This window comes from Cyclospora cayetanensis, unplaced genomic scaffold (assembly GCF_002999335.1).
Source record: "Cyclospora cayetanensis isolate NF1_C8 unplaced genomic scaffold, CcayRef3 CcayRef3_contig_100, whole genome shotgun sequence".
NCBI classification, from domain to species: Eukaryota; Apicomplexa; class Conoidasida; order Eucoccidiorida; family Eimeriidae; genus Cyclospora; species Cyclospora cayetanensis.
Genome location: NW_020312038.1, coordinates 2,166 through 133,859, shown reverse-complemented (window position 1 = coordinate 133,859; position 131,694 = coordinate 2,166). Strand labels below are relative to the sequence as shown.

The following is a 131,694-nucleotide window of genomic DNA, read 5'->3' as shown; positions in this document are numbered from 1 at the left end:
TCGTCGAGCATGTCTGAGACAAGTTGCGCTGCAGCTTGGGACTCAAGTACTATGGATTGGACGGCCACATGGACTCTAGCAATGCTCGGATCCATCTGCCACATCTTTAGAAGGGGAACGTGTCTGCCTTCCTTCAAAAGCCGTGAGGCAGAGCTCAGCATCTCATTCACTTCAGACTCCAGACACTTAGCCACCGCGCCGACCTTCTCGTGCTCACTGTACATAAAGACCGCAGTGCAGCACACGCACGAAGTAACACTACCGTCATACTCTTGCGAAAGCGTTTTAGAATCTCTGTAGCACATTTGATGCGCACGCAAATTCCACCAACAACCAGGCGCAATATTCAATATGCACAAGTATGTTTGCCTAGCGGATGGTACTACATTCTACGGCGGGCCAAAGTACAACAGACTGCTGCGCATGCGCCAAGACTTTCTTGCATTAAACGCTTTAAGTAAAAGTCGTGGCCACCTGTTCCACCCGACTTGAGGACTAGGCTCAACAGTAAGCTAACAAAATGGAGTAACGCTGCTGTGGACCCTGGAGAAAAGCCTGCAGTTCTGCCTTTAAGCACCTGCGTAACTCCGAATCAGAGCCCTTAGTCTTATCTTCAGCAAGCAAAGCGGGAAAGGGCTCATCTCTTGAGGCGCCGCATACGTAGAGGAAGGAGTACACCAAGTTGCTAACCTCCCTTGTGCAGCTGTGCATAATTTGGGAGTACTCATTACATGAGCATTTGGCAGCGCTCGCTGACGGCGGCAAATGTGATATTATAAGCGCCAGTAAGATCCCCATGAGATTACTCAGGATGCGTGTGACGACCAGATAATCCCCGCCACCTGCAGAACAACAGACCACGATCATCCTTGCCGTGGCTAGCCTCATTCGCAATAAGCTTAAGGCTTTAAATAGAATTGATTAACGAAAAGAGACCTGTAGAAATCTAGCATAGAAGGCCCAACAGATGGCTACTAGAGTTTCTGCAGATCTATCAAAACACGTAAGTTGCGCGCGAGTTCCCCCATATAATTCCTGTTTTGTCGCAGCCTTCCTCCGAGGCTATAGCTAGATGCGATTAATCGTGTAGCGCCAATCCATTCCCTAGTGTTAATAGTCCCATCGAGTGACCCTGTGTAAGGCTAGAGTCGAGCAAAGGGCATCTCGAGGCACACATATGCCGTTCGAGGGAGCTACAACAGCTGAGTGCATAAGCTTTGCCAATCATATGGGTAGCCAGTGTACAAAAACGCTCGCCAGTATACTCCAGTGCGTACTGACCTGTCATCCCTCCCAAGTCTTCCGTAGCCAAAGTGACAATGAGACTTTGCGTGTATGTGAAAACGATACCCGCATACCCCCATTTCTTGTGGAACCCGTCCAGCGGATGGTTCGAGTCGGCGAAAACAAAAATATCAATAAAAACCGTTACTGAGCAAAAGGCAATGAGGCCGGCGACATTTGAAGCGGTCCATTTTAACCCAACCCACCCACAAAAAGCACCTAGGAGGATGCCGATCGTGCGGTTAAGGCCGCGATGTACGGTGCCACTATATGTTGTCTGCAGCACAGTGAGGTAACCTAGTAAGAACCATGGAACCATCCTTGTAGGGGTACCCTGGTCTGAGAAGTCCAAAATTATGGGATTATCTGTAACATCAACTCCTGAGAAGCAAAAGGAGGAGCAAACACCCCTCATGCATCATGAAGACGGGGTGTCCTTAACAGCCTTATGAGCCCGTCATGTGCGTCACATGATTCCCATGTTTTGTGCAAGTCAAAGCTCAACATACAGCTATTCCGACAAGAAAACGACATGCTCTGCTGACTGAGGACTATTCGTACTTCTGCGCAAAGAAGGGTACCTCCTCACCCAGTCTGCCCCCGGCTCCCGCCTCTGCTTCACCATTTCCCTGTGTGCATTCTTACCCCAAGAGTAATCACGAAGTTCCTTGCAGTATATACCAAGGATGTATATGCATATGAGAGGAATAACCAGCTTAACAGCATACCACGTCTCTGGATGCTTCCACCAAGCGCGTGGCCCTTTCCACTGTAGCCTCCAAAATGCCAGAGCCGACAATGGCGCAATCACTAGTCGGCTAATATGAACCACAACTGACACGAACGGGAAAATAAGGTTCATTAGAAGGCCGCACCACGTGTTAACCTGCTGCGCCTTGCTCAACGCACAAATAGAGTGACTCAGCTTCACAGGTTCAGAATAGCCAGCCTGAACAAATGCGGTGACTGATAGTCCCATGGGAAGAAGCTTCATGGCTCGTTCAAAAGATCCCCTGCGACATAGGCGATTTCCAGCTGCTTCTGGTTCGCTCACGCCCAAGTTACACTTCGTGGTGCCACCATCTTCCAGCTCTACAAGAGCCCTTTCTGTGTCTGCTTCTGACGGTCGAAATACCGCCTGGGCTAGGGAACACATTTCTGCCTCCAAGGACTGCATCTGATCCATCAGCTCAGCAGCATGCTTTCTGCTTCGCGACGGAGAAAAAATACACGGGAATGTGGTTAACAAGGCTTCGCAGAACTCGTATATGCGCACACACTTGGATAATAAGGAATTCCCGATGGACGCCAGTTCGGGATGAGAAGCGCTTATGCTGCCCATGTGTTTCCCCCCTCTTGAGCAATAGAAAAGTTGAACCATATGTTGGGTCTCGATACAACACTGGATTAGCCGCTTTCGAACTTCGTTCAACTCCTTCATTGTCCACACACCAATGCCGGGGTACAACACGAACGGCTCCATGCCGGACAGCAAGACGGCCTTCTCAATCTCAAGGAGGCCAAGTATAGCATTATTCATCTCATCAAAAACTCGTGTTCTGGAGGTGCTTGTTTTTACGTCCGAAGGCGCTTCGCCCCCTTTTCCCGCAGCATCGCATTCCTTTTTGCCATCAGCACTGCTGCTGGAGCTGCCTCGTCCTTCATCTGCTGAAGTGCTTGCTTCCATGAGATCCTCCTGAACTGTACACAGGCACCTGCGTTGTAGAGCACAGAAACACTGCCAACATCCATTAAATGGATTCAATGCACCATTTATAGTGTAGCCCTGGTATAAGAAGGGAGAATGTAGAAAACATATTACGTACTTGCGGATGGTGCTGCAGGCACTTGACATCTCCCTTAGTGCAACATCCCGTTGCCTACGAATTGGAGGCACCAGCATAACCAGTAGATAGACAGCAAAGCCTAGGAATGCAAAAATAATAAGGTTTCGTAGGATTCCAATGGGTCCAGAGGCAACCCATAGTGCGTTAATGAACCATGTTCCCGGGCGAGCACCAATGACAACACTTTGTCCACTGACACCGTCGACGAACAGTGGCACTTCGTACATCCAGTCTTGCAGATCAAAAGAGCCTGCGTCCCTAGGCAGTTTCATCTCCAATGTGACGTGCTTTCCAGCTGGTACTTTCTCGGCAAGTAGAAAGAGCGTAGTCAAAACCGTTTTTCGGTCAAGTGAGGCAGTTCCTGCGGAAGCTGCAAGAACGGCCTTAAGGCTTTTGGGCAAAGACTGTAGAATCGAATTGATAAGTTCCTGGCTTGTTAGTTTGTCAAGAAGTGCTGCGGCTTTATCTGGAGAAAGCAAGAAGAATTGGGAGAATGCTTCCTTAATTTCTTCCATGCTGCTACTTGTAACAAATTCTTTAAGCGCAGCATACCTCTCCGGCGTGACCTCTACACTTATGCCTCCGGAAGCGTAAGGATATGCGATGAATGTTGCCAGAGGGACTGCATACAGCATTATATACGAACCAATAAGAGTCATTTCCTTGGTTTTACTGATTGCTAGGAATGACGACCAAATGACACAGAGAGCATAGAACACAGCGCAAAGCGCCTGTCCACCGCTTTCCACTAGCAAGCAAGACAGCAGCGCGGTTGCCACTGCACAAGCCACGAGGATACAAAAAAGACCCGATAGAAGAAGAATCACCGCGGAGCTGAGCATGGGGGGCGCCAATGTGCCAACAACAAAGAACAAGAACGGGCCAATATATTTAAAAGAATAGTCCATCGTAGGGATGTCACACATAGTCAGTGCCATGATCAGTGCCCCTCCAAGAGCCATTCGCAAGGCCCTTTCTGTGCGCCCCATAACATTTGAAACAGCCCCTTGGGATGCCATTCGCTGGAGCGTGCTACTCCCCGCATGACTCTTCTGCGAGGTGGCCGAAAGGGTGTGCTCCTGTCCAGCTGTGTCCGCCATGGTGTCGAGGAATCCAGGAAAGGCACCAGGGTACCTCCGGTAGGCCGAGTGGGAGACAGAAGTACGAGGAACCCGAGCGTCCAGGCGAGCTGGTAGATTTTTAAAGGCTGCCCTCCTGTGCTTCAATTGAAGGGCAAGAGAATGCACTACTAGTCACTTCTTTAGTCACTCAACTCAGGTCTATTGCATCTGTAAGGCTCCAGTGCAGCAAGTACTGCGCCATCCCACGGCTGTTTGAGTTCACAACGCAGAACCCCAACAAAACGCCTCCACAAAACCGGCCACAGATACAGAAACCGGAGAGATCAAACTTCCAAGGAGGTAAAGCAAGAAGCACAACGGACCTGTCACTTGGCATGGGACGCCTGCAAACGGATTGCAAGTGCCTCGTGCTGTTTTATCCCGTTCTCCTTGCAGTCCGGGTCAGTGTAAAGAAATGAAATGGGCATGGTATCTCATGGGGGCGGTACACCTAAATTGTTCGCTCACTGGGGTAGGCTACGTTGTTCCTCAGCTCTCCGCCAGGTTCTGCTTCCTCAGCAGACATTTCGCCGCTAGTAGGACACTGCTGCACGTACGCAACACAGCGATAAAGGTACCTGTACCGGCAAGACCACAATATGAAACTAAAATTGGTAATGCAAAGATGGCAGAAAAGCGTGGTTGGGCCTTGATTTGGTGAGCCTCAGTGCGGCCAACCGAGCAAGCCACCGGTGGTCCCCTCCGGGCATGCGAGCTTGAGCCGATTGTGTTGGCGGCACAGCAACAATCCAGCAACAATGGAACGAAAACTGACTAATTTTAAATGGGACCCTCCTCATATCCTTAAACTGTCATTATTTCTGTTTGACGTACTTTATTTGCTTACATCAGGGGGCTGCAACTTGTGTCAGAGTGAGGGGGAACTGTGCTCTACCAAGTTGCACAAATGCTGCCCAACGTTAAATGACGTCGAGCAAATTACGCGAGGTCTTAACAGTGATTATGACCAACTTTGATGCTTATAGTCTACAACGCGCAAGAAGAGCAAAGTTGCACCCCACCCCTTAAAGTTCTTGTTGCAAGCTGTTATGCGCAGCTGTGTGTTTGGCAATTCTTTTAGCATGCAGAGCCATAGGGTGCGTTTTTCCCTCCCTTGACCCAAATATTTGGAGATGCTTGTAGAAGGGCCATGAGGCACTGGCTATTAACAGTCGGGAGAGCCCATTTTTTGTCGCGTGCATTTCCTGGTTCCATTCTCATGCAGAAGGGGTCAATGCATCCAAAGTGTGGCGGTATTCGGTTGCCGTCCAGAACAATACAGCACAGGCCGGTTGATATAGTGCATGCTGGTAACTAGAGGCCCTCCGAATAATAGCTTTGATTCGTGGTCATTGCAACGAAATGCTTCGGTCAAGAAGCAATCCATGTATCAGGCTAAGCTGCGCCTAAGCACTAATTTCTGCATCAGAGATAAATATTCAAAAGTTGGCTATTCGTATGTCGCTCAACTGGAATATTGCGTTTTATTCATGTATTAAGCATCAACGTTCTGTGCGTGCGCACTGGATACTATGAGCATCTAGCTTAAAATACCTGGAGTGCTTAAAGGGTGCAGAAACGCTTACCCTAGCTCGCTAGCTCCCCTCCCCCCTGAGAGTCGAGGGTACAGGAAAAGGAGGCTTTTCTTGGGAAGGCCCTCAAGGTTGTATAGAGTCTGGAGTTACATGCACCGCTATGAAGATCTTAAGGAGAGCGTTACAGGTGGGCCCAACGAATAATATGATCCAGATGCTCTTGCGCAAATCCGTTGGCTGTGGATGTACTACGATGTCAAAAATTCTTTGGCTGGTTTCGATTAGGGCATTTGGTAATCCGATGATTTGATTCTCTAACAAAAGTATGGTAAAAATGCTTTTTTGGCAACTATACCTGACGATGATGCGATACCTCTTGGGACAGCAAAGGCCGGTCTGAGAGCTTATTCGAACCCAGCGGCTCACAGCTGGAAAAAGCAAGCTTCGACAGCCGAGAAAATGCTTCCTAATGCGTCGATGAGGCTATCTGGAAACCATGAAAGTATGATAGCGGTAAGGATGGGCAAGTAATATGAGACTTCATCAGCTGAGTAAAGGCGTGCCTCGCTTTGTATCCCAATTGAAGAAAAACAAACGCCCCTTGTATTATGCCTTTTGGAAAAAGAGTTACTCCGGTGGTGATTCTCTTACCGCACAGAAGGCCGCCTGTCTGTAGTGAGCACCGCAGTTCAAATTTTCGCATGAGCCCTCACGCATCAATTCATGCGGAAATCCGCTCAGGAGCAAGCTGTGGGATAATAAAGAGCGCTGAAACAGGGGAAAATATTATTGTTCGGTACCTTGAGAAACATTAAAGAGTGGTTCGCACAAGCCACAGCGCAGAAAACCAGCTGCAACATTAGTGGCTTCGATTAGGCCGATCCCAATTTTCACGTCAAGTGCCGCAGATTGCGCAGCGACTCATCGATGAACAGCCAAATGGTTAGGCTCTTATAAACGATGGGATGCTTGAGGATTTAAAAAAAAATGATTGCAGCTTTTCTATGTTTGGCCATTAAATGGCAAAGTGGGACCTCTGACCTACGGATGTTGGAGGGTGCGTAAACCGGTTCCTTTCTACAGCCTAAGGTGAACGGCGAGAAAAAGCGTGAAGTAGAGCACGCGCACCTCATCCCCAAAAATCCCCCGACAGCGCATATAGTTGTGTGAGGCTGAGTAATATAATCCGGAACTGAAAACGTATCCAACTGGTCAAATACCCTGAACAAGAACACTGAGCCCAGCAAAAACAAGCTGCTTGGCGAGCAAACAAGGAGTATCAAGGAAGCCTCCACCCCCCACGCTGGCTCCGCGCACCGGTGGCCACACAGGACCGACCCTCTAAGGGGCCCCGCTGTTGTTCAATGCGGCAAGACTTGCTAGCGTTGCGCTATGCTGGATGTGAAGTGACGTGAACTATCACCACAACTGCTCCTCCAGGAGCTCCGTCGCTCTCAAAGAAGCGCTCGAAGTATTCACACCTGTAGAACTAGAGGCCCTAAATGCAGATTCCTATCTGGACAACCATTACAAGGCTAAAGCGGTGGCTCTAGTGATAGAATGGCAATCGTGCGGGGCTTGGCTACAGCACCAACAGCCGCTGCAACTCTGAGCCAAGTAGCTTCTCTAATATCCTGATGTTCCCGTCCAAACACCCTGGCCCCCAACAGTAACTTATCTTGGAATGGCGCTGTTGAGTCCCGGTGCTGTTCTAATGCTCCTCAGCACGATGGGTACCGGGGGTCTCCAATGCAGGCTGAGTACGCGCTTGCGGATATTCCAAATTCGAGTAGAACTTTGCTCAAACGTGATAAAGCCCATGAAATAATCTCAAAAGAGGCGACCTTTTCATTTTGCTGCAGACTAATGCGAATACTCTCTGAAGCCTCCCTGGAGATGAAACTCTGATTCTACAATTTCACACTTTCTTGGAAGGCTGCTGAACGGCTGGAAACAAAGCTAAATACCTATATTACGAGTCTTCGTTGCTGCGAAAACATTTGATGGTTTGTGAGGGCAGTCAAAGTTAAAGAGTCAACACTTAACAAATACTTGGCAATCGCAAATTCTTCTCAAGTACCCGTAGCGTGCTGCTCAAGGTGAGAATTCGCAGTGGTAGCCTCTGCATTGGTTTAGCAGGCGTCGCCAAAAAGTATGCTTTTGGTGTTACTTCATTTTTCAATTCTGCTTGTGCTTAAGCTTACCCGCCTTATTAAACTTATCCTTGGGGAAATTTGCCCCAAAGCATAACTGAGTCTCGACTAAAAGCTTCCCCCCCTTCGACTCTCCTAGTCACACGGAATCATCTTTCAGCCTATGCAAAAAACGATCATGCATCTTGCCCAGACCTTCAGGGGTTAAGGGCCTTTTGGGCGAGGGACCTAAAAGGTAGTACACTAGCAGTACATCTGCGCCTCCTGTTGCCGTTTTTGTAGTCAAACGCACGCTGCTAGTGCAGTTCACTTCAACTCCGAGTCAAGGCCTAGCAGCATGGCTCTAAACCTCTATGTGGGACCTGCCCAACATGATACAATCCTAGGTACACCATGGGTGAACCAACGAAAGGCGCGCATACGGTCAAAACGGTGAGTTGCGGAAGCCTCTCTGCCAATAAGCGCTAGGAATGAGCATCGCTTGGGCTCGCCAACAACTCTCTTCATGTATGATGAGCGGGGTAGGGTGAGTGCTTCAACAAGGTGAGGCAGAGGCTCCATGCGGGCGGCTCAGCAGCGCAGTATGAAGAGATAGTTTGGAGCATGCATCTCATCTTAGTTGCTCTGTAACTGATTCCTTACCAGTGATTTCGACTGGATGTTTGGCCAAGGAAGAGCAGCAATGAGCAAGTTTATCAATAAGTTCACTAATGTGTCATGTAATAAAAATCTGCTAGCAGGCTGACCACCTCCCAGTCGTCCAGTGCATCGTGTTCAATCCCGTAATCAACCCCAAGCGATGGTTCGTAGTATCAGAAGCTCCTACTTCATGAGGAGAACCAGAGGCAAACTGGTTTGTTTTAAAAATTTAAGTGCATAAATTTGCCGGTGTTTCGGGCGTGGCCCGGTGACTATGCCGAGAAGGACGGAATGCCCCTCATGTCAATCAACTTGAAACGCCTGAACAAGATTACTGTGAAGCATAAGTTTTCGATTTAAAATATTGGCTACTGGCTGGACAGGCCATAATGATTAGCAGTCTACTCATCGTTTGATTGCACAGACGCTTTTTAGCAAATCCTTATTTGCCCAGATGACACACACACGATGGCATTCCACACTAGAACTTGCCATTTCGAGTTGTACCTGTGTCCCTTTTGGACTTCTTGATGCCAGAACTAAACTGCGACCTTAATCGACCAACATTTTTGTCAGCATATAAGAGAGGGCTGAATCTTAATATTTGTTTGAAACGTAGAAGAGCATTTATGAAACCTATGGCGTGCGCTTTGTCTGCTGCAGACATGTGGTGACATGAAAAGGCATACAAGTATTCATTTCCGTGGTGGTAGTTACCGTTCTGAGAATTCATGCTCCGTCTGCAGAAATTGAGCCAGAGCTGGCAAAAATTCAAGCACACAAGGCGTGGCCATTCCCCTTACACACTTGCAAAAGAAAAGATGTTGAGAGCTCTGTAGGCCTGTATGGGATCACCAACGCTTGATTACTGGATTTGCTGGGACCGCTGCTACTTTGATCAATTTTCTTGAGAGAGAGCGCAGCAAGTGACCTAAACAGAGGAGGCTGATGCTGCAGCAAAGCTGCTAATAAGTGGCCCTACAACTCCCCACGTACCTGCACTGACCAGGAATGGAAAGCAATTCTTCTTAATAACCGGTGCTAATGGCACGGCGGTGGAAGCTGTTCCCTCTGAGCAGGCTACAAGCTGTTTAAATTAGCAATTTATTGTTTTTTATTCTTATTGCTTCACCGCATTTGAGCATTGATATTCAGAGAGGGAGAAAACCACATGTGGTGGGTTGAGGTGGGAAAACTGCTGATATTATTTATGCGGGCATAATTTCAGTGTCCAGACGAATCATAATGTTAAGGAGTTCTTCAAAGACGTTGTATCAGTTTGCTAATCCCAGAAATGTTCCCTGGCCTGGGTGCCTACTGCAGCACGACCTTTACCCTGAACTTTGTCAAGAACACTTTTAATGTCGTCGCCGAATTGGATTCACGACGCCCCAGCGAATCACTATTGTGCATCACGGCAGCTGCTGTAGTAATCGCGCATTTTATATTCTCGCCGAGGTCCAGAATGGCAAAAGCGTTTATGCGCTATACGTTAAGCATGGCCTGCTGTAGTTCGTAGCGGACCTGCTGTTGCTCGTAACGGAGCAAGGAATCCGCTTTCACACTCCTCTTTTGCTCTGCAGTGCCGTTTTACGCAAAGCACTTGATACTGCTCTTCCGAGCCATGATGATCCTCAACACTAATTTGAAAAGCCCTAACGGTATCGGCAGATTAATATGCGGTGTCGTACTCTTTGTCAGCAGCTGGGGAAGTGCACTTCTCCTAAAGTTGGTTTACAAAGCCATGCGGTCCCTCAAAAGATTTAAAATGATTCGTCGACGGACTTTATTCGTGGTTTACCGGCAGTCAAGACCAGGAAAACCCATAAGTCGTTGTCGAAGGGCTCAGCAAATACACCAATTTCATCCCTTGCGCTAGTTCTGTCACAGCTCGGAGTTTCTCCATTATCCTCAGTTCATGTGTGAAAGCATCTTGGACCTCTTTAGAAGTACTCTCGTGAATAGGGATCTCATGTTCGAAATCTGCGTTCTGGGGTGCCTTTATGACCCGCCTACACTCTGACTATAAGGTGATCGCTGCGCAGCGCCCAGAGGCGGACAAGCAGATGAACGTACCGATTGTGTTATACTGCAGTTTTGCGACTCTATGCTCATGAAAAACCAGTTGCTTGGCTTTATTCTCCTTTTTGTGCTGAGTGGGCTTATGAAATTAGTGCGCGTGTCTACTGGTTATTCTCCCCATCTCGGATGTAGGGTGAAGAGTCCCAATCCGGGCTTGAACCCATTTGTTTGAGGCCAGTAGCTACCCAAAGCGGCGGTCGACTGTGTGTTTCAGGGCAGAATATTTGGTTTCGATGGATCGCTAGGCTTTGCGAGGTGCAACAAAAGGTGACCAGGTTAAGAAGTTTGCAGCCAGTGGCTGGCACCGTTAGTTACTCTATTACAAGTCAATCCTCTTTCATATCATGTAGATTTCCCCCAAAGTTGGAGCTGCTGTAGAACAGTGAAATTTGGCTTCCCAGAAAACATCTACGAGGCTCCTTTCGCCTTTCATGGGCTTTCTGCGCATGCAACTGACCCTGGTGGACGCGAAAAACCTACAGAGAACCGTAGATGTGCTGGGTTCTAGGACTATTGAGCGCCGAGGATGCAAAGGACGGAAATTCCTTTAGAAATGAGGTGGAGAGCATCAAGCTCAGTAGTTTATGGAAAAGCAGGTGCGGGAATCGCTGCCTACTGGGGAATTCGGAGATTTGTTTGATCCGCACTACTAGTCGCCGTTGCTGGCGGATTTTGCGTTCCTTAGTAATTATCCTTCCCTAGATAATGCTCTGCCTCAAAAATAGTTTCGTCTTCTAAGGGTATCGCTCGAATGTCTCCGATGGTTACTATTAGAGAGCTCTCTGCACGCAGATATATACGCAGGCACTCTCAGGGGTGGTGTCCCTACATTCTCACTTTACCTTTTTTGGTTGCTTAAAATGAATACTGGTGCATGCATTGGCTGTGCTGACACAACGAAATCACTCTGCAAGGGCGGAAGCACTGCTAAAATAGTTTGTATTGTATGTTCTTATGAGCACTTTCCCTCATTTCTGCTTTCTCGTAGGAGGCCCCAACATGTAGTGCTCCAATGACACGTAGCCGGGAGCGTCACCGCGCCCCCTCGTTCGTTGTTGGCTAGTGACTGTGTGCTCCTTCCTTTCGCTTTCAGCATTATGGTTTCTGTGTGGGACTTGCAGTAACCGGGCGACTGCTTCCCTTTCTTTTATGCTGTTGGCCTCAATGTACAGGTACGGAACACGAGGCCATGCGTCTGGAATGAGGGGGTAATTCGTACAGAGCTCAGCCACATTCAAGCGGCTTCAGCTAAATCAGCTCTATTAATTAAAGCTAGTAAATAATTAAATAATTGGAATCTCTGTAGATATCTTACTTTGTTGCAGAAGACTCTTAGCTCGCTGCGAGCGACGTATTGTTGTGCATAAACGCTAAAATGAATGCGCACCTAGATCAGGATGCTCAGCGTGATGAGCCTCTGCAGCTGAGCGCATTGTGTCTTTCCCTCGCCCCCCATATCAGCAACTATGAGTGACGCGGGCAGGGGAAGGCGCGGGTTCCTTTGGAAAGCACTCAAGAAAATTAAATCAAGTTGTTATCGAATCTGTAGTTAAGCGCACTTCTGAGGAACTTTTCTGAACAAAAAGGGGGAAAAGGGGATTTGTTTTTGGAGAGACAATCAGTAACTTTTCATTGAATGTGAATCTGGAGTTGAGTGTCTCCCTACGGCGAGAATCGGATACAGTCCAGTAAAGGTGCAAGCGTAAGCGGAGTCAGAATCGCTAGAATAGAGATATCCATTGTTTTTCAGGATAAGTCGGAAGACATAGCACCCGAGGGAGCACAGAATTTTGTGTGTGCCGAGTCGCTGTGCCGTGACCATGTTGTTGCGGGCCAGGCTACACCTAAGCAAGAGCATGAAACGTGTCTTCAATTGCTATTTGGTGAAGTGCAGCAGACTTGCTTGATTCTTTTATAACCTGTTTGTTGTAAAGCAGAGCTAGCTCTAAAATACAAGAGTGATAGCTGCGCACTAAGTTTTCACGTGTAACCAACTGAATGCAAAGAGTAGGAGTGCACGGTGTGAGCGTGTAAATGCCCTTTGGCCGTCTTCCACTCCCGCCTCCCCCTCCTCCGCAGAGCACAGCCTTTGGGGTGAAGGCAAGAAAGGGGAGTAGCGGTTTGGGCAGAACACATCTAGCCAATGTGTCAAGTGTTAAAGGAGATCAGCGACTGGAGGGTGCGGACCACCGTTGGAGACCAGGAGAGAAGAGTTGCAGATATCCCCATATCACAGACCTATATATTAAGTAAAATTTGCGTAGTGTCTTGTGCCTTGATAAAACAAGGCAGTGATTTTCAGATGCTGCTCCACCACGCCCGTTCGCATTTTCGGCGGAAAGTTACTGTAGCTCTCACTCAGGCAAGGGCGCAGCAAACAGACGTTTGAGCCATGGTATTCCGTTGACAGAATACAACGTGGACTAAATTTATCATAGTCCGATTGTGCAAAGTGTGCCGGCAAGGTTTTCTCTGCATGTTAGGGACACCAAATATGCAGTGAGCTACTGCGCTGTACTGCATATCGCCTGGTATTCTTAAGAAGTTTATAAACGTTATAAACTAGAAGACAAAAAATTCTTGATGCAGGCGCCGCATAGATATATCAAAATGGTCCGCTACCTATTTTCACCCAACACCCCTATAGTATGCTTGAAGTTAAGTTGGGCTCTAAGGATGCTGTTAGTCCCGCTTCCAAAGCAAGCCAAATAGTTACTGGCACGGTGAGCTCAAATGGCATGCACAAAGGCTACACCCATGTGTCTAGCATAGAGATACCGCTCAAAATGGAGATGGGTACATGCATCATGGTCAGGCGATTAGCTACAGTGAGTCATATATAAGTGCGCGGGTCTCTGCAGGCAGTCGCCTCTTAGTACCTTTCGAGCCAGCTTAGCCCGGTGAGAATGAGACCATCTTGAAGGCTTGCTCCAATTCCCCAAAATGCAAATAATAGCTAAAAATCCATATGTGTTCTCAGGGTGGGAATATACCAGTTATCACAGGACTGCTGGCATGCACATGATCTCCCTACGGTTTGTTTCTTTGGAATTAGTACGTTGGGTGATGGCTTGTGCGTGGCTACACGCGCAGTGGTACTGGATGGTAGTGGAAGTCTTCTTTCATCATAATTACTAATAAGGTAAGAACCAAGGAAGATACCTTTGCGGTAGGCGTATTGAGTATTTAATTGTTAGCTGTAAAAAAAGACTGTAATTGCAAAAAGGGCAGACCCTACATAGGCATACACATTTGTTCGGCCCAGTCCCCGGTATAACTTTAAAAGCCGCTAGAAAGCAAACAGAATCCTCATATCAAAATACTCATATTTTTTGGTCAGTGTGTGAACATTAGCCCAGGTAGTAAACTACGCCAAATTAGATTCATTTAAACTTAGAGAGATACCACTACAAGGTACAGCTGCAGCGCACCCGACTAATGTGAGAACACTGCACTATCCAACTGTACTGCCAGAGGAAGGTTTCATTGCCCCTAGGCTTACCCAAATAAGTGCCATGTCCCTTCTGCGGTAAGACCTTGGACTGTCATTTGTTGATTACTTATTAAGTGTGTTATACAGGGCAGGATCCAGTGGGATTGTCCTTGAATGATGCCAGCTGAGCAGTATCAAGTGTTGCAATGTTTCATCATTTTAGATTGCCCTGGTCTGCTTTTACTTTGCAGGCCAAGTAATGTTCGGGGACTTGCTGTACTTTTGCAAACAGTTGGCATCTGGGGTGGACCCCTTGCTGTTTCGCCAAAATCTGCACATAAGGAACCCTCTTAGCAGGCTCTCACGCGGACTTCAGTTCGGTATCCCTGCTTTCTGCTGGACATCTTGCTAAGTGGGGAGCTCTTGGGTGGCGTGTAAGCTTCGTGCTCGACAAAGAACTGAAGACTACAAAGTCAGAATTTCGCTGCTCACTACTCTAAACCCACAACTCATAGTGTCTCGCCGGAATCCCAGTCAGTGGGATTTAGATGACGACGTTAGAAGAGCGAGGCTGCAGCATATTCCCCCAGTAGCGATACGCTACAAGTCACCTCGATGCTGCAAACGGATTTGGGTGGTGTGTTGACGGTGAACCAAGCGCACTTTTTGTACGCTTGCTGTAGCTTCATGTTGTTGCTTCTTTGCCTTCGCAACACCATGGTCGTTTGGCAGATTTGTTGAGGCATTTTCAATTGCCAGGGTGTTTTTTACGAGCCAAAGCTTCTGATGCATCAATATTCCCTACTTCCGCTTTAAATACCTCATTCTAGTAAGCAGGTATTATCAACGAAGATGATCCTTGCTAGTAGTCTAAGTGAAGCCTTGGGGTAAAATACCCAGCTCAGTAATGATGCACCATGCTGCGCCACAGCGGTTTTCGCCTGCGATGCCTCGCGAGGGACAGCCCCCTCGTCCAGCAACTTTTCCTGTGGTTACACCAAACCGAATGCTTCTTCTTAATACATAGTGCCGTGCGCAGTAGATTGCGGAGCGTTTTTGTCATGTGAGTGCACAGCAGCCCTATTCTTGTCAAGACACTCGCCATCTTGTGCACAAAGGCTCGTTAGGGGAGTTACGCTTACCCATATAGCAGCTATTGCTTCGTGCATTGATAGCTTGCTCTCGCATAGCTGGTTGGATATAATCTTGCGTATTCTGGGACCAGGTGCAAGCACGCGGAGTGCTTGCCAACTCCAAAGGATGGGGGAAAAGGATAGTTTGTCGTACTGTACACGACTGTGTGCTGGCAGTGGGATTCTATGTATAAATGAAAGGCTAATGCAAACTGCCCTCACGGCGAGAAACAGCATGCGCTGACCACTTCGCTTGAATTACGTACGAAAGTTCTCGGGCAGAGGTCAAAACCGGATACCGTATGCCCAGAATGCCACGGAGCGCACAGACTAGGGGATCCTCCTGGGGAGTTGCTGAGTGCTCTGCCAAAGTTGCATAGACATCTGTGCGGAATAACCATTATAACGCCTACCAGATCTATCGCAGAAAAATTAAAGCGCCTCCGCGACGATGCATTTCACATTGTAGAATGCGCTTCTTTCGTACTGGGTCCTTCGTAGGGCACAGTGTAAACTGAGTGGTTCCAGAATTGTCGATGTGGACCATTCCAATGCAGCAAGCGATTACAGCGATGCAGGATACATTGAGATACTGGAAGAAGGCTAGCCAAAAATGGAGGGTTTCCCTAGTGCTGAGCTGGAAGCCTATGGATATTTGCCAGCCGCAAGAGCAGCCCTGCGCAAAACACAACCCCAACCATCAAACATGCTACAACCTGGAGGAGAACTATTTAATGGCAGTCAAATTAGTTGGAACTGGTGCATAATAACCAACACGATGGATGGCAGTAATAAGTAAGGGTTTACGGTGCAAATGCAGTGTGTACTGCAACAGTGACCAGCCTCTCGCGAAAAAGGCATCATTGATTCAGAGACTTAAGCTTTAGGTTGCAGAAAGAAGGGCGAGGATTTAAGGGTAATTTACTTGACAGAAAAGACAGAAAACCTATCTACTAAGTAATTGGCTCACACTATGAACGGCAGACAGGCAACTGTGTCCATGTTCCATGATGTTGAGCATTTCTAATAGGCTTTAGGAGATGGCGCTACCAAAAACACGATGATGCCGGTCAGCTAATTACACAGGCTCGTAGTGCAACCTTCTCACCTAAGGTCTCCGTATGTAATGAACTTATCTCTGGGCTCAATAAAAACTCCTTAAAGCGTCGCTGACTATGCTTTTAAAAAGAGCTTCCCCTTTCTCCTCGAGAAAGTCCTCAGAGTTCCGACATGAAGGCAAAGGGGAGACTATGGTTAGCGTGGCTACAGTATCTAGGTATTTAAAGTATTCACAGCTAGTTGCGGATTGCATTTAGCGCTGCCCACGAAACAGTGCGCCTTGTATCGAGCTCACAGTACTCCTCAAGAGGCTTGGCAAATAAAGATGCAAAGCACTTGTTGATTCTCTACTGCTTCATAGGGATATACAATTAATACAGTACAAACTGCTCGAGTGTTGCTTGTTTTCGCTACAATACGCCCGTAAGAAAGCTCTTAGAAGGAGTCTTGCCACTGAGATGATGTTCTGTAAAAGTATGAAGACTTTCAATGCGAATTAGTGGGCATCTGTGTACCACTTTGTCGGACCAAAGCAATAAAGTGACGCGAGGCAGACCCTTTTGACCCATAACTTGTAAAGTGTGGTTTCAAGCAGTCCACAAGAAAGAAATTTTAGGGATGAAGGGCGGCGCTAGGAATGTTTCCGTCATTTGTGGTAAGAATTACCGCTGATGCACGAAAACCCGCCACCAGTAGTGAATATCCGTTTAGAATGCACATATTTGTAAACTGGTGCTCTACAACACACCTACCACAACTCCCAAACGAAAACGCGGATTTGTTGGTTATATCCTCATGGAGGCACTCACCCGGTCGCAGCAAATGATGTAAAGTAGTGCTCCTTACGCATCTACATTACGCTGACCAGGCCGAAATTGGAATAAATTGTTAGTCAGTTTCAACCGTGGCTTAATTTGAGACGTGGGGAGCATAGAAGAGGGTTTTGATGTCAATGCCCGCCCGTATTGGGTAGCGCGCTTCGTGTCTTGACGCATTGGGTTGTCACTCATACGCAAGAGGACGTGTTCGCTAGCATAATGAATGGCAAAACTAGAGCATTTCTTTTATAAGCGGAGGCGTGGAAAACTGCATAGTGAATGGTGGCGAAGGTGAGAGCAACCAAAGCAGCAGTGGGCCGCTGGATCAAGTGCGGCGTTGGCATGTGCAGCCTAGGCTTTTTGCTTAACTATTGTCTGCCAGACGAGCTGCCCATTTTTCTTAGAAGTGTTTGTGGGTAAATGTGCACTATTTCGGCAGCAAGGTCAAGTTCTGCATCTGGCACTATGCCATGGGCTATTCTAGTCTGTGAGGACCCACTATAGATAGCATAACTGTGTATTTGGGATGTGCTCTGTTGACCGCTGAGCAAACCTTAGGATTTTCTTCTTTTTCAGCCTTTCTGCACTGTAATCACCGTGTTATGGGTTACTGTGGCTCCACGCTTGATGGAGCTGCCTGAAAGCTGCGGAGATAGAGGTTGGCAGCTACTGGATTGCGCACAGACTAGCACAGGAGTCCAGCCAAGACGGTACCTCGATGGGGGAGCTTCCGGCCACTACGCAACTCCTTGTGGCAGCTCAACCACCGAGGACGCCGCGAACGAACCTGAGCCCGGCTGTTGCGAGGGCAGTGGCGCAACAGACTCAGCAGTGCATTTGGACTGCATAGCGAATTCGACTATGGGATGGGAGCTGCACAGGCTGAACAGCGCTCAGTTTCCCACAGAAAAGGCTCCTTCGGCCTCTCATATGCGAACTCCGAGTGATCGGCAAGCCGCCGTGCCGTCTCAGCCTTCCTCTTCAGGACTGGGCAACCTCGGCTTCTTTGGACAGCCTCTGTGGTACTGTAACTCTGCAGCCGCTCAAGGCCCTTATTCGAAATTTGGAGAATCATGCGGAAGATCCAAGGAATCCTGCTGTGGCGGCGCATCCGCGAGGCCACCACTATCGGCAACCCCGTTGCCTCCCAGCGTGTTCCTGCAAGTGGCCTTGTTTCTCGAAGCCCAGGATGTAGCGGCTCTCGCATCCGCATGTAGGAGTCTGCGCTGGATTGGATTCAACAGAGAGATATGGAAGTCGATTTGCTTTTCCTCAGGCCTCGTTTCGTGTTGCGCGAGACCCTCGGTGCCTCGTGGGCGCTGTGAGGTGGATCGAGGCAAGCCTCTTCCCCACCCACGGAGCACCTCTTGCAGCTTGTGGCAAGGCAACGCACAGCCTCATGGAGGAAGGGCAGTCATATTTGGCAGACTCTCGGGGAATGGCGGTGCCACCAGCAGTACCCTCGATGACCTCCCTTACACCCATCGTTGTGAGGCTGCAGCTCCTGAGGCCAAGCAAGTAGAGAGCTCTATGCCTTCTTGTCATTGCTCAACTGGTGTTTGTGGCAGAATCGAGGGGCACGATGGCTCTGGTTGGTCTCCTTACCCCGTGGGGTGGAGAGGTGACCTCGTTAAGTCCAATGGGTGTTGCCCAAAATGCGGTGTTCCCATGGGTTGGGATGCTACAACACACTGTCGAGGGTTGCAGGTTCTTCCCGGATGCACAGGCAAGCACCGCTTTCTCTCAAATTAAGGGCAGTAGCTAGCGTCCGTAGACATGACCCTGGCATGCGGGCGGGGATGGCTTACCGGGCCCTATGCATTTCTTCCAGCCGTATGTGTATATATGTATGTGTGTCTATGTGTGTATGCATGTCTACAAGTGTATGCACATATGTAGGTGTTCATGTATAATTATGCACGTATGTAGTGTATATGTATGTGTATATGTGTGTATATGTATATGTGTCTATGTGTGTATGTATGTCTACATATGTATGTGAATATATATATATATATATATATGTCTATGTGTATATGTATGTGTTTTTGATGTGTATATGTGTGTGTGTACCTGTTGATGTACATGTAGGTGCATATGTATGTGTATACCTGTTGATGTATATGTAGGTGTACATGCCTGCATGTGTACATACACGTGTGCCATGTTTTTTGACAGAGGAACTGCCGGTTGCTGTGGACTGTTGTCTCGCAGTTGACGAATTGGTGGACTGGCGGTTTTTGTTTCTGTTGAACCACGTGAGCCTTGGCCCTCGGATATACATACACGTAAGGGAGCTGGTGCTGCAGTTTCCAGTGCAGCCCACAGTTCCGGACGCGACGAGCCCTCATGGGCGTTCGGGGGGGGTGGCGGCTCCGGCTGGTGAAGGCCACCAAGTCTATGGAAGCAATGAAATCGCGAAGGAGCATGACGAGCCTGCGTGGGGGAATATGCGGCAACGGCGATGGCCAAGTCCGCAGCAGTTTGTTTCTACCTTTGTGCAGAGGGCGCTGAACATCCGTAAGCCGATGCGGCTGCGCCATCTGCGCACGGGGAGTCGGCCAGGATTGTGTGTGGAGGAGATCTTGCAGAATCGGCATTATTTGTTGGAGTGGCAGGTCGAGTTAGGGTGCCTGCTGAGTCGTGACGCCTGTTCTTTGTCTTCGCCAGTGCTGGCCAGTGGGGAGGAGCCTGTGTGGGTGTGGCCTCTGCCTCCGTACGTCCTCCAGCGCGAATTGGCTTCGCCGTTGTCGGCGCAGCCTGGCCGCGTGTGGGAACGCGAGGAAAGGCGCACCATTTACAGCGTAGTGGAGGACGATGACGACGATAATCGGGGGGGGAGGGAGGAGTCTCCCCATCAGGGGCCGGACGTGGAGGGGGGCATGCCCGAGACGCATCACATTTACGACGTTATTGGTAGGGGCACTGCCTTTGCCACCCTGCTCTCGCCTCTCTCCTACGGGACTACTGCAGTGGCAATAGCCGTTGGCGCCGTCCTTGTTGCAGTTGCGACGGCCAGCACGACTGCGGCACTCACGACGGCAGCAGCTGCTACGGCCACTCTGGCAGCGCGACGCTCCAGTCTCTTCAAAGTTGACTTGCACGTCATTGAAAGAGACGAGCACGAGGTCGACCAGGAGGAGCCTGCGGACGGGGAAAGCCCGCCTGCGCGGATCGGCCTCAACTTTTCGAACGCGCGGGGGGCCGCTGCTGCTGCTGCTGCTGCCTCCTCCTCCCCGCCCTCTTCGAGAGAGAACAGCGGCAGCGGCTCCGGGCAGGCTGCCGCTGAGTCGTCCCTTCCAGTCGGAGGGGGACATGCCCGAAGCTTCTTTGGCAGAGGCACTGTTACGAGCGGCATCGTCCACCCCAGCTCCCCCCCAAGCGGCCTCGCGAGCAATAGTTCGTCCTTGGGACTGCCTTATCTCCAGAGGCTTTTGCCGGATCGAGTCGGACGCCTTCTCCGCTTCTCCACCCTGGCCAGTGCTACTCTGACCGAAGCGTCTCTTACCTTCGCCAGCACCATCCTCGCCAGCCTTTCCAGGGATGCACTCACCACTGCATCGGCTGCGCTCGCAGCCGCAGGGGCAGCATTCACGGCAGTCATACTGCCCCCCGAGGCAGCTCTCTGCTCGCCTGCGGGGGACAGGCAGCAGCGAGACACCCCCATCTTGTGTTGGATGCGCGAGACGCAGCAAAAGACGCCCCTGAGTCAGGGGAACCTGCTCCAGAGGAGGACGCCTCCGTCGCCTCTGGATCAGGAGCCAAGCGCGAAGGCTGACGGTGCATGCAAAGAGAAGTCCGAGCAAGCAGCTGTAGCGGCGGGAGCAGTCCTGAGTATGCAATCGCTTCGAGGAGAGGCTTCGTCCAAGAGGCTCGATCATGAGACGCAGCTAGTCGAGCATCGGTTCCTCAAGCTCCGACGGCGAGCCGCTTCGGAGGATTTAGGAATGCCTCGCGCGTCGTTCGCGGCTCCTGCAAAACTCCGCAGATCGCACTCCTTGCTGGCTGCCTGCGCCGGGCAGCTGGGGATCTTTCGATGCCGGCGGCGGGCATGCCTTGAAGCGAGCACTGCCCAATGCCACGGAGGCTGCTGCGACAGCAGCAGCCTCGTCGAGTCGGAACGCACGGAGAGCAGGAGCTCGACGGTGCGCAGCTGGCCTGCTGTCTCCCCCTCCCGCCTTAGCGCCGTGCCTTCTCGTCTGCAGCGGCAGCATCAGCAGCAATATGTGGAGCCTGAGAGGCGCGGCTTTTTGCGGCACTTTGACTCCGGAGAAACGCGGGAAGGCAGTCCTTCGGAGGAGAGGAACGGGGAGCTAGAAGAGGCCTCTCGAAGCGATCGAGAAAGGCCTAGACTGGAGGGGGGAAGCAGCGTGGATGTTTCGTGGGCTTGGGCACCTCGGGAGCGTTGCCAGCTGAATTTTGGAGCCGCTGTGTTGGGGTGGCCGATGCTTCGTCCCCCTGGGGCTTCCTGCCATGGCCTCCTGCTGTATGTGCGCACATGCCTTCCACCAGCAACGGCTGGGAAGGCTTTGAGAAGCGCAGAAAGCTGCAGTTTCCGTTCCCCGTGGGATGCTCTAACTGCGGCTTCGTGGAGTGCAGCGCCTCCGGAGGACGTGCCTCTGCTCTTGCCCACAGATGCGACGGCGAAGGACCTGGTTCGGCTGCTCTTCTGTACCCTGGCTCAAAGAAACTATTTGATGCCTCTGACGGCTACTACTGCCACTGCTGCTGCTGCGGGGGGAGGGGGAGGGAGCAGCGGCAGCGGCAGGGCACCCGCTCACAGCAGCAGCCACTTGAGTGCTGTGGCCTCCCTCCCACCGTGGAGGCGCAGAAAAAGCCAAATGGGCAGTGCAGCTCGCTCTTCGCGAGCTTCCGCCTCCATCCGCATCTGGATCGCGACTACGCATCATCTCAGCAGCAGCACAGAACCCCACGTCGAGCAGCCGCTGCCCTCCGCGAGGCTGACTGCAGATTTGCGTCTCATGTCGTGCGAGCGACTGACCCTCAGCGTCCTCCGCTTCCCCCCCTCCAGCCGTGACTTCGCAGGCAACACACGCTGCTTGACGCTTGTCTGCTCCCCAAGAGGGGGCAGCCCGCGAGAAAAGACGCGTCGCTGGTGTGCCAACGCAGAAGCCGCTTCCCAGCAGCCGAACAAGCCGCCTTGCCGTGCGTGGCCTTCGGGGTGTCGCGACAAACGGCTGCCACACACCGTTACGCCGTATTCCAAGGTGTGCACCCCCTCAGAACTACCTCGCGATTGCTCGCTTGTGGTGGGGATGAGTGCTCCCACGGAAGGCGAACCTCTCTTGGTGTTGCACCGCGAGGAGGCAGTGTGGGAGCCTCTGTTCAGGACCGCCGAGTCCAGCAGCAGCTTCTCCGTGCAGCAGGCTGCCAACCTGCCGGAGCTCGAGCCGCCAGCTCGTCTGCCTCCTCCCTTGCCCGATGCGCAGAAGCGAGGGTGCGGCAGCAGCGTCTCGCCTCGCCAGCCGCCTCTGCAGGGTGCTGCGCAACAAGCGACGCAGGCTACTCCGCCTCTTCTGGATGAAGACGCTAAGGGACGTGCTGTGCCTGCGCCGCTGTACACTCTGCAGTGCAGGCTGTGTTCAGCTTGCAGGCCTTACCGCACCGCCCCAGGAGCCGACGGAAAACGGACTTTCGGAGGCACACGGGAGGGCATGCTGCTGGAGGAGGAGAAAGAGGATGCCAAAATGAAGCGCAAGAGACCTTGGATCATTCAGTCGTCCATAAACTCGCGGCAGTTCGAGTTTCATCCGGAGAGGCCTGACGTGATGCTCACGGGGGGAAACGACGGCACGGTGAGAGCAGCGCTTGCGCTTGCGCTTCAGCCGCAGATCCCTGATTTCTACCCTGTTTTTTTTGTTTCCGACGCGGGCTGAGTGAGCGTCCTTCGCTGTGCCCGACAGGAGAGCTTTGGCCGCTGTGGGTGCTTAAAAAAACTCCCTTCACTCGCCTACCACTCCAACACCCCTACCCTCCTTGCCCGTGCGCTCTCTGTGCCCCTGCGTCTCGAGTGCAGTCGAGGGGGCAGGGGCAGCTGCAACCAACGTCTTGCAGAAAAGCCGGTTTCCGAGCAGGATGCGTAAAGCTGTTTCTGTCTCCCCCTTGCTGCGTGACGCGCTTCGTGCAGGTGCGCGTGCTGAACTGGGAAAAGGACGTCGTGCTGGGGACAGAACTTGTTGACAGCCATCAAATTCTGGGGCTTTGCTGGTTGAAGCACCACCCCCAGCTGTTCGTTTGCGCGTCCGGTGTCTCGGGCATCCCATATGTCGTTCGCTGGAGAGAGCAGGAAGACGATTTTGCGGGAGCAATCAGAAAAGATCGCAGAAAAGCACTGCGGACGGCGACACCAGCCTTGATGCAAGGGCTTCCAGCTGGCAGCTCTTTCAGTGGGCAGCCGGAATTCGTGCCCCGCTTTGCCGAGCTCGATGACTGCCGAATGCGGAACGGCGATCCTTGCACGCTAGATCGGGGAGACTGTCTGGATGGATTTCACTCGGTGTCTGCTGCGCTAACATGGTTCAGGCGGTACGGACGTGGCGAGCGCGTTCACAGGGGGGGCCCTGCGTCCTTGCGCATCGTCCATCAATACTGCGCGTGCGAAGATCTCAGCTCTGTTGCTGTCAACAGCACGGATGACTACCTGCTTGTCTCTGGGAGAAGCGCGCATCTCACGATCCACGATGTCGCTACTGGCGTCAAATTGGGGACTCTCAGTGACCTGCACTCCGGCAGCATCAACATCGTGCGATTCGCGCATGCGTCGCCGCATCTCTTCGTCACGGCGTCTTTCGATCAAACCTGCAGACTCTGGGATTTGCGGCAGCGGATCAACGGGCGCCAGCCCCTGCTTACCGTCGACACTGGCAGCCTCAGCGTCATGTGCTGCTTCGACGACTCCGATGAGTGGCTCCTGTGCAGCGGCGTGGACGCAGCGCTGCGTCAGGTCTGCTTGAGGTCGTCTACGGTATTTCCCGAGTCTTTTGCCATCCCGTCCGTGAACGCCGAGACGAACTTTCGCCGTGCAGTGTATCTACAGGGGGGCACCGAGTTTATCACGGCGGGAACGGAAGAAGGTTTCTTCCGTGTGTTTAGCCGACTTGGCCGAGACTTGGGCGTCGTGAGTCTCGAAGGCTTGCTGAGACCGTTCATCAGGATGCGAGCTTCCCCAAGTCTTGCCATTCTGCCCGACCTTCAAAGCGATCTCCTAAATCTGCTGCGCATCTCGCTGCGCTCGCACGTGGCACTGGGCCTGAGTGCTGTGAGTGACGCTGCCGTTGCCACAGCCGCGGGTGTGAGCCGTTGCTCGGTAACAGCTGTACTTCGCAGTGCTCTACGACACTTGCAGTGGCGTCCTTCTGGGATGCTCGATCGAGCAGTGCTGCTTGGGCACCCAGGCGTCACTGAACTCTACATTTCGCAGCAGCAAGACATGCCCACTTCGCAAGGACTGATCCAGGAGGCAGGCACTGCGACTCCAGAAAGCGGCGCGGTGGAAGAGTATGTGCAGTCTCTACGAGCACATCCGCAGGAAAGGAGACTTGTTGGTGCGTTGCTGGCGGCAAAAGAGCGTGTCGAAACGGCCAATGGCGAGTTGTCTTTCGTGGCGATGTCTAGGCTGCCAGCAGAAATGCTCAAGTAGCATGCGTTGGGTTCCCCGACGCATGCACTTTGGTATGTACCACTCCTTTTGTAAAAGGAAACACACACCCTCAAAACACTGTCTGTGGGCCCCAGGGCCGCATTGTACTCGCGCCCCCGGTTTTAACCTAAAGGCTAGTGTTTGCGCTTTCAGGAAAAGTCGAAAAATGTAAATAGTAACGCGTGGCCTCCTGTCATGTGTTGGCTCAGGGCAGGAACGCGGCTGGCTAGGTTCGCAAGTTCCGCACCGAGGACACTTGTGCCTCCATAAAATGACTTTTTTCTGCTTTCTGGTTGCCACTTGTTCGTAGTCTGCCGCTGTTACGCCACGCTTTGCCAAAGGTGTTAAAAGAGTGCTGGGTTCGCTGCTGGTAACTATTTAACGTGCGGTCCTCACAGGAGGTTCGCGCGCCTTCTGCGGAAGCTAGTTTGCGCAGGGAGTGCATTGCAGCACGACGAAGCATCTTCTCTGCTCCTTTAAATTCACGGAGGGTAGGGCGCCCGCCGCGCGCAGGCAGTGCACCCTGCTCCGCTACGTTTGCAGGGTCTCGAAAGTTAGTTCTACAGTTTCTAGAGCCTTATGCATGCGAGAAGCTGCGCAGAGCAGCACTGGCAGTGTTTGAGGGAGTGCTGTTTGTTGCTTGCGCCTCAAGCGGGCGGGCAGGGCGCCGCGCAGTGAAGAGTATATCCCTTGCCGCACTAGTTGACTGGAGGCAAAAAGAGAAAATCTGGATACCTCTCCGATGCTCGCCGATTGCCAGGCAGGTGCACTAGAATTCGGTTTTCTAAACCTCGTGAAGTCACACTACCCACACACGTCAACGCAAGTAAGTAGCGGCACGCCGTATATATATATATATATATATATATATATATATATATATATATATATATATATATACGCGGCTTTCCCATCCTCGACCAGGGCGGAAGGGTCGGTGAGCGAGCAATGTGGAGCCTTCACGCACCAAGAAGCGTTGATAGCGCGCGTCTTGAGCCTCCCCCGCACAAACTTAAGCCATGCAATGAACGGATAAGAGGGAGGGACGGACGGACGATATTCTAGCTCTTCCTGACAGCCGAGGGGGAGTTGGGGGGGGGGAAAGCACACTGCTCGAAACCTGCGTTCCACAAGCTTCACGTTTTTGAAAAGACAACAACACGCGCTGAGTCTGACGCGCACTCCCAGTGGGCTTGGCCATCGTTGTCGCTCGTGACCTCGCTTGCTGCTGCCGGACCCCTCCGCGATTCGACGCCAAGCGGCTTCACTTTGCCCTCCACCAACACAGTCGGCAACGCGAAAGATCCTGGCCTGCGATAAAAAACAAAAACATGCGCGCGCGTCAGGATCCCACGATGGCCTTTGTGCAGGCGCTGCCTGCAACTGGCCATAGGCTAGAAAGAACCCCTTCAGATCATGGTCATACGAAGAATGCCCCTTGCAATGTCCTTACACCCACATGCATAGCGTGTATCCCGTGTATCGCATATGTATGTACGTAAGTATGCATGTATGTATGTATATACGTATGTAGGTACGTATGTATGTATGCCGGTATATATATATATTTATCTCTCTCGCACCTAGAGGGCACGAGGGTCCAATGCTTGACAGTTGTATCCCTAGGCAGAATGATAATCTGCGTCCTTATTGTGCCTCCAATCATAAAGGGGCAGTCGGGAAGTTGTGACACGAAGCTGCGACCACCAGAGTCACCGGTATCGCTGGAAGGGGCGCCGTCAGGACGGTATGACAGAGAGACGGCCAGCTCCTGCCGTCATACACATACATATGTATATGTATGTACGCATACATAGACACACATGCATACATATACACATATGGATAGACAATTTCACACATGCATACGTATCCACCCAGACAGCAGCGCGATAAAATGAGGCGAAACTTGCAGACTGTGCCTTTCTATGGTTGGAGGCACAATGAGGACGCAATTGACCATTCTGCCTAGGAATACAACTATCAAAAACTGAACCCTTGTGCCCTCTAGGTGAGAGAGAGAGAGATACACACATACACAGAGATACACACATACACAGAGATACACGCTGTGCGTGTATGCAACCGCTTCACAGCGTCCTGGCATACAAATCCAGGTCTCCTACCATCGCCTCCCGAGTCAAATTTTCAAAGGCTGCCGAGAATGCAAACGGCACTCCGACACAGGCGGTAGTGGGACACTTCAAAGCGATCTGCAAGTACTGCAGGGAAACGGATTTGATGATCTCCGGAAGTCGCACCTGCAGTTCATGCGCAGAACAGGTTCAGTCCAACGCATGCATGTCAGTCGAAAGCATATATGCATACATGCATAGGTATGCAGACACCCGAGCGCTTGCACCACCTCTTGCATGCGTGCGCTACGCAGAACCTGTTGCGAGAGGAGATGCTGCAGGGAAGTCGCATTCGTGGAAGACTGACGACACTCAGGTTCTCCGTGATGCCCCCGTCCAGGCAACGAAACGGAAGAGGCAGATCTTCAGGTGTTCTGGAGTACTTCAAACGCACCTGCAAAAGATCACATAGCCTACGGAAGACTGCGAGATTCTCGTTCGTTCAAAGCCTGTGCAGAATCATGAGGGTCGGGGGAGGGGGAGAAGCGAAGGGAAGAGGATGACAAGAGAAGAGGGGAGGCGCGTGATTTTGAGAGTAAGAAGAGCACGTCGTCATACTGCATGTTGAACAGTTGCGTCGAGGGCCACCGCAAGTCCCGACCATGATTCGTTTGGCAGCAAGCAGCAAGGCAGCATCTCTGGAGCCGTCAAGGCGAGCCTACGCTGAGTAAATGTTGCTGCGAAGGGCGCACAGTGATTTTCAAGGATCGGCGCAGCGCTGCTTCACCTATGACAGTCGTAGCGGCGGCGGGAGGCAGCCCGATGGACGGCTGCCTGAGTTTGTTTCAGCATTTTGTTTTCGAAGGAAGCACAGCGACAACGAGAGTCTTTATATTCTGCACACGGCGCCCCCTCTAAAGGCGCCCTCAGGAGATGCAACACAAGCAGCTAAGGCTAGCAGCTAAGGGAGAAGATGCCGCTGGCCGCTGCAGGAGGCGTACCTGGAGAAGTGGGAGCTCGGATGTCGTGCTCTGCAAGTCCGAGAAGCTCAACGCTGGTTAGCTGCAGCGGAAGGCTTGAAACATTCGTGATGCTGATGCAACGAGCGTCGCGTGGCCTCCCCCCCTTCTCTACAAGGGGGAAAGACACGGCTGTGAAGGAAGCCTCCACGCTGCGCTGGCACTCCACGACGCTACGTGTCGTGAGTTTCTGAATGATGCCGTCTGCAGCCACGTCCACAGTGACGCAAATTTCAAAGGTTCCCGCGCGGCGCAGACGAATCAACATGGGAATGCAGAAAACTTTGCTGCCTCCTCGGGATGCATCCCTGCGCCCTCCCTGTGCGAGTGCGTCTTCGGGCTGCTCGTTGTTGCTCCCAGCTTCTGCGTTCGCATGCACGAAGTTGCACTGCTGGTCGCTTAGGTCCAACACAAGGGGAAATGCCGGTGCTGCCTCGCGATCCGAGTTCGCTGTCTCTTGTCCTGCGCAAACAGCCACACAGTGTGTGAAGTCAAAAGTCTGCAGCGGCTCCCCCGAAACGGACTCTCTATACGGTGCAGCCGCAGAGCTGCTGCACGCAGAAGAGGCGTGTACTGGACTGTCTGCTGCAGGCGGTGTAGATGTCAGTAGACTGGTCTGTCTGTCTGCTGCAGGCGGTGTAGATGTCAGTAGACACTTAACACAGGGCCTGCAGAGGACGACAACAATCAGAGCCGCCACGCACCTGAGCCACTCGCGAGCCTCACACCCGTACTGCCTGACACAGCAAAAGGCAAGCCGGCTACTCCGCGAGTGGGAACGCGCAGGAGGCGGGAAGAGCCGAGCAAGCCACGTTTGTCTGCTGGAAACAAGACCTCCGCAAGCGGAGGCCTTGTTTCAGTTTGAGAATCCGTGAGTGCCGCTGTGGCACCATCCAGAACGTATGCCTCAAACACGTCCTCCAAGAGTGACGATCCTTCAGCTGGGGGATCGCCGCCAGACGCCAAGGCAGAGCACTGCACGCCGATGCTGAACCTGAAGGCCGTCCAGCTCTGCTGTATCGCCAGCTGGACGGCGAACGGCGCGAGTTCTCCGATCCACACGTACTTGGACAGGGCGCCGGCACCGACAGAAAGCTGTAGGGAATTCTGGCATTTGACAGACGCAAGCAACGCCACACCCCCACACACAGAACTCGAGGAGGTAGCTCATGGAAGGCTTGAAGGTTCCTTACGGCGCAGCCAATTAGGAGGCGCGAAGGCTTCGGAAAAGGGTTTCTTTTTCAGGGAAGGCTGCATGCATCCTACACGCACCGGCCACGCGGCACAGCCACGCACCTTAAAGAGACGCAGCGATGGCAGACATGGCTCTGCGAGTGCAGGCCGTTCTATGTCGCACAGAGGCGGCAAAGGGGTGCACACGTTGTGAAATCGCGCGGCACGTTGGATCGAAGGCGGCCAGCAGCTGCGGGGAACGACCCCATCGCAGGAAGCCTCCGCTACTGCACCACGGGGACGGCACGAGGAGGAACCCTTCTCGAGGGAGCACACGGTGGCTAGCTGGAAGCACACGGAAGGACATGACGCCCAAGAAAGGCGCACTGCACGCAAAGTGGATCCGCTAATTTCTCGCACTTCCCGGCTGTTCAGATAGACATCAAAGCAGGAGGGCACGCCGTGGGATAGCGTGAGGCCCCCCACTGCGTCAGTGAACGCCCCTTCTGCGCTGTTCTCCAACGCGTGGTTTTCCTCTTCTTGAGTTGCACTGCTCGAGACGGCTTCGAGGTGGCAAGCCGCAGTGTTTCCGCGAGTTGTTACCAGCTCGGCATTGCGTAGTACCACGAGAGTACATCCGAGGCGATGCTGAAAGCACACCCTGCCTATAAGGAGGCCTTTGCCAATTGGCCCCCCCCCCCCCGTGCCTGCCTGCTGAGCCGCCTCTTCGAGGGATCTTGAGCTTTCTCGCTGCGCGGCTTCCTCTTCCCCCCGACTGCCTGAAAGCGGAAGGCCGAAGTGCAACTCGGAGCTGAAGTCCGTCCAGATCACCACTGCATGCAGGTTGACGTGAAAAAGCCACCGTCTCCCCCCCTGCGGCTGCTCGAAAGGCCGCAAAAACGGCAGCAATTGCGCTATAAACACGGCCATTTGCGATCGCTTCGCGCCGCAAGGGTCATCAAGGTTTTCCCGCAGCGCAAGGATGTTGAGCATCTCGAAGGAGGCCTTCAACGCGACGCGGCAGCTCTCCGCATCCGCCACAGGCCCTGCAGAGACGACTGCCCCCGTATAGAGGGAGGAGGCGCAAGGTTTGGAAGGGCCAGGAGGTGGGAGGGACTGCTGCCCTTCTTCTCCAGAAGGCGGATTCGACGCCGACTCCCCCACTGCCGAGCTGAAATGGGGGTCAACATGCGCAGCCTCGAAAAGAAATTTCGCTGGAGGAACCGACAACAAATACGAGACGCACAATGTGAGTCTCGCGAGCACATACCAATACAAGGGCCACCAGCTGCACATCCACACGCATACATCCACACGCATGCATATACACACATGACGCCGCACGCCACTGCCTGCTGCCCTCCGTGCATGCGTTTACATACATTCGACCCGATACTCCACTTTTTGCAGCCGACTCGATCCTTGCACTCCCCAGAAGACTCTATCGAGCCGCAGCCAACAACGAGCGAGCCCCTGCCTGCGCGCGCAACCCTCCATACCCTGTATTCTTCGTCGGTCCCAAGAGCCGTATTCGCCCCTCAACAGGCAGTTGCGAGTCGTCTAGTGCTGGTGGGCTGAAGGTGTCTGAAGGCCTTGAGCCAACTGCCACGGGATAGGTCGAAGGGCCGTAATCGGCATCTGGCGCATGCGAAGGAGAAAGCCTCGCACTCACGAAACACTGGTTTTCCAGCCCTTCTTCACGACACCCCTGTGCAGACTTGTGCTGCTGCTGCGGCGATCGCACACCCGCTACCCCACTCTCCGCCTCACTAGCCCTACCTTCAAGCTGCCACGAGGAGCAATTACCATGCGCTTTTGAGGCAAAGGCTGTGGCGAGCGTGAAGTACAGCTGACGAGCCGTCATCATCCTATGCCCATCGAACATTGCATCGGCAAGCTCGCACGCTAAGATCGGACAGCTGCGGCAGCCGCCAACAAGCTGCAACACGCAGCACATCCAAATCCACTAGCTTCACATAATAATAAGAAGCCATGCAAAAACACAGACAGCAGGAGCTTTCGAAACACACATATACATATACATATACATATACACATACATATACACATACATATACACATATACAAACACAAACATATACACATGCATGAACACATACACATACATGAACACATACACATGCATATACACATACACATACATATACACATACACATACACAAACCCTCGAGTGCTGCCGCTTTGAAGGGCCGCGGATCTACAGGTTTGGGCTGTCGCTTGTAAAAACCAACCTTATAGGCAATGTGCGCTTTGGACAGCAGATGCGTTGCATGCGTGAGCACTTGGGCCTCATTAAAGAAGAAAATGAAGCGTAGGAAGACTTCTTCCTGAGCCGCTGCTGCAGCCGCGGCTTCATCTTCTGGTGCACTAGAGGTTGTGAACGCAGCAATCCCATGCTGTGCAGTGAGCATGCGCACCAACGACTACTAAGGCACAAGCTTCCATGACAGCGCGCATGCCCACGCTCAGTCCAACACCGTGCGTGCTTGCTTGCGCTGCTACTTGGTTTCGAAGGCACGTGTGGTATGTGTGTCTGTCTATGTATGTGTGTGTCTGTCTATTTCTATGTGTGTGTGTCTATGTGTCTATGTGTGTGTGTCTATGTGTCTATGTGTGTGTGTCTATGTGTGTGTGTGTGTGTGTGTGTGTGTGTGTGTGTGTGTGTCTGTCTGTCTGTCTGTGTCTATGTGTGTCTGTCTGTGTCTATGTGTCTGCGTGTGTGTATGTGTGTCTGTCTGTGTCTGTGTGTCTATGTGTCTGTCTGTGTGTCTGTCTATGTGTCTATGTGTCTGTGTGTGCGAATAAAGAAGAGCCAGTTAGACTTATTTTTATACTGACCTGAAGGGTGTTTGGCCTTCCTAGCCATTCGGAGGGCATTCCCAGACCGCCTTTCATGGAGGGTGGCGGGTTCGCTGTTTTTGCAGTTCTGATCCAGATCCTGACTTGCTGGAGGTACCGAGCAGCAGCTTGATAGTGAAAGCCAGCAAGCTGCCACACGTCGCGCGTGTCGAGAGAGGAGGCATCCGCCTGCATGGCGTCTTCGCACAGCTCAGCGAGCAGCTGGTGGAGCTGTGCTAGCCACAATGGCAGCAAGTATCCCTGGAGGGGCGACTCGGGGAGGTTTTCTCGCAAGACTGCACGATGTTCACGTGCATGGTGAGCCGCCTTGGCTGGCTCCTTCGCTTTGAAATACATGGGGTACATGCGCACGCTGATCAGGTTGCAGACAGTCATGCGCTCGAGGGCAGGGGCCATCTGTGGATAGCCGGTGAGGAACTGCCAAGCGGTGATGTAGTTCTTCATTGCCGCGTGGGGTTGCTGGCCAAACTCCAGCATATAGCCGGCCTTTATAAGGCCTCTGGTCTGAAGGAAGCAGAAATTTAGTGCGCACACAAGCGCCAATCGATCGATCGATTTATCTTCCCCGCCATCATGCACCACCAAGCGAGCAAGCAGTCACCACGCGAAGAGACACCTGAGACGGCTCGCACGAAAAAAGGCGCTCACCAGTGAGGACAAGACGCACCTGGTAAACGTGAAAAGCACTTGTTTGGGATCTGTCGCCTTTGAACGTCACTTGCGTTTGCTTTCGATACCTCCGCGCTTCGTTTTCGTAGTACTCGCCGCTGCATTCAAAGCAGACCTGTAGTGGCCTCCAGGAGACACACACAACACTTGGAGGGGCTTTCTTCTACGCTCAGCATGCAGCGGAGGTGAGGCGGAATGGAAGAGTTTAGAGGTGAGTCAAAAAGAGGGCTGAGAGAGCAACATACAGCAATGTGACGTGGCCCACTGTAGAGCGCCACGGTTTCTCACCTGCTCGAGCTTCTCCAACTTAGTTTTCAAGTCATCAACGCCGCATGTAATGAAAATGGCGGCAATGTCTGCTGGATTCAGCTTTTTCAAGAAGCCCACCGCAGACTGCGGATCTTCCATGCCGGCTGGCAGTATAACAAATACGATCTGAGGCGCACATCGCATGCCCTTCGCTGCTGTCTCGCCGGTTATGAGTCGCAAGAGGAAGAAGTACGCCTATGACCCAATAGGTGCCTAGAAACGATCATGCATCATCGCGCATCGCCATGAGGCTGCCGGTCTTGATGAAGAGGCGCCTCTTCATAGCGCATCGAATGCTCGCTTTCCTGTGAGCGACCGTCTCACCATCTTGGGGACTGTCATCCGTCTCTGGAGTTTTTCGCGGAAGAACTCGATGGTGGCCATAGCTTCCGCCTCGGCAGCGGCAACTTCGCGTCCTTTTGCGCCTCTACGTATCTCGGCAGAGACGCCAGGCATTTTTGATGCGCCAGTCTGAAGAGACGAAGGGGGATTCCCCGCACTGGATGCAGCGCGCACACCAAGGGGAGGGACGCCTCCTCTTGGTGTGCGTGCTGCATCCCCATGTTCTCCTAGACTGGAGACGTCTTCTTGTTGAGGCTCCAACGGCCTTAGACAGCCGTTGCGAGTGCAACATCTCACAACTTCGGAGCCACACGCTTGCGGCGTTGGACCGCCTTCGGAACATACTGGAGCGGTAAACTTGCGGCAGCATCCGCAGCAACTAGGAACCCCAACGTCGTAGACATGTCGCCAATCGAAGCACAGAATGAGGCAGGATGGTCTCTCTGTTCGCATCCGATGCATCCAATTGTGCTTGAGAAAGCCCTGCACAGGCGTGTTTCACACATGCTCGAAGATGCCCGATGCCACTCCTCCCGAAATTTTCTGCGCGGTGTCTGCACAGCGATTCACGAGGCTCCCTGCATCGTCCACTCACCTTGTTCATGAGGTGCTCTATGGGCACGACCTTCCTGCGCTGAGAACCTTTTTCGCGTCTTGGTACTGACCCAGGCGCATCTGCTGGGAAAAGAATTCTCACGGAGACGCACTTATCAGCAGTGCCAGCCTTATTCTCCTGCTCAGGAGGAGGATCATTCCGAGGCCAGGTCTGTTCTTCTTGACGGCCTTTACCGCTCATAGGATCCGACGGGAGCGAAACTCCAACGGAGAGAGTGGAGGGTGCTGGCGGCTCATGCTGCGGCGTGTCCTCAGACCCGGCGTCCAGTGGTGCTTCTCGGTGCTCGCATGTCTGAATTCCACAAAAAGTGGCAAAAAAACAACATATAGAAGGCCGTCCCCCTATGGTCCTTTGCATGTTTAGGCGTCGAGGCAAGGGAGGGCCCACCCCTGGATAGTTGAGGCATTAGGGGCTACTTCTCGGATGGCCACACACGGAGGCGACGGCGTTCAAACAAGCGCACCTCGCTGGCGTCGCAGAAGACGTAGCTGAGGCGTTGCCGCACGCCACGGATGTTCGTTGCGTCCGGTTCTAAGGTCTGCCGCAGCAACGTGTGTAGGCCTTTCGGCGCACACACGCATATCAGAGGAGTTGGGAGAGGGCTGCATGAGGGCGGCGAAAGAGGAAACATTAGAAAGAAAGAGACTGCACACTGAAGGGCAGAGCTTAATGATCTACGGGGAGTAGGCTATGCTATGTCGTCGCACCCTCCCCTCCCGCGCAGAGGGGGCAAAGAATGCGACATAAAGCGCAAAAGCACATAGAGAGACTGCGATTTTGCATCGATAAATCCTCCCTTGTGAACGGCTAGCAATCAGTGGGCAGCGCACATTCGATACGGCGGGCCCGTGGGGGGCCCACCCCAATAGTACGTGGACCATCTGGCTGCCCATCCCCGTTACCACCGACACCCTGGAGGCTGCAAGCCGAAGCGGTGAAAACTGTTGGCTTTTTTGATGCGTTTTATTCATCCCGCCCTTTATAGAAGGGGGAGCACCTGAACGGGCATGAGTGCGACGTGACCCACAAATTCAATCTCGGCAGCGCTGGGCATCATCTCCTGCAGAGATGTTCACGCAGCTTCGTGTCTCGGCGCCGACTACTGCAGAACACCCGGTACGTGCGATCATGCAGCAACATCTGGACTGCTGGCCGTAAAACCTCCCGACCTGCTCTCGCTTCAGGCCCCCCAGCGCGCCATTCCATCGCGGCGCTGCTAACGAGATATTCGCAGGTCTACTGAGAAGGCACACACGATCCAAGCTGGATTTACGAGTCACCATAGAACCGACGATTTGGCTCTTCGCAAGTTGTGGCATGCGCATTTGCTGCAGTATGTGTTTGCTTCATGCCCGAACCAGCAACCACTCCTGTGTCTGTGCATGAAACACAGTGAAAACGCACCGCGCAGGTTTCCACGCTTCTCCTGATGATGGCGACGGGCTCCGCAGACTCGCAAACTGCTTTCCAAGCAGCGAGCCTGCCCACAGGAGGCATGTCTCTGGAATATATTCTGCGCCGTCTTTTCCTCAGCTCTGCAGTCAGCAAGGTAAATCCCGATTGCGTGCTGTTTGAGCCTGGATTTGTATACGAGCACATCCTGCTACAGGCTCATCGGTTGTTCGGAACTTCAGCATATTGAACTCTGGTGCCCTTCTCACTAAGAACTGCTGCCACACGCCTAATATATGCATTTTTCACGCAGTTCACTAAGGGCGCATTATTCTTGAATTTAGGTTCGAATGGCTGGGAAGCGATGGAGTACGACTCTCGAGGTTATCTGCCTGTTTCAAATCGTTCTCATGTGCCTTTTTATCCGCCTTTTCCCCGCCATACGTGGCGAATCAACCGTTTACGATTTTGACCCGTATTTCAACCACAGAGCCACAAAGTACCTTGCCAAAGAGGGTTTCACAGAGTTCTGGAATTGGTATGATGACTGTGAGTATTCCACTATTCCCCTTTCAATACCTGCAGAAGGCGCGACGCAAAAATACCGGGTTAACGGTAAACATGGCCTGCCCAACAAACTGCACGCCGGCTGAAGGCTTCAGCAGGCATCTGCGAACCAAAAACTTTGATCGATAGGCAGAGATGCGCCTTGTTTTATGCTTCTCAGCGAGCTGGTATCCGCTTGGCCGTCCAGTGGGTCAAACGCTTTTCCCGGGCCTAATGACAACTTCCTACGTATTTTACCGCGTGCTGCGGCTATTAGGAGTAGTTGTTCGCGTGTCTACCGTTTCCTCGTTTCTCCCACCGGCATTTTCCTGTTTGAATGCGCTGATTGCACACTGCTTCGCCAAGCACGCCAGTGGATCGCGCAGTGCTGGCTTATTCGCCGCGTTATTTGCCGGGATATCCCCTGCCTATGTGAAGACCTCGCTGGTGGGGTCCTACGACAACGAATGCGTTGCAATATTCGCCATGCTATCTGGATTTTACCAGTGGACTCGAGCCATCAAAAGCGGATCCATGTTTTCAGCATTCTTGACGGCTATTCCATCAGCATATATGGCAACGGCTTGGGGAGGCTATGTTTTTCTGCTCAATGCGATCGCCGTCCATATGGTCGCGCTCACGGTGCTTGGGTCAGCGACGCCCAGGCACCACGTCGCCTACATTGTCTTCTATATTACTATGACTGCCCTGTGCATCAATGTGCCCTTTCTGAACTTCACCGCTCTCTGGAGCTCAGAGCATATGGCAAGCCACGGAGTCTTTCTGTTCGTCGTTGCGCTTGGGGTATCTCAATTTGCGTCGAGATTAATTCCAGCAACTGCAGTAAAGGATCTCCGAAAATGGGTTGCGGGCTTGACTGCGGCGTTGCTGGTCATTGCCGTGGGTGCACTGGCACTAACGGTACGCCTTCTGAATGGCCGCCGCTCTTTAGATAGAGTCTACCTAGTATGCAGATTGCACTTTTCATGCAGTGGATGTGCTGCACTAGATAGCCCTCTCACCCCTTCGCTCTTGTGATGCACAGGGCAAAACTGCTTGGTCATCGAGATCCCTAACCTTGCTGGATCCAACCTATGCAACCAAATATGTTCCGATAATAGCTTCCGTGTCGGAGCATCAGCCGACAACGTGGGCGTCTTATTTCCTCGACCTCCATATGAACATCTTTCTTGCCCCATTGGGTCTCATTATTGCGCTGCAAAGGGGAGGAGGATCATTCTTCATCGGGCTGTATGGCGTCCTTGCATGCTACTTTTCTGGTGAGAGGCAAGAGACCTGGTCGCTGTGTGACCACATATCCGATCCCGCTTCCAACTCCGTTAGTTTAGCTGCATGGCAGATTTACCTTCCAGGAGGAAATGCTTGCGATCTGCGCAGCTGTCATGGTCAGATTGATGCTGGTCCTCTCTCCGGCTGCTTCCATGCTTGCCGGGTTCGGAGCGTCTCTTCTTGTGACTCGAATTCTCGTTCACTCTCGTCAGGGATGCTGCGCAGGGTCTTTGCAACCCTCTACGTCGGTTAGTTCCTGTTGAAGTGTCTAAGCGTGTACATCGAAATCGAAAGTGCAGTGCGCCAAGGCCCAAGTTCAACTCTTTGCGTCGTTTAGGTGGTGCATCTACTGTTTTCCGCAGCCCATAATACAAAACAAGAAACCGACTGGCCTTAAAATTCCACTTACCCTGTCTATCCCCGCATTAGTAATATTCTTTTGGCTTTGTGTTATGGTAAGCGTCTAGCTCCGAAACTCCCCACTTTTTGCCTCGTACGAATCTATGAGGCTGCTGACTGCGCACTCACATGCCGTAGTTGATGTGCTGCGGATTCGTCTTTCAGTATGTGATCCACTGTACGTGGTTATCTTCTACTATTTATTCCAACCGAAGTATTTTTCTCGGTTAGTCCCGCTAACAGAGGCAGTCACTGCAGGAGGAGGCTAAACCGCAGGCTGTTGCATGGAATACCAATGGAATCAATGTCGAATGGCTTTGAAGTATCGTGCTATCTTACGTGAATGCACGTGTGCAGGATTGCATGTGTTCGTAAGCCCATCTGCTTCACATAAGACTACAGTTCAGAGAAATACTGTGCGGTGCTCTTGTTCTCTTTTACACAGGAGGGCCAATCGGCCGTACCAACATGCCAAAGCCCGATGATTTCCATGAAGCTTACCACTGGTTTCGTCAAAACACCCACCCCAAAGCAAAAATTATGTCTTGGTGTGTACTCGGCAGCCACATCCCCGCTAAATTTTCCCTTCGACTGTGGCATGTCATGTTGGAAGCACAGAGTTTGTGCCTCTTATGTCTGAAGGTGGGACTACGGATATCAATTGTCGGAAGTTGGCAATCGGACAGTTCTTGTGGACAATAACACATGGAACAGCACCCACATTGCAACCGTCGGACTTGTAAGCATCCTTAAGTCTTTGTTTAGTTTTCTTCACGGCCATGTGCAAAAATGCAGGTGCCATGCCTGATTGGTGTACATGGTGTAAATTATGTCTTTCAATTGTTTAGGCATTCGCGTCGGAGGAATCTGAAGCGTACAATATTGCCCAGGACTTGGATGTGGACTATATTTTCGTGAGTAGCCGCAACAGCGCTGCTCCAGCGTGCTCACAAAACCACTGTACTGTGCCTGATAATTTTCATGTATGCACACGCCACGAATTCTTGTGCACAGGTGGTTTTCGGCGGATTGGCGCGTTTTGCGAGCGATGACCTCAATAAACTACTTTGGATGGTCCGCATTGCTTCTGGTGTATTCCCGAGGATCCAGCAGTCGAACTTTCTGGGTCCTCGAGGGCAGGTAAAGCAAAATAAGCCAAATAGAACTACTCACTGCTGCGAACGAACGCATCTTACGTTCAAAGATGGTCCGGTAAATTTTGACGACCTTTCAATCTCTGCTTTGTGTTTCAGTTCACTGTAGGCAGTGAAGCCCCAAGTAGTCTCAAGAGAAGCCTGATGTACAAGCTGAGTTATCACCGTTTCTCTCAAGCTACGAAAGGCTTTGATTTTGCGAGGAAAGTTCAAATCGATAGCACTGCTATACGACTAAAGCATTTCGAGGAGGTCTATACCACCGAAAACTGGGTTGTTCGCATCTATAAGGTATGTATAATGACTCCGTCACCTAGATGTGTGTTGCTGCCGCGTTCTCTTAATTATGATACATCGCGTTGTTGCGTGTACAATCAGGTTCGCAAGAGAGCCGACCGGGATACAAAGATGCATAACGCCATCGAAAGTGCACTTTAATAGAGGAATAGTGTACAGAGCCGTGCATGCAAGAGGCACCCAATACAAAGGTCCCAAGCGGGGTGTCAGCATTCTTATGCGGTTTGCTGGCGAATCTTGGCGTAGAGCGAGTCGTGATACTGCTTCACTCTTTCCACTTCCGCGTCTGCGAAACAAATTTCGTGACGCAAACGCAGATTGGCGTCTCGCGTGAATGGGCATACCATCGGGCCTACAAGAAAATGCGCATCTAGTTGTGCTAGGTTTCGAGGAATATGAATAAACTTACACATATTCCAAAAATATAAGAGGGATGAGGCTGCGTAAGGTAGTCGAAGATGTAGCTGACATGATGCGAGTACTTAGTAGATGCTTACAGGCTTGCACCACAAAGCACGATGTATCCAGTTAGATGTGTGAAGTTTGTTGAAGTGATACCGGCTGTGTACGTCAGGAGGGCGCTGATTCCTCGGGACACCATGGCTCCAGTGTTCCTAACCGACATCATCACCGCATAGACACTGCCCTCGAGACCTGTGTAGATTTATGGTGTTTTGCATGTGGAAAATCTTCTTTAATAAGCATCAATCACACCAGGCGGGCAGATCGAAGCAGTAAGGACAAGAAGAGGAAGCAATTGGATCTCTGCAGTCTGCCCGGGAGCAGCGGTTACAGTGGAATTTGAGAGGATACTTTTATGTGAAGCCTGCTCACAGCTTCAATGAGGAAGCCTCCACTGAGAACGAACGCCTTGTTACTAATGCCCATGGTTCTGTTGGCTCCTGTTGTAAGAAGGACTGGTATCGCAATGAGCAGGAATATATGAGCAAGGACGCGTGTAAGAATCCATACTGGGTGAAACGTAGATAGGCACGGCTACTAGAATTGTTGCCAGAAGGGTTTTCCGGAAACCGGAGTTTTTGAAAAAAAAACGATAGAGGACAACCCCAACCAGCGCAGCAATGCCGTAGGTGAACCTAGGGGCGAAGATTTACTCACAGAAAAGAATGCACAAGCAAGTCGAAACCTCACCTCAGGGTTCCCATGAAAGTAGGGGAGAAGCCGAGCTTGTTCGTGAAGTAGAAAAAGAGAGCATCGTCATAGTCCGGCCCCGCCATATAGGCAAAAATGTACAGTGCGGGTCCCCAAATGACGGCTTGAAGGCAATTAGTGGCTTTCATAGGGCAGACAGTAGCCAGAGTTGCTTACATTGCTTGAGGAATCGCATGAGCATACGCAACTGGCTCCTAATATCATAAGTTGTAGATTCGCTGATGTCGTCCATGAATAAGGTGATAAAGGAGATGGACAACGGGAAAACAGCCGTTGCCAAGAAAATACCTAAGTAGCCACAGCGAGATGCCTCCTCTCTCATGCTTCAACACCATATAACTTACTTTGCTTAGATGTCCGCTCAAGCAAGTAGCCGGACAAGTACGCGACAATGAGACTTCCAAGCGCTTTCGCTGTGATGAAGTCAGACACGTTTTCTGCACTCTGGACACACGCATCCAAAAGGTTGAGTATTGGCTGCGGTAGTGGCGTTCTTGCCTGGTCCATTGTCTGCCCAGCCGTAGTTTCTACGACTAAGGCTTCGGCCACTGCTGAACAGAAAGCTGCGGAGACCTGCAAAACAAATTCTTCCCTATACAAATTTGTGCACACCTGTTTTAAATGCTTACTGATATTAAGAAAAGGGCCATTAGTGCGGTCAAGATCTGTAAAGAATGGAAGCATCGTCTAATTCCCCGAAGAAACAATTGCCAATGCAACTCACATGAGTGGGGAACGTTCCCATCATGACGAACCCCATTCCTTCCAGCAAGCTGAATCCAACCATATAGGGCTTTCTACGAGAGCCATTGATAGGGTATGAGTCCGAAACAAATGCAAATATTGGCCTGCAATGTAAAACATGTTATCAGCTGCGGCTACAGTGGCACGCCAATTTGCGGACTTGAAAACCCAAGGGAGAGCCGGAGCAATAAACAGGGCTGATACTTCCGCAGGGCTTAGGCCTATGAGACAGATCACGTAACCAAAGAGGCTTTTTTATTAGTATTCCGCTACCTAGGTCATCCTTCAGCATATAGTAGATTGCCAATGCCGCGAGATGCGTCAGGCCTTCGGAGAAGCCGACGAGATATCTAAAAAATTAATGGTTCGAGACAAATTGAGCCTCAAATAAGATATTTGGCATACATGATAAAATGTGTAAAGGACAGCTTTTTCCAGAATCCCGATCGTGCGAGTTGCGGAAGGACACTATCATTTGTCTCCCTGTAGGCCGAAGTATCCACGAAAATGAATCACAATGGAATTCCACGTGTCCTGCATGCCCTACCCTGTGCCTGCGGCCTGAAAAATGGCGTGAATTACATGTTGTGTTCCGGAGAAGCTTTCATGCAACCCACCGCTTGGACCTCCTCCCGGCCTCCTAAGGCGGTTCTTATGGCGGTCCCCCTCATTTATGTGCCCCGCCAGTGAGGAATGTTGTGCCTTAATCGTAGATAATTCTATCTTGACCCTGTATGGAAGCAAAAGTTCGGATTCGTGGAGCTTGGTGAGTTGCACTTTGTGACTGCACAGTTTGTAAGGCCGTGGTAGGTGTCAAGACACCTCAACTAATCGGAAAAGGGAATCGATCACCTCACATCCGCACACTATTTTGAATGACAAGATTCGTTATAAATGACATGTGTGCCGATTAGCAGCTGTTTGTCCTGCATTCTCGATTACTATTCAGCAGTTTCACGCATAGTGGACTGGTGGCCTTCCTGTGCAAGCATTAACACTCTGGGTAACTAGTTCCCATGCTACTACTAGTGGCTTCCTCATCTTGCAGAAGTAAAAAGCAACCTTAAATTCGGGACCGAACGCAAATACACTAAGCAAAGCTGCCCGTGGTGCTCATCCCGTTATCTCAGCAAAGAATAATGAGAGCTCAGCCCTGTTCAAACAGACTGACGCTGCAGCCGTTGCCATAGCTGGCATTAGCCCTGGGGTGGCCAGTGGCTGCCACTTGCTGGTGATGTCAGGTGTAGCTTGAACATGAATCCACGCTCAAGCGAACGACCTTGCAAACGATGTCAAACGAGCAGCTCGGATCTTCGCCTTCGCTAGTGCTAGCTGAAGGGACACAGCACAGCCTATGCGCTTTCCCTTATCGCCTTTGCTTGGGATAAGCGGGCTACTGTCCGCGTCGAGTTTTGTTCTAATTTGGGGGCTAAAGGCTAGCCCAACAAGCTTATATACGATCAAACACTAAATCTCCGCCCTATGCCTAACTTGCTAATGTGCCCCCGGTATATACCGCTTCGAATGGTATTAGAAGGGAGCTCCTAAAAGTCACGTTTTGGCAAACATTAGCAATATGATAATCGCACATCACGCTAGAAAGTAAATAACGCACTATATATTAAACAGCGGACAGCTCCTGTGTCCATGCTACGGCTCCATATTGGTGCATGAATCATTGGCTCACCTGGTTGTTAACGTGCTCGACAAGGGGGACACCGGATGCACCCACAGCCTCAAGAGGCTTGATATCCGCTTCCGTCACAGTTGCATATCCAACGCTGCGACAATAGAGCAGTAATCGTGGCCTTATAACGATGAACAGTTCTCTGCTTGATGAGTGTAATGGATTGCTTTGCCTGTAAAAGCTTACCGATTAAGAATCATATCTTGGAGGGCATCTAGTCTTGTTGCTTCCTCCTCAGAGAGCTTAGAAAAATCATACTCGTCACCATTCTTGCACTTTTGCACTATTTGTTTAACTTCATTCGCTTCTGCAGGGCTGAAAGGAAAAAGAAACCAGAAACAGGATTCACCATCGTACGCTTGAACAGACGGCAGGCAAAACCACTACACGATAATTGCAGCCAGGCAATTCTCACCTGACCGTAAATGACTCGAGGAACTCTTGTTCCCGACGTTGGAAAACGGCAGTCACTCGTTCGAGTACAGTCCCATCTTCCTTTGGTGTAGTCTTTGCCAAATCCGCATTTTCCAACTCTTTCAGAGATGCGATAAAATGAGCCCCTACCGGATCCTGAATCAAAATTACACATTCACCGCTATTCACATGCTGAAAGTGTTGGGCCATATGCAGTATACGCATTTTGCAACCTGAGGCTCTGTACTTACCATTGAAGTCGCATTGCCCGCAATGCTCTGAATTGCAGCTTTGAGAGCTGCCTCCTGCAGCTTCGGATCCTTCGCGAATTGCCTTTGGAACGAATAAACTATCTCTCGCACAATAACCTCTTGAAGAGATCCCTCAATCGCTTTTTCTGCCTGCTGAATCGCCATCAGCTTGTTCGTCATCCGTTCGACCATTCGTTGCCTCATTTGCTCTAGCACAGCCGCGTGATATTCAGCCAGCTGTTGCTGGACCTCACCTTTGAAAGCAGAAAGGTAGTCAAGGCAACGGGCGTCACTTGCGTACTTCTTCATCTGTCGGTATACCAACTCTTCGCCTGCATCTTTGCGTTCTTTGGCTCCCTGTACAAGCGCCTTCTCCTCCTTCCACAGATATTCGCGAATATTCCGACTGCAAGCGCAGAGACGCAAAAAAGGACTTCTCACGTACCTTGCGGTTTTACTAATCGTTTGAATTCGCTATAGAGTCGTCCAAAGTATGCACAGGCGCTTCTGCTGTAAGAAGCTTATAGGGCGGTCGATTATCCTTACTAAAAGTAGGATGCCAGCATGTAGAAGACCGCTCCGAAAGGGAAGGTCTTTGAATAGAACCATGCATTGCTTAGTACTTGGTTGGAGAAGCCGAACCACACACCAAGGAAGCACAGTCCGTAGCTTGAAAGCTGCACAGTTACACCAGACACACCCTTCTACTCACTATAAGATCAGGTTATATGACCCCACTGCTTGTTGGTAGTCAAGATGCAAGTAAGCCATCATCTTACGAAGTTCTTGGGCTTCTCATATTTGATCTCCACTAGCTTCTCTGGCGCTTTTGCCCTCTGACGGATGCAGTACTTATAGCACTCCTCCTCCGGTAAGTCAAATAGCACTGCCAGTTCTGAAGCAAAACGAACACACAATAATGCCCCACTTTCTACCGAGTCCTCATAGACACACCTATACGGCGGCACCGAATTTTCAGCCCCCGAGCCGACTAACCAGGATAGTGGAACTTGTAGTCCGCGGGGAACGCGAATTCAAAAGCATTCATCTCGTTCTGCGAGAAGCCGTTTTCCCAAATGCACTTCATTAACTCGTCTTTTGTTATAAAGGCATCCTTTTCAACAACCAGTCCATTCTCGCATCTGAAAGCCAGCAAGACAATGCACGTGTGCCTCTCTTAGATGTCCAACACAGGCGAGTCCAGTAAAAGAGGGCAGAACGACTTTGTAGGCTTGCAAGACTTGTGACTCCGTGTAAATTGATGGCGTGTTCCCATTTAACAGTAAGAAGTTTGCCGACCGTTTCGCGAACTCAATGAAGGCACGAGGCCGGTTCTCAATGTCTGTAATAAGCTTCAGGAAACGAAGGAAAAGTGGGGCCTCCTTTGTAAACTTTGCCAGCTCTTCTCTGAGGAAAGCAGACAGAAAAAATTTTGGCGGGACACATATGGCTGCAGGTCATGCAAACACTTATTTATGAACGGGGGCCTTTCGGATAGGGGGGCATAGCAGGAACCGGATTTGGGGAAGCAAACGAAGGGCTTCAACGCAGCCGTATTGCGGGTATTCTACAGATGTGAAAGTCACCATGGATCTCAGACAGCAGCCTACTATGCACCTCAGACCGGAACAACTCCATAGAAAGCCACACTACTGATTTCTGCAGGCTTACCTTGATGGCTCGGCGAGGAGGAGGTCGTCGAACTGGGTGTCTGATGTCCACGGCTTCGCTATGCGGTACTTGGTGTATTGGACCTTCTTGAATGCCCATCCTTCACTCGTGTTGGAATATGGCCTCCTCTGTTCGACACCAATCACCTCCTGCTGCCGGGAAATAGCGGCATAAGAGCTCAGGGGCCCGATACCACCCTGGAGCAGCATGCCGCCGGGAGGCACCCTCCGGAGGGGAGGCCGAATGTGGGCCAACCAGCGGAATGACATTGTTACACACACATGCTTGACGAAAAATGGGTATTTGTAACTCCGGAATCGTTCATTGTTGCATGCAGTGCGGCTCTCCTTCCCTAGGCAGCAGCTGCTGCCACGCGGGGCCGAGTAGCCGGCGGGGCTGAAGGAAACGTCTTCGCACAGTGTAGTCCGAAACGCTGGTCTTCACGTGTTAGCACCTTGGAAAACTTAGTTTAGCTTGCTTGATTCATCTCTATTCAATCTAGTGCTTCCATAGTACTTGGACTTTAGGCGAAAACCGAGGATGCCCATTTCTGTGGGCAAGATGTACAATAAAGCGATAGCGGCATGCCTCCACGCACTGCAACAATAGGGTGAAATGAAAGCCACATGCACCCCTCAGGTATTCTGGCTGCAGGCGTAATTGTTTGTGCCAATGCCGGAGTTTTAATGCTGCATCCATGATGCGCTTACCTATTGTCTTCGAGCGGAGGTAACTTCAGCACTAAGATTTCACGCGTCGTTTGAACAACTCTTTTGGTTAGAAAAGCAGGCCTCATAGCTATTTTAGGGTTGCTAGTGGACATTCTGAGGCAGGACACTAGTCCAGCAATAACTTGCCAGGGAGGCGACCCCTGTGCGGGCAACTGGGGAGGGCGCAAGTAAGCTACATGTAGGCATTTACTAGTTCATAATTTATTCTCAAACTTTTCCAAGTATTACAAATACAATGGTCCTTTCCGCAAGCTCCATCTATGGCAGAACGGGCTTGGCTCTGTGCCATAGGCATGTGTGGCGTTTACGAGTGCACGACCTTACCGTGAAAACTGCAAGCGAATCTGCCCAGAGGTATCAGGGAGTACAGAAGTGTGCACTACCGTTGCCGCGTATTACCTTAGTTCGTATGCTGGTGGGTGGGGGAAAGCAGAAGGCCGGGCTTTTTATAGGGCCGGCAATGGCGTACTTTTGCTACGAATCGACGTTTCAGGGCTTGGATGGTCCCGTTGAGGAGATGCTAAAGGGAGCAGCGTTACAAGAGAAGTGTTACAAATGTGCATGATTCTTATGCCTTCACTTCTATACTAAGAGAAACCGTGGTCACATCTGAATGCACTATGTGTGGAGGGTCACAATCACTGCGGCAACTAAGATTTAGCCTACCACCGTTCCCTTTCTTCACTGCCTACCCACTCACTCTGTTTTGAGCTCGATAGTGCTCCGTGAAAGACAGGAGACCTTGGACGCAAGGCAGCCAAACGCCTCCCTTCCGTTTCAGCATGTTGATGTTGCGTTGCTCAGTGATACAACGGCTTCGTACATTCAGCTTTGGCTTTGGGTACAATTGGGTAGTAGTCCGTACAACCAGTGATGACCCTCTTTTCTTTAGATATAAGTGCCAATTCCCAACCTTTGCTTGTATCCGTAGCAGGCACCTTGGAATTGCAGCTAGCAATGACGTGTCCAACAAAACGCCGGGGGACCCACACACTGCCCCAGGCCTCTTCGCAAGCATTCGCCGATCAAGGAACGCATGGTTAAGGTTCTATTCCGCCTACACTGTTCAAGTGTCGAGTAATCTTGTCCAGGAAAACATGTTCAAGCACAAGAGATTTACAAGGCATAAAGGCTCTTGGGTTTCCTGTAGTAAGGAAACCCAAGAATCACTATTCCTTGCTTCAGTAGTGTTGCTGAGACCTGACCTACGCGACCTTGACATTTCTTCCCCCGAAATCATGATGCCCAAAAGGTTGAGAAAATCAATTTACAACCCGGAAGATAAAGCCTCATGCTTCCAAGTCAGATGAGCAACTAAAGGTAACGCTCCATATATGGCTCCATGGGGACACATCAAGCAGGAGATTCAACACGAACTAAATAGAAGGTAATTAAGTGCATGCTAAGGGGGTTTTCGCCTCCCCCCCTGCCAGCGCCAATTAGAGTTCCAACATTAGGAGAAAAGGCCAGCTACAGTGTGCATGGCCACATCCCCTATGCACTCTAAGCATTCCGAGGTAGTTGCACACAACACCAGCGCACGTGCTAACAACAGTGCGTCTCTTGAATCAAGCCAATTGCACTACGCAATTAATATAGTATATACGGACACAACAAACCATCTGGCCAAATGTTAATTAATATAAGCACAAAAAAACTAGTAAGGCAGAAAGTGAATGTAAAAATGTGCAATGAAGTCCGCTACACCCGACGCAATCTAACTTCAAAGTAAGGGCCTTCAAAGTACCCGTAACCCGAATCGAAATTGTGCATAAGAGCTGCGATATGCTAGATTCCCTATGAGATCACGCTGGCAGAGGCGCGATGGTTGTTATTTTTGAATGTTCTTAGAAGACCCCCAGAAAATGACCATGTGACCATCTATGTCGTCCTCTGCGCATTCAACTCACTATATGCCATTATCATAACTCCGGGCCAGAGCCTGGAAGGCTATTTGTGCGTAGCAAGTGGCACAAGCAGGAAGTGTTACTGGGGATATATATACCGTAATTAGTTAAGATAAGGAGAAGAGGGCAGATGCATCTCATAATCACCACCGCCTCTGCGACTCCTGAGAAGTGTTTGTACGAATCTCCTTCCCATGGATAAAAGTCTATAGTTCAGTCCACCTGAAATAATCGTCATCGATCCAGAGGCCATAAAAAGCAGTTTCAAGCAAGAATAATAAATTGTATTAGCGCAACAAGGAGTGCAGGGGGAAGCTTATGAACATGAACTAGAATAAACCTATGGATGTAGACATCAAAAAGGATGAGAAAAGGAGCCCAGGAGTGAACTATCGGTCCAGGAAGGACCTTTGCACTTCTTATGACCTCCTGTCTACAGTCCAGCAACACCTACAAATCCAAAAGGAGGGAGAGACTGAGAAACTAAGCGTGCCTACACATGTGGCCTCCTGAAATGGACAATGAAGACAAACCTAGGCGCACACCTGCCTTTGGAAAAGCCGACTTCGCGGGCTTTTCGGCTTTAAATTTTAAGCGCTCGGAGACAACAGGAGTGAATACGCTTAGCTTTGGCTGCTACACGACATGGATATGTATGCATGTATCCATCTGCCTGCGACTTTCTTCCAGCTAAACTTGACGCGAAGAGCACACCAAGTGAAGCCATCCATGCAAGTGTCTTAAGGGCCGTGTTGTATAAACATTCCGCCACATCAGAAAGGGTAAGTGCACCGCACAGCCCCGCCAATTCTCCTCAGCAGGTGCCGTTTGCGTTTCGGTGTGCAGCCTTTGCTGCTGTATCAGATAAAACCTGCGATGTGGGCTCCCGCTGCAGGCAAAAAACCAGGACCAGACAGGAGTCGTAGACAAAATGCACGCGCGAAGCCGAAAAAAGTGGATGCCAATTCGCCGTTCTCTCACCTATACGTGCTTCTACTGAGGTACAATGATTCAGGGAGAGCGTACGACGGAAGCGCAATGCAGCCACCCCCTACTGCAACAACGACTGACCGGCTACTGCGGCAGAGACAGAAGCAGCCCCTCCAAATAAGGCGGCAGCAGACGGGCCACCAGGGTGCGTGGCAGAAGCGTTGGTTGGACCTCCACTTCCACTCGGAACCCATTCGACGCCTACGGGCTTCAGACTAGGAGCTTGGCGAACCTCCAGCATGGCCGGTCCTGCGAAGAACCCGGAGATGCGAAATCATCAAGTGACAGAACTGGCCGCTCGTTCTTCAGCTTCCGGTGTGTAGTACTCATGCGCACACTGAAGCGGGTGCTCCCCAAAAATATCGCTCGATGCATGACTTGGCGGAGACGAAAGGAAAGTGAGAGGTCGAGCCCAAGTGGAAATACATATATATATTATATGCACATGCGCACGCGACACGTACCACAGTCGCATCCCTGTTTCTGAAGCGCCTTGTGTGCGTTATCGCAAATGGGGAACTTTGCTGCACAATTCAAGGATAAGGCGAAGCAAGCCATAACACGCAATGCAGACAGATAGCTGGGTACAGCGACTAGGTTGTGTGTTGCAAACACAACAACTGGACTAAGCAAAAGAAATGCAGCCGGGAGCCCTTGAAAAGACAGAAGTATGCCGATTAGGAGTTGTAGAAAAAAATCAGTCTGCATGTCTCTATTGTATAGCTGCAAAGGACTGTATAGAGTGTTTTGGGGTCATAAGAGCTGATTCTTGCACTGAGGTTGGAGCATGTGAGCCGAGTTGCATTGAAACGTAGCGAGAACTCACCCGACTGCCAGCACCTGCATATTGAAAACGTCGTAAAGCGCTTATTTGTGGGGTATATTACTTCAGTATGGACTGAGGGAAGGTCTGAAATCAAACTTACGACACACAAACTCGGCTGCAGCGATCCAAAATACATCGTTCAAGAGTGTATGCGCATTCCTTCATAGGCGCATACTTGGCACCAGAAGACAACAACGCGCCTCCCCCTTGCTCCCCGCTTCCCCCCCAAGGCTTCTATAAAAAACTTTCAGCCAGCTCAAACAAGGCCCTTCATCAAAGAACCACCTTCAGTACGTGCGTTGGTTCGAGAAAAGACAAGGACGTAGCTCAAGGGCAGGTGGCATTATGCACAGTACCCTTTCACTTTCGTCACTCTAATGAAGCATTCCCAGAAAGTTCCAAAGAAGCTCCTCCATCTAGTTTTACAGCCGCCACCGTGCAACTCACTGTAGACGTTCATGGGGTCGCCTGCTTTGCGCATGACCTTGGGTAGCGCCTTAGCTTGCTGCTGACCCATTTTTCGTAGATCTTAGCAGCCTGCACAGCAAATAAGACATCCGACTCGTCCCCTGCATGACAAGATCGTTACGCGAGTGCGGTGTCCCGCTCAACCGGGTAACAAGGTGCAATGCACAGTGCCACCTGAGCTGCCGCGACTAGCAAACTACCGTATGCGGAATTATCCCTCGGACGTGTGGACAGTCGTTGCAGAGATTAGAGCTCGCCGTTGAAGCATATTTAGCAGTTTTGGGCATTAGTTCTTCAGCTTTTCTCATGAAAACCGCCAAGTCGACTCCTCTCGGCTGCCCAGACGGCCCCGCATGCAATCGGAGCCTTTTGGTGGTCACCTGCAGCAAGTTAAGGGCTTACCAGCACGCCTTCGGCATTGGTTATGTCTCGGATGCATATTTGGAACAGCTACTCGCCTTCCTGCCTCCTCATAGGTGGCTAAAGTGAGATCTCGCGCGCTGCCCTTCCGCGTGTGGCTGGTAACCAGGCGCTCAGTGCACCTGCTGTTCGTGGTCTTCGTTCTCATCTGCGAGTAGTATGTCTATTTTGGGAGTGTACTGCTTTAGTCCAGACGTTCGCTGCTCACTTCTCCTTTACTGATGGCACGGCCTGGGGCAAAGTCGGGAGGCAGGCGAGCTCCCAAAAACGGCGGTATTGGGTCTGCCGTTCTCCACCATTGTCTGCGCCAGCAGGCCGAGGCTACGCAGAAACACCATGCATTCATTCAGTCTCTGAAGGAGCAGGGAGGCGGAAAGACGACCACGGCTGTGCGTCCTCCCGCCGCTGTTGCGCTGGGAGGAACTATATCGCGCCATAGGACATTGGAGTTTCTCTCTGGGGCCTTGACGTCGGCGAATCCAGCGAAGGGCAGCACCCAGTCGAAGCACTCGGAGCAGCATTTGCGGTCGGTTATCGAGCGCAATGGGCTGGACGAGTACCTTTGCACTGCGCTCGCTGCCCAGGAGAACTTTGCTGTTGACAAATACGAGGCGCGCCTTCTGCATGAGCCGACGGCCGTCTCGTTTGTTTCGGAGACTCCGACGGTCGTGAAGCGCGGACGAGGCGACTGTTCTGCCGCGGAGGGGGGAGATGTCATCATCCCGCGTCGCCCCATTGTCTTTTCAAGAAGCACTGCGCAGGCATGCAGAACGGAAGACCCCAGCCGTTCTGCCGAATGGAAGAAGCAGTTTGCTCGGAACCGCAGACGACGCAATAGGGCGCGAGTAAAGCTCCTTTTGGCGGGCAAAATGGAGGAAGCGACAATCCACAACGTTCAGTTCGTGCGGCAGCAGCGCGATGAGCTGCACGCGCGGTACCAAAAGGACAGAGGAGATGCGAAAATCCGCAGCAAACAGGGGCACGCTGTAGGGGGTGTTCACAGGGGAAGCCAGGGAAAGGCAGGCGGGGCAGTCTGCGGTGCTGCTGCCGCTGCATCCGATGAGTCTGACGGGGACGTGGATGCAGCCTCGCAGTCGGCGGGTACTGAGGACGAGGGAAGAGAGGCTCTCAGCGAAGAGGCTGAAAGCGTGAGCAGCAACGCCACATCTGGGGATGCGCTTTCCTCGTACAGCGTTTCTTCTGCTGAGGCATCGGATGCCGATGCTTCCGCGTCTGAAGCTGAACATGGAACCAACGCACTAGGGGCCCCGTCTCCTGTGCCTTCTCGACTGCCACGGACGGCGGATGAGTTAGACAACTTGGAAATGGATAGCTTTCTGCATTGGCGAAGGGCGCTGGCGAGCATGGAGGACAAAGGCATTGTGCTGACTCCGTACGAGAGGAACCTGGAAGTGTGGCGGCAGCTGTGGCGCGTTGTCGAGCGGTCCCACTTGGTGCTGCAAATCGTGGATGGTCGATCGCCTGCCTTTTTCCGATGCAAGGACCTGGAGAAATACATCAAGGAAGTCTCTCCAGACAAAGAGGTATACAGGCGCATGCACGGGGTGTTTTGTGTCTCTCATCTCCGTGGGGGTGTAGTGACAGCCGTCTGAGGTGGCCTTTGGGAGTGCGATGCGATTGCACACGCTGCGGGGGACGGAAGGGGGGAGGGAATGGAGGCATTTGCTGCTTTTTCTAGTGAGCGGTGTCTTGCGTTTACGTGCGGTCGGTGCCAAGATCGAGGCTGCTGCTGCAGTGTGTATTTGCGAGCATATTTGTGTTCATGTGCGTGTGTGCAGTTATGTCTGCGAGTGTACATAGATATATATATATGTATATCTGTATGCATTCGTTTCAGTTTCTTGTTGTGGTGAACAAGTCGGATCTCCTGCCCCCAGCGGTGAGGGCGGAGTGGGCCCGTTACTTTGAGGGGAACGGTGTGGAGGCAGTTTTCTTTTCTGCGCTTCGGGAGCTGCACCAGCAGGCACAGGATGAAGAGCAGGAGGGCTTCTCAGACGCTTTGGAGGAGAAGGGTTGTGACCGTTCGAAGCGGGAGGACACAGAGGCTCATGAGGAAGGCTTCGCGTGCTCGGGGTGGCCTTCTCGCGCACAGGCGGCAACAGGGGTAGGCTCTGGGTACTTGAACGACGGCTTGTTGACTTGCGATGCGCTGGTGGACCTGTTGGTGAAGCGGCGGGAGGCCTTTTTATCTCGCCGGCGCCTGAAGGAGGGCGAGGAGGGGGGAGGCGGCCTGTCGGACGAGTTCGTGGTGGGCACTGTGGGGTATCCCAACGTTGGTAAAAGCTCGTTGATCAACGCGGTGCTGAAGGTGAAGAAGGTGTCTGTCTCGCAACAACCCGGAAAGACCCGCAGGTTGCAGACGATTCCTCTCAAGGGACGAGGAATTACGCTTTGCGACTGCCCTGGTAATAGAACCTTCTGAATAATCTCACTCGGCGTCCTCCTGCCCCGAGCCCTCTCAGGAGCTGCGGTGTCTGCAGCTCCTGCTTTCTTGCTGCACCTGCCTGCGCACACCGCTCACTTGTTTTTGCCCAGGTGTATGTCTTTCTGGGGCGCTGCTGCGCAGGCCTAGTCTTTCCCAAGGCGGTAACCTCGAAACACATGCTAGTGCTGAATGGCGTCGTCCCCGTCGATGAAATGCGGTGAGCATTGACCCTCGGCACGCAAAAGCAGACCGCTTGGCACTTCAGGAGCAAACCGTCCGCAGAACAAACTCTGCTTGTGTGGAACTGGGCTTTACACAACTGAAGAGCCACGGGGCCTATACTGCAGGTCCTTCTTCTACTGGATGTTCTTTCTCATTTCAAGTATCTTGCACAGTCTTTTGTTGCGCAAGCGAGCGCATGAGCCGCTTTTTTGCGCATCGGTTTGAACGTTTGAGCGATATATGCATATCTAAGTCTATTTATACCTACATATCTGTATTTGTCTACATTTATGGATGCGTTTTGAAGTTCAGTTGCAGCTCACAGACAGGAGGGCTTACTTGCTGATGTTGCTGCTGTTGCTGCTGCTGTGAATGTGTATGTTGCGGTGTTCTTAATGTCAGGGGAGATTATCTGCCTTCGGTGCAGTTGGTGTGCGATGCGATTCCGCATACGCTGTTGCAACACTATGGCATAACCGTTGACGCTTATCGAGCAGCCCAAAAGGCTGCGGCCTTCACGGGGGCTCCTTCCTCGGAGCCCCGGCGGGGAGATCAAAGAGAGGACTCGTTGGAGAGGTTGGAGGCGTCTGTTGTCTTGCTAGTGGTAGCTGCACAGCGCCGTTTCGTGTCTGGTGGAAAGGGTGGGCAGCTCGACTTGTACCGCGTAGCAAGTATGATTTTGCGGGACTTCACGACTGGCCGCCTGCTGCGGTGCCATATGCCAGGGGGTCGCGTCTTTGGAGACGAAGACGAGGCCGCCAAGGCTGCGCAGTTCCTTGCCTCAGTGCGAACTCCCATTGAAGCACGCCTTGCAGAGGACAAGCGTGCTGCTTCCCGTGCGGCAGTGGGTCCCCCGACGGTCGGCACAACGAGAATGGGAGCGCCTGCGCGTATTCGCGCGCCGCAACAAATGAATCCATTGGATGTGCTGCAAGAGCTTGAAGAGGACACCGACTTGCTCGAGGTCCTGCAAAGCGAGGAGGCAGCAAAGGTAAGGGTTGGCACGGGGCGGAAAGCGGAAGAAATGCGACCCGGCAGCAGCACCTGCCGACTCACAAGCAAGCACGGCTGCGGTGTACTGCCCGCGATCCATTGTTTAGGATTCGCGTATTTGTCGTGCCAATCTCTAGAGGCTGCCAGTTTTTCGTTTTTTCTCAGGCCACTGGACGGCCAGCGCTTCTTGCCATGACCAAAAGGAAGGCTCGCCAGATGCAAAAACAGCTACAAAAGGGAAATGCAAGCAACGTTACAGGGGTTGCATATCGCCGTTAAGTTTGCGCTAGACATGTCGATGCTAGAGCAGCAGAAGCGAACGAACACATGCATCGTTTCTGCTCAGGAGTCGCGGCCTGAGCCTTGTGCGGTAGCCGGCACAGAGTGCGTTGGCTAGTTTGCCTAACTGGCTCGGTACTTATTTTGCATTATTCCAGCCTACGCCACGTAACGCATAAGCAGGGGTTTACCCTGTTTTGCCATAGTCATAGACTAGCGTGCTGCTTTGCCGTTCCGGCAAGGTGCGTGCCGCGGCCTGGAGAGCAGTATCTCCGTTGGCTAGAGAGCTATATGATCACCGCTTTTGAACGGGATGAAAGGGTGTCTCAACAGTTTCAGCACTAATTGTGTGAGGCCCCTTTAGCAACCACTGCGCGTTTTGCATGCGCGGTATTCATGGCAACCAGAAAAGGGGAAGTGGCAAGGCATGGCTTATATGACTTTATCAGGTGTGATTTCTGGGTTTTGCCAAAGCGTTTCAATGGTTTTCCTTCCCTTTGCTCTCCCCCTCTCCCCACTCAGAATTACGTGGTGGATGCTGCGTGCAAAACTCGGATGGTATGGCATGTGCAGAAATTTAGTAATACCCCCTCGGCACGATTTTCAGAAACGTAGTCGTGTTATAGCGCCTCCTGGGGAGCGCATCCAGCGTAAAAGATACACAGCGAAGCCCGCTACACATTTAATGCGCGGATCGTTCGGCAGTCAGACCTGCGCCCTCCGTCAGGCATGCCTCATGAGGAGCGCCTTAAAATCCTCGAATAGATCGGCATTCGCATCTCCTAGACCGCACAAACCATAAATGAGCGGGAATATGCATGCAAATGTGCCTGTTTGCCTACATGGGCCTATCGGACCATCCCATTGCCAGCGCTTCCTGATGTGTACTGCTGTGAACCGCAACGCGCACTGGGTTCAGCAGATATGAGAAGGAACGGCGATGACTTACCAAAGAGACGCTCGGCCGTCCTGAGGGTTTCTTCTCTATCTTGCTGTTGATTGTTTAACCGTTTGATGCTCGCCAGAAAAGCATTGAATGTTTCAAAGGAAAGACGACATCGGGCCGCCCTGTGGGTGCAGAAGCATCATGCAACAAAACTGTTTGCGAAGCACTGTTGCAATGGGAAGTGCACAGCCTTGGGCATCTGAACTGCTGGGCAGCTACCGCGATGAGCCAACTAGGCTGCAGAGAAATAGCCTGGCAAAGGTCGCTACCCACTCCAGGGATAGTCCACTGCCTACTTCCTGCTTACTTAAAGAAAGCTCTACCATCGGTATTGGAAGACGGATCCTCGTGGGCCGTCAGTCTGCAGTCGATGTAATGCACATCCTCACATTAGAACTGCAGAGCAAAAGCCCTATTGTGATCCTTATTGTGCTTATTAGAAAACCATCGTACTGAGTTACAGTAGGAGAGCCCATCACGTGTGGTGCGCAAACTCTTGGTGTTGGTAGTTCGTTCTGCTTAGGCGTACACTGCTCCATGGGGAGGGCCTCCCCGGCGAAAATCCAGTCTGAGGCCTTTCAGGCCTACGTCATCGACTCCGCTTAGCTCTTAAAACACACACACACAAAGATGAAAACATATTGAACGAACTGCACGTAGATTTACGAAGGCGTCTCCTGTTGAGGTGAAAGCCGCCGCACACCGAGGAGTGTATTGAATGCACGAGGGCCTCAATGCGCGCTTCGTACCGGCAACAGTTCTTCTTGCTGTCGTCTGGAAAGGAGCATCGCTTACTGGAAACTGAAAAGTCGAAGAAAGTAGTAGATGCACTACACTGTTCCTGTGTGGCCATCTCAGGCAGTGCTCACATGCTCGAGCGGTTGTCTGAGGGAGGCACTGCTGCAGCATTTTGCTTTGTGGTCCTATTATTAGTTGCTAACGATACCAATACACATACAGGGCTGGAATCGTCAGCCTCTGGACGGTCTTCCTGAATGGAAGTGAGGACTGCCTTCTTCAAATTTTCTAGACGCTGAATGTCTTTTTGCAGCTGCAGAACCAATACGCAACGAATGCAACGCTCCTTTCCGTGCTTTCTGCCCTCCTAGACAGCAGAACGGAGAGAAAAAAATTGTCAAGACTACAAAGCAATCAAATCCCCCTTTCCTCACTTTACGTGTTGTGGTAAGAAGCTGTTTGTTCTCTTCCACGAGCTGGTTTCCTCTTTGCGTCTGTTCAATCAATTGAACCTCCAGGGCGTTGCATTTTTTTTGAAATAGGGCAATCTGCAGAGAGAAAATCCGCAAAACATCGAACACTCAAGTAATTTGATACGCATTTATAATATTATGCCCTCGCCATCAATGATTCCGCGTGTTTCCGCTTTTTAACCAAGAAGAAACTTAGCAGGCCACTTGCCTGTTCTCCACGTTCCGCATTCTGAGCCTTCAGCTGCCTGATATCGTTGTCCAGTGCCTGGACCCGACTTTTATAGGCGTTGGAAATGATTCGCAGCCCGAGCGCCAGCTGCTCTGAAGAGAGAGATGCACAGGTTGAAAGCAGACAGTATAAAATCAACAAAGGAGGCCCCGTGGATACGGCGAGACACGAGACGAATGAGCCCCGTAAAGCCCTCCTGGACCGACATTAGACACACCAAACCCGAAGTACTAGCACGGCGGTTGACGGATCCATATCTCTACTTCGACGGATTGCAAGTTCACAAGACAGTAACACGAAGGGTTGTAGGGACCCTCCTTCGTGCACGTTTCAAAAGCACTTGACGGAAAAACGGAATATCCTACGCCAGAACCTCTGAAGACGTGGAGATAATTTAAACATATCAATCTGTTGAACAGTGTATCTGCTTTGGAACGCTTCCTTCTGCTGGCGCTCAAAAGAAAACTCCTGGGTCGATGTGTGCTTCAGCCTTCATCTTTTGGCTACAACGCCCACCTTGTCACTCCTAAATACAGTGGTTTATTTGAAAGCTGTCGTTAAGCGTTGCAAATCACGGTTTTTGTACCCGCTCACCGTCTGCATCGCCGGGAAGCCAACTGAGATCTGCGGTGCTGGCATTCATTGTGAAGCCCGGTAGTTCATGGGGAACGCAGCGGCAACTCCTCAGTGCATAAACACTTTATATGCAGAAGAAACTGTGGCAAGGGACGAAGAGATAAGACATTGAGTGAGAGCAAACGGGGGCGGGTCCTCAATAAGAAGCAGTCGATGCTGCCCTTTTCCAGTGCGGCGTCGGCCTCTTAGGTCACCTCTATGGCGAGGCGCAAAAGAGCAATAAAAAGGGAAACTGGCCAGAAACTCATACCTTGATAGTTCAAATTCTTGGTTTCTTGCAATGGATCAACAAAACCTTTTGCTCTATGTATATATTGAGGCAGTATTCTCTACATCATTTTCACACTTCGCGGACGGCCTCCCTCTGAGCCGCACAAGTGCGAAATCCCAGCGAGCTGATTGCACCAAAATTGTTGGAATGAAGAATATGCGACCTTCCAAATAGTATCATCCCCAATGCAGATATTCTGTGAAACTGCCTGCGAGCACTTGGAAGAGAAACAGCAAAAATCGGATGGTTGGACTCCTGTCCTCTTGCAGCTTCATCCGAGTTGTACAATATAAAAATCTTCGACTCGCCTGGATATGTTGGACCTACCTTACTTTTGCGAAGTTTTCTATCTGCAGAGAATGTTGTGGTGAGTTAATAACCACGCAGTACCCCGTAGATACCGTTGCTATCACACAATCTTCTGCCCCTTTTGTGCTTACTTGCCTCCCGCTAGAAAGGGGGCTTCAGTGGCTCCTAGCAATACTTCTTTTAGTCAGAAGTGTCGCTAATTTGCGTACCACACGTCTACTTAAACCAATTAGCCGCTAACCTGACACTCTGAAAGAATCTTATTGATTAATCTCACAATGCCAAAATCCTGAACGCTATAGCATCCGCGCCGCGGAGCTTTCAAAGTTCACGCCTAAAACTACGATATTTAAGCTACTAAAGCTTTCATGACACCGAACGGGCCGATAAATGCACAGTTCTAAAATGGCATGGCCAACAAAAACTTAGATTGGGTCCCTCCCATGAATGATTCTCCAATAGCCTGAAACTCCAAACGCCAGAACATGGGGCCGGAGTTGAGCTGAGGCGATCCTGCAGCAAGTCCTGTGACATTCAGTGATAATTGAGAGCCATTTATTATGCAGAGCAGCAGATAGGATTGAGAGCTGCTTGAACAGGAAGATAAATAATATGAAACGCCACTCGAGGGGGGGAAAAGGCGAAGAGAGCGGGGAGGGGGTGCGGCCGAAACAAACGCCTCCTCAAAGGGTGCACTTTTCGGCTAGATCAACGACTCCCAGTAAAGCCTTTGGGAAGCATGGTGGAGGGGTGGAATCCACGTATATACGGCGGCCAAATTTGAAATAAGCCCATGTCACTTACTTGAGCGGCTGATGTATACTACTTCTCCATCCAGAGCAAAGCCCTCGCAACCCGACACTTGGGCCCCTGGTAGGCGCTCTACACGCCACCCAAAATCAATGACTCAAGAATGCCAATTTAGTATGTCCTGAATACAAACGCACTAGTTACTACTCTCAAGAACTGGCAGGACGTGCATTGAATCCTCCCCGCGCCGTATGCCAGCCTAAGAGGGACAGTTTCCTGTTTGCCGACGGGGCTCAATACCACTGAGCTCACCAGCCACAACCTGTGAAAGAGCCAGTGAAAAAAGAGAATAATATAAGGGTCACAATTGTACGCACCGCTTTTGGGATTGTCACAGCTGCACTCCAGACAGTACGTGTGATCTGTATGAAATTGCATTGCGCACTGTTGAGATAATGGTTGGAAATTTCATACCTGAGACCAAAAAGCCCTGTTGCGTCTGCAAAAATGCTAAGCAAAAAATTATTCATGAAATTTCCTTGGGGTGGATCCATGAGACGCAGTACAGTACCTGGTTCACACCCTACATGTGCATGAACCTCGTTGCAATTTCTTTAGCTAGTCATAATAATATTTGCATACCGGTTTGCACTGGCTTGCAGCACCTCTGACAGATCTGAGAGGCATTTCAAGAAGAAATCGAGTTTTGCACGGATATTGGCTCTCACCTCAGGAGAGCACATGAATGCAGAAGCCGGAACAATCGTCAAGATCAGCAACACACAGACGACGCGGCCAGCTGTCGGCCCCATAGTCTTTATGTTTTCGATGCAAGAATAATACTGTGATTTTCTTTGCGGTTTCTCGTTGCCAAGGCATTCTTTCTTCATGCGCCACATTCTGCATCCCTTGCACCTTGCACTGATTTTCAAGTGCATGTACACCGGAATCGCATCGCCATTGTACGAAGGATACCTTCACACTGTTCGTGTCCCGGCGTAATGCACTTGAAAATAAAACTCGACTTCGGATGCGGCCTGTGGTGTACCTAGCTATAACGCAAGCTACAGCACCTGCATCCCTAGAACAAATGCAAGCCTAAGCTCTTTGATGCTCCTTGCAGAGCTCTGTACGCGTTTCTTAGTTACATGTATTTCGCTCATAAATACAGTTTCACCGCGAGAATCGGGTCATAAACATGTTGCCTCATTGCAACGTGGTGTAGCAGCAGCCTCGCCCATATGCTAGCTACGGGTTACAGCAAAGGAACAAAGTTCGGTTCCAATTCAAGTTTCAACCGCCTGAACGACCTCCTTGAGTGGCAAGTAACGCGGCGGGACATTCGTAGTACTGAAAGACGAGCTCAGAGTCTGCAAACAATGCCATGAGACAGTTTCTGATCGATGCGTGCACCCCTTATGCATGTCGCCAGCACAAAAGTTCAGAAACAGGTCTTCCCAAGCCTCTTGAACCCTTTTATAATTGACAGCAGAAAGCTTTTTGCAGCTCTTTTGGCAAAAACACGTACCTTGATAAGAACAGCGGCGATATGCTCCACGACGATGTCGTCAGCGGCGTCCACTCCCCTAAAGTTAAGATCCTCTGCCCCCCTTCCCCTGCGTTGCAAGGCGCCTTGATTAGTCGAGAGCTTCTGCAACAGCTCGCGAATGCCACTCTCCAGCAGCAAACGCACTCTGTCATTGGGTGGCTGTACGTGGACAGAAAAGAAGGGAGAGATGCGCGTTGCTCCCCTAGTAAAAGACAGATCTAGGCCCTCGATGCATATCTCGTGATCCACTGAAGATTGTTCGGGCTGAAAAACAGGCGAACGAAGCCGTAGCGCAACTTTCAACGAGGTAAACAAAATCCATGGTACACTCCGGAGAGCGCCTTTTCAACTCAGCAGAATTTGAGCCCATCTCATCGCCAACACGCGGCGTCCTCGGACGTTGAGAGGAGTCGGAAGTGTGCGACAGCTCCTGAGGCGTCATGTTCTTACTCTGTATTGGAGGGCAATGTACTTGGCCGCTCGTTCCACAATGAATAGCGGAGAGAACGCGGCAAGACTCTTGAGTTCCCTATCTAACGCCTCTTGCCTAAAGCAAAAGCCGGCAACATACAGAAAGAGGCGACTTCTACAGAGCAAGACCATGCAGGCATTTGCAGCAGGGGCGACTGCTGCTGAAGTCGCCGCCGTTTTTGGGCCCAAAATCCGTCGCTTGCAGCGACAGGACGGCTTGAGTGTGTCTCTACGCACCTGCTCTCCAGGAGCTGCATTCTTTCTTTTCCAGATATTTTCTCTAGTTCCTCTCGCGTAAGGTCGAGCCTAGCGAGGCGAAACTCGTCTTGGGTTTTCTCCAGTCGGAAACGGACCTGTGATGCGCACAGACCATGAGAAGAATTAAAAGAGAGCCTCTGGGTATGCAATATTGTCTGGTGTCAGCGAAGAGCATCCAGATAGGGAGGCAAAAACTTACCACCTCTTCTTGTTGCCTCTTCTGAGCGACCCGTGCCATTACTTCGTTCGTCTTCTGTGCAGTCTGTTGCTCCTGCCTTTGCAGATCCTCCAGCGACTGCTGCAGATGTTGAAGGTAAGGCAGTACCTCGGCCCCGTGAGTCAACCAAACAGAGGCGCTGAGGGCAACTCAAGAGCAACACACCCGAAGGAGGTCCAGCCCTTGCACGTGCGGCGTAGTGTGCCGTAGTATTGACGAGGCCGCCAGCTGCAAGCAGCTACCGAAAAGCGCCGATTCTCCATTTGGCGGCTGTTCGCATACGTGGGCACCTGGAGTGTACGACACGTTAGTCTTAAAAGGAATAGCTCCTCTGCATTTAGTGCTAGTCCCATGCACAGTGTCATACCCAACCCAGTTCTTCCTCCGTCCTTTGGCTTACCTGTTTTCTATGCTGTGTATTCTGTCTGCTAGGGCCGCCACTACGCGCTTCGTTCCCCGTAGAACGCCGGCCATTGCAGAAGCGGGAGGCTCAGCGATCTCTCCTGAACACCACAAGATTTAAACGGAGCCTCAACACAAAGAACACGGTATTTGTGCCCCAAGGATGCTGGTGGCTGGTAACAGCTGCGTGAACAAATGCAGCGGCAGCGAAGGCAAGGCGCAGCATTAGGGACAGACCTGAAAGTTGGTCAAGTCTGAAGACCCGCATCGTCGTAAACACCCCTTCGCTCTTGAGCCCGTCAGCCTAAGGGCAAGAAAAGAAACACGCCACATGTCAGTTCCAAGTCAGCAACAGAAAAGGGTTCATGCTGAAGCTAACTTTATTCCTTTTGACGAGAGGGGGAGGGAGGAAGTCGCGCCTAACTTTCGTCTTACCAAGTCGCCTGATATTTGTGCACTCCCGCCCACTACTTCACCGCTAAGAAGAGGATCCCCTTTCGTTGTCGATATTACCGCCATCAGAAGACGGCGTAGCTCCCTGCAGTGCATGGACAGCATAGACAGTCCTGGGGCGTAATGATACATACGATGCAGCTCGTACATCCCCGGCCACAAAGACCATTCCAAACGCATCGGCTCAATTCGACGTCAAGGGACTGTGCTGCCACACTTTATTTCCTTTAGGCATTCATCGATTTCTTCGTCCAGCAGGAGCTGCTGAGCCATCTTTATCTGTGCGCCTCCCTCCCTTTCAGAGGCATCTCCCTCCCCTCCGCCCTTCTCCCTCGCGGATGCACCCTTAGCAGCAGCAGCTGCGGCTGCCAGCTGCTGCCCAGTTGCATGGATCCGTTGCTTCAGCTGCTGCAGCAGCGCTTCGCCATCTCGGCAAAAATCTAAACCCTCAGTCACGCCCAAGTCCCATGGTGTTGTTGCCCCTGTCCGCGCTCCTGCTTCTGGAGCAGCTTCCGCGCCTGCCGTTGCCGAGTCTTCATCAGGACGATTCACACCAACACTATTCGCGTCGGATGCATGCGGCAGTGCGACCTCCGCCGCCTCGCAGGTGACGTCCTGACTTAGGCCCACTTGAGGCCCTCGCCGCCTGCCGCTCCTTGAGCTAAACATGGAATGAGAGGATCCCGGGGAACGTGTGGACTGCGGAAAGGCAACGGAAGCCAGTCGCTTGTGCCTAAGGAGGCACGCCGGCGTACTAGCCTCATCAAGAGCAGTTGAATTCATGGAAGGGCCCGCCATCTCAAGTAAGCGCGAGGGCGGACTAGCAGTAGAGGAGAAAGGAGATAGAGGTGAAGAAAAGGAATTTGATCAGAAGGGGAGAGAAGGGTAGCTGCTGCCCAAGACAGCGGGAACAACGTGTGGCAAGGGGTGTGGGTCTGTGTGCGCGCCACATCCAGAATCCTCTGGTTACAGGCAGCCAGTAAGAATTTTATGGACAAACAAATGTAAAGAGGTCAATATAATAAACTGAGTATGCGCCGTGTGACCAAATGCCAAATGGCTGTTCCCCAGGCAGCCATCATTATAAGAGGATTGAGGAAGGAAAAAGATGGAAGCGCCTGCCTGTGGCAGAGATTCTGTTAATAGCGATTTACAGTTTAGCGACATCTATGCTTTGGCTCGCAATCATTCCCTTGGAGGGGAAGCCTCATGAAGACAAACGAGAGCTGGGGGGCCCCGGCCCCTGGTCGGTGGGTTCAACGTTGTACCAGAGGCGAGGGAGGTGCGGTGCATGGCAGGAAATTGGAAAAATAAAAAACAAACAATAAAAGATGTACCTGAGGGAACTCCTAAACGGCAAATAAATTCAAATACTTTCAATAGGAAGGATGGCCAATAGAGTTTTCCTGCCAATCTGGCGGGCCATTTTCTCCACTACGCCTCCATCCCATAATAGGATACGCCAAAATTTCAAGCGCTTTCATGAAAATATGACTGCGAGATCCGCGAACTATTGGTTGTTCCTTTATTCTCCCCTCTTTTGATTCATAAGTTTCCACTGCAGGGTTGCACTTGCGGACGGGATGCCTGTCATCATCTTCATTGCGAAGTCATATCGTGTCTTTGCTCAAGTGTGCTAAATTGCTAGGGATGAAGTGCCAGCAATCTGGGCACATGTTCATTTACGCGGTTACTCTCTAAAAGCCACAGAGAGACCTCACTTTGTGGTTTGAGCTACAGGCCGCTAGTTCTCTCTTTCTGTCTACTTTTTGTTCCCTCCATCGCCCAACAGCGTTACCCCTATAGGGAAAGGTGGTCTAAGCCTCCTCTGCTTTGCGCTGCCATCCGTTCATGTCTGTGAGTGCATACGGATGCCATACTTGTAGAGCTCTTTCCCCGGTTACACTCAATTGCAGGTTCAAACTAACCTTCGTAAAAGGTCTTTAAGTGTTTTCCGAAGAAACTTATACCATTCCTTGCCCCCACCCTTCACAGTTCCGGATATAAGGGGAGAGGGCCAGCTAGGGAGCGCATTGATGCACATTCTGAGGACTCCGAGCACCCGTGGACAATTGTGCCCAACCTCTAGCGCAAACGCACACAGCATCGTGATTCGTTGTATTAAAACTAACATTACTGTGAAATACAAGCTATACAAACAGACAAATCAGTTCTTTTATGCTTTGTTTTTCCGATTCACACAGGCCTTTGTTCTCACCGGCCAACTTTTCAGAGCAATACACTGTTGCACCTTCCATTATTTCGACCAGTAAAGCGAATTTCGAAGGTTCAGCCATACTTCAGCACGTTCTACTACTCTAGCTAGATTTCATTGAACTAACCCATTCGTTTTTCTGTTCGTACAGCTTTTTTATTTTGAAGCAGCGCTAGCATCATTCTACGAGGCGCGAATGTTTTGTGCATGTGCGCTAGATGCTATATACAACTAGCTGTGAATGCTCGGAGTGCTTAGAGGGTGCAACTACACGCACCCTAGCTGTCCCTTTCCCCCGATAGCGAGGACGCAGTGAAGCATGGGCAGGGGAGGGGAAGGGCTTTGGAAAACGCTCAACAGGTTCTATCGAGTTTGTATCGAGTCTAAAGTTATATGTGTCTTCCTCTGGAGACATCCGATTGAGACCTAGGCGTTACAAATTTGGCACCAACAGCCCGCCCCACATTAACCCGAAGGAATTCGGTCTTAGTCATACGAGATAAATGAATTTTCCGTCCCAAAAGTTGTTACGGTCTGAATTTTGGAAGAGCTACGGGCCGGACAATGCCTCATATTTGGGCCAAATGAATTGCTGGAGCTCGTCGGCGTACTTGTAGTAAATCGTGTCGCTGTTGTTGTACAGTCGGCAGTTTTCGAACATCCGCACCATATCTGATCCGAGTTCCTGCTTTGTCCGGTACCCACCCTGCAACGCAGCCAGCGTAACATCAGCGAAAGCACGTTGAAGCTAACCAACGGAAAAGGACACGACACGGGTCACGCTAACGGTTCAGCTACTGTTGCTTCTGGTTGCTTCTGGTCGCTTCTGCAACAGCCTTTACCAGAGTCCAAAAAAATGAAAATGATGATCAAAGGTATATCAACTAATCCCTGAAGAAAGTTACTAGGGGAGACACGACCACTCCGCGTGTCGTCCTGTCTGCCGGCAGGAGGCTGAAGGGAGACACCATGTAGGTGAATTTGGGGCAAGCGTACACTCTTGTTCTTTCTTCTCATGCTGCTGATGTCGATGGGGTGCTTCACCACTTCGTAATAATCTGGCGCTTCAGACACAGAGACGGGGCGCCTAAACGGCCAGGAGGAGGGGTGGCGGTCCAGCAGACATAAAAGAGCTGCTATCTGGTTTTTCAGGGAGCGTCGCTGTTTCTCCTCCTGTTGCTGCTTGCTGGAAGCCGCCGTTGCTGCCGCAGCTGCTGTGCCGCCTGCAGCGCCACTCCCATTTTCTACCGCCTTGCCCGGCCCACCAGTTCCATCTGCCCCCGTACTCGGCTCCTTGTACCCTGCAGCAATGAGGCCAGGGATTTCAGAGGGCTGCAACACGCGAGAGGGATCCTTCTGAATATCAAGCCAGAGACACCGCAATGCAACACAGGTGTCCTCTCAAAACAAAGCATATGCTCATCCTATACAAAATCGCAGTGCATGCAAAGGGCCACTGAGTTCTTCATGCCCCATGCAACATATAGAAATGGTGAGGTTCGAGATAAATCAGGATTCTATGTGACAAAGTCCTACTTTATGATGGGCCAATTCTGGAAAAGAAACCCCAACAGTATGCAACTCCATATGCAGAACCAGAGGGACATCAGACGATGAAGTACCGTGCGCCATATATGGGTCAAAAAGCTGCCCCCCAAAATGAAAAATATCCCTTTGCGTGCAGTACCTGCCAGATGTCCAGTCCGGGCATCAAGACCCTTTTGGTGCTCTCTTCAATGCAATCCTCCGCTGCTTTCCTCTGCTTGTCTAGCAAGGCAGACAGCCTGAGGTAATCCACTTTGCTGCTAATTCGGCATTCCATCAATGTGCCTCCGTCGTAGTCCTTGATATACCTAGGGAGCAATCAGAAGGCAAGAAGCCCAAAGGAGTCATGCACCTAGCATGAGCAAAAATAAAGGACTCCCACTAAGTAAGGCTACAGCAACAACAATTAGGAAGGGGGAGCCAATATGTAATAGTAAACGAAGGGGTAGTGAAAACAGAACGGTGATCTGCCTACGAAGAAATGACACAACCAAAAACGTACAGAGAAAAGAAAACCAAGTAAAGAAAGTAGGAAAGCAAAGGTTTGAAAAACTGACCCCAGCCAACGGTCCCTCGGCAGAGAAATGCGGCTTGTAAATCCTTGCTTCCTGAAATATCCAACTGCGAAATTATCTGAGGAAAGCACACAGAGCCTTTGCCAGTAGACAAGGTGATGCAGATTGTCTGCCTAAACGATCTGCATAGGGCACCTTTTGCTGCAGTACATGAACAAGAGGCAACTGCACACCAAAATATCGAAAAAGTATTCATCAAACTTCAGGGACTCATTGCATTCATTCTATCCATCCACTTCTTGTGGATCACAGCTGAGAAAGATCATAAATGCCTTGCGGCATCCCATGGAGACTGAGTGCGCAAGCAGAAAGCTTGAGGTGAACCCATGCAGCAGGGCAAGGAGAGCTTAGACATAAATACGAAAGTAGAGAAATAGAAGTCAATTGCAATGAGAAGCACTAAGAATTGTCCAAAAGAGTTTGCAGACAAAAGATTTTGGCTGTTACAGTTATCGGTTGAGCTTGCAGGTCTACCTGCGTATGTGAGAAAATACTCGATCCCGCTTTTCTTGACGAATTCCTTTAAGTGACTCATGAGCCGTGTTCCGTATCCTTTGACTTGTTCCGTAGAGGTGACGGCGAGAAAGGCGATTTCAGCAAAGCGCTGCAAGGAAAACAAAAATGCGCAGTGCAAAGCTCACAATATTTGGTTGCCACTGAACTCTTTGTCTGGCACTCCTGTGTGGGGAGGATCGTAGGAAGCGTTTTGCACAATTGCACAAGTACGCAGAGCAGCCAGCGCGTTATGCTGAATTGTGAGAGGCAGAGCCACAAATAAGCAGAAAACCCCCACATGGTGCTCCGCGCCCACCTGCTGAAAATACGGCCTGAAACAGACACCGCCGACAACCCTGTCTTTCTTGCAAAGACAAAAAGTAAAATGGCTTCTATCCAACACCAGACGCGCAATATAGTCTCTGGGCATCTTGGGGAGCTGCCTAGAGAATATATTTTTTGCTGAGATCAACTTTGTAAGCGATGATGAACGCCTGTCGTTCGTGCAGCAACAGAAATGAATAACCCCCATCTCTTCCTCAAGGGCGCCACCCGCATCTCGTTGCAAAAAACCAAGACCAGTCTCTGACGGGAGGACAGACTGCACGCAAAGCCCATAGCGGGAAGATAAGCCAACATGGCCGACAAAAGCTACGAAAGGAACGCGACCCTACTACACCAGTAAGGCTTCAACCTGCATCGAAATACAAAACTGCGGGAAGGAACCGAAGCAGCAATGCCTGCTCGGTCTTACCTCCGGAAATACCGCCTTCTTGGAAATAAACCTCTTATAAATTGCATCAAAAAGCCCCTGCTTCATCCCAATTAGGGAACACAAGCCAGTCATAAAGCTCTTGTCGCTCAGGGTTGCCCCTCCTGCCGCCCGCAGCAAGGGAAGCAACGCAGGAAGCTGCTGCTGCAGCACGTGGAAGACAAAGGAACGACCGAAGAAAAGAGAATGCGAAAAGCCTGCAGCAAATATGCAGAAAGCGCGCAGGATAAGGGGCCCTTCGGGAACAGCAGCACCACGGCAACAAAAAATACGAAATCGGCTCAGGCAGTAAGAACGCAACCCTACCAAAACTCGGAAGGCATCCCCAAGAATTGCTATGGCTAGCATCTTGCTCATGTCGGTGGCATCCAACAAAACGAGCAAGTGAAACAACACAGAAAACACGACGAATGTGCGAGAAAAGTGGACGCAGAAAGCCATAAAAAGTATACGAGGAGACAGACCTGCAGGCAGGAGTTGCTGTTGGAACAGCTTCCAGTGCTTGTACACCTCTCTGTATGACCGAAAGGGGGGAAAACCACTTGCTGCTGCTCTGCTGTAAATGCTGTCGCTCGTCTCCTTTCCTTCAGAATCCGCCAAGGAGCGACTGGTACTGTTGCGGCTGCGGCTGCTGCTGTCGTGGACTCTTCCGAATCGTGTGGCGTCCGAATTCTCGGTCGCTGTGTTTTGCTGCTGCTGCTGCCGTCGAGCTTCCTTTGCCGAGCCAGCAGACGTTGCCTCTGCTGGATCTGGTGCCGATACAACTACCGCTGCAGAAGCATGCTGCTTCGCGGGAGGCTGCAGATCTAGTACCTCGAAGGCAGCGGCAGCAGCAAGTGCCATCTGCTGCAACACCTGTTGCAAATCCTGCTGCTCGGGCGGGCCCTGAGTAGGGCAGAGATTCACCGCCTCTGGACTGAGAGTGAGGCCATCAGGAGGGTGTATATACACTCCAGGCAGTGCGGCGACAGCCTTCGCTGCCGCTGCCCTCTCTGCCCAATCCTCCCCCCCGCCCTCACTGCTGCAGTTTGAAACACCACAGTTTTCCACTGGAGCAAGTTCTGCACGCGGAATGCCTGTATCTGCGAGTATCCCATATTTGAGGAGGTGCCTGTACAGCTCGCTGTTGGGATCCTGGCTGAGCTGCTGCAGCAGCTGCAACAACAATTCCAGGATCGAGGGCCTCTCACTGGATTCGTCCCACAGGGCAGAAAGGGAAGAAGAAACGGCAAAAGCGTCAGCGCTGAAGGGAGGCAGCAAGGGGTATGGGGGAGTGGGAGAGAAGGGAACTGCCTGCTGAACCACTAACTCTCTTGCAGAAGTGGCGTTGCCGCCGTTGAGCATACAACTTACAGCACTAACACCCGCATCAGCAGAGGCGGCTGGTGCTGCTGGACGCGCTGGCAATTGTGCGTCGTCATTGTGAAGCTGGTGCTGTGCCCGATGTGGCAGCTCTTGCTGCTGATGTTGCTGCTGGGGGTGGCTCATTGTTAGCATGCGGCGCTGCTGGTTCCTCCGACGGATCTGAGGGGCAGCAAAATCCTGCTCCTCCACCCATCGCCGGCAGCCCCTGTCAACACTGAGGCTCCGGCTGTCGCTGCTTTTGGTGTCGCTGCTGCTCTGGGGGAAGTACGCGCCGCAGCAGCAGCTCTTGCTGCACCAAGTTGGGTCCTAAGCGGGCTGTACACTATGACCCCGCAAGCGGCAAAAAGGGGGGCGCTCCTGCTGGACCGGAACTCTGAAAATCGCGATTGTTGTCAACGGCACTGTTGTTGCTGTTTCTGTCCCTGCCGGCCCTTAGTGCTGGATGCCATACGCAGTTTGGCTGCTGCGAGGACGTGCAGGAAGGCACTAGAGCGCGATGGTGCTTACTTGTCGCGTTTAAGCCTCTGTAGAATACACTGGAAAGCCCGACAGGAAGGGCCGTAATGGGGCGGTAGCGGCCTGTGGACGTGCCTAGTCAGCAGGCTGTTGCAGTCGAAGCTCTATCCCTCATGAGGCTGATATCCTGAGTTGTATTTGGACCCCTTCTTGTCTGTTGTGGGAAAAAAATGGTACCAGCAACCCCAAAGACGACAAAAACGGGTGAGAGCTGGCCTTGCTGTCGATGCACCGATTGTCTTGGGGGCGGCGGTTCAGGGCCCCCCGTTGCCTCACCAATCTTGTAGAAGCGGTGTGCTGACACAGAGCTCTAAGAAATGCGTTCATAGCGATTCGTTTAGTAGTGCTTTATTAAATCACGGAGTTACACATTTTACTTAGCCCTTGCGTGCATATTATGAGCAGCTAACCGGGGGCGGCTTCATTTTTCTGAGAGTGGCAGTCCCTACCGATAGCTTTCCTTGGTGGTTGGTGCCTGCCATCTTCGCTGCCTCTATTTCCTCTATTTGAAATCCCAACTGTGATTATAATGATTGCCTGCCTTTAAAATTAAATGAATAAATCGCGAGTAGCATCCCGTAACTCGTTGTAAGCCAGTGACTGGAATATACAAAACCTCTAAGGCACATGTACTAGTCCTGGTGTACAAAGGTGCTAGGTGTAGGTTGAGGAAGTTTGCTCGGCATTTTCTCGTTTAGATTTTTGTCTTTTAGACTTGCCCTGGTGTGGATCAGGATAAGCAAAGCGGCCACTTCTTCTGTATCGTAGTGTGCACAGATCTTGGTTCAGCTGTACAGAGAAACGCGCGTTTACATACATACTTCCCGAGGCGTGCAAAACGGCGCACAATGTAAAGCAGTGAGAGTCGAACCAAAAGGGTCCACTATTTAGCAGACATCGCCTTCAGACTCGCAGGCCCTTCTCCCCTTTCTACATAATTTTCGCGCTTCCTCTTTGACTTAGCCTCGTCTTGCTATGTAAAGTATTCTCCACCGGGTACACAAAGACTGGCGACACCCCAAGACACCAAACTTGTGCAAACCGCAATTTCGTCAACTTTTTCTAGTGTCTAGACAGAGACAAGGGGAACAGGCCTACCAGGGAGGAAATGGAGCATCTAGAGCTGTAACAAACTAAACTGTGGGTCGGCACCTTCGACTACACAGGGTATACTTGAATGAGAACGCGAAGTGCTTAGAGGTTGCAGCTGCGCCCCGATGCCGCCCCTCAGGACGCTGGAGAGGGCTATGTCATTCTGAAGCGAACGTATTCCTCACTCGCGGAATGCTGGTTCGCTGGTTAATGCGGTATACAGCATGCATCAAGCATCTGCTAATGCTGCGGCGCACGCCTGGGCAAGCACTCGAAGAGTTCAACAGCTGGTTATGAAAGTACCTAGATTGTGGCTTACTCATAAGAAAAAGGGAATTTTCCTTGCGGCATGTTCCTTGAGAGTGGTGTAGTGAATGAGTACAATCGTACCTCCAATTACCTTCTTCGCAGTTGAAGGCATTTTCTCAGCACAAACACCTAAATAGTTCGAGGCTCTGCGCGCCCTTAGTTTACGGTGAACTTCAGCCCCACAACGAATTGTAGTAAAAATGCGAGAGCATCTAGATCATTATCCAGAAGTGATGCTGAGTGATTCGACTGATGGCCAGGGGCGATGGTCTTCCATACTTTGTTATTATTGTATGCTGTGCTCCCATGATTCAGCTGAACAGGGAGTTTGAGCTTAACCATGGGGAGGGCCGAAGGATCAGAAGATATCAAGGAATTGCTCCCAACTAGCTGCCAGTGGCTGATGCATGACTCACACGATGCAGACCGATGAAAAAGCTCTTGTCCCAAGGCCCCAACTCAGTGTGTAAGCAAGAATGCAAGCAGATACAACCCTCGATGACCAAAGAGGCTTTATGTGTTGATTTTGTGTAGAAGTGCGTGTTTTTTATAAGTATCGAATCGAGAGCCGTGGGGTAGCTGGTCGAGTGAGGGTGAAGTGGGAAGCGAAAGTCATACCAAGGGCGTCGTTTTAGAGCATTCGCACTGGCTTTAAAAAATGAAATCAGATTGATTCTAATTGAATTCCACTTTCCAACGACTTTCAAGAAGGTTGCACAAAACACTTATCGAGTTTGCAAGCTCTCGTAACGCGCTCACTCAGCCTCAGTAGAGCCCCTTGCCACTCTGTCGGGTTGAGGAGGATCTGAAGAGCCCGGGGCCACTTTTTCTGTGGCGGCCGGCCACGATTTACAGTTTATAATGGACGAAGAACAAAGATTGAGAAACCCAGCTGTTAAGTAGGCCCAAACGGCCCTTTACACAACGCACCAGCTTCTGTCGCAGGAAATAGGGTCAAAACCTGGAGCTACAAGCACATGCACAAGCCAGAGAACCTGGGAAATGGGACTTGTTCAGTGGAAGGGTGCTGCTAGGAAAGCAAAGAAGGTGCATCGAGGAAAGCAACAAACCCTCCACCCAGTATGCGGCGCAGTGAAGGGACCTACAGCCTGCCCAGTCGCAGTTGAGGACATACCGTGGGTCAATTTTGTGCTCATGTATGTTCACATGAATGTTCAAGAGTTGTTACGCAAGCAAGAGTTGTTACGCAAGCAAGAGTTGTTACGCAAGTTATTGTCCGTGGAGACGGCGCAGAGGCGCAAGTTGCTTGTCATCATTGGCGTAGTATCAAAGACTCAGGTTTGCTAATGGGAGGCAGAAAGCAAAGATTGACAAGGCTCCACCGATAGGTCACTCTAGTCTGTGCACTACAGAGTGATTTTAAATGATATTGGTGACCCAATGGAGGGTGCGAAAGGTACCACAGCTGCGCACTGTAGGGACTAGGATGCAAGAAAGCACCGGCAAGAGCCTACTCCGGGTTTGCTCGTCAGCGCTTATTTAATCCCTTATGAGTGGCTTTAGCCAAGTGAGGCAGAGCCTTCATGCGGGCGGCTCAGCAGACCTATAGCAGAAGGCGGTTCTTAGCATGTATGCCGTCTTTTTGGCTCTCCAGGTGGTGCTTTATTGCTGAATGAGATGAGATTGTAAGAACAGCAGAAATAGGCAAACCACAAAACGGAATTTGCGAATTTGCGAGGTAATGAGAATCTATCAACAGGTTGACCACCTGCTCTTCGTCCACCGCACCGTTTTAAGCCAATCCCTGGTTCAGCCCCAAGCTATTTTCCGTGATACCGGATGCCCCCACAGCATGGGGAGACAAGCAGGTGGCAGGCAAATGATTCGTTTGCTTAAAACGGCTAAGCGTAAAAGTCGAACAGTGTTTTTTGACAAATCTAGGTATTGGTGCGGAAGATCAAGCGATGTAGAGCATGCGCATTAACTTTAAGCCCCTGAACAATATTACTCTGAAGCAGAAGTTTCCGATGCCTAATATAGGCGAGTTATTTAAGAAATTACACGGATCAGTGGTCTATCGGTCGTTTGAATGAACCGATACGTTATGAATCCCCACTCACCAAAATGACAGGCACGAAACGGTGTTCCGCTCTCACACTCGCAAATTTGAGGGAAAATCTATGCCTTTTTGTCAGTGCCCCAGAAACAATGGAAAGGGAGATTTGGATCTCAGGAAGAATGTCAAGAAGGGGTGGATGGCTGCCTATCTGGATGAAGAGCTTGGTATCTTCCCGAAAAGCTCACGAGCACTTACAGCTTCATGGCTTGCTCTTCAGTTGTAACAGGATAGCAGTGGTGTGTAAAGACAGGAGAACGTTTGTCTTCTATGAGAACAATCGCTTGCCAGATCCGTCAAGACTTAAAATAGTGAAGGCGTGAACACTACATTTACGCATCTGCAGGGGACGTCAAGAAGCTCCATAAACTTCCCTCTCATTAGCAGAATGTCACTGTTTGGTTTGCTCTGAGGGATGCTTCGTTCCTAACTGATCTACTTAAGAAACTCACTTTGTGGCCTGGACAGAAGAAGATCAGGCCGCGCCAAGGACGCTTGTCGGCCTCCTTCAAACTCCTCCAGCATTCGCACTGCCCAGTGTGAGAGCCATTCCTTCCTAGCAACCGATGCTAGTACCGTAGCAGCTGGTGGAATTTTTGCCAAGCAGGCTACGGGTTATCCAAAGCACATAATTTCCGTGAGCTATTATGATCGCTTCACCGAAAAACCGAGCAGCGGTATCCAGTGCGGGCGAAGGAAGTGTACACGGAGTGGAGAAACGTGAAAATTGCCGGCAACACTTGTATGAGGGTTATTTTAATGTCCAGATCGACCATCAGTCCTTAATGCGCATGACAGAAAAAGGTTTGACTTTGCTAATCGAAGCTATGCTGGCTCGCTTATGGGGCTGCTGTAGTACAAGTTTCCAATGAAAAGTATGTGAAGGGCATAAGTAACGTGAACGTCAGCGCGCTATTGCGACGCCTATGCGATTTGCTAATTTGCTGCGCAGCCGCTCTTGGTCGCAATCATTCGCGCTCTCTAGCTAAAATGCTTGAGTCTTATGCTTTCGACATCCGTGCATCAGCTACCACTGCCAAAATCTCGAGCGGGGAACACCGAAAACCACTACCACGTACAGGATGTGTTGCTGTGGCTCGCAAAGCAGAGGCTCCATTGGTTGTACATTCCAGCCTTGCTCTGCAGCTTTGGGTGCTGGTGGATTTCTCAGTGCAATGAAAGCTCTATGTGTGCGGAGAATCTTCTAGGGGCCTGGGGTACGTTTTGAATCCACTGCCTTGCTAAGATTGTCAACAACTACAGCCTCGCAGTGCCCCTGAAAGGCCATTTGCAAACACTCTAATTGCACGATAGGTTGTGCTATAATCCGACTGTGAGAGCTATTCTCGGACAGGCGGAGGCCCAAGGTCAGGATAGCATCTGCGTTGTCGTCGACAGGCTCTGCAAATATGCCGATTTCATCCCTTGACCCAATTGTACCAATGATCAGGAAGTCGCTCATTTTTTTGGCTCATGCATACACGCTCAACGGATAGCCTTGGCGCGTCATTACGGATAGGGGTCAGAGGTTTGATAGTGCTTTGCGGCATGACTTTGTGACCTGCCTAAGCACTGGGCATAATATAATCACTGCGAGCCATCCCAATGCAGATGCCGTACAAAGCGCACCAACCACACTCTTCTGCAGTTGTATGACCACTTGCCCATTAAAACCTTATTTCTAGGATTATTTTTTTCCTTGTACTGAGCGAGTTTTTAATACGACAGGAACCTCGTCTACCGTTGCTCGCCGCATTCATGGTCAACACTGAGGAGCCCCTCTGCGATTCAAAACTGGAAGTAGTGGTCCTGCGTCAACAGCCATGAGTAGTAGCAGAGAGATTTAAGGAACAGAAAAAAGCTGAAGAGAAGAGGCACAAAGATATGATAAGCGGCTTGAAGCTGTGTTTTTCGCGCCTGCAGATTCGACCCTGGTAAATCGGTTTGCCCGACGTAATGGACCAGAAAGCGGCCACATCAGGAAGCCCACATGAAAATGGCTAGGAGGGGCCTAAATACTCCTCGCGAGTCAACACTCTATCTTGTTCCATCAACTGCTCCTAAAGTTGGAGGTGTCCCAGAGTTATTAACATTGGCTTCCTAGAAGAGTAGTAAACCTTTCCGAATCGTGCATGGACTTTACCGCGCAGAATGCGCCCCTTTGAAAGCGGATGCTCCATAGAGTACCGCAGATGCCCTAGTCTGATGAATGCCGACGACACTGTAGACCGGAGATTCTGTTGAATGGGGTGGGGAACTGCAACATCAATGATTTATGGAAAAGCATTTGCGGGCATTGCTGCCTGTAGGAGGCGTTGCGTGTCTTTTTGATTCACTTGCTAGATACTCCCTTAAAATATTTCCCTTCTCAGTGCATGGCTTGCCTGATAGAGCTCACTTCATCTATGACCATTTCTTGGAAAGCTCTCTGTTAGTTGTACAGGTACTTTCTGAATGCAAATTCATGAAGAGGAATTCCCATGTATGCGGCGTCTACAATCTTCCCTGTGCTTCTGTTGGGGCTTCAAAATTTGACTATGCTGCATTTGAACACTCTTTTGGCAAGCGCAAAAAGCTCTATGGGGCGCAGACGTACTGCTTAACTAGTGTGTACGTAGATTGCCTCCATACTTTTTGCTTCTCCTTTGTTTTTCGTAGCAGGAGGCTCACACTTCAGCGAACGGACAACAGCGAGCCATTGAGTTGCCGCGGTGGGGTTGGTTTTGTCCTCGTTCATTGTTGGCTAGCTTGTCTGTCTTTCTCTATTCTGTGTCTCTGAACTAGGAGATGCTCACATTGGCTCCCTTACTCGTACTCTTTTTCATGTTTTTGTCTGCCTGGGGAGTGGAGATAGCGCAGGTACTCTTTTGCTGCCCAGTGTAGAGCTGGCCTTGATGGTCAGGCATGGACAGCGAGGGCATGTGCTTCGGAATCGACAAAGGAGAGAGTAGTGTAGCTGTGTAAGCTACACTTCGAAGGGTTCTACTCTACCCTTGTATTCAGTTCAGAACTAGTAAAAAACAAAACAACTGGATTGTCTGTTCGTACGTCAGCATATTGCCGGGTAGCATGATCTCGATCCAATCAGACGCAGTGTCGTATGCATGTCCCCTATATGCTTTGTGCAGCTAGTTGTAATTGCTCGGAGTGCTTGGGGGGTGCACCTACATGTATCACAGCTGTCCTTCGTCACTGATGCAGTTAGCTCTGAGGGACGCGGGCAGCGGATGATAGGCATATTTAAGGTATCCTTTCCGGTTCTCTAGCAAATCGAGGGAGCCTCGTACGGAGGGAAGCATCAAAATGTGGTGAAGAGAGGCTACTGCTGCCGTGGGGATACTTACGCGGGGGCGGAAGCGCGGCTACCCACGGTCTGAAGCGGCAGCTCTTGTTGAGGCCACTTTCGGAGAACCCCTCATTACAGAGCTCCCCCTATCCCCGCCATTCAAGGCTTCGATGTAAGGGGAGAAGGACATGTAATGTGTGCGTTGTTGTACCCTTTAAAGGTTTCGAGCATCCACAGCTAGTTGCACATTGTATTAGAAGCACAAGCACGAATCATTGATTCTTATCTTTTCGAGCCACTGCTAAACCGCGGTGAATAAGATGTCAGATTACTAAAGCCAAACGGTTACTTCTGAGCAATTCCTAAGCAATAGAAGTAGTGCAATGCAAAGTGCCGAGTTCTTGTTATGCGCTCGACACGGGCGGTTGTGTAGAGCACATGGACCAAAAAAAAGCTGATAGAATGGAGCTAGCCTTTCCATTCAGGCAGTACATCGTAAAATAACCGACTCGTGAGGGCGAACTACCACTGAATCTTATCGACCCCGCCGAGAAGCTTGCTACCTATTGATGATGGCCTTCACCTCCCGAGGCACTCCAGTACTCATTGTTGTGTCAATCCTCTCTTTATTGAGCACTACAACGGGAGAACGAGAAAGAAGAAAGGCCCTGCACAAATGCCCAAGTCCATATAGGACTGAAGAAGGAAATGTCACTAAATGCAACTGTAGCGATTGCAGATGCAGATGCAACTTTGGCTAGAGGGCTAGAGGCACAGCGTCCGCAAACGATCTCTCTCTGAAAAAACACATAATCAGCTACACGAAATAATTTACAAGCAGATATTTTGTCCATAAGGAAAATAAAAAAGGTCAGGCGACGGAAGTGACGGACAGCATATGTGACAGAACGTAGACTACAGCAGCAACGGTGCAGTCGTCACTGCAGCTGTGGAGCAGCAGGAGATCCTCTATGCTCGTGTTCCTCTTCTTTGTCTCCTCATACATAGACCTTCTTTTTGGTTTCAGTTGATGCCCTTCGGCTCTTGCTCTGCTCCTGATGGCCTTTTTTCACATTCCTTTTACAGCGTGGTAGGCAAGCGGCTGTGACCATCCAGGGCCAGTAGGAGTCCTTTGCTTGTTTTTGTTTGTCCTTGCTCTACAAAGATTCTATCTTCTGTGACTCAACTGGTTGCTCGCTGGTACCTCAACGGTTTCCTTCCCCCCTTCAGTGTCTATGCCTGAGAGCCTTGTGGGGAGGGCGAAAGAAGACCCGGAATAGCAAGCACGCGTTCTTCTTGCCTTCAGAGAAAATGTCTATTGTCAGAAAAGACTCCAAGCCCATCGAGAATGACGAGGAGGGGGCCTACCTATCATTTGACGCAGCCTCTCAGGGAGTGCTCGTTCTCACCTGGAGCAAGTAAGGCGTAGCCACGCACTCTGTCATTCTGTCCTCCCTCTGCGTCTGTGGCCGTCTTTATTCGTTGCCTCTCGGTAGTTTGACGACTTTCGAGCTTTTCCTGATCCTCGTCTCGCCCGCGCCGCAGCCAACCGCTTGTTGGCTGCGACTGTTGCCTTTACTCTTGCCTACCCAATTGTGCACTCCCTGTCGCCTTCATTTACCAGTGTATGTCTTGGCATTTTCCTCTGCACATTCGGCCGGTTCATCCGTTATTCCACATTTTACAGCGGAGGGGAGATTTCCGGATGCAGCCACGTTTACCACCACAGTCCTCTGGGGCTTTCCCGTGGAGGCTCGTCTATGATCTCTTGTAGAGGTGCTAATCATTCAGAGTCTGGTGCTGCGTTTCCGCGTGCATCTCTGTTTCTTATCTTCAAAGGCACAGCGTTCCCAACGGACTGATGCACTTCCGCCCCCGCAAGCCGGTGCCCTCGTTCAAGTTTACCACGAATCAAGGCCGCACGGAGCTTATTAGAGATTGCCAAAAGGACACGAAGCGGTACTTCCAGGGATACTGCGCGTTCCTCAAGGCTGTTCGAGTAAAACAAACCATTTCTGGCACAACGTACTAACCAGTTTTGTCACTGAATAAGCCGAGCCGGCTGAGAGCCGCTCTCATTGATAAGCTTTCTCGGACGGTACCCCCAAGCAAGCAGCACCGCTGCTCGTTTGCATGAGATCCTACAGTGTGCGTGCATGTATACCTGCATCTGCTGTATACACCTCAGCTTTTCTGCCTGCATCTGGATCCAGGCCACTCCATTGTTCTGTCGTGCTTCTGCGCTACAGGCTTTCGATGGCGAGGTTACGTTCATTGACCCATCAGGCCCTCTAAAGACGCAAGTGTGGCTGCACCGTTTTGAAGGTAATGAAGTCATTAAAATGGAGATTGGCCACGCGTATGAGCTAAATGGGGTGGACGCTGTTGCAATAACTCCTTTCGACTACACCGCTCTCAATGCAAAGACCCTAACGACCAGCCTCTTTCAGGAGAAAGCGGAGAGGTCCGGAGCGAGCATGTTGTTTATCTCGTGATTCGCATGATGTGCTAATCTTTTGGCTCAAGCTTTGCATGAGGTCGCCGAGGTGGAACACGCACCATTCCTGGCTGAAATCTTCATGACGCACACGCGGGCTGTACAGAGTTTGTTCCAATTTGAACACGCGGTTTATGCTCTCCTTATGGTGAGCTCGAACAACCGCGTCTACTTTATTAGCCCCTTTCCCTTCGTGCGCAGCGTTGAGCATACTTTCAAAAGCGAAATTCCCAAGTTTTCATATGATTTAGGGCTAGGCCTCCCCGCCGTCGTGCCTGCGGCTCTCAGTTGAGCTGGTCCCTTCTAGGGGATCAATTGGCTGGCAGCGCATTGGCGGCTTTGTTGCCTGACCATCTCCCTGGGAGCGGCCAGAGCAGATACACAATAATTTATCAGGCATGGCACACTTGCCGCATTTTAAGCATATACAAGGCCCCCCTGGCCTGAAGATGCAACTTTTTTAAAATCTGGGGGCTCTAATGCCTCAAGTCTACGCCCTGCCATCCAGATTCGCTGCGTGCAGAGCATGATAGCCGCCAGGCTAGGTGGGGGAAAGTGCCGCGGGAGCAGCCGCTGTTAGTGGTGGCGGCTATCCTGTAGGCGTGTTGCTCCCTCCGGTCAAAAGTGCGAGCCTTAGACTACATGCGAGAACCCCCAAACCCTAGAAGGCCCTTAGGCCTTACAAATGCTAAAGAAAATCCGTATTTTCGCGCTAGGCAGTCTCATTTGTAGCGAGCTGCTGTGGCTTTAACTGGAGGCTCTGTTGCCTCCAGTCAAATGGCTTCCCGTGAACGGGCAGCACACGGCGCAAGACCTTCGAGACTCGCAGCGCTGAAGGCGCAAGACACCAAACCGCAACAAAAAACACACTCGGAAAACAACCCCCCACACGCATCCCACGCCGACGCACCAAAGCTTCCTCAGTGCATGATATTCCCTTCACTGCCGCCAGCACACGACTCCGCACCCTGGCCTGATCTATCCAATAGGAACAAAAGCCTCAAGCCCTCTTCTGTCAGTATTTCTTTCCCCCTTTCTCTCTGTCTAAGTCGGCTAAGCTCTGTGTCTCTACTTGCCTTTCTCTGCAGCCCGTCCTGCCTGCTTAGTCTGCAGCTATTGTGACGCAGTGTATTGCACCAGGTGGAGTAAGAGGAGAGGAACCGCACCTCGTCTTGCGAAGAAGTCTTGAATTTCCTGTTGCAGCTGAGCCTCGAGCCTTTCCACGGCCTCTGCCATCTGCCGCGCCAGGGCAGCAGGTGAATTCGAGTTGCCAGCAGCGATGCAACATGGATCGGATGAGGCAGCAGCCTCAGAGCTGCTGCAGGCAGTGGGGGAGGGGTTAACGGAAGAAGAGGAGGCGGAACCACTGGAGCCGCTCTCCGCTTGCAGGGTTTCTTCTTGGTCCCCTTCTATGCCCGCGTTCTTTCGTCTTTCCGAGGCAAAGGAACGGCTAAAGTTTGCCTGGACAGAAGCGTCCTCGTGCAGATAGCACCGCACACGGGCTTCACCCTGCATGCAATACAAAAGAGACGGAGAAAGCAACCCGCCAATCCCGAGAGGCAGGCGCGACGTCCCCCATGCCATCCAAGCAAAGACACTGCTTTCAACACGCAGAAGGAAACACTTGTTATTCCACACACCAACAGCAACACCCTAAATGCTTGAGCGATGCGTGAAACTGCCATCCCTAGCATCCGAGCTTTTTTAAACGCTTTCTTTCACGAGAGTGCCAAGTGCAGCTTCACCTCCAGGAAAACGCCAGTTTTGGCATCTAGCGGATCAAAAACGAAGCGCCACTCGCTTTTCCAATCGCACGCCCTACAGAGCCGCAAGGCACAAGGGCGACGTGCAACACCCTGATGATTCCTCGAGAACACCTTAAAATGCCCTTTATGACTCCTTTGACAGCGGTGTTCGCTTCTTCTCGCTGCAGTGCACTTCCAGTCGCTTCACAGGGAGCATGCATGCACGGCCTTGACCTCCCGCCTCCGAGCCAACAGCAGCCTCACCAGCAGCTGGAAGTGTTTTCTGCGTGAACCGCCAAGATCGCTCTCAGCGGAGGTTGAGACGCCTCGCTTGGCGCTGCCGCGTGTGAGAGGACCGAAACAGCCTGCTGAAGAGACACGGGGAGGCTCAGGAGCTGCCGCAGAGCTCCGCATGCGAAGCAGCGCTTCACGTAATCCGTGAGTTCAGCCTGCAAGGCAGCCCTGAGGCGAAAGGGGGGAGAGTGGAAGACACGTAGTCATCTTTCTACGCAGACACGAACTTTGCTCGCATGGAGGGAGCGGCCCAGGCGTGTGCCGATGCAGCAGCCTCGAGTGACAACAGCCGTTCCACCACCCTCTGCCTGCTGCTGGTGGCGGGGGAATAACGGAAAACACACCTAAAAGATTCGACTTGAGCAGGAAAGGCATCTGCAGCCGCTGGAGAGGCGGAAACATTTAGATCCTGAGGGATTGTACAGCCGCAAGCACACAGGGGACACAGTTGTGACTCACCTGAACAGCTGTGGAAAGACTTTGAAAGCCGAAGGCGCGTATATATACAAATATGCTCTCGAGATGTCGTATTGCACGAGTGCACGAGGTTCAGTGAAGGGTAGGGGGGAAGTCTGGAAGCGCATGCAGCGGGTGCCGCCTCCTCCCGATACTGCTGAGATGGGGAAAGCCGCCAGGCTAGGGGGTATTAGGCTTAAGAGAAAATTTTATTTGCATTCCCTAATTCTTACACTGCCGCTAGCAGAGATCGTCAGGACTTGCTTGGTGCTCGAACAGAGGTAAGTGGACTTTGCGATGCGTCCAGAGGGGGAAAGAACTGCCTGCAGCTGCGTAGCAAGAGCAGACTGCGAGAAATTAAGGAAATGAAAGCGGGGAGCGAAATAAGGAGGCGCAAGAATGACTCTGCACTGTTGTGGTAGCGTGGCAACGCGAAGGAGAGAAGCCAGAAGGGCGAACAGGCGCATATTTACGCAGGACAGAGGGTCGAGGCGGAGGAGAATACAACGCACGCAGGGAAGAAAATGGTTCTCTTTTCTTGTACCTGCTGCGAGGAGGTTCCTGAAGGAAGGGCGAGGATCAAGCGCTGCTCCTCTGCGGACTGCTCGAGGGCTTCAGCCAGAGAGCGACTCGAGACTGCTGAGGCGTCCATAAGCAGCTCGCAGTCTGCAGCACAGCATGCGTGGCAAAGTGTGCAAGGAAGGACGAAGAAGTCAGTGCTGCGCATCGGTGCTAGGGGAATGACGAGCAGGCAACAAATGGCCCTCCCCCCTTCCCCCTCTCACGAGGCAGCCTGATGAAGATGCTGGCTTCGGAAGCGCGGTCGTAGAGGTGATGTGTTATTCAAGACGGGCTCGCACAGTCTAGGAATGAGGGGAGTCGGAAGTTCAGGAATCATGATACACCAATGTGCAAAGAGATATACGAGTAGATTTTATGGGCATGGTGACTTGCACTGCATGCACGTGACGGGCCACTCTGCACACTGCGTGCGAAAAGAGACATTCTAATTTGAAGCAGCTGCTCATGGTAGTCTGCAAGACACGATATAGACTGCGAGTCGCAGGAGAGAGGGGAATAGTGGCGCACTTTCCATTACTTCTCTGAGGGCCCCTGGCGGTGCATTGGTCATGAAGAAAAGGGCAGCTGCTTTCCTCGCGTTGGACCCATCGCTGTCACTCCCTCCCTTTGCAGACCTGGCTTCTGCAGATTTTTCTTCCTCGGAATTCATTGGGGAGTTCAAATACAGAAAGCTCTGAAGGGACGGCCGCGCAGGCTGCTAGGGAGCAGCACGCAACCAGGGGAAACATGCAAAACCAGACGGTGGCGTCGTTTGCAAACGAAGGAAAGGAAGCACGAAAATTGCTACCAATATCAAAAACCCCAAGGAATTTTGGGAGAGAATGAGTAAGAACTCTCCTGCTAGGATGCATGTGCAACACTGCGGCCGAACCTTGAAACGTAAGGAGTGCTTGCGTGGATCGCACTGTTTGTTGATCCTGCGGTACAGTCGATAGTAAAGATTTGACCGCCTTGCTCTTTCCTGATAGATACCTAAGTTATTATCGCCTTTCATTCCGATGTACTGCATTTTTCTCGCGCGGTGAGAAGCGACTTGAGTACCCCGTGTTTCCAACAACGCCGGCAGACGACACTGCTGCTAGCGGTTGCATCGCTGGTCAAGTTGTGCTGTGCTGTGCCCTCCTAGACAGGGCGTTGTGTTACGTTTGCGTCTGCAGTTTTCACCACTAGTCTCGGCCTCTTTGGGTTTGTATCACAAGGTTTTCTCCTTCTCCCGCCTTTTCTTGCCGAACTTCTCAGCGGCAACGAAGAGGGCACCTCTATCCGCAGTGTCGTCCGCTGGCTACCCAGCATCACCGCAGATCACTGCGCAGCAACGAAACAGCAGGGCACATGGTGGCTGGTATTTAAAAACAATTTATTTGACACATTTCGTCCCCTCATTTTCTGGCTTTGACGCAGCGCCTGTTCCTTAGGCTTTCGTAGCGGCTAAAGCAATCCGTTCCACTCCTTCCCGCGGCACTCAGCTTCTACACGAACTGCGCCGCGCGGCAGCAGCCACTATTTAGAGCTCCCCTTTGACTGTGGCCGTGGTGGGGGACGACTCCTTTGCTCTGCTGGCAGCAGTAGTGCTTTCATCCCCGTGAAGAGGAAGTCCTTTCGCTTGCGCGCTCGCTCACACCCACTCGACCTGGCCAAGGGACGGGATAAGATTTCGCCGCGCGTCCTTCTCGCGGCTTTCCTGCTTCTTTTTCAAGGCGCGAGAGGCTAGGGCAGCACTTCCTGTAATTTGTCGAGAGTGCTGCCTCGCAGCGAGGAAGCATTGCCTTGGTAGGGCGACAGGATCGCGACGCTTGATTGAAAGCTAGCAGATGAAACAGCACAGCCCTCAATGGGTAAAAGAGGGGCCCCTATCGGGGCTTCCATCTGCTTCTCCTTCTGTACTGCCTCCCCCTTCGTGGGAGGAGGGGGAGACCGCTCCTCCTCTGCCGCTCCCCTCTGCGGATATCGGCGGCTGGTGTGGGATCGGAGGCATACCTCACAGGGCTGTGATTCCAGGCAATCTGCATGCGCTCATTCCCAGCAAGTTCAAATATAGGTTCCCCCGGGAGAGGATTCCCCGGCACCAGAGCTACGAGGTCCTTGCAGTAGAAGACAATCCGAACGCGCCGCCCTTGGCCCCCCTCCCCCCGAAGAAGCCGCACAAGAAGAAGTCGATATTTGGCATCGCCAAGCGTGTGCAGCAGCGGAGACTCGAGACGCAGCAAGCAAGCGATAGCATCATGGGGGCAAGTCGAGACTATTCGAAACTTGAGACTTGGGGAGCCAGGGGCTGGGTAAAGGACTTCAACTGTTTCCTCTGCACAAGCACAGACTATGTCAGCGAAGAGCAGACGCAGCTGGAAGTCGAAAATGCACAGCTGGACGAGGCGCTAGCAGAATACCAAGAAACAACGAGGGCTCAGGCACTGCAGCTGACGGAAGCGAAGAAGGAATTCGAGCAGAGACTCTTATCCAATCAGAGAGAACGCGAAGAAGCTGCTAGGGATATCGTGGCCGTAAAAGACGCCTTGCAACGCATCCAAGAGGAGCGCGATCATTTGATGGAGCAGCAGAAAGAGTCAGATTCACGGCAATGCCATGAACAGTTTTAAAGCTGAAGGCGGCTCCTAGCGTGTCTTTATAATAGCTCGCGTTTCTCTCTCTCTCTTTGTCTCTCTTTGTCTCTTTCTCTTTGTCTCTCTTTGTCTCTTTCTCTCTCTTTGTCTCTCTTTGTCTCTTTCTCTCTCTCTCTCTCTGGCCCCCTTGTTTCGTACTTTTGCAGCTGCTCTATGGGCATTCCTGGCGCTATAGCTATGTGGAAGCAGCTTCCTAGGATCCTTTTTTGTGTCTATGGGGAATGGGAATCTGGGCGTGCTAATGCTGCTGCTGCTCCTCCACTCGTCGCTTCTCTGGGGGTCGAATTACAGGAGCGAGTAGACGGTATAGCCAGCCCGTCAAAAGCAGCAAGCAAGCCTCCTTCTGAAAGAGAGCAGACTGTCGCAGCTTTGTGCCTTACTGGCCTCCTTGTGCTGGGAACAGCGTGTTCTTTGGGGAGGAGGAGCGAAGGCGAAGAAAGAGAGAGAGCTGGAGCTAGCACTAAGGCCCTTATTCATTCTGTGTTCTTCCAGAAAAGCACAAAACGCGTGTGAACTTTGGCGTCTGTTTTCCTCCTTTGTGGTTTCCGACTTAGGGCTGACAGGTCCCTTGCCCTCATACGCGAGCGTATAGGCGCTGGAATGAACACCCTCTTCCAGTCTCAGGTGGCTAAAGAATTACCTTATTAAAATTCTGCTGCTGCCGTTCTGTACGGAACAGCGATGTCAGAGGCATCTATAGGAGCAGTCCAGTTATGGCCTTCTCGGATGAATGTGGGGTGGTTCTGGATGGGGTGGGGGCTCAGAGTGCTTGGCATGTGTGTGCTTCGGCTGCAAGGCGTATACATATGTATATATGTCATACTCGTAGTGCCTTGTTGTCTCTTCAGACAGAGTACAACGAAGAGCTGATTGAAAAAATGCGGACCTTTTGTTTGGGAGTTACAGAAATAATTAATAAGGCGCTACCTGCCGGTAAGGTTTCCTGGATATCTGTTCGTACGTCCTTACAGATTGCCATTTTTCCACTCGGATCTCGTTGCCTCTGTCTCTCTCTCTCTTTTATGTCTCTCTATTACAACAGGTCTAGGGTCTCATACCTGGATATATATATATATGTATATTTATATATGTGTAGATGTGGCACTTTCTTCTTTTCTCTCTAGAGGCTCTGTGCGCCTTCTGACTGGTTGCTTTGTGCTATGAGGAACAAGCGCAGCCGATGCCTCCTAGTATGCATCGCAAAAAGCGTGTTTCCTGCATGTTGGATGTGATGCCGAGTTTGCTTCCGCCTGTCTGCGGATGCCCGTGGAAAATGTGTGTGTGTGTGCTGACACACCCACACCCACCCACTCTGTCTCCCTCTCTCTCTCACAGAGCGCACAAGTCGGTAGGTGCAGCATACCGATCGATTGTCGCCGCAGTTCTCGACAAGGACGCGAGGCTTTTGCTCGGTTTGCGTGTGTCTTTTCCGTGGGAGTTGCTGCAGATCGGATTCCTGCGAAGTCGTCTCTTCCCCCACTCCGCGCGACGCGCTCTCCTAGCCCTGTGGTGGCTCCTCCCAAAGAGACAAAAAAGGCGCCTGCGCAAAAGCCGAAGAAGGAAAAGAAGGTAAAAAAAGGAAAGAAGAAGGCAAAGGTTCCCAAGAAGAAAGCAAAGAAAACGCAGAAAGGCACCAAAAAAGCAAAGCGGCCGAAGAAGGTAACCAAGCAAGCGAAGCCGAGTAGTCCCAGCGACAAGACCCCGACTCCTATTGCAGCACCACAGAGCCCTCTTGATTTCAAGTTTAGTGGCTTAGGGGGTCGTTCTCCCTTGCTACCGTTTGCGTTTCCACTGGACTCGTCAGGCCGTGAAAAAATGAGAGCAGATGCTCTATCGAGTCTCCGATTTGTCCTCTACCCCGGAGCGTTTTCGGAGCTGAGAGCCCCCCAACCTGCGGACGAAGCGCGCATCCTTTTGGAGCGAAGGCTCGCTGCTCTAACGGAAGCCGCACGCCAAACACTGGAGCCAGAAGAATGCCTGGAGGCGAGAACCAAGGAGGAAGAAAGGCCCCCAGAGGCAGGAAGCGAAGCGCAGAGTAGTCGGCGTGCCAGTAGAGAGAAGACTCCGATAATAACAACACCTCCAACCCCCTCCGTACAGCCTCCCCCCATCCTCCCCACACCTCAGGAGATGAGGCTGCGCACGGAGGGGGTCCCCTCGCCGAGTCTTTCTCCCAGGGGTTTCCCCCGTCAGAGCCTCTCTCCAACCCCTGAAAGGGGCTTGTCAGGAAAGGCTGCTGTCTCGCCTCCTGCGGCGAAAACGCCGTCCGCGCCTCTGTCTGCCAGAGCGCAGGTTCTACTGCAGACAGGTGACAGCAGCAGTCCGACTGCGCAGCAGATTCCACAGCCGCCGAAAGAACCAGCAGCACCACTCCCAGCTCGTGAAGGAGGTGAGGGACGCTTGAGCAGCCGCAGCGGTATTCTGCCCACGTCGACAGAAGAGGCCTCTGGGCAAGTCGAGCGCGCCAAGGGCGCCGCGGAAGAAGAAGCTGCTGAAGCATTCGAAAGCATACGCAAGAACTCTCTGGGGCGTTTGTGGTCTCTGCGGTTCCCCCCGCAACTTCCTCCTGGCCTTGTCAGCAAGTTGACGCTCATCAACACACCTGCGCGAGCAAAGACGCTCCCGATTTCATTCTCCCATCAAGCCTCTTCTAAACCCGCCAACGAACGGGCACTCTGAGAAGGGAGCCTTGGCCACGGCCTCTGCAATAGAGCCTCCTCTCCCACGAGAGCTGACGAGAAAAGATTCTTCCTTTCTGCTTCTTCCGAGGCATCCTCCTGCTTGCTTCATTGAGACAAACAAACCCTCCTTCCGGCTGGCAATTCGGATTCTCCGACTCCCCAGCTCTGCCTCTTTCCAAAGTCTTACGAGCTTCATTCCGTGGCTTGGCTTGCCAGTGGGGCAACCCTTTTCCCCGCGTCTTGGGCGAAACTTGACTGTCGTCCACTGCTGCTCAAGGAGGAAGCTTGTTTTGTTACGAGTCCTTAAACAGCCCCTTCCCTCGTCGTTATTCTGTGTTTGCTCTTCCGCTCACCTTTGGTAAGGCTCTCTGCTGGCCCTATTTTGCATTCGCTACTCCTTTTATTTAAAACGGCGCAAAACGTTTCTCACGCTTCGCCTGCCTCTCTCCCAACTCCCGAAGCGGGAATGTATCTCGCCCTGGTATGGGCCCTTTTTGCGAGCTCAGCAGTCCTTGCAGCCACCTCCAGACTGCTGATCTGTCCTGTTTGTGGTGCCCACGGAAGCAGTCCTTTGAGGAAGGCCCATATAGGGGCTTTTTCCTGCCTGAACAAGGCGAGAATACTGCTTTTTCGCGTATGGAGGCGAGACAGCGAACCCGTAGAGAAAGGCGCTGGAGTGGTAGTGATCGCCAGCCAAATGAAGCTCTCAGGACTCGTGCAAAAAAATAGCTAGCCGTTACGCAAAAAGGCTTCTTAGAGCCAGCCGTCTAGGATCCACTTGAACCCACACGAAATATAAGCCTCTCTGCTAGCATATACAGGTAGAGCACATACATGCTTGCACCAGGGGTGGCTTTTGGAAGGGCCCTGAACGCATTCGCATGATGTGTAGCTACGTTTAGGCGCTTTATACAGCCTTTTTAGTTTTTCCCAGGAACTAAGTGGGATTCGCTCTTGTTGGCCTGGGTGGGCACTGCGTATATATATGTTAGTCGTTGCAGCATAGCTTTAGCTCAATGCGGTGCAAATCAAAGTTGTTCAAGTGTGTGAGCTGGTTGCCCTGTGCAGCGAGCTCTGCTTGCTCCTGGTGCTTAGAACGTCCAGCAACGGGTACCCTAGCTGTAGGCTTCCACATAAAAATTTCCGTGAGGCGACGCTGAGAGTTCTGCAGACTCGAAACAAACGTAGTAAAAAGTCGTTATGCGTTCTTCTAACAGACTTCAGAATCTGCCGGCGATTCCCAGATTTTCGATAGCAAGAGACAACGAGGGTGCCGGTAGCTGCATCCCCTGCTCACTTCGAGCATTTTTGACAGCTAGCTGCACATGGCAGCTACCGCATGCCCACACAACACTGGGTCTTATTGCATCGAGGGGCTGAATTCTGCACTGAGTGAGATCCATGAAAAGCCAATCCCTTCCTTCTACTCGTATTGACTGTTGGTCTAATATGCAGCCAGCATACTAAAGGTGCCAAATTGTTAATTAGCGCGGTACACGAAGCTGCCCTTCAGCCTGTTTGTGAGGACCGTGGGAGGTGTGAGGAGGATACGGAAAGGGAGACGAGCGCTCTATTGGTCGAAAGACACTTGCACGCTGCTCATTCTTTTTTTATTGATTTATGGGGCAGACGTGTCGTCCTATGGAAATCCTGGGTGAAGCGTTACACACCCCGTCAAACAGCATTGCATGCGAGTGTAACAGGCAGGAGAAAATTGTGGAGGGCGATACCAGCAGGCTTTACGCCGAGGCGCTTTCTTGTGCGCCGGTATCTTTTACGACTCCAAAACTCCAAAGCTCTGCGAGGCCTCCAAAAAGCCCTGTAACATGCTACCCCCGCTGTTTGCACGCCTCTTGAAGCCACCCACCAGACTTTCCGAGACTAGCCCGTGGTCAAGCAGCGCGTCAGGAACCTCGCCAACTGCCGCTCGACTCGGCTCTTTTTCCTGTCTCCCGGAAAGCTTGACAAACAGGTTCTCCTGAGGACTGTAGACGGGTAGGGGGGCGCGTGGGGTGTGTGGGAGTGCCGGCTTTGGAGGGAACAGACAGCGCGCGGGTAAGTGCCAGAGCAAGGCAAGGTACTCCGTGTAAACGGGACTGGGGAAGGGAATCGATTTTTAAGAACCTCTATGTGTTTTGTGCGCACAATATCAACTAAGACATAGGGTTTGTGTTTTAGCAGAGTTTCTGGACCGCTAAGGCCATGTACATGCAGCCAACCCCCTGGGGCCCCTCGGACGACTCAGGCCGCTCTTCGATGTAGTACAGGATTTCCATGATATCGCGCTTGGAGGCGCTCTCTGCATCCTTTTCTCATTTATTCGCTTTGTGGATGTCTTCGAAGGTGTGCAGAACAGGCATAGGGCCTCTACGCATGAACAACTGAGGGGCCTCCTCTAGCGGCGGGCACTCTTCCCTTGAAAGAGCGCGGCAGCAGCTCCTACCCCGGAAGAAAGCGACGTCTACGGCCCCTTAGAAGCTGAAGCCTCCCTTCCCACTGAGTTTAGAGCTCCATATATGCGCAGCCTCCCCCAGTCTCTGCTCGTTCCCTCAGCCAGCAAGCATCTAGGGGGTGTGAGGTCGGCCAGCCCAACCGCAGTTCGCAAGTCTTGACACCAGATGGTCGACACCCAGCCGACGCCACCCCAGGGGGCCCCCCCGGAAGGGGCCCCCGCAGCGCCTCCCCATGAGGCGCCCCCCCCGGGATTTCCCCCGGAGGCTTCCGCAGCTGCAGGAGCTGCAAGCCTTGCAGCACACCCCTCACCTTCCGAGAATTCAGTCCTCGGGAGGTTTGGAAGCGCCGCTCCACAGGCTCCCTCCGTCGCCAATCCGCAAGCGAAGCAGGGCCCTGCAACACTGCAGTCCAATCCGCAGTTCTTCGTCGATCAAAAGAGGGTCAGGAATAGCGGGAGGCTGTGGCAGCTCCACTCTGCGTCTCGGCGCTTCTCCGAATACTCTAAATGTGCCCCTCTCTGCAGGGCACATTCAGATTCCATGCATGCGGCCTTTTGAAGAACCCGACGGCAGCTCCTTCGGCGTGCAAGCGTCGTTGCTGCAGCGCTTCGTTTTTTTCCCCTCTCTCTCTTTCTCCCTCTTCCTGGGCGTGCAATGACATAAACGCTCTGTATCTATGCCCTTTGGGGGTGCGCAGACGCCATGCATCATTCTACCGCTTCAGTGCGCTTCTTCCTTTTCGTGTCTGTCAGTGCTGCCTTTCGAGGCTTCGAGTTGTGTCTTTCCACGCCACATCATAGCCTTTGCCGTGGGGGGACTGCCTTGCATGCATGGCGTGTTGCACGCCTGCTCGTGGCAAAGGCCATGATCTGCGTTTCTTGCTTCCTGCTTGCACTTCGTGCCTGGGAGGCATTTTTTTTGCACAGAAGGGAAACTTGAACGACTGGCGATGGCGATGTCTCATGCTCGGCTGCAATACGCACTGCGTGGTGCTGTGTGTGTGCGAAAAGGGGGAGCTTCACGAGCTGAGACTTCTGCTTCGGCAGCTGCCGATGGAAAAAGATTTGAATCGGCAGCGCGAGGTTGTCAAGCGGGTCATTGCGTACATGACGGTGGGTATGGATGTTTCTCGACTCTTTTCGGAGATGATCATGCTTTCCTCTACGCCAGACACGCTTTTGAAGAAGATGATTTACTTGTACCTCACGAATTACGCTGGTAAGGCGCACGGAGGGAAGAGGCAAACGGAGGGGTTCAAAATTTGTTGGGCGACGTGAGTCCGTGAAGAGCTGGACGGCGTGGAGTTTTGTGCATGTGTCTATGCGTCTATGTATGTGTGTATGTGTGTGTATGTATTTGTGTCTGTGTGTGTCTGTATGTGTATGTGTCTATGCGTCTATGTATGTGTGTATGTGCGTGTGTATGTGTATGTATGCCTCTGTGTGTCTATTTGTGTTTGTGTATGTGTCTGTGTATGTGTCTGTGTGTATGTCTCTGCGTGTGTCTATGTATCTATGTGTGTCTATGTGTCTGTGTCTGTATGTCTCTGTGTGTGTGTCTGTGTTTGTATGTGTTTGTGTATGTCTCTGCGTGTGTCTATGTGTCTATGTGTGTCTATGTGTCTGTGTCTGTATGTCTCTGTGTGTGTGTGTCTGTGTTTGTATGTGTTTGTTCGAATTTGGCGTCTTTACGCGTATGGCGGGGAGTGCTGGTTTGCGCTGTCTCAGACACCAATCCTTCTCTCTCTATATTGGCAGTGAACGCCTTTCAGAAAGACTGCGGCGATGTCGATCCGCGGCTCAGAGGCCTCGCCATCCGAAGTCTCTGTTCTCTTAGGTCGGTTGTCTTGGAGCTTTTTTCGCTTTTGTAGGGGAAAGGAGGGGGAAGAAAGGGAGGAAGGGAGAGAGAGAGGCAGGCATTATTTTCACCTTCAGCAGCGCGTGTTAGACGCCTCTTGACTGCCCTCTGTTTGTGCTGCTTCCTTCTCTCGGCCTTGCCATGGCGTGTGGGGATTTCGATGTGTGGGGAGGTTGGCGTGTGCAGAATTCGACGTGGGGGGATCTTGATATGTGGGGAATTCGATGTATATGGATTTCGATGCATGCGGATTTCGATGCATGCGGATTTCGATGTATCCTGATTTCGATGCATGCGGATTTTGAGGTGGGGGATTTCGACTGCAGTTTGCATCGGCTGCTGCAGGGTTCCAGAGATGATTGAATATATCGAGCCGGCGCTGCAGCGAGGCCTCTCAGATCCTCACCCCTACGTGCGTCGCGTCTGCGTCATGGGTTTAGTGAAGCTGTGGCGGCTGTTAGGTTCGAAGAAGGAAGAAGAAGAAGGCGTCGGAGAAGAGACGTCTTTGTATTCGCACAGCGGCATTGCAGCGGCGCTTCACAAGGCTCTCTACGACACCGATCCGCAGGTATGCGCGAAAGGGCGTATGATGCTCCAGTCAGACAGCTGCAGAGGCAGAGGAGGTCTTGCGAATATGCAAAGTGCTCTTGGCAGGCCTGGTGGCAATGCCTCTTGCGAAGAAAGCCATGCCTGTGAAGCTTCTGGCTTTATGCAGGTTGCTGTAAATGCAATCCACGCACTGAACGAAGTCAATGCCGAAAAGGGAGGTGTCCTTGTCACGAAGGAATTGATCACCAGCCTTCTTAACAGGTCCTATAAATATACACATACAAATACACACACATAGACATAGAGAGACACACATAGACATAGACACACATAGACATAGAGAGACACACATAGACATAGACACACATAGACATAGAGAGATACACATAGACATAGACACACATAGACATAGAGAGACACACACAGACATAGACACACATAGACATAGAGAGACACACATAGACATAGACACACATAGACATGGAGAGACACACACACACATAGACATACATAGACATAGAGAGACACACACAGACATAGACACACATAGACATAGAAAGACACACATAGACATAGAGAGACACACATAGACATAGACACACATAGACATAGACACACATAGACATAGATACACATAGACATAGACACACATAGGCACACCCTGCACCCTTTAGAGCGTATTGAGTCGTTAAGCTGCAGGATTTACTCAATGCGTTAGCGTATTAGGCTCTGGCTAGCTGCCCGCGCGAGCGCCCGCAGAGGTAGCTGTTGGTGTGTGTGTTGAGGACTGGCGACTGCGGCTACTGCCAACTTTCTGATTTCTCTTTTTCTGCAGGCTGAAGGAGTTCAGCGAATGGGGGCAGTGTGCCGTCCTCAATCTGTTGGTTTCCTACGAGACGGAAAGCGAAGAAGAGACGTATGATATTCTGAACATTCTCGACGATCGGCTCAAGAGTTCTTCTGCGGCCGTTGTGCTGGTCAGTAGGGTGGCAATGATTGGCTGGCGCCAGCTAGCCACAGCCAGCTAGCCGCACATCATGTAGCTAAGCACGCAGACTCCTGGCAGCACTCCGGGATGCAGAGCTCACTGGAGAAAGCGTCTCTTGAAGGCTGGGTAGCTCAATGGGGAGGGGTGAAGGCAGGAGGCAAAGGCGAGGCTGCAGCGCGGCCTTTCGCTGGCTAGCCAGTTGGCTAGCCCACTGGCTCAGTTGGCTCAAGGCATGAAAGCAGCACCGTGTATTGCGCAAAGAGACTACACTTCGTGTGTCGGTGTCGAGGTGGTGTTTTTCAGTCTCAGGATGCATTTGTGGATACTTGCTTCCCTGTTCTTAGGGCTGCACGCGCGGCTTCTTGTGCTTGGCGAGAGGCAGCGTCACACTTCTTCGCCAAGCTCTGAGCCGCTTGGCACCGCCTCTGCTGACTCTCGTCTCAACGAGCTGCGCAGAGCTGTCGTATACCGTTCTCCAGCACATCCTTCTCCTCCTAGAAACACGTAAGCAGCCTTGTGAACTTGCTGAGAGGGAGCATGCGGATCCTCGTGTGTCGAGACCTGGCTGCCACTGAGTCTGCCACGGCGCTTGGAGGAAAAGTTTTTTTTCTCTCTCTTTCTCTCTCTCTCTCTCTTCAACACACAGCGTGTGTGTGTGTGGACGACTTGGAGCTCTCGAGGGGGTGTTTTTTGTTGCGACATGCAGTTGGAGAGGCAGGCTTCACGCAGGTGTTGGAGGGAGAGTATCAACAGTTTTTTCATCGTTATAGCGACCCTTCCTACGTCAAGAGCGTCAAGCTGGAAATTCTGACTGCAATTACCACAGAAGTACTGAGGAGGCCGTAGAGACACCGAAGCGGCGTAGAAAGCACTCTGCAACACCCACGCTAGTTCGGAAAAAAAACCTTCCCCCCTTCCCTCCCCCCGCTGAAATCAATCACCTAGCAAATGCCTTGTCCTCTGGGAACTACCTGAACTCCCTTTTCCTTCCCCAAACTGCCCCTGCCCCCCCTCCTTCAAACTCCCCCCTCCTTCCTCAAACTCCCCTTCCTCCTTCAAACTCCCCCCTCCTTCCCCAAACTTCCCTCCCTCCTTCAAACTCCCCCAGTAGAGCATAGGACGATGCCGTGCACCCCACCAGGGAGACCTTGCAGGTGCACAAGATCGCGATTTAGGGAGCTCTGATGAGCGTTTTCTAGCTGCCGCCGATCTGTGTACATGTGTGGATGGATGGTTCTGCTGCAGAGCAACGTGACGCAGGTTCTGCAAGAGCTGAAAGAGTCTGTCTCTGATGCCGACGTCTCTGTAGGCCGGCAAATTATGAATTCCATGGGACGAATAGCGCTGCAAGTCCCTTCCAGCGTTGATGAAGTGGTGGATTTGGTGAGCTGGAAGCCGATGCATGTTCGCCTGCGCATATGCGCACATGCATGTCGAGGGTGGGCGCGACAGAGGGCACTGGATTCGAGGCGATCGCTTGCAGGCAGCAGCTAGGGATGCAGTTCGAGAAGCGTTCTTTCATCCGACGGTGCAGACAAGGGCCTCTGTTGCTGACGTGTGCAGCCTGAGCGGCTGTCGCGATGCCGTTCTCCTTTTAGCTGCAACTGTTTTGTGCATCGATTCGTTGTGAAGAGGCTTCGACGTGTTGGCTCTGACTTCAGGCGCTTTCGCTGCTCGAACACGACGTCCAGTTCATCATTTGCGCTGCGTTCGCGGTCTTTCGAGATATTCTGAGGAAACACCGGCAGGTAGGGGCCCAATGGGGAAAGAGCAAAAGCGTCTGCAAAGAAGCGACTTCACTGATAAAGGAGGGGCTGATGCGTCTGCCTTCCCAGCCGGCGCGGTGTCTCCCCCAAGGGGACTGCCAGCGAGAGGCGTTGCATTTCATTTAAGAAAATTCGAGCTGCACACCCCTCAGAACACAGTGGCTGTGTGTTCCTAAAGGCCTCGATCCGTGAGCGGCGTTTTGTGCTTCAGGTGATCGACAAAGTCGCTCCCGCAGTGGAACGCTTCGGGCTGAAAGTCTCGGGTGCAGATCTCGCCTCCGTCCTTTGGATTATTGGTGCGGCTTTTTGGCGCTTCGCAGAGGCTGCAAACCTGTGTGTTCGTATGAGTGTATGTGTGGGCTGTGTGTGTTTGCGTGGGTAGAAGTGTGTATTTGTGTGTATGTGTGGGTGTCTGTCATCGCAATCACTTCTTAGGCGAGTTTGGGGCGTCCATTCCCCAAGCGCCATACATTTTGGAGACAGTCGTCGAGCGATTTGTGGAGGAAGAACCCGCAGTCCAGTACGTCTGGAGTAGAGTGTTGTTCCGCTTCGCTGGCTCTCCAGCTAGCTGGCTAGGCAGGTTGGCGCAGCAGCAGCGGCAGCGGCACAGGCATGGGGAGGCCATGCGAAGGACTGCTGAGAAGCAGCAGCTTAGTGAAAGGGCGTGCAGCAGCCGAAGGCCGCTATTCGGATACATCGCTTGTGTCATGGGAGCTTTTCAGGCTGGAGCTCTTGACAGCGGCGACAAAACTGTTTTTCGTGCGTCCGGGTGAAGTGCAACCCTTCTTTGGGTCGCTTTTGAAGCAGGTGGGGTATTCAAAGAGGGTATCTATGCGTTTGTCTGCGCTTTAGACCACCCTCCCTAAGCTCCTGAAGCGCGTCTCCGTTGCTGGGGCCTAAGCGAGCATCAAAAGACACGCAGTCTTGTAGCTGGAGCTGTTGCGGTTGCCGCGCTGGCTACTTCCTCAGTGGCGTGCACTGAGGTGTGCGACTGGCCAGTCAATATGAACGCATATATATACATATATATACATATATATTCACAAATGTGGGCATATGTATTATATATATATGTATGTTCATAAATATTCGTATGCAGATCTAAATATTTCCTTGCGCAAGTCGTCGTGCAGCTGGCTTCCCCGCAGTTGCGCGTCTTCTTCTTGCTGCAGGGCCTTGGGGAGCACTGCAATTTCGACGTTCGAGATCGCACACTCTTCATCTACAGACTGATTCGAGCAGATATCGACGTACATGCGCTGCAGCCGTTTTGCCTCTTGCATTGACTGCCACTCTGATCGGAGGCTCCTGCTGATCGCGGGGAGGTCGACGGCGTTCTTCAAACCGTCGGCAATGCCAAATTCGAGTTCAAAGTGTGTGTGGGCGCGCGCAGTCGGCGAAGACCGTATTCTTAACGCCACTGCCCCCCATCGACGTCGTTAAGGTACATTCTTTTTGCTGCCTCTAGGGCTTGGCCATACGGCTGCTAGTAGGAAGGCAGCTGTTTGCCTTAGTGTAGTGCATCCTAAGGCATTGCTGCTGTCGTGCTATTTGTCTTGCTCTCTCTCTATCTCTCGCTCTCCGTGTGTCTCTAGCTGCTCCTCCTTCTACACATTTGAGTCACAAGTTGTGAATACCCAAAAGTATACACATCTCCCTCTCTCTCTCTACGTCTCTTTTCCCGCGTAGGGCCTTCCACATGCACACACATATGCATGCGTGTAGACATACGTGCATATACATATATACACATATATACACACATATATATATACATATATATATATACATACATATATACATATATATATGCATATACACTGTACATGTATATGTGGAAGTGTATATATACTGTTTGCACTGGCAGGTCTGTTGGCTCAGTGGTCTTGAGCGAGTGCATGCAAACTGTTTATCGAGAGCCCGCGCTAAGTTCTTTTGGTGGCCTCGCCTCGAGTAGTCATTCGCATGCCTATGCACATGCATAGATGGTAGTTGATTTGCAGGTGGTGTAGATGTGTTTGCGGCTGCCGCGAATGCGTCTGGTTGCACCCTACGTACTGCTGAACCGAAGGCGCAGAGGGAAGGGGGGCTGGCGGCCCCTTTTATGTGTCGATGTTTTGCCGGATTTCGCTGTTTGCGATTCGGGGGTCTGTGTTTCGTCTCTGTGTGTGGCTTCTGCTTCGCGTGCGGTGGTGCTGTGTGTGTGTCTGCGTGTGTCTTGATTCTGATGATAAAGCGTGGTCTGAGGGGTGCGATTTCTCGTAGACGACGGCGGCAGCGGAGGTCTCTGCTGCCTTACTCGCGGAGCTGAACACGCTCGCCGTTGTTTACCGGCAGCCTAGCAGCGCCTTCCTAAGGACGGATCCCGTCATACCTTTCTGTGGACACCCCGTGAGGCTGCCGCAGCCTACGCCCCTCACGTCTACGGCACAGAGTCTCCTGACTCCCCATCCCCCCTTCTCGTCTGAGGCTGCCGGCAGCCTGCTGGATGCAGCAGCTCTGGCAGAAAAGCAAGCGCTAACGGAGGCTGCAGACAGCGGCAAGGCGCTCTCACCCGAAGGTGCACTCAAACTCCGTGAAGCTGGGGGTACGGCAAGGGCTTAAGGGCTGTGGGGGTTTGTCTGCTGGCCTCCTCAGTTTAAGGCTTCTTGCAGCGCTCATTTCTCAGGAAGAAGCGTCTACGGTTGTGGTGTCGAGTGGCTGCAGCGGATCTTTTGGACTTCGCGTCTGTAAACGAGCCGCTCGTCAGGTGCGTCCGCTATCTTTCCCAGACTACCCCGAAATTCGAAGGAACCTGTGTGGGGTGTCTTTGTCGAGGGAGGGGAGGGAGGGAGGAAGTGGCAGCCAAGGAGCCACAAGGCGTCTGCTTTTTGCCTCCCGAGGTGGTCACTGTGGCTAGTCGAACGTCTCCAGAGAGTGCCAAGGCTGCCTTAGAGAACATGCCCCCAGTCAAACCTTCCGCCCTGCCCGTCTTAGGAAGGGGGCTTTTTGTCGCCGTGCCGAGGCTGCCTCCTGCTGGTTGATGGGGGTCTCTTGAGCGCTGCTGTCGGGTTATTTTTGCCGGGGATATGGGGGAACATTTTCCAGAACAAGGTGCAAGCAAGGGCAGCTGCATGTGCGCGACAGAAAAGTCGTTGCGTGTATCTTCATAGAGACTCCCCTCGTTCGTTTTTGGTTTTGTATGCGGGGGGGGGTCGTCGGGGGCAGGGAGGTTTCTTCTTCAGAGGAGGCTCCCTGCTATAAACAGTCGCCATGGGGTGCTACTGCGGATTCCGTTGCTTCTCGCTTTTCTCCCTGCCCTTCAGATTGCGGCCTGCCACCCCACTGAGCACCTCCGAGTTTCAGCAGATGTGGGAAGACGGGATGCCTGTGCAGCGAAGTGTACTTCTGGCTTCTGCATGGCTTCAGCAGCAGCAGCCAGGACCTGCGCCCATCGAAGCTGCCGCGGCGGAGGCAAATATCGCTACAATGGTAAGACGACAGCGGGGGACGGCCTGGGGTAGGACTGCTGTTGAGGCAGCGAGTGAGGTTGGACTTACCTGTTGCGGTTTTTTGCGGCTGTGCGTCGTCCTCGATGGTGCAGGCGAGTGGCATATTGGACGGGAACGTCCTCAAGATGTTCCTGTACGCCACGGATGAGTCAAGGTGCGTTTTCCACTACGCATTTTGTGTCTGAGGTTATTGGGGAGGGAAGGACGCTATGAAACTGGACTTAAGGAATTGCAAGAGAACTGGCTGTGGGGCGAGGGGTTCCGACGGTTAGGGGTGTGTGGGGGGGGGGTCCGGGGTAGTGTCAAGCAGGGGGTGCTGTTCGGCAGTCGTTCGGGTGTCATCCGATGCGTCTCTCCTGCATCGTCGGGCTGTCTGGGTGTGCAGCTTGACCTTCCTCTGCGAGTTGCTGCTGCTGCCTAGTCCTCCGACGCTGCAGCTCCAGGTCCGGACGGCGCCTCCCGCAGAGCCCTCCAAAGCAGAAAGCTTCATGGACCTGTTGGTGCAAACCCTTAGCAATAGCCGCGTCATCAAACGCTGAAATTCCCACCCGAAAGCAGAGAGTCTCTGCGAAGCGCACAACCTTAGGGGCTGCGGTTCGAGGGTCCTCACAGTGCCACAAAAGGGCGGGGGAATGCACATCTAAAGAAAGGCAGATGCAGTCCTCAGCCGTCCGTCCTGGGGAGCGCCAGACATGAGCTCCTACATACATGGGCGGGAAAGCCAGAGCGGCAGAGTTGGGAAGTGTGAAAACAGGCAAGCTGAGCTGCAAACTCGGGCGATTCGCGACAAAATCAGAGGGTGCCGGGTGACCACTTTCGCATGGTCTTTTATTGGGCCCGCCCAGGGGCACGGTCGATTAAGCAGCTTCCCCAAAGCGCGTTCGCTCTTTTAAAATGTAAAGAGAGCCATCGACACTGTTTTCGAAAAGGAGCGTCCTGCACAACGTTCCCGCCGGGCGCCTTTCTATGGTCAGGGGAAACGCCAAAACTCAATAAATCGTGAACCTTGCGGAGTCTTAAACGCGTTGGTCTGTGTTTCCGGGAACCTACTGCTACCTCCTATTCGCTTAGCCCTATTCTTTCTGGTCCTGTGCCGAACGGAACGAGTGCGCTAGATTTGGTCAGTTCCTAAGAGGTGCAGCAGGGGGAGGGCGATCAAGCAATATTCTCTCTGTTTCATGTGCGCCGGCGAATATTTCTTTCATATAGAAGGTGCGCTGGGGGGCGGGGGAGTAGCCGCAAAGGGCTCGCGCAGTGGCGCCTTTCAAGACACGCACAGAGCATGCTACTCGCAAGTTTAATTCATAAAAGTTACTTTTTTCTGGCTCGCAAGTAAGGTTTCGTCTGTTTTTTCTAGAGTCGGAGAGTGCACGATGAAGAATCATGACGTGCACTCCGCCCTCTCAAGGGCAGCAATGGATACTTTAGATTCTCTAGACCAGTGCCGCCCGCCGCCCCTTAGGGCCCCTCAGAGTCTCCTAGTCCTTCGAGTACTCAGGAAGGCAAGTGCTTTCTTCGCAACCAGCTTTGTAATCGAGTTTTCAGTGATAAAAGTACTAGCGTATAGGTGCTTCTTTGCGGTCCGAGGCGGTCATTGCCCAGCTGCGGGTGTACAGGCGGCGGCATCTTCGCACACTGCCCGTGTGGACAGGGGGCCAGCGGCTGTTGTGCAATCGCCACACCTCTGTGTTCTCTGTGCGCTTCCTTTCGAGAAGACTCAGCTTTCACATCGCTTCCTCCTTGTTTGTTGTGGAGTGACTGCTTCTGGCCCCCTGAATCCGCACATACGCAAGGCGCGTCATACTCTCGCGGGCACCACGCCTGCGCCGTCAGGCGGAGAGGGCGTGCGCTCTGACTCGCTCTTCGCGCCAATGGCGCCAGATCCCATCATTGCCCCATCCGTGCTTGCCAGCGACCTCTCGCGGCTGAAGGAAGAAGCACAGCGGATGCTTGGTGAAGGATGCGACTGGCTGCATCTGGATGTCATGGTGAGGAGCTGCACCGATTCGTCTTCTGCTGCGCGAAGATGTGCTTCCCACAGCCGTAGCTTATGACTGCCAGGAAGGCGCGTATGGAGGACGGGCGCGTTACGAAGCTGAGCAGCGCAAGGGGATCAAAAGTCTTTCCTCCACTGAGAGAGGTCTTTGTGCTGTGCTGCCTGCACCATTGTCACCCCCATGCGCACCGCAGCAGCATCTTATTTACTTCAAGTCTTTTTGTATTCACTGGTTTTCTGGGTGCGTCTGTGTGCAGGACGGGTGCGTCTTCACATGAAGTGTATACTGGAGGTGATAGTTGATGTGTGCGTGCACGTGCGGGGAATAGGGGCCGCCTCTCACAGCTTAGGCAGCGAAAGATGCGCTCTTGCTCTGCCACTGCGGAAAAGCGGTGCTAAAGAAGGCACCGCATGAGGACAGGAAGACCTCTGTAACGACTGAACATATATTTCCGTTTGTTTCCGCATGCGGGTATCTCTACTTTTCGCCCCTGGTGCGAGCAGTGGAGACAGGCGGCGTCCTTCCTGTTTTTGAATGCTGCCTCGCTTCGCGCCTCTCTCTCGAGTGTTTTATGTGCTTCTTTCAACCGGGGATGTCGGCTGCGCACAGGCACTTCGTCCCGAATATTTCTTTCGGCCCGCCCGTCGTGAAGTGCCTGCGTTCCAATCTGAATCCTTCTGTTTTTCTGGATGTGCATCTGATGGTCTCCGACCCGTACAAGTGGGTGACCCCCCTTGCGGAAGCTGGCGCCTCCCAGCTGACTTTTCACTTTGAAGCCGTAGGAGAGTCTGTAGAGGAAGCAGTGCAGCTCAGCAAGGCCATTCGCGAGAAGGGGATGAAGGCAGGCTTGTCGATTAAGCCCAAAACTGAAGTTGAACGCGTCGAAAAAATTCTGCGCCTCGGAGCCGTAGACCTGCTTCTCATCATGACTGTTGAACCCGGCTTTGGCGGCCAAAAATTCATGAAAGACCAAATGCACAAAGTTGTCAGAGCAAGACAACTCTGCCCTACTCTCAACATTCAGGTACGCAGGCAGCTTTTAGACGGCGAAACGATCATGGTCGCCGGTTCCTGCGCCTCCGCCGCATACACCTCGCGTTGCCGCAGCGGGAGTGAAGCGCCGCTCTCGCTGCCTTCCTCTCGCCCCTCTCCGTGGTGGTGCGGCTCCAAAGGTGAGAAAAGTGCGCTGTACTGCGTCTTCTGCATCTGCTCCGCTTCAATCAGGTGGACGGAGGCCTCGACACAGAGACGGTGAAGGAAGCAGCGGCAAGCGGTGCGAACGTCATTGTTGCAGGTAATCAATGTACAGCCTAAGACGGACTCTTTTTGAACGCAACTTCTCCAACCCCGCGGTCTGCCCGGGGGGTGCCGGTGCGAGCTACATGGCTGACTAGGAGGGAACGGGAGGAAGGGGGGAGGGTGATTTTTTTCGCTCTGGTTTCTGCCGTCGCTCACCCCCGCACTGTGTCTGGGAAGCTCACGGTGCATTGCAGGCACCAGTCTCTACAAGGCAGACGCGCCTCGGACCCTGATGGAGCATATGCGAGAGGTGCGTTGCGAGGCGCGAGCGATTTTGCTGTTTCGCCGCCGCTCACCCCTTGCATGAATGCCGTCCTCTGGAGCCGGGGCCGGGGGTGCTTGTTGCTGGTCTGGCTACAAAAAAGAGGCTCCTCTTTCGGCTGCGCGAATTTGTCTCTGTTGCCTCCTTCAGGCGATCCGCTCGAGCCAACAGTCGCATGCACAAGGCTTCAAGTCGTAACGCACCAACATGAAGTTAGCGCGGGAGCCAACTGAGGCCTCTAATCTAGCGCCGCCTTCACACCGGCCTGGCGAAGCCCTCTACGTGGCTGCCACATCCTCACGCACTTTGCTAACTCCCACACGCAACCGACGGCCTGCTTCAACCTCACCCTGCGTAGTAGCTAGTGGATTTCGCCAGGGGGAGTGTACTGCCGCTTGGGCATCCGCAGGAGCCCTCCCTTTTAAACTTTCTTAGCTGTGTCTGTAGGAGCTGCGTCTCGTATCTCTCTTTTCTTTCTCTCTCTATCTTTCATGCTCCTTTTTCTCTGCTCAAGGTTGCAATTTTTCATGGGTGCTGCATGAATTGCCATGTGCACTGCTTGTGATGTGCCCCCTGTGGGCTGTGCACTTTCTTTTCGCACGTCGCTAGCCGACAGCACATCATCGCTCTCTATGAACCAGTCGTTGTAGAAAAGAACGCGCGGGATAAAAAGAACATGTAAAAACGAACGCCTTAAGGCGAAGGGAGGGAAGGGGATGGGGTAGGAATATAGGAGGGGAGACACTGCCCTTTGAGAGGAGAGGTGCAGGGAAAACCAGCCGCATTCGGTCCAGTCCACCAACAGAAATAGAAGTTTTAGTTTGAGGGCGGGCAGTGGCAACGTTACATGGGAACGCGGCGATTGTAGAGCTCCTTTCGTATCTTTTGGCCGCCCTTATTTCGTACTGCCTTTGGGGACGTCCTCCCACCTAGAAAGTGTTGGCACGTCATCATCCTCGTCTGGGGGCTGCGCCTCGTAGTTCTCGTAGAGTTTGAGCTCCTTGGGAGACAGACGAAGAGGATCGTCCTCAGGATCAGCCTCACCCCTCCGGACGAGCTGCACAAATTCCCTGTTGATGCGCTCTGCAATCTCAGGCGACCGCACAAGGCGCCTGTAGGCAGCAGGTCGGCCCTTGAGGAGTTCTGGCGCGAGAAATTCCATGCCTGTCGTACGCATGCGCACATTCGGGTGTGGAAGCCACGACGTTGGTATACAAAAGCAGAAAGGCGGGTGTCTCCACCAGACTTTGCATGCATGCAAACCGGTATCTCCATGACCACGTGGAGAGATAACAGAGCGATGTGGGATGATTATCGCTTCCGTCGTATGAACGTGTATGGCTTCGTGCTTCACCGCTTTCCCTCAAGCTGAACACCTCGACACCTCTTAAACGTCTAGGGTGGTGCAGGGTTCGCCGAAACACAACCATCACCTCAGACACATGTGGCTTCGTAGTGCAAGTTGAAAGGGCACTACATACAGGTGGATTGTTTCCTACAGCACGTGTCAAGGAAAAACGTGGGGGACCGCAAGGAAGCTTGAAATAAAATGAGAAACCATTCGTGGCAACAAAGACACAAACTGTGTGCTATTCAGAGCGGATTCACCAGAGGAAAGAGAAGATAGGGAGCATGTAGTCGCTCGCCTGGAGATACGCACTGCCTCCCCCCCTCTTTTGAATCTATGAAGACGCTGCACACATGCAAACGAACCTGTGGGTATGTCGTCCTGCTCAGAGAGCTCTCCCAGCTTCTCCTGAAAGATGGGAAGAGTCCACTTCTTTGCGAGCCGTTCCTCCGGACTGAGCAGCAGCTGTAATCTTCCATTCCGAAAGATGTAATCTGGCGTTTCATCCGTTTCTTCAGATCCGAGCCCTCCACGGCGCCACTCCTCCAGTGCCATCTCCATTCGCAACAAGGCACTCTTCATCTCCGCCTCGCTAAGTCCTCGTCCCCGATATCTCCGGCGTCCATTCGCGCCTTCGTGGTTGCTTGTGTGGCTGTCGTTAGGCGCGACATTGCTGCATGCAGTAGGTGCACTCTTCCCGCTGCTGCTGCTGTTGCTGCTAGAGCTGCTGCCGAGACTGCAGTCTTCGTCGGGGGGCGCAGTCGTAAGGGCAGTAGTAGGCGCAGGAGTGGGAGTACTAGGAGTGGCGCTACAATTATCACCAGTACTACTACTGCTGCTGGCAGCAGTGGTGGTGGTAGCAGGGGCAGGAGGGTTGCTCGTACCACCACTACTACCACCACTACTACCACCAATGCTGCTGCTGTCACCACTGGTGCTGGCCTCCCCCGCATCCCATGAGTAGGTGCCGTCGATCCCAGACCCCATAAGCAATCCGCCTGTCTCTTTATCTCGGTAGAGAAGCTGCGTCTCCGGCTTATAGAGCCAAAAGCCTGGCGAATAGCCTCGAGGATTCTTCGGATCTCTATTCAGCATGGAAACGGCAGGATCGGGGGGGCCAGCTGCGCCTTCAGCTGCCGACGCTGGCAGTGCTCCTGCGGCAGCAAACTCTCCTTCGGGGAGATGCAGATATGCCCAGTCTTTGAGGTAGTCGTCATAGAATGGTCTATCGAGCACGAAGGAGGCGTCGTCGCTGGCGGGGAGGTTCTCCTTGTGCCGCAGCAGCCACTCCACCATGTCTTCGCCCTCCGTATCGAGCTGCTGATCTTCCCCCAGCTCGTCTGCGTCTGCGACAGCTGCAGCCGCAGCGTCTGCATTGGCCGTTGCTGGGACTGTGTAAGTACTGCACTTGCCGTAAAAGTCGAGCTGAATCGCCTCCGTCAAAAGACATGACTCGAAAAAGCGAAAAAAAGGGGCACGCACCATAAATTCCTTGGCTTCCAACGCATTCTCTCCGAAGAACAACAGCCCCTCCCCTTCAGAAACTGCCGCCAGTGACTGCTCCTCCTCAGGCTGCTGCCGCTGCTGCTCTTCTGCCTGCTGCTGCTCTTCTGCCTGCTCGAGCTGCTGCTCTTCTGCCTGCTGCTGCTCTTCTGCCTGCTGCTGCTCTTCTGCCTGCTGCTGCTCTTCTGCCTGCTCGAGCTGCTGCTGCTGGGAGCGTCCTTGTCTACACTGCGTGCTGAGCTCCTCTGCGTTGCTCTGGATAGACTTGAGCACAGGCTTCTCCAGAGGCATCAGGCTGACAGACTTATCCCACGGATTGTTGGAGGCTGCGATTTCTTCTGCTGCAGCCAGAGAGGCCCTTGCCGCTGCAGCCGCTGCCTTCACAGGTGTGCCTGTGAAAACACCCTGCAGCATTGACACTGCAGATTCCGCAAGACGAAAATCTGCTGCTGTTGGTACAGAAGAGGCCGTCTCTACGTCTGAGGTTGCTGCTGTTGGCAAAGAAGAGGCTGTCTGCATCTTTGTCTCTTTCTCTGTCTCTGCTGCAGTTGGTGGGCTTGCGGCATTCGCTACTTTCGCGGGGGGTGAAACCCTTGAGGCGTGGACGGCTGCGGCAACAGCTGCAACTGCATCTGCAAACTGCAATCGCGTGTTGCTCTGTCTAGAGTGGCTCTCACTGCACGCCAGCTGTTGCTGCACTTGCTGCTGCATGTGCTGCACAGGCTCAGGGGCAGAGGCTGCTGTATGCGCCAGCAGCTCGGCAGCTGCAGCCGCAGCGACGGCGGCTGTGTGCCTCCTTTGCTTGAAGCGTCTGAACGTTCTGAGCTCCTGCTGATCCGTCATGGGCAGCAGCAGCTCAGGAGGCAGCAGCAAATCTTCCGCAGTGTCTTTGCGGGGTGTCAGCAGGAAGCATCGCCGATGGACAGAGTTACTGCGACACAAGAAGCGCAGCTGCTGCTCAGAGGCGAACGTCAGTGTGCGACGCCGCTCGCTTTCTTCAGATGCGTCTACGCCAGACAAGCCCTGTGCGGCAGGCGCATGCGAGTTTCCGCAAGAATCAGCAGAAGCAGCAGAAGCAGCAGAAGCAGTAGTAGCAGGGGGAGATGTTGGTGGCTTCTTGAAGAATCCGAGAAGGCAGTAGAGACGATCGCGCTCAGCAGATCGCCTTTCCTGCTTGCCCAACAGCACGTGCTCGCCAGTAACGTCCTTGCATTCGTAGATGTGCTGTGCACTGTACAGGCCTGAAGCCGCAGCGGCGCATGCATTATGCATGATGCATGCATGATGCATAATGCATCATGCGTCATGCAGAAGGAAGGAGGGAACAGCAAGACTAAAGGAGAACCTGCACACGGCAGCACTTGGAAATAGAGGCAAAAGTGCCTGACAGACAGAGTCCATCAGCAAAAAGTATCAACCCCAGCAGCTTTGCTGCCGCCCTTGCGACAAAAAGACAACGGCAGCACTCGCTAGCAGCTCACCTGCGCGGCACTTAGGATTCGAAAGCACGAATTGTTGAGCATGATGGAGAGAAGGGGCCGTAAACACCATGTAATCTCCCAAGTAGGGTGAAGCTAAGGCTTCCTGCCGTCTCGTAGTAGCTGGCGCGTCTGCTTCTGTTGTATTTGTTGCTGTTGTTTTTGCTGCTGCTGTTTTCGCTGTTTTTGCCGCTGTTGTATTTGCTGTTGCTGTATTCGCTGTTGTTGTATTTGCTGTTGCTGTATTTGCTGTTGCTGTACTTGCTGTTGCTGTATTTGCTGTTGCCGCGAGTTGGTCTTCAGACTTACCCTCCTGAAGGGGGGGGGTGTCATACAGCTTGTGCAGAGAGTCTAGGATAGGTTGCGTGTACGGTTTGGGGGTAAGATCCTGCCGAATGCTCCGAAGCTGCAGCAATGAGAGAACACGGCCTGCCACGTCTTGCAGCTGCGTGGAAGCGCGTGCCCACGCGAGATGCGGCAGATGGAGTCTTCTGTGCGCAAGACATTCCCACAGGTAGGCTTCTGAGTTTTCTGCATGCGCAGCTACCTGCTGCGGACGCTGTTGGAGCAGCGGAGGCAGCTTGAGGAGGGAGAGGCAGGCATACACACGCCAGCCGAAAGGAACGGAAGGAGCAGCCTGCACGCAGCAGCAGCAGTGCAGACGTGCGCTATCGCGCATGCGAATTTGTGCGTGGGGCTGCATGCGTGTGGCGAGAGGGAGGGTGTGGCAAAGAGTCTCGAAAATCGGAGGGTTTAAGCGCGTCTAAAGACAGCGAGCAACACGCGCACAGACGCAGCCAGGCTGCCAGAGAGAAGGCGGCCGTCCCCTCATGCAGGGGGATGAAAACAGAGGCGACAAGAAGGGGAAAGAGAGTCAGGAGAGATGGAATAAGGGGAAAGAAAGTAAGGCAAGAAGTAGTGTTTCTAACAAGATCGCTCTCTCGGATAGGCCTCTTAGGAGAGTGGCCAAAAGGCGCTCTGGACGAAGCCGCGGGAATATGCGCGGCTCGTCCGTAGCTCTCTAGACAAAACAACGCAAAAAACGCAAGCAAGCGGAGTTAGGCGAGGATCTCAGGCAAGAAAAGGAGGAGAAGAAGAGGGTGGCAAGAAAAGGAGGAGGAGAAGAAGAGGGTGACAAGAAAAGGAGGAGAAGAAGAGGGTTACAAGAAAAGGAGGAGAAGAAGAGGGTTACAAGAAAAGGAGGAGAAGAAGAGGGTGACAAGAAAAGGAGGAGAAGAAGAAGAGGGTGACAAGAAAAGGAGGAGAAGAAGAGGGTGACAAGAAAAGGAGGAGAAGAAGAGGGTGACAAGAAAAGGAGGAGAAGAAGAGGGTGACAAGAAAAGGAGGAAGAGGCAAGGAGAAGGCAAGAAAAGGAGGAAGAGGCAAGGAGAAGGCAAGAAAAGGAGGAGAAGTTGGCAAGAAAAGGAGGAGAAGTTGGCAAGAAAAGGAGGAGAAGTTGGCAAGAAAAGGAGGAGAAGTTGGCAAGAAGAAAGCGAGAAAAGGAGGAGAAGTTGGCAAGAAAAGGAGAAGTTGGCAAGAAAAGGAGAAGTTGGCAAGAAGAAGGCGAGAAAATGAGGAAGAGGTGGTAGGGGGAAGAAAAGAGGAGCATGCAGTGAACTATATGATCGCGTATGATGTGCTGCAATGCAGTGCATGCCTCGTTGTGTTTGCTGAGAGCTGAGAGGGGAGAGATGTGTTTCCACCTGCGATCGGATTCCAGTAAGGATTGTAGCGATGGTAATTTTGCACATTATCCCCGCTGAAGTAGGGACCGCGTTCACGTGTATCATCATGATTTTTATCGTTTTCTTGCTGCTGCTGCTCTCCTTGCTGCTGCTGCTCTCCTTGCTGCTGCTGCCCTCCTTGCTGCTGCTGCTCTCCTTGCTGTTTGCCTTGCATAAGACTTGCCTGCTGCCGTGCGAAGCGACTCCTCTCCTCCGGAGAGATCCAAGCCTCTCTCTTCACTGCATCCGCTGCGTGGTGTTTCAGCTCCGCATAGTCTGGCCTTTGTAGGTTGGCATGCAATCCAAGCGCTTCTGCAGCATGTGCTGCAGAGGAGACTGCGCCTTGCAGAGACAGACGGAGAATTGCCTGCTGTTGCTGCTGCTGCCTTGTCGCTGCCGCCTCTGCTTCTCGCCGCTGCTGCTGTGCAAGAGCATCTTGCTGCTGCTCCTGCTGCTGCTGCCGCTTGCTGCGGCGATCTGGAATCGCTGTGTGCCAAGCAGGCTTCTTTGCGTGCAGCCGCGTGAACGCATAACGCGCGCCACTGAAAATGCCGCATCCACTGCTGCCGTCTCCGCATAGTCGAAAAGCGAGCACGCCTGTGGAGGGCAGCGAGTGCAGCTGCAGCGAGTGCAGCTGCAGCGAGTGCAGCAGCTGTACCACGAGCAAGCTTGCAGCAACCGCTCCTAGCGCTAATTGCATCCAGCATGCCATAAGGCTCTCAAAGAGGAGCTGCCGACGATGTTGCTGCATGCATTACAGAAAAAAGCTCCCACCTCCGGTTGGCTGCAGTGGTGCGCACGGATCGGCGGGAAGGGGCAGCAGCGCTAGTAGCAGCGAGAAACCACAGCCATCAGACATCCTTCACTTGCATCTGACTTCCTACTGCTGCTTGAGCTACTAGTGGTGCTCCTGCTGCTTGTGCTACTAGTGCTGGTATGCATGCGCACTTGCAGCTCGGCTGTCTGAAGCGCTCCCCGAAACTTCCCTCTCGAAGGTACGCCACGTACAAAACACCCAAGACGGGCAAACGCTACGGTGTTCAGACACGCCGTGCATGCGCTCGAGTCGCTACGGTGTCTTTCGAGGAAAACCGCCTGTCCAGATGCTTCCTAAAAACTCCGCTACGCCCACATGCCGAACAACAGCAGAGCAAGACTGCTGTCGGCTGCACTGTCTGCCTACCCGTCACCCTCTCTGAGACTCGCGCGCACATAGACCATCTCGCCTTCCTGTGTTGAATCAAACGATAATTTAAAAGGAAGAAAGCGTTTTATTCCTAAGCGCGACGCAGGAGTCAACGCGTAAATCGGGGGGTCTGCGCAAAGTCGCACTGCGCATGCAGCGATCCTCGGGGCTGAAAATCGATGCGGCCATATTTCTGCGTGCCCAAGTCGCTAAAAACTTTATAAAAACTTCTGCAGCCAGCTGTGCGACTCTTCGAGCGTCAGTATTCCGACAGGTGGAAGCAGCGGCGCGTGTGTTGGGGGTTGTGACTCGTACTTTTGCCGAGGTATTTTTCACGCCAGTGTGTGGTACCCTGATTCAAGAAGCAGCTCGAAGAGCAGCAGAAGCAGCAGCACGAAGAGCAGCAGAAGCAGCAGCACGAAGAGCAGCAGAAGCGGCAGCACGAAGAGCAGCAGAAGCAGCAGCACAAAGAGCAGCAGCAGGAGGAGCCGGTTGTTGGCAGCAGCAGCGTCTAGGGATGCATGCGGCTGTGCTGCAGCTGAACGCGATCACGCATCGTAAGCGCAGGAGCTTGGGCAGCAAGACGGAGCAGTTTTTGCCTGAGGAGACGATGCATTACAACTGAGCTGGAGGCACTCAGCTTCTTCGCGGCAGCAGCAGCAGAGCCTCCTCTGCCCCAGCCTCCCGCTATCATCTCCACGAGGCAGCTGAGAGATGCAGCGAGGTCACATTGCATGGGGTATTCGCGCTGCTGCTGCAACGGGGGCTGCTTCGGCGACTCTGCCTGCAGCAGCAGCGCCAGCAGCAACAGCACCAGCGCCAGCAACAGCAGCGGCAACAGCAGCGCCAGCAGCAGCAGAGCTCCCGCCGCCGCAGCGTCCCCTATCGCCAGCAGCAGCGGTAGAAGCAGCTCGCCAGCAACTTCCAGAAGCTGCTCGCTACGTCGTTCATGCCGCACACTTCCAGTACACAACAAGGCCGCTGCAGCAGCTGCTGCAGCAGGCGCTGCATCGCTGCCGAAGAGACTTCCACTCCTGCTGCCGTGTAGCCCAGCAGCAGCAGCAGCTGCTGCTGCAGCAGCTGCAAGAAGCCTCTGCTCGCGGAGAAGGAGAACGTTTCGCCGCAACGGAGGCAGCCGCAGCTGCGAGCAGCGTCTTAAGGACGGCGCTCCTGCAGTATGGCAGACACAGCAGAGAGCTGCTGCTGAAGCTCTTGCTGCTGCATGCACAATGGCCACAAATGCAGCAACAAGTCGAAGATCTCATTGCGGAAGCCTCTCAACTCAAGCAGAAACGGATTCGCATTCGAGACGTCATCCTCACCGTACGGCTTTTCTCTGCTGCTGCTGAGTCTAGAGTTATTCCTGCTGAGGGTGCAGCCCCCTCACACCAGCTACATACTGCTCTCCGTAGTGGCGCCTTTTTTTCAGCAGCAGCAGCAGCAGCAGGGAAGGAAGCAGCATGGTGGAACGCTTGGCAGCTCAGTCCACGTACACCTTGCACACAGATAGACACACTCATAAAAATACATGTTTTACGCATTCAATCCACTTTCGACGTATATATATAGACATATACATGAAAAATATGTATATATATATGTATATAAATATCTATATATATCTATATATATATATATATATACGTATGCGTATATATATTTGTGTATGAATGTGCACTTTTGTACTCGCTGCAGCAGCAGCTGCAGCTGCAGCAGCAGCAAGTTGCGCTGCTGCCTCCACCTCCTCAAGTAGACGCTGCAATGGAGATCCTCGCAACAGGTGTCTATCAGCGGCTGCCTCTTTTGCTGAGTCAGCAGCTGCTGCTTTTACCGCAGACGCGGCAGAAGCAGCAGCACGCCAGCGTAGGGGATTTAGAAGATCTCGACGGCATCGATGAGGCCTATCAACATCTTGATCGTGAGGCTGTTGCTTGTGCTGGCGTGGCTTTTTTTGCCGACGCTGCTGCATGTTGCTACAACGCATGTGTCGTAATTCGTGCTGTTTGCTGCTTGCATTGATGTGTGTATGGGTGTGTATATACGTATATGGGTGGCTATCTGTGTGTACCTGTATGCATTATACGTGTATGTGCTATATAAATATACACACATAAATACACACACATATATATACACACATACATACATGTATAGGTATGCTTCCCGGCATGCTTCTGTCGCTGCTGCTGCTTCTGTTACTGTTGCTGCTGCTGCTACTACTGCAGCCGAAGAATGTGTAGAGACGCGCAAGCGGCTCCAAGACGCCTTGCTGCTGCAGCTTTTGACCGCCTCTTTGAAGCAACAAGCCTTCCAAGTCCACCTGAAAGCGAACGGCAGCATCCACATAGAATTGCCGCATCTCTGCACAGTGGAAGCTGTGTCGGATGTTTCTAGGCAAGCGAAAATGCTCCTCCCCTCTTCCCCTCTCTCCCCATCCTCCTCCGTTCGGCGATCTCCCTGAGTTTTCCTGTGCCCTTCCTTTCAGCAGCCCACCCACGTCTCATAAAGGGTAGTAGTTCGTGCTGTAGAGCACTCCTGGCGCTGCAGAAGAGGGCTAGCTAGCTAGCCCTCTTCTGCAGCGCCAGGAGTGCTCTACAGCACGAACTACTACCCTTTGAAGACGCGGCAGCTCGCTTTGAGTGGCGACTGCGCCTCTTAAGTGGAAGCTGTGAGAGCACTCTACGCGCCTTAGGGGCATTTTCCAAAGGCTTTTTTACCACACGGAAGGAATAAAATTGCGTGCTGGCTTTGGCGCAGCTTGCAGATACTGCGCGTTCGCCTCGGCATGTTGGAGGCACTTGGATTCGCTACCTCCCCCGCTGCTGCTGCTGCTACAGCGAGTCTTGCGGCAGACAGCAACGCGCTGGCGCTTGCCGTCTTGCGGCAACACACGAGGACGTCCGTCGAGGCAGCAAATGTGAGGGCTGCCGCTGCTGTAACGCTGCATTTGATGTGTGTTTTTTTGGCATGTATGTGCGTTTGAGGCGAAACGTGCTGGGGAAGCGGGAAAGACGGTTACTGCACTGCCACAACAGCCGTCGAGATGCTGTAGCGCATGCTGGAAGTGATGCAGCTGCTGAAGCACATCTGTTGTATCTGTCTGTCTGTCTGTCTGTGTCAGTGTCTCTGTGTCTATGTCTGTGTATGTGTGTGTTGCTTCTGCGGCTGCCTGTGCGCTGCTGCTGCTGCACCGTGTCGTGTGCTGCAGCTCGCGAAGAGGCGGGTCGAGTTGGCTGCGCTGAGAAGACGCACTGCAGCAGCCACCACTAGCAGGCAGCGCAGCCTCTTGCTGCAATTTCAGTGTATTCAAAAGGCAGCGCGTAGCCTGGAAGTGCTTCTGCCGAGCGAGCATGTGGCTGCCGTGGCTGCAGCAGCTGCCGTCGAGGGAGGAGGCGACAGGAGCTCAGACGGCAACGCTGAGTCTCTTGAGGCTGATGATGGCTGTTCAGACGCGAAGGGCAGGGAAGTTGCCGCTGCAGCAGCGGCAGCAGAAGCAGCAGTCGAGCATGCAGGAGCAGCGCATGCTCCGCTGCAGCCCTTCGACGCCTTCGGGTGTATTGGCTCGGCTTCTCGTCGAGTGCTGCTGTGTATCTGCCTGGATTTGCTGCAGCAGCAAGCGTTGAGGCACCTCGCCGTCTCGACAGCTCTCGCAGCAGCTGCCAGCAGCAGCAGCAGCAGCAGACACCTCTGCAGGGAACGGAGGCTGTACTTCGTGGCGTATGTTGCCCTCTCTCATAGCGGTGCTCTTGCCTCCTCTGGAGCATCTTCGGAGTCGGTAGGCTTTGCAGCAGAGGCTCCTGCAGGGTCTGCTGCGGCAGCTTTAGACGATTCGTGCGAAGCGCCTACTGCGCTTGCAGGAGATGCAGCAGCAGCAGCAGCAGTCGCCACGCAGCTCACAAGCGGCAGCGCAGAGCTGCCTGAGGCGGATGGCGTGGCAGCTGCTCTTGCTGCATCCTCTGGAAGTGCTTTTGTACCGCTGTCGACGGCAGCAGCAGCGGCAGCCGCAGCCGCGGGGGGAGCCTCTGCAAGACGCGTGTTGCTGCACCTCTCAATCCTCAAAGACTTCGATGTGTCTTGTGGAGGTCTACGTGCGGCAGGCTGCGACTCAACTTCTTCGCCTGCAGCCACTACAGTGGGGAAGCATCAAGAGGAACGCGCTTTTCTTCCAGGGGGTGATGGCAACACCGTGGGCGCTGCAGCGATCGGAGGCTATCCTCCATCCTTGCACCGGCACGAAGAGCATGAGCAGCAGCATGAGCAGGAAGAAGAGCGAGAGCAGCAGCATGAGCAGGAAGAGGAGCGAGAGCAGCAGCAGAAGTTTCGGCAGCAGAAGCAGCAGCATGAGCAGGAAGAAGAGCGAGAGCAGCAGCATGAGCAGGAAGAGGAGCGAGAGCAGCAGCAGAAGTTTCGGCAGCAGAAGGAGCAGCACGAGCAGGAAGAAGAGCACGAGCCTCAGCAGAAGTTTCAGCAGCCAGTACTTCGGGGGTTCAAGTGTGAAGGCGTTGCGTTGCAATTTTCTCTCGACGTAGTTCACTTCGAGGAGTTGGCGGTGCATCTGTGGCCGTTGCATGCGTTGATGCAGCAGCCTCCGCGGCAGCAGCTCACTGCAGCAGACTGCTTTGCTTTGCGAATTCTGCAGCAGCAGAGCTGCTGGCAGCGGCTGCAGCAGTGGCGAGGAGACCGCATGCAACTCGAGCAGTGGCTAGCAGATTCGGCCGTCGCGCTGGGGTTGTTGCAACTGCTCACTCTTGCCTATTATCTGTCGCCGAAGAGCAGCCGCAGCAGCAACGCGGAGCCTGCGCTCGAAGCGGAAGAAAGTGCAGCAGCGGCGTTTTCTCGCCCCCCCCCAGCAGCCGCTCTTGCGGCTAAAGCTGCGCCTGATGCGCTGCACTTCATTGTGGAGGGCACTGCGATTTGCCTAGACACTGCCAGCTCCTCGCCGCAGCAGCGTCTGCGGCTGGATAGTGGCACCACGTTTTTGCGGCTGTTGTACAGTGACATGCAATGCGACCTGCGCTTCTGCTCGACTAGTGGAGCGGTGCTGCTGCGGTGTCTCTGGCTCCCTCCAAGGCTGCAGCAGCTGCTGCAGGAGGCAGTGGGGGCACATGTAGGTGACCTCCTGCTGCTGCTGCCGCTGCTACGCAGCCTGGCGCTTTGCATGCGCTTCGCTGAGCAGGCAGAGGCAGCAGGAGCTGCTGTGGTGCCTGCCGCGGAGGTAGGAGCAGCTACGTGGCGACCACCGCTACAAACTGCTGCTGCTCCTGCCGCTGCTGCTGCTGTACTGCTACCTCCAGGCAATCCAGCAAAAGCAGCAGCACCACCATCGTCAACACAGCCGCCTGGAAGCGTCTTGTCTACTGAGGCTATCGACGCGCTTCGGCGTCTTCTGCACTGCGATCCTCAACGTTCCGCTGAAGCTGCTGAAGAACTGCTCCTGCAACAGCCTCCGCAGCAGCAATCACAAGATCCTGCAGCGGAGAGCGCAGCTGCAACGCTCTTCCTGCGCTTCTCGCTGCAGCAGCAGCAGTCGCAGCACGATGCCCCTCAGCAGGCAGTTGTTGCTGCCGTCTTTGACGCGCATCACTGCATCGCAGCGTCTTACCTGCTTGTCACTGCCGCCAACAGCCACAAAGCTGCAAACGCGGCAGCAGGGATGCACATGCCGCTCGCTGCTTTCAAGGAAGACGGCCTCCTGCAGCGTCGCGATTGCGTCTACGCGACAGTTAGGATAGCGCATCCGCCTCTCAAGCTGCTGCTGCAGCATGCACGCCTCCAGGTGAAGGAGCTTCTGAAGGAGGAACAGGAGGGATGCATCAAAGTCACTGTGCAGCAGTACATTGCTGCAATGCAAGACTTGCTGCTGCAGCAATCCGCGCTGCTTGCTTCGCTGCAGCAGCTGGTGCTGCAGCTGTCGACCTCCATTCCCTGCTGCCTTGGTCCCGTGCTCACAAGCGACGCTGCTGCTGCTGCTGCTGCATGCGCAGCAGCAGCAGCTGCTGCTGCTGCTGCAGGGGATGCCGAAGTCGCAGCCACCGAGCTCTCCCTCACGGCTGCGCTGCGGCAGCAGCTGTGGCACGATGGACGCTGCAGCAGCGACGAGACGGCAGAGCAACACTTTCCATCGCTGCTGCAGCAAGAACCGCAGCAGCAGCAGCAGCAGCAGCAGCGGGGGTTGCTGCTGCAGTGGTGTTTGCAGCAGCAGCCCTCGGTGCTGCTAAAGAGCGGCGCAGGAGACTTTGCAGACTGTGCCGCCACAGCAGCGGCTAGAGCAGCAGCAGCTTCCCAGGAAGTGGAGACTGCAGCAAGTCGTAGTCAGCGGCAACACATTCAGCAGCTGCCACCTTGGCTGGTGTACGTTCACGGCACGAAGCCTTTGGTTTCTTTTGTTTCCGTTCCAGGGGACCGCTCCAAAAGCTGCTTTTCGCTGCTGCTGCGAGAAGAGGAAGTGACAAGCTGCCCTATCCTGCAGCAGCAGCAGCAGCAGGGGGGGGAGGGTGACGCTCAGTCGCGTTTGTTGCTGCAGCTGCCACCGCTTCGTCCTGACGTGCGCATCACTTGCATGCTTGAACGTGTTGCTAAGCAGCGACAAGAGCAGCAACAATGGTATCGCTGCAGCAGCTGCGCAGCCACAGCCCCTCTCGGGCCGAACAAGACTGTGGGGTTTTTGCAGCAGCAGCAGCAGCAGCAGCAGCAGCAGCAGCAGCAGTGGCGGCCTGAAGACAAGGGCGCTGTGCATGCAGCAGCGGTAGCAGCGGAAGAGCTTGCTGTGTTTCGTCTGCTGCAGCAGGAGGCAGTAGAGCTGCAGCGTGAGTGGAGCGACATAGTTTTCCTGCAGCATTGTCGGCCGTTCTCGATGCAGTTGCGCCTTGTGCTGCTGCATGCTCGTGCACTGCTTCACACCGTAGCGGCAACATCTGCCGCTGTCTCGAGTGTGGGGACTGCTGCTGCTGCTGCACGGGCTGCAGAGGCGCAGCAAGAAACTGTGTGCTTGCGCTTTAGCCTCCAGAGACAGCAGCAGCAGTGTCAGACGGCGGTCGAGGTTTGTTGCAGCAACGTGCTGCTGCAGCAACTGCTGCAGCAGCTGCTTCAGGCGTTGCTCAGCAAGGCTGCATCTGCAGAACAGATCCATAAAAGCAGCAGTCCTCTACGCCAACTGCTGCGGCTGCTGCTCTGTGGGGCTGAGGTTCTCAGCTGCTGCTACCGACTTCCTGCTGCACTCCTGTGCTATAAATCCTTCCCACCGCAGCAGCAACAACAGCAGCAGCAACAGCAACAACAGCAGCAACGACAGCAGCAACAACAGCAGCAGCAACAACAGCAGCAACAACAGGTGATGCAGCAGTGGTATCAAGCAGCAGAAGCGGCGAAAGGCGGAGGTGTTTCCTTGCTTCCGTTTTACGTGGATAGCTCCGCAGCGGGCAGTCGCCTTTCAGCGGCAGCAATACCAGCAGCAAGTCTCAACACATGGGCAGCAGCAGCCGACGTAGAGACACCCAACTTGGGGGTAACAGGCGACTTTGAGCCGGCAGACTTTTTACTGCCTTGCCTGCTGCTACACATCGATGGAATGCCGCCTCTGCTGCTTCGACAGCACTCCCGCTGCCGCGCGTTGGTATCCATCCACGTCGTGCTGCAGGAAATTAGACACGTGCGACAGCAGCAGCAGCAGCAGCAGCAGACTCAACAACAGCACAGGGAGGCTCCGGGAAAGCAGCCTGCGACACGCACGCTGACGTATGTCTCGGCAGAAAGCCTCGACAGCAGCGCAAGTGGAAGCGTGGCTCTGTATTCCGAGGAGTTTGTCGTAGGTTTGTGCCATGTGATCCAGCAGTTTGCTGCTGCTGCAACTGCCGTGGCGACGCAAGAACCGCTGCTCCACACAGAAGGGGGCAGCGACGGAGCAGGCGCAGCAGCAGCAGCAGTGAGGCATCTCGTTGGAGGGCGAGGCAAGAGCTGTCTGTACACCGCACAAACCCTTCGACAGGCGTTGCGAGGACGTGTTGTGGCTCCGTGTCTGAGTTGCACTGTCAGTTCTGCCGCGGCAACGGTGCTGCTCTGGCCTGGACTGTTGCTGCAGCAGCTGCTGCTGCCGCTGCTTCAAGTGTGCAGATTGTACGCCTCCTTCGAAGCTGCTGCAGCAGCCTTTCCGGCTGGCGAGAGGAGCTCGAGACTCCGCCTCGCTGCTGCGCATGAAGCCTTGCTGCTGCGCCCTTCCGGCTCTCCGGTAGCCTTCCTGGACCTGTCACCAGCACAACAGCAGCAGCAGCTGCAGCAGCAGCAACTGCAGCAGCAGCAACTGCAGCAGCAGCAGCGCATGCAGTTGGTGCTGTCTGTGGCTCTTGTGCAGCTGCCAGAGGCACTCGTACTGTCGGAGCCTAGGGAGAAACAGGAGCGGGAAGCCGTGCAGAAGCTAGGCACACAAATCGTTCTCCACTGGTCAAGTGCCTTGACGGAGGCTGTGCTGCTGCCTCTCGATGAGCGGCTGCTTCCTCCAGACGCGTCTCCCTCAACTGCCGAGGCGGCTGCCGCCCATTGCGACTCCGAGCAGATCAAAGCTGAAAAGCAGTCAACGAGATCGCCGCAGCAGTGCACTTGTTGCAGCCAGCCTTGCTGCAGCAGCCCTCCCATATCCCTTCGCGCGAGCGAGACTGGAAGCTTCGACAGGCACGTACAGCCGCTGTTGGTACTTGTGCTCAGCTTGGCGCTTCTTCCTGCGTCGCTGCACAGTCAGACGATGCGCTGCTGCCGCTGCGGAGGCTCAGACTGTGCCTGCTTGGACGCTTGCCACTGCAGCCTCAAGCCTGACGGCAGCAGCAGACGTTTTATTTGTGCCTGGCATGCCTCCTACCTCCTTGCCTGCGTCTGTCCTCGCGTCTTTGTTGTAGAGACACGTTTTTCCTCGTTCTTTGGCAGATGCACCACGATAGGTGTGCCGCTACGTTCTTAAACCCGTTGTTGCCGCCTCGCTGCTTTTCCTGCGCGCGCTCAGGCGAAATCGTCTTGCCCCCTTCGCGCAGCTCCAATTGCAGACGAATGCGGAGGCAAGGGGAATTTCTGTACTGCAGCAATTCGTCAGGTAAGTGGCATCTGCAGCCAGGAGTTTAGCCAGAGCTACTAGAAAGCGCGTGGGGGAAGCCAACTGAGCCCTCTGCCGACTAGTCGGTGTAGGCGAATCGCCGCTCTCTTCGCTCCCCTTTCTTCCCTCTGCATCCTTCGAAGCATTTTCTTCCTCTTGCTCTGCTGCCCGTCTCGGGAAATCCTCGGCGGCTTCAGCCACGCGACGATCCACTGCACCTGAAAAGACTCCGCCAAGGCAGAATCCGCTCTCTCTCGCAGTGCGCTTGCGTCTCCTCTGCAGCCTTTTGTGTCCTCTGCTGCCGTTTTCGCACTTGACGCGCTTCACTGTCTATTTACACCAGCAGCTAGAGGTAGCGGCAAGGGCTGCAACTGCCATGCCACATCCCAACGGCGGCAGCAACAAGGGGAACAATAAGGATGCGACTCAAGAGTTTGCATGCTGGCTCCTACAGCCCCTCAGGAGCATCTTGTCTCACGTGGCGATGCATGCAGCGCTTGCTGCTGCAGCTCTGCGCTGGCAGAACGGAGAAAAGCCTCTGGTGAGTGCCCGGTGCAGCAGCAGCAACACCGACGACCCCACCACGCTAGCAGGAGCAGCAGCAGCAGCAGCAGCAGCAGCAGCAGCAGCAGTGCAGACGGGAGCTGCTGCCGCAATTGCAGCCGAAGGACTGGAGGAAGACTTCAGAGTCAAGAGAGTTTTCGTTATACGGTCAAGGGCCTTAAGACGATCCGATTTGGCGACGAGTGCTGCTGCTGCTGCTGCAGCAGCTGCCGCATTTCCGGAAGACAGTGCCTCTTGTGCCGCTGCAGCAGACGGACTTACTGCAGGCGATGCTTTCTTTGCAGCGTACTACGGCGTAAACATTCGGGAGTCGCCCACACTTCACCGCGTCGCTGCGCTGTTGCTGCACTACATGCAGCCCCTCCTGATGCAGCCGCCTCTCAAGGACCACTTCAACAAAGCCGAGAGGGCGGTTGCTGCTGCTGCCGCTGCTGCTGCTGCTGCTGCTGCTGCTGCCCGTACGGCTAGCACTGCCGCAGCTCCCGAGCAGCGAACTTCGACGCTTCTAGAGGCATCTGATTCTGCAGCAGACGATCCCTCTACGACGGCAACAGCAGCAGAGGCCTCGTCTGCTACTGGAGGGGTGTCGGCTTGCTCGGAGACGCAGCTGCTGCAGCAAACGCAGCAGCAGCTCATGGGGGGAGGCACCACCTTGCTTTTAGAGCTGCTGCTACCAAAGCAACCCCTCGTCTTCCCCCAGTTCTTGCCTGCAGAAGCTCCAGATAGGTCAGCAGAGGAAGCAGCTCCTCTCTGCTGCCGTGTTGTGCACTACTGCGACACCTCATTCCGCGCTGCCAACCTCTGCACTGCTGCCCTCCTTCCCTCCTGCGTTTTTCTCTGCTCCCACGGCGCTCAGTCGGTCCGCTGCTCTGCCCTGCCAACCTAACCCCTGCTAGCTGCCAGCTCGAATCGTGTCAAAAGATTTGCGCATGCGTATTTGCTTGCGATGCTCCTGCGCGCTTCCCCTGATATCTGCAGCCTGGATATGCGCATCTCTCTCCAAAGACTGCTAGGCATTGGGGTGTCATCGCTGTCTCTCTTGCGGCTGCTGCACTTCTGCACCATGCCGCTGCTCCTGCCGCCTCTGCCGCCATGTCTGCTATGGGCGCCTCAGCAGCAGCACCAACAACTGCAGCAACAACAACTGCAGCAACAAAAAACGTTCCTGCTGCAGGATGAGGAAGGAAAACCGTTCCGAGTATATGCGGCAACATCGGCCTTGCTGCACGTTAGACCTTTCCCACCTCCCCACGTCTCGGTAGTAATGCTGCAGCGCATGCGACTACCAGCCCTGCTTCAGGTGCTTGCCAGTGCTGCTGCTGCTGCTGCTACTGCTACTGCTGCTGCTACTGCTGCTGCTGTCGAAGTTAGGGCCCCTTCTGCCCGTGGTGTGAGTGGAGCCTCTTTTTCCACTGCTACTGTATCTACGTTTATACCTACATATATATATATACATATATATATATACATATATATATGGCTGTTTTATGTGCGTAAATACTCGTCCTGCAGCGACGCTTCGTGCTGCTGCTCGTGTGCGTCGTGCTGCAAGAAGGAAAACTAAGCAATGGCGCCAGCAAACGCAGGCGGTTTTTGTTTGTGTCTGCTGTTTCGGATTTCGCAGGAGCTGCAGCGGAAGGAACGCCTCTTCTCGTCAGCAGTGCTGAAGCCCATGATGGAGTCTGCAGCCAAGGCTTTCGGCTTTTCCATCACATACAGTCTTGCGGTCAGCTGCCCCTTCCTAGCCAGTGCATCTGGAAGGACTGCTGCTCATTCTGGATTAAATGTTTGCGGATGTGCGCTGGGATGGTGGCTTTGCTGCTGTTAGAGCTCCCGCAGTCTCCGCTGTGCTCTCGAAATTAATGCTGCAGGCAGTTGCCGCCCTCTTCTTTGGAGTTGTCGACTGGGATATCCTCGCTGCAGCCCTCCCTCCAATACAGTGAGGCTGCTACAGTGCTGTCATGTTGCGAAACAGCTCCTCCAGTGTTTCCTGCTGTGGCAGGCAGCTGTAGCTATACATATATATATATATATATATGTATATATATACATATATTAAGGTCCTTCCCCGAGGGCTTTTTCGTCTGTGTGCATCAGTCAGTATCTACTTCCCGTGTCATCGTTTCAGCCGATGCACTGCTTCGGCTGCTCTGAACGTGGAAACGCAGGGGACCATGGCTGTCGCTCTTCAGGCAAAACTCCACAAATTGCGTGTGCTGCTGCATCCATCCACTCCTGTTCGGATCGATGTTGCCCGTCCTCTGTGCAGGTCAGACGGGGGAGCAGCGCAACTGCAACTGCAACTGCAACAGCAGCAGCAGCAGCAGCAGCAACAGCTGCAGCAGGAGCAGCACCTCCAAGCACCTGCAGGCCACCACCACCACCAGCAGCAGCAGCAGCAGCAGCAGCAGCAGCAGACGTTGATGCAGCAGCAGGCAGTTGCTCAGCCACACGGAATTCACATGCATCTTCAACGAGACACCGGACAGCCTCCTCCGCAGCAGCAGCAGCACATGCAGCAGCAGCAACACATGCAGCAGACGATCCTGCAACCCCACCAACAATCCGCCGTTGCATACCCTACTCGCGCCGTCTGTACGTCGCAGCAGCAACAGTTTGGTGCAAGTTCCTGCACTTTTCCACAGCAGACCGCTCAGCCTCAGCAGCACTTGGCACCGCAGCAGCCGCATGCAGCATGTGTGCAGCAACTCTCCCATCAGCAGCTGCTGCAGCAACAGCACATGCGCCAGCAACAGCTTCATCAGCAGCAACAGCTGCAACACATGCAGCAGCAACAGCGGCTGCAGGGAGTTCCCGTACGACCTGGCTCTTGCCCAGCGAGCTACATACAGCAGCAACCGCTGCAGCAACAGCCGCTGCTGCAGCACCAACCCCTGCTGCAGCATCAACCCCTGCTGCAGCAACAACAAGCATTGCAACAACAAACATTGCAACAACAAACATTGCAACAACAAACATTGCAACAGCAGCCTCTTCCTCAACAACCCCTCCTGCAGCAACAAACATTGCAACAACAACAACCCCTATTACAACAACAGCCATTACTGCAGCAACAACGAATCCCGCAACAGCAACCGCTGCACCAACAAACATTACTGCAGCAGCCGCAGCGACTCAGCCAAGTGGGAGTTGCAGCGTCTTCTCAGCCTTTGCAGCAGCAACAGCTGTCGCAACATCAGCCGAGGCAAGTGCATCCGCATGCTGCTATGCAGCAGCAGCATGTACTGCATAGGCACCCCTCATGGCAGCCACAATCTGTGCAGCAACCAACTCTGCAGCAGCAGCAGCAGCAATCCCCTCACCACATACTGCCGCAGCAGCATATAATGCAGCATCGGTTGCTGCACTCGTCCGTGGCAACCCCGCCTCGCGCACAGCAGCAGCACTTCCCCCAGCAGCAAGCGATGGGTGTTTCTTCTGCCCCCCAGCAGTTGCAGCTTCAACAGCACCTACAACAGCAATTGCAGCAGCAGCAGCAGCAGCAACTGCGGGTGCAAACCTTGCAACCTCAATTGTACAGGGGCTCAACAGCCGGTCCGATGGGGTATCAGCAGCAGCAACCACAGCTTCACCAGCAACAACAACAAGTGCACCACCAGCAACTCATGGCGCAGCGTTGCAGCCAAGACACCCACCCGCAGCAGCTGCAAATGCTAACTCCGCAGCAACAACAGCAGCTCCAGCAACAACAGCTGCAACAGCAACACCTACAACAACAGCTGCAGCAACAACAGCTGCAGCAACAACAGCTACAGCAACAACAGCTGCAGCAACAACAGCTACAACAACAACAGCTACAGATGCAACAACGCCCCGATGGTTCTTTTTGCAGCTAGCTGCTGCGCAAGTGAACTGGCAAACGAGTGGTACCCAGAGCAGTCTCGGTTGCTGCTACACTACTTCGACAACTGCAGGCGGTGTGAAAAATAGGCAAAAATCGAGTTAGGATGAGTCGATTAATGTACAGCAGCTACCGCTGCGCCAAACGGAAGTGCTTCAGTTACAGTTGTAGAGAAGCTGCAATAGCGGGCACCGCACTGATGCCACTGCTACAGCCAACGCGCTATAACTACAACAGCGGCACATTGGTGGCTTGCTGCTGCCTGGGAGACGACTGCGGTCCAAGGGGACGGCTGAGAGTCGAGCGGGAGCTGCGCGGAAAAGGCAATGCGCACAAGACACACGTACTCCCGTGAAGCACACCAAAGTAGTTCAACGCAATACAGGGGCAGACAGGCAGCTGTGAGCAGGCTGCACGCGTTTGTACGACTGAGTGTCAAAGAGGGAGCATCTGGGCAGGTTTAAGGTCGCTCAGACACACTGAGACAAGGGGCACACATCGAGAGCGGCTAATCCAAGCGACACAGCTGTACGAGTGTGAGCAGCACACAGAAGACAACACCACCACCACCAAACCACTAAAGGGTTGTTCGACAAAAAAAGGGGAGGGCAACTGACCCTGTGGCTGCCTTCTCAGCAGAAAGCTGCAGCGCACAGAGCGACCGAATGTCAGCCAACCTAGAAGACAAGCTGCTGCTCCTGCTGGTAGTGGTACTGCTGCTGCTCCCACTAGTGGTGCTGCTGCTGCTGCTGTTGCTATCTTGACGAAACATCTGTTGGGCAATACCAGCAGAAGCCCATGCGTCGTTGTGCTCTGCAAAGAGCACCAGCGCCTCTGCCTACAGAACGCAGGAAGGCAAAAACAACCCTTTTTTACGCGAATGCAGGAGGAAACGCCACCCTCTACGGCTCACGGAAAATGCATGCGAACGTGTATCCCTCTAAATGCATGCGAACGTGTTTCCCTCTAAATGCATGCGAACGTGTTTCCCTCTAAATGCATGCCAGGCACGCCCCTATACCCTTCCTTCACTCCCCCCCTCCCTAAGGGTCCTCTCCTTAGCTCGCTGTATTTGTCAAATCTAACTCCTTCTCAGCATTCACCCGCAGAGCGAAATAGGCGGTCCAGTCTTTCACGTTCATCGTTTTCACCATCTCCGTCACAAGGGCTGCCAGAGTACCCTCCTCCGTGCCTGCGAACGTCGGCACGCAGACAAAAAACACCAGCACCACTGCCAATAGGAAGAAAATGGCTTGCCAGGAGTTGTGACGCTGGCTGCCGTCGATACAAAGAAACACACACCCTCCCTTCTAGCCGCAACGCAGGAAATAAGAGCACCTTGCAACCCCCAGCCCTCGTTATACACCTCAGCAGAAGCACCCCTGTCGAGCCAAGGCAACACCAAGACACCAAAAATACTGTTGACACAAGAATCGTATCCTTAACAAGCATCCTTCCGCCCAACAAACGCAACACACAAAAGACAACACGCCTTCCGTTACCCGCCATCCCCTCCCTCCCCCTCGCTCCCCATTCAACAGCAATTACCAAATAGCTCGGAATCTTCCAATTCAACTCCAAAAGCAGCACCAAACGCCATGTCGCTGTCGGTCGCAAGATCAGACAGCAACGAGTCCAACTCAAAGCCCCAACTCTCCACCTCAAGATCCCCCCAGAGCGACTCCCCATCTATTTCGCTCGTTTTGCCTGCTCTTGCCGCTGCCGCTGCTGCTGCTCTGGTAGGCTGCTTCTCCCGAGAATGTGTGCCATAATCGTCATGGGGCATAGGCAGAGGACACTCTGCCCCCCCGTCTGCCTGGGGTGTCACTGGGGAAATGCCAGTTTTGATGTCGACAGTCTTTCTGAGAGGCGGCAGAGAGTTGCAGACACACGATTTGTGCTTGCTGCCTTCACGCGTGGTTCGACGGTGCTGCCTCCTGCTCGGAGCGCTCTTGCCCCTTCGGCAGACGTCACCAGCACTTGAGGATATATCTGTCCATTCTGAATCCGAACTGGGAGGAGAAGAGGCAGAGCTTGCGGCAGTGGCAGCAGCAGTAGCGAGCACACTTGCATGATGCACGTGTAACCCTTTGCGGCGGGGAAGATGCCTTGCCCTAACTCCTCCTACAGGCAGGCCCTTAGCCCCGGAAACACTGGTAGCTACGTCAAAGCTCATTTTAATTGGATCCCTTAAAACATCAAATATTCCGTGTTACTTATGGCAGCGCCCTTGGAAAGCTAAGCTGAGGCCAAGTATACATATGTGGCCCACTGGCCGCACAAGGGCTGCTAAGGCAGGGGTTAAAGGGCTTCAAAAGTGCTCCCTCTTTCTCCAGTTGGCTTCGCATGCTGCAGGTACACTGCATGCTGCTGCATCGCGTGGAGATACCACCAAGCCACGTTAGGTGGCGACTCGATGGCTCTTAACTCCCAGGCTGAAGTACAGCCCTTGGAGGACTTCGGTGAACATGGGAAGCGAAGAGCTCGCAGCGGGCCACTTAGGGCTGAAACACAGAATTCACGATGAGGAATAGAGAGGAATACAAGACAAAACACACGCAATGCCGGGAGATACAAAATGCATTGACAGACCTTCCCCACCAATGGGGGCCATGGCCACTACAGAAAAACGGGTCCACGGGCCGTCTGATAAATCCGAAAATGTAAAAAATATAAAAATGCTGCCATAGACAGAAAGCACAGATCTGGAATCGCTTTTCTGTGTCTTCTGTTCATGAGAAGCCGTAGTGCACATTCGCTGCCGTCTGGAAGCAAAAAGCCCTAAGCTGCCCACAATCCAACTGGTGCAGTCATTGGCGCTTTTTGATAGGTTCTCCACTGCATGATGATAACTGAAGGACATGCGCGTTTCTGTCAGTGTCTTCTGGAAGGGCTTTGCCCACACCTGGGTCTTGAACGGCCTCCAGAGATGGTGGAACGGCCGTTCAACTCCAGTTGAAGAGCGCGGCTTTGTTCTGGCTTTGTTATAATTTTTCATGAAAATCCTGCTGAATATTGGGCTCCAGAGGTAAAATATCTCATTTGCTACTTTTATTTCTCAGGGGTTGCTGAGTCAGACAAGCACTCCGTGGGGTGTCTTCGACTCCTAGGGTAGCTAGAGGTGCCCCCTTCATGTAAGTTCCTCGCACTTTGCCTGTAAATTATCCGTCCTTTGCACAAGTGAAGGGCCACGGCGTTACCTAGCCTTGTAGGCAAAACGGCCTATTGCCCTTAATAGTGGCCAAGGATGGGTTCGTATTACCCTTCGGAAGCCGGGGGCCTGCCTCTACCTGGAGTGCCTTCTTCCTCTTTGCCGGTTGCTGGACGGTGCGTATACACCCTAGCCACGTCAAAGCGGAACATACGCTTAGGATGTATCGCATTTTTAATGTGCTCTCGTGACGGTGCTTCCAGAACCAAGAGATCACCATGTTGCAAATATTGCCGTGTACCTTGTACCGTGAGTATATGTTGCCTTTTGTGGTCTAGTTGCGTTTTTTTCATTCTGTAGGCTTGTACGGGGATCCGATTTGGCTGCATTTCATGGAAAACAGGTTTCGCTCTTGGGCACTTTGCTCCAATTGCAGGGAACAAATGCCTTAATTCGTTCGGTCGATGGTGCGTCTTGCCACATGTGTTCGCTCCCAACTTTGTCTTACTCTGGTGTGTGTAATGCCTACAGCGCGAATGAGGCTTACTGTCCTGCATTTGTGAAACTGTGCTTCAGGAATGGAGATTTCCTGCGCGTTGTCGTGCTCCCCGACTGCGGCTTTGCAGAGCGCAGTAATCGCCTGCGGAGAAGCGCAAGGCAGTTCTTTGGTGAATTGTTCTCGAATTATCCCAGTTGGTGGGGACATCGGTAAGGGAGTTCCCTCGCTGTTCGTCGTTTTATTTTTGCCCGCCCTTCCACAACTGTTTGTACACCGTCGACTCAATGGGCATTAGTTCTCTCCTGCTTGAGTGACGCGAAACTATCCGCAGTTCCGTTGTGCTTTTTGTGCACGGTTTAGATGCAGAAACCGCAGAGAAGGTTCTTTCCTTGATGCAGCATCCCGGCTTGTCCGACCTGTACACCCCAGCAGCTGTGCCGCCCCTTCAATAAGATTCTTATAGCCCCAGGTCAAGGCCATCGAGCTGTGAAATGGCAGACTAAGGCATTATCCAAAGTTGTACACCACTCGCAAAGGCAAATTACTGTACTGTGCGCACTGCCCAAGGCCGCATCCAGTGTACTTTCTTCCACGGACCTTAGTGACCTCTGCATTCGTAATCATGTATAGAGTGGGCTACGAGGCTCCTGGATCCGAAACTTGGGGGCAAGTTTGGCAGTGCTTGCTGCGCTATTAGAGTTGCATGGGAATGTTGTAGCTGGTGTCACAGCAACCCTGCGCCAAGGCGCTTTTATGTGCTGTTTGTCTCACGCGGAGCTATTCGAAAGCTTTGAGAAACCCACGCTAGCTCACCTTCCCCTGCCTGAAAGCTGCCCGGAAAGCGATGACATAAGCGTGCAGTGCGTACAGGACATGACAAGAGGGGGCTATATACTCCACGTGTGACTTCGCACGGCTTCCTTATCCCCCCTTAAGCAAATGCAAGGAACAAGAGAAGTGTGTGCCGTCTGCGCGACGGCCCCGGCGCATGTACTAACAAGCCCGTTAATCAAGTCACTTGAGTTAACAGCGTCTTAAGCCCAAGACGGGAAATTGGACTCCGGGGGATGAAGCGACCGCATAGTGCTTCGGTGTAGGCAGCCTGTGTTACGGAATGGCTGTTATGAACGTTCATTAGGATGCCTTAGGAACAACGAACGTGCTGGGTAGTCACACCCGTATACTAACCCTGAGAGCCATAAGACCTACTGAAGGGTGCAGCCAAGTCGCAGCCCAGACACAGGGGTGAAGACCGCTTGGTCGAATGAGGGGCAATAGAGTGTTGCCTGTACAGCAGAGGCTCTTCGTGGAAGCAGCTGACCGTACACTGCATCTATATGCGTTAGACAAAGCCAAATGGGAATGTAACTTGGAGGCGGGCTCATACTCGTGGGCTGAAAGCACTAGGAGGGCGTCCAGGAGCAAGCACGCTACCGAGTTCCTCAGCCACTATTTCACCGCTTTGCTTTCATAAGCTTGTAGCCTATGCCCTATTTATTGCCTCATACTCTGTTTTATTGTTTCGTTCTTGGAAACCGTGTGGCTTGCAGCACGGACTCTAGGGCTGCGTACCATCGGGGGCCCCCTCCAGTGTCGGCTCAGGGGGTACCCCCCTGCCCTTCTCTGGCACTTCTTAGTCGAAGTTGTATACGCTTTGTCAGACCTTTGCACATGTTTGAGGAGCGAATTCCGGTGTAGGCAGTGGAGCGCTGCAGAGGGTGCTCTCAAGACCGCCCCGAAACAGTAGAGTGCGATCATCGCACACTGATGAGTCCGTCTGGAGAGTATAGTTGCGGATGCAGGGAAGTCAGCCGTGCCGATTCATACTGCTTCTTGTAGAGAGAACTGCGAATTGGCTGGGCCAGCCGGGGTGGGTGTGCTAACCCACAGTCCGATGTTGAACATGCTCAGCTCTCGATATTCGATCTTAAGTTAACCGTAGCTCCTTCATTAAAAAGCTCTTCTCAGACACGTCGGAGCGCTTCAAAATGATGCTGCTGACTTGGAGGGCAGCGGCGGCCTCCCGCCTTCGGCTTCCGCTTTCTGCAGCAGGAGCAGCTTCGGCACAGCAGCCGCCTCTGCCGATGATGCGACACCAAGAAAGGGGTTTGAAGTATATTCCCTTCCACGGCCGCAGCAAGAAGCCTTGCAAAGTCGCTCCTCCATTGCCCGTTTACGCTGTGGATGCTGTGGTGCCCTCACTGGATGCGGCTCTTCCCTCCGAAGCCACAGATCAGCAGCAGCAAACGCTGTTACACCTGTCCCCCTTCCAGGCAGTGCAGGTGCTACAGGCGTTCTTGCCGCTGCAGCCGCTTCAGGCAGTGGAGGGTAAAGCGTCTGCCCCAGAAAGAGGCCAGCGGCAACAGCAGCAGCCACACCCACCGCACGACGATACCTGTGAAGCAGCTGCGGAGGCTGCAGCAGAGGCATCAGAAGCCGTAGACGCAGCAGCAGCACAGTCGCTGCCAGAGCACACGACGGTTTCAGATCCTCTGGTGTATCTGGTATTGCATGTCCGAGCAGACTTGCGCAGGGAAAGCGTGCGGGGTGTCTGTACACTTCCTCATGGCGTTGGGAGCGCAGCAAAGCTCGCCGTCTTTTGTCCCGATGAAGAGGTATCTCGAGGAATGCACGAAATTTCAGGTTCTTAAATTAAGCTCGAGCCTCACGTCCATGCGGTGTTGGGAAGGCTACGCCTTCCCGCGCGCTGTGACTTGTTGAGGTGGAATTCTGGTGTGTTTCTCGGGGCAGCACGCTGTCCGTCCAGCGGCGTTTCGAGACGCCTATTGGCGTCTTGATGGGAGCTGAAGCTTTTCTACAGCAGGAAGCGTGTCCTCTGGGCTGTGGGAATCGGGAAGGGGGGCTAACGACTGCTTCATCTGACACACAGGCTGCGCGGCACTTGTGTGTGGATGCTCACCACGCAAGTGTCTAGCGTGTTTCGTTGCTTCCTTGCGCATTTTTTGTGCGCTTTGCTGGCTCTCAGGCCGCAACGCTGCTGGCTCTTGGCGCAGACTTTGCAGGAGGCGACGCATTGATACAAAGAGTGGCAAAGGGGTGAGCGAGGGTCCTGCGTGGACGGGGTTTTGGATTGGCGAACTTTCTGCTGCTGCTGAACTGTGCGTGGTGGACGAGTGCATCCTTTGCAGAAAGCAGCGAGGGCTTCGGAGTGGCGCGTTCGCGGAGGGGGGTGGGGGTGAGACTTCTGCAGCGTGGAGAGCGGCGGATGCGATTGGGCATCGACGGGCGTCATTTTCCAGTCTGGCGAGAAGCGGCAGTGCGCTGCGTCTGCATGCGGCGCTCTTTGTGGGGGTGGGACCTCTCTGCTGGGAGACAGGGTGCCTATGCGCGTGGGGTGGGTGCGTCTTCTCGCAGGTGGGTAGGCTTTGACAAGGCCGTTGCATCCCCCAGCGTAATGCCCAAGCTGTTGAAAGTGGCTCGGATCCTGGGCCCTAAGAAGCTGATGCCGTCTCCCAAGTCAGGTGGGTAGGGCGGAGTGCCTCTCTTTCTGCTGCTGACTGGCTGCGGAAAGGCGTGCGTGCACAGAGGAGATGAGGTGCTTTTTTCGGTGAAGCTCCGCTTCTGTGCAGCCTGCCTGCCTGCGACGCGTCTTTGTTGCGTCCGGCTTGCAGGAACAGTCGTGGCAGCGTTGGGGGAGGCTGTAAAGGCAATAAAGAGTGGGCAGTCTGTGGAATTTCGCGCGGAGGGCGAAGGGGAGATCAAGGCGCCTTTGGGACGGGTAGACTTCTCGAGGGAACAGTTGCTGGAGAACTGCAAGAGCCTTGTTGCTGAGGTAAAACTGCTAAGGTCTCTAGGGGTCGTGCACTTCCTTTAGGCAGAGAAATCTGACTCTTGAGGTTCTCCTCAGACGAGCCGTTTAAAAAAAATGCGCCTTTGAGCAAGGCAGCGAGGCACCTGTTCACGCCTCGCAGTGGTGTGAGGAATGGCGTGCGAGGATATTTATTTCTTGCGGTTCATGCACCAAACACTACGAGGCACCTGATCACGCCTCGCAGTGGTGTGAGGAATGGCGTGCGAGGATATTTATTTCTTGCGGTTCATGCACCAAACACTACGAGGCACCTGTTCACGCCTCGGCATATGCTTAGCCCCCATTGCTTGTATCCTGCTGATGCTGCCCCTTCGAGTGTTGCTTCATAGGTCCTCAAGGCACAACCGAGAAGTCGCAGCGGAGGAGCTGACGCCACTTCCCGGAGCTCCCAGTCCTTCGAATGGCCTCCTCGAGCGTTTCTTGCTCGGCGAAGACGGCGACTTTCTTTGGAGGCAGACCCCAACAGAGCAGGTCAGACGTTTACTGTTGCTTCTCCTTGCTTGTGCATCGGACTGCTTTCATGAGTTTGCTTCTTGGCTACTGCGATGTGCTCCACCCCCGCGCTTGCCCTGCTCTTGACGGACTTGTTGTGCCGTGCGGTTCGCGTTAGATTTTGTCTGAAATCTGGTGCTCAGAATACGCACCAGTGTCAGGCGGAAGTGTGGCGAGTGTAGCAGTGGTGTGCAGTGTCTGTGCTGATGTGGTGCTTTAGCTAGCAATTTGAGCACTGTACTGTAGTGGCCAAGCGCGGGTGGCAACGAACGCGCAAGGGCGTCGTGGAAAGGGAAATCGTGGGGTGTACCTCTAAACGGGAGACACACGCGTGCCCGTGGATGTGGGATGGTTTACGCGTATTTTAGAAGCACGAGCTACAAAAACAATTATTACATGCAGGAAAAGTTTTTGGTGTGTGTGTGTGTGTGCTTGGAAGCAGATACAGCGGGAGCAGGTCCTCAAGGGATGAGACACAACGACGACTTTTTTATTGCTGCCGCCAGCATTATCGCTCAGGGAACTCCAGAGATCCGCCTACAACCGACGGCCCTACACCAGAGCTCTCACGGGTACTTTCGATGATGAAGCTTCCGTTTAGTCCTTATTTGGCTACTGTAGACAAGCAAACACTCCGGCACTCTGTGCTCCATAGCAAAGTGCTTTGTAGCTGCACGAAGTGCCACGGTAGGCCGAGAAGAGAAGGCCACATGTTTTCGCCACGAAGTGTTTTTATGAAATGCATTGCCACTTCTTCCTAGGAATGCCATCCCGTATTCCTCTTCAACTGCGATATCTACAACTGTGAGGTAGCACGTGCAGTAGAACTAGTTAACTTCTTTGACCACATGCGGGCTCAGAACTGCCTAGACAAAATATCATCTTTGTGGGTCTGCATGTTTTAACAATTATACGCACAAGCGAAAGACGAGGACTGCTAAAGTAGGACTCTTATTCCTAAGTGCAGACCACTCTCTAAGACGCATCGTACGATCTCGGAAAAACTTCCTAGACCTGATATTCCTTCAAAGGCAGATCAAAACTGCACGATTTTAAAGTATCTCTCTCTCATTTCCCTCAATCTGGTAAGTTGTGGCATGAGGGGAGGATATAACAGGAGTGCAATTCGCTGCGCTTTGCGAGCAATCCAGGCAGTCACACTGCAGCGGACCAAGGCATACTCCAGTTAATACGAGTACAGTACTCATAGTGAACTGCGTAGTAGCCTATGCTTGACTTAGGTACTTCCTACTACACTGTTCATATTAAATCATGTATGCTCGAGAAAACATCTGTTTAGTTTGGCCATGGTTGCAGTATGTGTTTAACTGGCTGATGAAAGAATTC

At 52.7% G+C, this 131,694-nt stretch overlaps 19 protein-coding genes across 19 annotated transcripts in view; 8 read left to right on the top strand and 11 right to left on the bottom strand.

The window, feature by feature from the left end:
* The window catches only part of LOC34623461, a 5,248-nt gene extending 1,017 nt beyond the window's left edge, over positions 1-4,231 (bottom strand). The window contains exons 1-5 of the mRNA XM_026337937.1: positions 3,111-4,231; positions 1,930-2,999; positions 1,282-1,665; positions 636-842; positions 1-268 (exon numbers count right to left, since the gene is read on the bottom strand). The exon at positions 1-268 is cut by the window's left edge and continues 185 nt beyond it. Coding sequence (XP_026193722.1) covers positions 1-268; positions 636-842; positions 1,282-1,665; positions 1,930-2,999; positions 3,111-4,231 — 3,050 coding nt within the window. The remainder of the gene's footprint in view (positions 269-635; positions 843-1,281; positions 1,666-1,929; positions 3,000-3,110) is intronic.
* Positions 4,232-17,731: 13,500 nt separating this feature from the next.
* LOC34623462 lies at positions 17,732-24,936 on the top strand. Its single transcript, XM_026337926.1, has 5 exons — positions 17,732-18,830; positions 19,319-21,235; positions 21,377-22,920; positions 23,253-24,760; positions 24,822-24,936. The coding sequence occupies exons 1-5, from the start codon at positions 17,732-17,734 to the stop codon at positions 24,934-24,936; spliced, it is 6,183 nt and encodes a 2,060-aa protein (XP_026193711.1).
* A 964-nt stretch (positions 24,937-25,900) lies between these two features.
* Positions 25,901-34,205, bottom strand: LOC34619361. The gene is given in 15 exon segments (XM_026337916.1): positions 25,901-26,075; positions 26,348-26,535; positions 26,891-27,129; positions 27,164-27,293; positions 27,458-27,576; positions 27,841-28,485; positions 28,593-28,965; positions 29,155-30,319; positions 30,531-30,970; positions 31,285-31,449; positions 31,967-32,416; positions 32,580-32,696; positions 32,870-33,016; positions 33,215-33,715; positions 33,828-34,205. Coding segments are annotated over 15 exon segments (5,232 nt in total).
* Positions 34,206-35,590: 1,385 nt separating this feature from the next.
* LOC34619362 (dolichyl-diphosphooligosaccharide--protein glycosyltransferase subunit STT3A) lies at positions 35,591-39,067 on the top strand. Its single transcript, XM_026337908.1, has 10 exons — positions 35,591-35,789; positions 35,968-36,707; positions 36,832-37,066; positions 37,185-37,283; positions 37,924-38,023; positions 38,118-38,214; positions 38,324-38,389; positions 38,490-38,615; positions 38,729-38,920; positions 39,008-39,067. Exons 1-10 carry the CDS (start codon positions 35,591-35,593, stop codon positions 39,065-39,067), a joined length of 1,914 nt encoding a protein of 637 aa, XP_026193693.1.
* Positions 39,068-39,141: 74 nt separating this feature from the next.
* LOC113147410 (folate-biopterin transporter-like) lies at positions 39,142-41,884 on the bottom strand. The gene is made up of 18 exons (XM_026337899.1): positions 41,804-41,884; positions 41,391-41,509; positions 41,249-41,326; positions 41,117-41,193; positions 41,004-41,064; positions 40,824-40,947; positions 40,729-40,764; positions 40,598-40,672; positions 40,444-40,543; positions 40,256-40,387; positions 40,079-40,202; positions 39,899-40,023; positions 39,761-39,843; positions 39,641-39,698; positions 39,424-39,580; positions 39,336-39,365; positions 39,271-39,278; positions 39,142-39,212 (listed from the first exon to the last, which is right to left on the bottom strand). The coding sequence occupies exons 1-18, from the start codon at positions 41,882-41,884 to the stop codon at positions 39,142-39,144; spliced, it is 1,539 nt and encodes a 512-aa protein (XP_026193684.1).
* A 225-nt stretch (positions 41,885-42,109) lies between these two features.
* LOC34619363 lies at positions 42,110-45,135 on the bottom strand. Its single transcript, XM_026337787.1, has 10 exons — positions 44,867-45,135; positions 44,495-44,602; positions 44,192-44,337; positions 43,975-44,090; positions 43,742-43,872; positions 43,196-43,601; positions 42,946-43,100; positions 42,717-42,845; positions 42,531-42,624; positions 42,110-42,175 (listed from the first exon to the last, which is right to left on the bottom strand). Exons 1-10 carry the CDS (start codon positions 45,133-45,135, stop codon positions 42,110-42,112), a joined length of 1,620 nt encoding a protein of 539 aa, XP_026193572.1.
* Positions 45,136-48,555: 3,420 nt separating this feature from the next.
* On the bottom strand, positions 48,556-49,837 carry LOC34619364. The gene is made up of 4 exons (XM_026337888.1): positions 49,768-49,837; positions 49,321-49,404; positions 48,959-49,018; positions 48,556-48,743 (listed from the first exon to the last, which is right to left on the bottom strand). The coding sequence occupies exons 1-4, from the start codon at positions 49,835-49,837 to the stop codon at positions 48,556-48,558; spliced, it is 402 nt and encodes a 133-aa protein (XP_026193673.1).
* Positions 49,838-50,429: 592 nt separating this feature from the next.
* On the top strand, positions 50,430-54,148 carry LOC34619365 (large subunit GTPase 1). Its single transcript, XM_026337878.1, has 5 exons — positions 50,430-51,752; positions 52,067-52,634; positions 52,796-52,871; positions 53,279-53,867; positions 54,035-54,148. The coding sequence occupies exons 1-5, from the start codon at positions 50,430-50,432 to the stop codon at positions 54,146-54,148; spliced, it is 2,670 nt and encodes an 889-aa protein (XP_026193663.1).
* A 723-nt stretch (positions 54,149-54,871) lies between these two features.
* On the bottom strand, positions 54,872-57,177 carry LOC34619366. Its single transcript, XM_026337956.1, has 9 exons — positions 57,129-57,177; positions 56,514-56,626; positions 56,267-56,380; positions 56,053-56,145; positions 55,844-55,895; positions 55,624-55,702; positions 55,402-55,455; positions 55,098-55,216; positions 54,872-54,930 (listed from the first exon to the last, which is right to left on the bottom strand). The coding sequence occupies exons 1-9, from the start codon at positions 57,175-57,177 to the stop codon at positions 54,872-54,874; spliced, it is 732 nt and encodes a 243-aa protein (XP_026193741.1).
* Positions 57,178-58,150: 973 nt separating this feature from the next.
* On the bottom strand, positions 58,151-59,312 carry LOC113147401. Its single transcript, XM_026337869.1, has 9 exons — positions 59,229-59,312; positions 59,143-59,176; positions 59,072-59,083; positions 58,975-59,010; positions 58,878-58,922; positions 58,813-58,822; positions 58,698-58,759; positions 58,555-58,632; positions 58,151-58,275 (listed from the first exon to the last, which is right to left on the bottom strand). Exons 1-9 carry the CDS (start codon positions 59,310-59,312, stop codon positions 58,151-58,153), a joined length of 486 nt encoding a protein of 161 aa, XP_026193654.1.
* A 474-nt stretch (positions 59,313-59,786) lies between these two features.
* On the bottom strand, positions 59,787-62,648 carry LOC34619367. The gene is made up of 9 exons (XM_026337859.1): positions 62,068-62,648; positions 61,833-61,935; positions 61,635-61,701; positions 61,396-61,498; positions 60,978-61,134; positions 60,758-60,873; positions 60,500-60,596; positions 60,029-60,313; positions 59,787-59,870 (listed from the first exon to the last, which is right to left on the bottom strand). Exons 1-9 carry the CDS (start codon positions 62,646-62,648, stop codon positions 59,787-59,789), a joined length of 1,593 nt encoding a protein of 530 aa, XP_026193644.1.
* A 1,967-nt stretch (positions 62,649-64,615) lies between these two features.
* Positions 64,616-69,010, bottom strand: LOC34619368. The gene is made up of 9 exons (XM_026337851.1): positions 68,912-69,010; positions 67,917-68,880; positions 67,435-67,649; positions 66,997-67,281; positions 66,660-66,789; positions 66,168-66,243; positions 65,753-65,918; positions 65,062-65,421; positions 64,616-64,771 (listed from the first exon to the last, which is right to left on the bottom strand). The coding sequence occupies exons 1-9, from the start codon at positions 69,008-69,010 to the stop codon at positions 64,616-64,618; spliced, it is 2,451 nt and encodes an 816-aa protein (XP_026193636.1).
* Positions 69,011-77,408: 8,398 nt separating this feature from the next.
* LOC34619369 lies at positions 77,409-78,592 on the top strand. Its single transcript, XM_026337842.1, has 3 exons — positions 77,409-77,515; positions 77,937-78,096; positions 78,347-78,592. Exons 1-3 carry the CDS (start codon positions 77,409-77,411, stop codon positions 78,590-78,592), a joined length of 513 nt encoding a protein of 170 aa, XP_026193627.1.
* Positions 78,593-83,502: 4,910 nt separating this feature from the next.
* On the top strand, positions 83,503-84,265 carry LOC34619371. Its single transcript, XM_026337832.1, has 2 exons — positions 83,503-83,506; positions 83,670-84,265. Exons 1-2 carry the CDS (start codon positions 83,503-83,505, stop codon positions 84,263-84,265), a joined length of 600 nt encoding a protein of 199 aa, XP_026193617.1.
* Positions 84,266-89,588: 5,323 nt separating this feature from the next.
* On the top strand, positions 89,589-101,385 carry LOC34623569 (AP-4 complex subunit beta-1). Its single transcript, XM_026337823.1, has 22 exons — positions 89,589-89,864; positions 90,434-90,641; positions 91,151-91,259; positions 91,626-91,848; positions 91,996-92,090; positions 92,665-92,806; positions 93,162-93,321; positions 93,524-93,645; positions 94,063-94,122; positions 94,479-94,565; positions 94,795-94,879; positions 95,019-95,103; positions 95,306-95,390; positions 95,756-95,833; positions 95,977-96,027; positions 96,849-97,170; positions 97,374-97,548; positions 97,889-98,054; positions 98,167-98,234; positions 98,866-98,880; positions 100,681-101,131; positions 101,296-101,385. Exons 1-22 carry the CDS (start codon positions 89,589-89,591, stop codon positions 101,383-101,385), a joined length of 3,153 nt encoding a protein of 1,050 aa, XP_026193608.1.
* A 1,338-nt stretch (positions 101,386-102,723) lies between these two features.
* On the bottom strand, positions 102,724-108,627 carry LOC34623571 (chromatin modification-related protein eaf-1). The gene is made up of 10 exons (XM_026337815.1): positions 108,563-108,627; positions 107,665-108,227; positions 106,891-106,982; positions 106,233-106,598; positions 106,090-106,171; positions 105,495-105,724; positions 104,285-105,188; positions 103,865-104,152; positions 103,375-103,445; positions 102,724-103,170 (listed from the first exon to the last, which is right to left on the bottom strand). Exons 1-10 carry the CDS (start codon positions 108,625-108,627, stop codon positions 102,724-102,726), a joined length of 3,108 nt encoding a protein of 1,035 aa, XP_026193600.1.
* A 3,029-nt stretch (positions 108,628-111,656) lies between these two features.
* Positions 111,657-115,320, top strand: LOC113147392. The gene is made up of 5 exons (XM_026337805.1): positions 111,657-111,814; positions 112,610-112,745; positions 113,496-114,264; positions 114,823-114,920; positions 115,270-115,320. Exons 1-5 carry the CDS (start codon positions 111,657-111,659, stop codon positions 115,318-115,320), a joined length of 1,212 nt encoding a protein of 403 aa, XP_026193590.1.
* Positions 115,321-121,736: 6,416 nt separating this feature from the next.
* Positions 121,737-129,163, bottom strand: LOC34624242. Its single transcript, XM_026337795.1, has 7 exons — positions 128,843-129,163; positions 128,414-128,547; positions 123,922-124,109; positions 123,441-123,565; positions 123,130-123,211; positions 122,566-122,683; positions 121,737-121,917 (listed from the first exon to the last, which is right to left on the bottom strand). Exons 1-7 carry the CDS (start codon positions 129,161-129,163, stop codon positions 121,737-121,739), a joined length of 1,149 nt encoding a protein of 382 aa, XP_026193580.1.
* LOC34624244 lies at positions 125,621-126,475 on the top strand. Its single transcript, XM_026337966.1, has 4 exons — positions 125,621-125,700; positions 125,885-125,991; positions 126,101-126,232; positions 126,384-126,475. Exons 1-4 carry the CDS (start codon positions 125,621-125,623, stop codon positions 126,473-126,475), a joined length of 411 nt encoding a protein of 136 aa, XP_026193751.1.
* Positions 129,164-131,694: the final 2,531 nt, after the last annotated feature.

Coding starts and splice junctions, on each gene's coding strand:
- LOC34623462 (XM_026337926.1), top strand. CDS start 17,732: ATGGAGCTGCCTGAAAGCTGCGGAGATAGAGGTTGGCAGCTACTGGAT. Junction 22,921..23,252: donor CGGGGGGAAACGACGGCACG/GTGAGAGCAGCG, acceptor CGCTTCGTGCAG/GTGCGCGTGCTGAACTGGGA. Junction 24,761..24,821: donor CTGCCAGCAGAAATGCTCAA/GTAGCATGCGTT, acceptor CTTTTGTAAAAG/GAAACACACACCCTCAAAAC.
- LOC34619362 (XM_026337908.1), top strand. CDS start 35,591: ATGGCTGGGAAGCGATGGAGTACGACTCTCGAGGTTATCTGCCTGTTT. Junction 38,616..38,728: donor TTCTGGGTCCTCGAGGGCAG/GTAAAGCAAAAT, acceptor TTTGTGTTTCAG/TTCACTGTAGGCAGTGAAGC. Junction 38,921..39,007: donor GGGTTGTTCGCATCTATAAG/GTATGTATAATG, acceptor GTGTACAATCAG/GTTCGCAAGAGAGCCGACCG.
- LOC113147410 (XM_026337899.1), bottom strand. CDS start 41,884: ATGAGGAAGCCACTAGTAGTAGCATGGGAACTAGTTACCCAGAGTGTT. Junction 40,544..40,597: donor CTGGGCAGACAATGGACCAG/GCAAGAACGCCA, acceptor GCGTGTGTCCAG/AGTGCAGAAAACGTGTCTGA. Junction 39,581..39,640: donor TGCTTCGATCTGCCCGCCTG/GTGTGATTGATG, acceptor AAATCTACACAG/GTCTCGAGGGCAGTGTCTAT.
- LOC34619363 (XM_026337787.1), bottom strand. CDS start 45,135: ATGTCATTCCGCTGGTTGGCCCACATTCGGCCTCCCCTCCGGAGGGTG. Junction 42,846..42,945: donor CTCGAGTCATTTACGGTCAG/GTGAGAATTGCC, acceptor TTTTCCTTTCAG/CCCTGCAGAAGCGAATGAAG. Junction 42,625..42,716: donor CAAGATATGATTCTTAATCG/GTAAGCTTTTAC, acceptor CTATTGTCGCAG/CGTTGGATATGCAACTGTGA.
- LOC34619364 (XM_026337888.1), bottom strand. CDS start 49,837: ATGGGTCAGCAGCAAGCTAAGGCGCTACCCAAGGTCATGCGCAAAGCA. Junction 49,405..49,767: donor CGACCCCATGAACGTCTACA/GTGAGTTGCACG, acceptor GTTTGATTTCAG/ACCTTCCCTCAGTCCATACT. Junction 49,019..49,320: donor ATGCAGGTGCTGGCAGTCGG/GTGAGTTCTCGC, acceptor TGAATTGTGCAG/CAAAGTTCCCCATTTGCGAT.
- LOC34619365 (XM_026337878.1), top strand. CDS start 50,430: ATGGCACGGCCTGGGGCAAAGTCGGGAGGCAGGCGAGCTCCCAAAAAC. Junction 51,753..52,066: donor AAGTCTCTCCAGACAAAGAG/GTATACAGGCGC, acceptor CATTCGTTTCAG/TTTCTTGTTGTGGTGAACAA. Junction 52,872..53,278: donor GTCCCCGTCGATGAAATGCG/GTGAGCATTGAC, acceptor TCTTAATGTCAG/GGGAGATTATCTGCCTTCGG.
- LOC34619366 (XM_026337956.1), bottom strand. CDS start 57,177: ATGAATGCCAGCACCGCAGATCTCAGTTGGCTTCCCGGCGATGCAGAC. Junction 56,381..56,513: donor ATGCGGAACGTGGAGAACAG/GCAAGTGGCCTG, acceptor TTCTCTCTGCAG/ATTGCCCTATTTCAAAAAAA. Junction 54,931..55,097: donor GACGGCCGAGCGTCTCTTTG/GTAAGTCATCGC, acceptor TGTGCGGTCTAG/GAGATGCGAATGCCGATCTA.
- LOC113147401 (XM_026337869.1), bottom strand. CDS start 59,312: ATGGGGCCGACAGCTGGCCGCGTCGTCTGTGTGTTGCTGATCTTGACG. Junction 58,923..58,974: donor ACAGGGCTTTTTGGTCTCAG/GTATGAAATTTC, acceptor AATTTCATACAG/ATCACACGTACTGTCTGGAG. Junction 58,633..58,697: donor GTTCTTGAGAGTAGTAACTA/GTGCGTTTGTAT, acceptor GGTGGCGTGTAG/AGCGCCTACCAGGGGCCCAA.
- LOC34619367 (XM_026337859.1), bottom strand. CDS start 62,648: ATGGCGGGCCCTTCCATGAATTCAACTGCTCTTGATGAGGCTAGTACG. Junction 61,135..61,395: donor ATACACAGCATAGAAAACAG/GTAAGCCAAAGG, acceptor AGTTGCCCTCAG/CGCCTCTGTTTGGTTGACTC. Junction 60,314..60,499: donor ACATTGCCCTCCAATACAGA/GTAAGAACATGA, acceptor CCTGTTTTTCAG/CCCGAACAATCTTCAGTGGA.
- LOC34619368 (XM_026337851.1), bottom strand. CDS start 69,010: ATGGGTGGAGGAGCAGGATTTTGCTGCCCCTCAGATCCGTCGGAGGAA. Junction 67,282..67,434: donor AGAAGGCGGTATTTCCGGAG/GTAAGACCGAGC, acceptor CTTTGCGTGCAG/TCTGTCCTCCCGTCAGAGAC. Junction 65,919..66,167: donor CCGAGGGACCGTTGGCTGGG/GTCAGTTTTTCA, acceptor ATTGCTCCCTAG/GTATATCAAGGACTACGACG.
- LOC34619369 (XM_026337842.1), top strand. CDS start 77,409: ATGTCTATTGTCAGAAAAGACTCCAAGCCCATCGAGAATGACGAGGAG. Junction 77,516..77,936: donor CTCGTTCTCACCTGGAGCAA/GTAAGGCGTAGC, acceptor TTATCTTCAAAG/GCACAGCGTTCCCAACGGAC. Junction 78,097..78,346: donor CGTTCCTCAAGGCTGTTCGA/GTAAAACAAACC, acceptor TCTGCGCTACAG/GCTTTCGATGGCGAGGTTAC.
- LOC34623569 (XM_026337823.1), top strand. CDS start 89,589: ATGGTCGACACCCAGCCGACGCCACCCCAGGGGGCCCCCCCGGAAGGG. Junction 93,646..94,062: donor TGACTGCAATTACCACAGAA/GTACTGAGGAGG, acceptor GTTCTGCTGCAG/AGCAACGTGACGCAGGTTCT. Junction 97,549..97,888: donor CCAGTCAAACCTTCCGCCCT/GCCCGTCTTAGG, acceptor CCTGCCCTTCAG/ATTGCGGCCTGCCACCCCAC.
- LOC34623571 (XM_026337815.1), bottom strand. CDS start 108,627: ATGCATACCAGCACTAGTAGCACAAGCAGCAGGAGCACCACTAGTAGC. Junction 106,983..107,664: donor TTACTGGAATCCGATCGCAG/GTGGAAACACAT, acceptor TGTTTTGTCTAG/AGAGCTACGGACGAGCCGCG. Junction 104,153..104,284: donor TCAGCAGCTCGATACGGAGG/GCGAAGACATGG, acceptor ATCTCCCCGAAG/GAGAGTTTGCTGCCGCAGGA.
- LOC113147392 (XM_026337805.1), top strand. CDS start 111,657: ATGTTGGAGGCACTTGGATTCGCTACCTCCCCCGCTGCTGCTGCTGCT. Junction 111,815..112,609: donor GCTGCCGCTGCTGTAACGCT/GCATTTGATGTG, acceptor CCTCTCTCATAG/CGGTGCTCTTGCCTCCTCTG. Junction 114,265..114,822: donor GCTTCGGCGTCTTCTGCACT/GCGATCCTCAAC, acceptor CCGTGCTCACAA/GCGACGCTGCTGCTGCTGCT.
- LOC34624244 (XM_026337966.1), top strand. CDS start 125,621: ATGGGTTCGTATTACCCTTCGGAAGCCGGGGGCCTGCCTCTACCTGGA. Junction 125,992..126,100: donor CTTAATTCGTTCGGTCGATG/GTGCGTCTTGCC, acceptor ACTGTGCTTCAG/GAATGGAGATTTCCTGCGCG. Junction 126,233..126,383: donor CCCAGTTGGTGGGGACATCG/GTAAGGGAGTTC, acceptor TGCACGGTTTAG/ATGCAGAAACCGCAGAGAAG.
- LOC34624242 (XM_026337795.1), bottom strand. CDS start 129,163: ATGCACTCGTCCACCACGCACAGTTCAGCAGCAGCAGAAAGTTCGCCA. Junction 123,566..123,921: donor GGAAGATTCCGAGCTATTTG/GTAATTGCTGTT, acceptor CGACGTTCGCAG/GCACGGAGGAGGGTACTCTG. Junction 121,918..122,565: donor GTAGCAGTGGCATCAGTGCG/GTGCCCGCTATT, acceptor TGCTGGGGGAAG/TGCTGCTGCTGTGCGCGAGG.